At 54.3% G+C, this 139,266-nt stretch overlaps 4 protein-coding genes and 1 non-coding gene across 6 annotated transcripts in view; 2 read left to right on the top strand and 3 right to left on the bottom strand.

Moving 5' to 3' along the window:
• SERPINH1 (serpin family H member 1) overlaps positions 1-1,198 on the bottom strand; it is an 8,107-nt gene extending 6,909 nt beyond the window's left edge. Inside the window, exon 1 of the mRNA XM_040963959.1 lies at positions 998-1,198. The gene's annotated coding sequence lies outside the window, so the exon portion shown is untranslated. The remainder of the gene's footprint in view (positions 1-997) is intronic.
• A 24,301-nt stretch (positions 1,199-25,499) lies between these two features.
• GDPD5 (glycerophosphodiester phosphodiesterase domain containing 5) lies at positions 25,500-93,342 on the top strand. Its single transcript, XM_040964441.1, has 18 exons — positions 25,500-26,017; positions 48,221-48,297; positions 59,223-59,406; positions 71,824-71,927; positions 74,797-74,890; positions 75,383-75,442; positions 81,446-81,544; positions 81,651-81,744; positions 81,974-82,119; positions 84,207-84,289; positions 85,093-85,243; positions 85,636-85,854; positions 86,457-86,614; positions 86,838-86,985; positions 88,377-88,459; positions 88,874-88,888; positions 90,886-90,998; positions 92,515-93,342. The coding sequence occupies exons 3-18, from the start codon at positions 59,290-59,292 to the stop codon at positions 92,661-92,663; spliced, it is 1,833 nt and encodes a 610-aa protein (XP_040820375.1). The 5' UTR covers positions 25,500-26,017; positions 48,221-48,297; positions 59,223-59,289; the 3' UTR covers positions 92,664-93,342.
• A 1,619-nt stretch (positions 93,343-94,961) lies between these two features.
• Positions 94,962-102,325, top strand: KLHL35 (kelch like family member 35). The gene is made up of 7 exons (XM_040964442.1): positions 94,962-95,083; positions 96,773-97,648; positions 98,217-98,401; positions 99,798-99,916; positions 100,550-100,738; positions 101,200-101,388; positions 102,135-102,325. The coding sequence occupies exons 2-7, from the start codon at positions 96,774-96,776 to the stop codon at positions 102,321-102,323; spliced, it is 1,746 nt and encodes a 581-aa protein (XP_040820376.1). The 5' UTR covers positions 94,962-95,083; position 96,773; the 3' UTR covers positions 102,324-102,325.
• A 1,061-nt stretch (positions 102,326-103,386) lies between these two features.
• On the bottom strand, positions 103,387-111,885 carry RPS3 (ribosomal protein S3). Of its 2 annotated transcripts, none has more exons than XM_040964445.1 (7): positions 111,826-111,885; positions 111,064-111,194; positions 110,826-110,919; positions 110,189-110,283; positions 108,611-108,798; positions 107,996-108,192; positions 103,387-103,397 (listed from the first exon to the last, which is right to left on the bottom strand). In XM_040964445.1, the coding sequence occupies exons 1-6, from the start codon at positions 111,853-111,855 to the stop codon at positions 107,999-108,001; spliced, it is 732 nt and encodes a 243-aa protein (XP_040820379.1). In that variant the 5' UTR covers positions 111,856-111,885; the 3' UTR covers positions 103,387-103,397; positions 107,996-107,998. The 2 variants fall into 2 exon arrangements, with proteins under 2 accessions (XP_040820379.1, XP_040820377.1); XM_040964443.1 differs by lacking the exon at positions 103,387-103,397 and adding an exon at positions 107,492-107,568 and having other exon boundaries at positions 111,826-111,882.
• Positions 108,283-108,428, bottom strand: LOC121145541. Its single transcript, XR_005882034.1, has one exon. It is a non-coding gene; the product is annotated as a small nucleolar RNA SNORD15 (small nucleolar RNA).
• Positions 111,886-139,266: the final 27,381 nt, after the last annotated feature.

The raw sequence follows: 139,266 nt of genomic DNA, 5'->3' as shown, positions 1-139,266 counted from the left end.
AGAAAAGAGAAGAAGGAAGCAGATGGGATCCCGGCAGGCCCAGCCCCCTGCCAAGGGGACACAACGAGACCCCAAGCTCAGGGACCTGGCCACCTCTCTGAGCAGTGGGAAAAGCCAGGACCAGGGTAGGGCACCGTCCCAGGTCGCCATGGGCCTGAGGTGGAGGAGGGGAGCCGGGTGAGGATGAGCGAAAGTCAGTCGCGTAGCTCCAGGCACAGAGTGCAGCCTGTGTGGTGTCCAGTTACACAGGGCAGCAAGGACAGCTCTGCTGGGAATCCCCGCAGTCCAGAGACAAAGAGGGGGCAGGAAGGGGAGGATGGGGTCCCTGAGCACCGGAGGGTGTGTCCCCCTGTCCTGTGCGAGAGGCCCCCTGCCTTCCACCCCAGGCCTCCATCCGGGCCCTGCAGCTCAGAAGGACCCGCAGGAAACCGGGGAAGAGGAGCGGCTGGGCAGCCGGCCAGGCTGGAAGCGCCGTCGGCACCCCCTCCTCCTCCTCCTCTTCTACCTCCTCCTCTTCCTCCTCCCTAGCCGCCTTTGGAATGTCCAAAGCTGGGGGCAGGGAGTCCCGTTAATGCCTGAAGCCTGCAGGTCCTGGCGACAGTGGACAGAGCAGGGTGGACTCTCCAACATTTGTTGTCGGCCTCTGTACCCCCTTTGGTTACCAGGTCGAGAAGAGGCTGGCGGGGGCCGAGGCCCTGCTTTTAGCTACTACCCTCAGAGACTAGAGAGCCCCCACACCCACGATCCAAGGAAAAGCCAAGCCCACGCTGTCCTCTCAGGCTCACTCCAAGGCTGCAGGCGCCGCTGGCCGGTCCCTCATCCCCGCTACACCCCCAGGCCCAGTTCCCTGGCCGCCTGACCCTCCCGGCAGCCACACGACCTCCGCCCCGCACTTCTCTCCGCATCCTGTGCGCTCCGCCCTGGCCCGCAGGCTCGCGCCCTCGCCGGCTCCCCGGACCCCCGACCATACCTGCCACCCTCCTGCCCCGCCGCTCACCTGGCGGGTTGGAGCGCACGGACTGGAGCGCGATCGCTGCGCCGCGGTCGAGCCTGCTCTCCGCCCGCCCCTCGGCGCCCCGGCCTATTTATGGTGTTCCCCTCCCCCTCCCGCCCGTCCCGAGAAACTTCTGGAAAGTTGGAAATGCTTCCGGAGGGCGCCCCGCTCCGCCAAAAAGAAAAAAAAAATTCAAAGACCTCCTCCAAACTTCCCCGGCTCCCGCCCCTCCGACCCTGGGTCCTACTGCCCCCCTCATCCCTCACTGCAGGGCCGCAGGGGGACCAGGGCATCCACAAAGCCTGGGAACCCCCAAGGACCTGTTCTCTCATTCGTCTCCCCCCCTTCGGACAGGATCCCTTATCCATCCGGGCTTCACCCTAAAACTCAGAGAATTCCAACCTCCATGCTCACCCAGAGAGGGAGAAGGGTCTGTGCATGCCCAGTCCTTGACCTGCTCCCCTGGGAGCCCCACTTCTTGCAGTGGAGACAGTCCCCACCCCAGCCTGGAGGGTGGGCTTGGAAAGGGGAGCAGGAAGAGAGACCCCTAGCTCTCCAGTGGTGGACTACAGGGCCCTAAACAAATTGTTTGCCCTTCCTGGGCTTCAGTTACACCCTGGCTGTGAAATTCCATATGGGCACCTGGTGGGATCCTGATTGCGCCAGCTGCCACCAGGATCCAGCTCCTTGCTGCTGTGCCTAGGAAAAGATTCTTGGGCCATGGTTACACGTGGGAAGACCTGGATGAAGCTCCTGGCTCCTGTCTTTGGCCCAGTCCAGCTCTGGCTGTTGTGGCCATTTAGGGCATGAACCAGCAGATGGAGGCTCACTCTCTCTCTCTCTCTCTCTGGTTTTTTTGTTTGTTTGCTTGCTTGCTTTTTAAGATTTACTTATTTTTATTGCAAAGGCCATAAAAGAGAGAAGGAGGTACAGAGACAAACATCTTCCACCCACTGGTTAACTTCCCAAGTGGCTGCAACTGCCAGGGCTGAGCCAGTGTGAAGCCAGGAGCCAGGAGTTTCTTCCAGGTCTCCCACGCAGGTGCAGGGTCCTAAGACTTTGGGTTATCCTCCACTCTGATTTTTTAAAAATAATCTTAGGGTCTGGCACAATGGCTCAGTGGCTAAACCTATATGGGCACCAGTTCGTATCCTGGTTGCTCCACTTCCCATCCAGCTCCCTGCTTGTGGCCTGGGAAAGCAGCAGAAGACGGCCCAGGTCTTTGGCACCTTGCACCCTCTTGGGAGACCCGGAAGAAATTCATGCCTCTCAGCTTCAGACTGGCTCAGTTCCGGCCACTGAAACCACTTGGCAAGTGAGCCAGCAGATGGGAGATCTTTCTGTCTCTCCTTCTCCCTATAAATATGCCTTTCCAATATAAATAAATAAGGAAAACAATCTTAAAGGGAGAAAAAAGAAAAAGAAAGGTGATGCTAAGTCAGTCCTTGCTTTCTTGTCTCTCCCCCTCTCTTTGGCCATCTCTGACCCCCTCCCTATCTGGGTCCAGGTTTCACTATCAACTTCTGCGACTCCACCCTCCCGCCCCAGTAACCCCGTAAGCCGGGTATTCATTACTGTTCCTGGTGCTAACTGGACCAAAGGCCCGCCCTCAGGGATGCTGGCTCTGAGAGTATGTGTGTTAGTGAGGGACAGCAGGGGCAGCTGGGACACCTCACCCTCACCTTCCCTGTTCATCCAATCAGCCAAGAAATTGTTCACCATCTTCTGTATTTTTTTAATACATTTTTCTTTTGAAAGGCAGAGTTACAGAGAGACAGGGAGAGACCTTCCATCAACTAGTTCACTCCCCAAATGACCATAACAACCAGAGCTGAGCCAACTCAAATCCAGGAGCAGCTTCTGGGTCTCCTATGGGAGTGTCAGGGACCCCAAACACTTGGGTCATCTTTAACTGCTTTCCCAGGAGCATTAGCAGGAAGCAAGATCAAAAATGAAGCAGCTGGGCCCAACAAGTAGCCCAGTGGCTGAAGTCCTCACCTTGAACATGCTGGGATCCCATATGGGTGCTGGTTATAATCCCAGCAGCCCTGCTTCCTGTCCAACTCCCTGCTTGTGGCCTAAGAAAGCAACTGAGGATGGCCCAAAGCCTTGGGACCCTGCACTCACATGGGAGATCCGAAAGAGGCTCTGGGCTCCTGGCTTCAGATCAGCTAAGAAGATCTTCCTCTCTGTCTCTCCTCTCTGTATATCTGACTTTTTAATAAAAATAAATAAATTTTTAAAAAACAATACAAGCAGCAGCTAGGACTCAAACCAGTACCCATATGGCACTGCAGCCTGCTATGACAGAGGTTCTGTCCAACTCTTTGGGGTGCTATGTCTGTCTTGATTCTGTGTGTGTTCTCCTGCCTCAACGATGTGTTTCAAGGCTCAGTTGGTCCCGGCATGATGGTTCAATGGTTAAATCCTCACCTTGCAAGCGCCAGAATCCCATATGGGTGCCAGTTCATGTCCTAGCTGCCCACTTCCCAGCTCCCTGTTTGCAGCCTGGGAAAGCAGTAGAGGATGACCCATAATCTTATGGGCCATCTTGTATCTCCCTGCACCTCCTTGCACTCGCGTGGAATACCCAGATGAAGCTCCTGGCTCCAGGTCTCAGATTGGCTCAGCTCCAGCTATTATGGCCATTTGGAAAGTGAACCAGCTGGGCCCGGCGCGGTGGCGCAAGTGGTTAAAGTCCTCGCCTTGCACGCCCAGGATGCCATATGGGTGCCGGTTCTAATCCCGGCGGCTCCACTTCCCATCCAGCTCCCTGCTTGTGGCCCGGGAAAGCAGTTGAGGACGGCCCAAAGCTTTGGGCTTCGGATTGGTATAGCATCGGCCATTGCGCTCATTTGGGGAGTGAATCATCAGATGGAAGATCTTCCTCTCTGTCTCTCCTCTTTGTATATCCGCCTTTCCAATAAAAATTCAAAAATAAATCTTTAAAAAAAAAGAAAGGAAAGTGAACCAGTGAATGGAAGACCTTAAAAAAAAAACCTCAGTCCTCGGTGTCCAAGGTTCCAGAGCCTATTCCACACCTCTAGCTTGTCTAGGTCTGGAAACCCCCTGCCAGCCTCAGTAAACCCTTAAAGGGCTAAGATGGGGCCTGAAGCCTCCTCCCCTCATTGTCAGAGTTTAGCAAGGGCAGGGCCTTCCCCTTTCCCTTCTGCTGCTCTATGTCCCTGGATCCACCGGACTGGGCATGTCACAGAAGGGGCGGCCAGCCAGTCAGGCCTGGGGGAGTGGCTGACTCTGAACAGCAGCGCTGCAAATGTGACCTGCCCAAGGAGAAAAAGGCAACGGCTCCTTTAAATTCCCAGGATCAGCGAAAAAATGTCAAGAGCCTTTGCCACATTATTCTTAGCTCTGAGCCCAGTCCTGGAAGTGGCCCTTCCCCCACATTCTAGCTCTTGAGTTTCTGGAAAAAGCAGGTCTCTTAAAAGAGGGGGATGGGGGAACATGGTGATGGCAGTCTGGGTCTCCCACAACCTTGGCTGTCTGCAGACACAGTGGGTGCCCAACTGGAAGCCCCATAACTCCCAAGAGGAATGGGCGGCAGGAAGCCTGATGCCACAGATTCCAGTTGCAGTCGCACTCCAGAGAGAAAAATGAGGCCCAGAGAAGGGCAGCATGGACCTGAGGTCACACAGCAAACCTGAGTTGGAGCTGGGCTGGAGCCTGCCCTCTAGGTCCCACCAACACCGCCTCTGACTGAGGGAGACAGGCAGGCACATAGGGCAGAGAAAGTGAGATTTCAGGGCATCTGGACATCGCTGGGCATCCTCGTGGATCTCACTTCAGGAATCATTACTGGGAAGACAGTTGAGCCTTCTGGTCCTTCCCACGTGGGACACAACTGGGGCCTCCAAGGCATGGTGGGCGGGGCGGGACGCTCCAGGCGGCTCTTCTTGGAGATGCTGCCCAAAAGCTGAGTGCGGGCTCCCAGCCCAGGCGATGAGTCAGGGAAATGCGATTGCTACAATCTCAGCCTCTCCCGCCCAGCACAGGCCTTGCTGTCCAACAGGGCTGCCCTGTGTGTGAGCTGCCACGTTGCACGGTGGAAGGCTGGCCTGTGCAGGGTAGGCGGGCCCAGGGTTCCTCCTCCTGAGGCAGCCCCTTCCTGCCTGCCCCTCTCTGGAGCTCTCTGGGGCTGGGGAGTAACCAGCCACACAGACTGCAGTGCCTTCCCCCACGCACATGCCTGACATGATACCCAGGAAGCACAGATATGCTCCATGCCCATCCACGGATGCATCCACATATGCCTGCACTGCACACATGCACGTGTGGGGACAGCTCCTCCAGGCCATCCGTAGATACCCAGTACACCCTACAGGGAACGCACATGTGTGCCTAAGCTTCACCTGGACACAGGCGTGTGCTCCCCAGCCCTTCCCACACTTCCTCTAGACCCCAATAAAATGGCTCCGGCTGCCTGCCAAAGTGGGTCTTTCCCCTCCTTTGCGTCCTCCTGGCGCCTGTGTAAGGGTGATGCTCAGGTTGGCCACAGTGCCGTGCTCCCAGCCTTAGCCTTTTGGGGAGGAGGAGGAAGGAAGACGGGCTGGCTCCAGAGCTCTCCACCCCTCCCCAAGCCCTGATCTGCTTCAGCCATTGGATTCTGTGGCCTGCAGAAAGCCCTGCCTTTGGGCTCCAGAGGCCCTGGGAGTCCTCCACCCCCAGCTCTGGCACATCGTAACTACTTGAAGTAAAAAGCGTGCTCCACAGCAGGGAGACACCTGGATGAAGGAAGAAACGAAGGAAGGCCCCTTGGGACCAGTGTGATAGCCTGATTGGCTAATCCTCCACCCACAAGCACCAGTGTCCCATATAAGCATGATTTGTATCCTGGCTGCTCCACTTCCTGTCCAGCTACCTGTCTGTGGCCTGGGAAAGCAGCAGAGGATGGCCCAAGTTCCTGGGCCCCTGCACCCACATGAAAGACCTGGAAGCATCTCCTGGCTTCAGATCAGCTCAATTCCAGCCATTGTGGCCATCTGGAAGTGAACCAGCAGACGGAAGATCTTTCTCTATGTCTCTCCTTATCTCTGTAAATCTGCCTTTCCAATAAAAATAAACACATCTTAACAAAGAACAGAGAAGACTCCATTGTGAAATAGCTCCAGCCCCACTGGCCCCACTCGCCTGCTTCCCCTGACCAGGCCACCTCCGACCATTTTTGTCCTCTGAGTGTCGTCTTGCCAGCTGCACTCACACTTGGCTTTGCAACGTCTACCTAAGGGCAAACAAAGGGCTGTGTCTGGAGCCAGGGCCTTCCCGGGGGGAAGCACAGCAGAAGATAAGGATGCAGCCTGGGATCTGAGCTGGGACCTAGCCCTGCCAGCCCTCAGAGTGACCTCACTGTGCCTCAGTTTCCTCATCTGTAACATGGGAATATGAAGGAGCAAGGTCTGGGATTTAATTTTCTGCGGGAGTAAAGATTCATGTGTGCTATCGGCAGGAGGGGAAGGTAGCTGACACACTTATTTTGAGAGGGGGATTGCAGGTCCAGAACTGCAACTTGTTCCTAAGCGTGAGCATGGGAAACAGCCTACCCGTGGGGACCAAGAAATGAAGAGGTTCCTCACCCCCTGGAACTGCTTTGGTCTTGGAGGGGAGAGAAGAGAGAGGAGCTTGTGTCTCCACTGTCACAGCTTACCCTGTGTGTGCACAGACTGGCCCTGGATGCTGAGTGAGAAATGGTGATGTTGATCAAAGGACAGGGGGAGAACTGAAGGGGAAGCGTGAGACTGACTTGTGAGCCTTTGGATCATAGGAATGTGTCGCCTGTGCACACGTTTCTCTCTCGGAAAGACAAAGTGACACAGAGATCTTCCCTGCACTGCTTCACTCCCCAGATGTGTGCAACGGGGGACAGTGCTATGGCACAGCTGGTTAAGCTGCTGCTTAGAGCACTGATATTCTATATAGACACTCATTCAAGTTCTTGCAGCTTGACTTCCCATCCAGCTCTCAGCTGACACACCTGGGAAAGCAGGGGAGGACAGCCCAGATGCTTGGGTCCCTGTACCCACATAAGAGACCCAGAAGAAGTTCCTTGCTTCAGCCTAGCCTAGCCCTGGCTATGGCAGCCAATTTAGGAATGAACTAGTGGACAGAAGATCTTTCTGTCTCTGTAACTCCAACTTTCAAATACATAAATAAAAATTTGTAATGTCCACAACAGCTAGGACAGGGCCAGGTCAAGGTCAAGAACCCAGATCCCCATCCAGGTACCCCACACAGATGGTCAGGACCCAAGTCCTTGGACTATCTTCTACAGCCTTCCCAGGCACATTAGCAGGAAGCTGGATTGGAAGCAGAGCAATCAGGACTCTGAGATGGGAAGCTGCCATCTCTGGTGGTGGTTTTGTTATGGAAAATTGGCCACCAGGGAGCAGATACCCACTTATTTCTCCAAAGGGTATCAGCTGGGATCATCCCAAAAGGCCAAGTCCCTGACTGTTTTTATCCTAAGCTTTCATAGCACTGTCAGGAGCAAAGCAAGCTCATGTGTGTGTGTGTGTGTGTGTGTGTGTGTGTGTGTGGTAGATGGGGGCAGTGGGTGTACAGAAGCAAATATGCATTGGTTAGCCCTTGAACTATCACAGTTTTGTAACTTCAGGAGCTGTCGGTGTCTGGTATTTCCAATCTGTTCCGATGGCATTTCATCTCAGCCGACCGGCCATACCGGCCTTGTCCCTTGGTGACTCAGAGAGGCTCCCCTGTGGCCTTCATGCAAGTCATTCTTTTAGGCCTACATGTAAAGCTGTCATTAGCCCTATAGGCCGGGTTTTTAGCTCAGTTTAACCTGCTCTGCTGCATGCCTGCACCTAGCCACACCTTTCTAAAATTGGAAATGATCTGCATCTCTTTAAGATAAAAAAAAAATCAATTTGGGGGAATTTGGTTCAAGACCAAGATGCTTAAGGAATGATGCTGTCCATGTGCAAGAATGGGCACCAGTGTCTACACCAGCACAAGGTTACAGACAAAATCAAGGATGGCATGTCAAAAAGAAGAGACGCTAAGGGCTAGTGTTGCTGCACAGTAAGCTAAGCTGCCACTTGCAAACCAGCAGCTCATAGAGAAAGGTGATTCAAGTTCTGGCTGTTACACTTCCAGTCCAGCTGCCTGCTAATCCTCCTGGCAAAGCAACTGAGGATGGTCCAAGTACTTGGGCCTCTGCCATTCACCCAGATGGCATTCCAGACTCCCAGCTTCAGCTGGCCTGGGCCCTGCCGTTGAGGCCATTTCTCCCTCTCTCTACTCTTTGTCTCTTCATCTCTCTTTATAACTCTACCTTTTAAATAAAATGAACACATATTTCTTAAAATATATTTTAAAAAATTTTTTTAAAAATGGGTAAAATAGCAAGTCTATCAGATTTCTGTGGGCAAAGTTACAGACACCTGGCAGAATGCTCACCAATGTGCAAAAAGTCATTGGTGGTTTTGGGGTGATTCCCACCAAGTTTTATAAACAATTCTGCCTAAAGACTTGCTTTTGCTTTCTTATTATTTGGTTTAATGAACGTGTAGCCTTATAAAGAGTAGAATTATAGAAAGATTGTATAATATACCTAAAAAAAGGTTAGAAATATTCTTCCATGATCTCATTGTTTAACTTTGGAGTTGGAAATACTATCATCTCTATTTTCTCTGCTTTGAATTTTTCAACCACTTACATTATTTTCGTGTATTATAAGCTATTCACATGACATATTACTTTCATAATTTTTTAAGCCATTCAAATAGTAAACAGAAAAGAAGCAGGTGGCAGGAGGCTAAGCGCCGGGGGCATGGCTGAGGCATCGGGGCCTGGGGGCTGGCAGAAAGCTCCCTCCATCCCCAGTCAGGCCTGGCCTTCCCCAGCAGCCCTGGCCAAATGGAGTCAGACTCCGGCTGGGCACCATGTGAAGCAGCCAGAGCAGGGCAGGAAGAAGGGGCTGCAGAGGAGACGGCTTGAGGGGCAGGTGCTGGACGATCCCTTCTGAAGGTGGTTTAGCAGGGAAGGGACGGGTGATACAGAGTGTTCTTAAAAGAATCATCTTGCTGCTCACTGCAGGAGAGATGGAGCGAGAGCAAGCAGAGAGGGGATGTCACAGTCACCCAGACCAAGAGGCTGGAGGTGGCGGGCTTAGGGCAGAGGGCTGTGCGGCTGGAAAGGGCCTAGTGGCAGATGGGGACTGGAGGGTCCTCTGGCCTGGGTGGACCTGGCACATAGCCCCTGTCCTGAGATGTACACTGGACAGGGCAGGGAGCTTCTGGGCAGGATAGGGAGCTTCCTTGTCTGAGTTGGAAATGCCCAGGGCACTGTAGCATCCCTGGGCCTGGCCCCCGGGGCAAGGAGGGGGCAGATCGGGGGACTAGGAGCGACGTGGACATCACACGAACACACTGAGGGAAGGGCAGAGGCTGCTGAGTAGCGGCCCCAAGCTAGGCGGAGTGGAGGCCTCCTCTGCAGGCAGGAGGGGAAACCTAAGGGAAGACAGCCCGTGGGGGCGGGGCAGGCAGGGCGGCTAGGCGGGATGCCTGGCTGCAGGGCCCCTCCCAACGCCTCCCTGGCTGAGAGTGCGTGGGGTGGGCCGGCGCTGGGGTCTGTACACTCGGCCTGGCCCCATTGGCTGTTGGGGGCCGATCTGTGCAGAGACAGGCCGAGCTGATGCAACGTGGGCCTATCCCTGCAGTCCTCGCTGAGGGGATGCAGATGTGCTGGCCGCTGCCCAGCGGTTCCAGCAGGGTGGGGGCCGGTTTGCCAGGCATCCTGGAGTGGCTCTGGGACCGCAGCCCAACCAGGCCATAAGGAGGCCGTCTGTTCGGGTTCTGCTGTGACTCAGAAGGGAAGCAGACCTTTCATGGAAGCGCCCGGGGCCCTCAGCTGTGCGTCCTGGCCAGTGCCGTGGGTTCAGCTGGGCCTGGCAGGCTCACGACCAGCTGGGAGAGGAGAATCCGGGCATCCCCACACCAGGCTTCTGGCGGCGTGACCCCTGCCACACTCAGCCTCTGACCCTGCATGTGACAGGAACCCCTAGTTCCTTCAAGCCTCAGTTTCCCCCCCTCATTTTAGCTGGAATGGAAAGCCATAAACAAGAACCCCGGGAAGGGAGGCGGGCAGGAAGGGGTTCACCAGAGACCCAGCTGGCCAAAGCAGGCAGAGGAGCGAGGGGCAGGCATTTCCTGATGCCCGCGCTGTGTGACAGGAGCTCTGGCATTCTTCACTGATTCCCAAGCCTGCTACCAGGTGAACATTTTAGTCCCCCATTGGCAAAAAGCCTGGGAACTTGGACGCCAGGTCTGCTGGCTTGGGCTCCAAGGCTGTGCCCATTGCTGCCTGAGAACACCGGAGGCTCATGCTGGCACCATGCTTGCCAGGGCTTAGAGAGGCACCCACATTTGGGCCACTCCCCACAAACTGGTTACTTTGTTAACCCTATCCAGCATTCCAGGGTCATAAAGAAGAAGGAGCTGGCCTGTTCGCCATGTTGAAAATATTTGCAATTAAAAACAAAATAAGTACAAACCAACACTGTAACACAGTGGGCCAAGCCATTGCTTCTAATGCCTGCATCCCCTATCGGAGCACTAGCTCAAGTCCTGGCTGCTCTGATTCCCATTCAGCTTCCTGCTAGTTTACCAGGGAAGGCAACTCATGATAGTGCAAGGGTTTGGAGCCCTGTCACCCAAGGCAGAGACTCAGATGGAGTTCTTGGCTCCTGACCTTATCCTGGCTCAGCCCTTAGTTATTGCAGGCGTGTGGGGAATGACCCAATGAATGGAATATGTCTCGTGATTTATTTGAAAGGCAGGGCATGGGAGACAACAGTACCAAGTGCTGGTTCGTTCCCCAAATGCCTAGGACAGTAAGGACTGAGTGTGGTACCAAGTTCTAAGAACTCGACCCAGGTCTCCTGGGTGGGTGTTAAGGACCCAAATGCTTGAGCCACAGACTCCAGGAACCTGTCTTGGGTGAAAGCTGGAGGCAGGAGTGAACCCAGAGTTGAACCCAGACACTCCTGGGTGGGATGTTAAGTTTCCTAACTGGTCCCTTTCTGGCTAGATTCAACATTTACCCCATCATCACTTTTAAAGGCAAAAAAAAAAAAATGATATTCCATTAATTATGTAGCCAGTCCTGGAAAGTCAAACAATGCTGTGTCAAACCATATAGGAAGGTAAGGCTAAAGAAACAGTGAAGACTCGGGACCAGGGCAATGGCTCAGTGGCTAAATCCTCACCTTGAAAGTGCCAGGATCCTATATTGCCGCCAGTTCGTGTCTCGGCTGCTCTGCTTCCCATTCAGTTCCCTCTTTGTGACCTGGGAAAGTAGTGGAGGACGGCCCAAAGCCTTGGGATCCTACACTCATGTGGGAGACCTGGAAGAAACTCCTAGCTTCTGGCTTCTGACTTCAGATCAGCTCGACTCCAGTCATTGCAATCACTTGGCAAGTAAACCAGCAGATAGAAAATCTTCCTCCCTGTCTTTCTTTCTCTTTATAAGTCTGCCTTCCCAATAAATAAATAAATCTTTAAAAAGAGGGAAAGAAAGGAAAAGGAAAAAAGAGAAAGAAAGAGAAGAGAAGAAAAGAAAGAAAAGAGAGAGAGAAAGAAAGAAAGAAAGAAAGAAAGAAAGAAAGAAAGAAAGAAAGAAAGAAAGAAAGAAAGAGGGAGGTGATTCATGAGGTTTGCATGGGCACAGCAGTTATGTGTCCCACTTGGGTTGTTAGCATTCCCAATCAGAGTGCCTGACTCAACTCTCAACTCTCCTTCTAATCCAGCTTCCTGCTAATGCGCTCCCAGGGAAGGCATGTGTCTGAGTCCCTGTCATCTGTGTGGGAGATCTGGATTAAATTCTAGGCTCCTGGCTTCTTCCCGGCCCAACCTTGGCTATTGCAAGCATTTGAGGAGTGAATTAGCAAGTGAAGGATCTCCTTTTTTTTTTTTCTGCCTCTTTTCTCTCTCTCTATCTCTTTCTCCCTTCCCCCAAGCCTCTCCACTTTTGAAATAAAATGAGGATAAATAAACATTTAAAGGAAAGTCATGTTCTAGTTCACTTCACTTTAACCAACTTCATCACTGTGACAATCCAACTCCTGCAGACAAATGTGCTGTGTGCTTCTGGGGACCCTGCATGCCAACCCCTAGAGAGCATGCCCTTGGCATTGAGGCTCAGCACCTCACCCCTGCTTCTAGCTGCCAACCTCTTGGCATGCTCAAAGCAAGATGTTGAAGAAGGTGCCTGCCTGGGTGTCCCCTGGTCCCAGGCCGAGGCTGACTCCAAGGAGGCGAGGTGTTCTCTGAGTATAATCCTGTCCTTTCTTCCTGCCTGGAGCCAGGGGTATGTGGCCCAGGGGGAGCTAGGGGGGCAGGAGGGCCAGGCCCTGAGTCCTGGCAGGAGCCTTCAATGGCTATATTGTTCATTCTGGGCAGCGGTGGAGAGGGCGCCAGGGGCTGCTGAATGAGCCATCTGTGCCTGTCAGGTTGGGATGCCCAGGTTGGAGGCTCTCTCAGGGGATGCCTCCAGCCTCCTCATCCTACGCACAGCCCCGCTCTGGCCGGACGCTGCCAGGAGCATGGTGGACCTCTCTTGTCTCCTCCCCTCAGGGACCGCCACTGTGGCTGGCTGGTGGGCATTTGCTGGTGGTCTTTCCTGAATAAGTCAGGGCTTGTCTGTCTCAGTCACTGTTACATGCAGCACCCAGCATCCACCAGGCCTGGCTGGCTCAGGAAAGCTATTCATAGACATGTGTGACGAGAAACTGAGTGATTGGAGAAGCCACAGCTGGCCCTCTGGCTTCATTCAGGCACCTGGTCTTCCTTTACTTATTTGTTTGTTTATTAACTTTTTTTAGAAGCAGAGTAATATATATATATATATAGAGAGAGAGAGAGAGAGAAAGAGATGGAGAAAGATCTACCATCTGCCGGTTCACTTCCCAAGTGGGCAATAGCTGGAACTGAGCTGATCTGAATCCACGAGCCAGAAACTCCTTCCAGGGTGCAGTGTCCCAAGACCTTGGGCCGTCCTCTACTGTCTTCCCAGGCCACAAGCAGGGAGCTGGAATGGAAGTGGAGCAGCAGGGCCACGAACTGGCATCCATAGGGGATGCTGGCACTGCAGGCTGAGGTTTAGCCTACCACACCATAGCACCAGCTCCATGGGCACCTCATCCTTGACCATAGTCCCCGGCTGCTCAGCAGCTTCCTGTCCTCCGGCCATGCTGTAGCCAGGGGGACAGGAATAAGGGGCACTCTAACATACCATGGAGCCAAAAATCCTTCTTGGGTCCAGGCCCCTGCCAGGCACCCAGGTTAGTGGGTCAGCGTCCTGTCAGCTTTGCCAGACTGTGCAGACTCAAACTAATGCATGCTCCCCTCCAGCCCCACACTCCTCCCAGAGCACACCTGGCAGCTTCCAGCCCCGTGCGTGCTTGGACCAATGTGTTTCACTTTCACAATGCCCTTTGTCCTCCTCTTCTTCCCACATGGAGGACCCCTACTGAGGTGGCCTGTTCAACCAGAAGACTACCCAAATTAGCAACACCTCTTCTGGCTTCCACAACCCTGGGCCTCCCTCAGCCTGGCAGCGCATCTGTTTCCATTTCCATTTTTGGACCAGGGATCGAATCTGACTCATGTCTCTGTCATCCCTCTAGTCCTGGACCCAGAGCAGATCAAGACGGTGGGTGGATCCAGATGCCTGACTAGCATACGCTTCTGCCCTCTGCTGGTCATTTTTGGGCCATGATGCTTTTCCCTCTCATGGATTTAACAGGACAGTGACCCTCAGATGGCCGGGAACTTCAGCATCACCCCGAAACTTGCTATAAATTCTTGGGCTCAAGCATCCAGAAGTGTAGGTTTTAGCAGCCTTCCAGGAGATTCTGCTGCAGGCTGTGGTGTGGGCACCTTTCTCTCTCAGAGCCTGGGCTGTTCTTAGGAGCCCCAGGTGACAGAAGAGACAAGGGCCACATCCTAGGGTCATCAGAGAACAGACAGCATGTCAAGAAGGGTGAACTCCAGATAAACAACAGAAAAGCTCTATCGCCCAAGACGCTCTAAGCCCTCTGAAAGCTAACTTCCAGCAGGCGTCTAGTGCATGTCCTCCTAGACCTGGAAACCCTGGCCAAAGGGCCCCACTCTCGGCTTAACACTCTGCCGCTGCCACCTTGGTATCCTTAGGCAGTTTGCACAGGAAGCCCACATCTCAGCTTGTACTGGGCTGATGAGACAGAGCTGGCCCTGGCAAAGACCCTGGGAAAACCTCGCCAGAAACATGCAGGATGCCAACCGCAGAGGCAGTGATGGGGCCACAGCAGCTGGGCCATGCCTCGGTCAGCCCAGCTGCCCCTCCTCCATGATCCCTTCCCAAACAGGCCGAATCTTCATCCTTCACTGCAGGTGCAGTTCTGTCGGTCTCACTGCTCTGGCCTTGCTCCAGCCAGGACGCTTCCCACACAGTGATGTACCACAAAGGTACCCCCTGACCCATGTCCGTCCAGCAAGCTGAGTGCTGTCACTCTTCCCTGGTGGTCTGGGGGTCTGGGAGGTGTACTCACTGCTCGGAGGGCCTGTGCGCCCAGGCAGAAGTCAGGAATGCTGTCACTGGGAATTTAGCACAAGAGTATACCCTGTGTGCCTAGAACGGTGTCTGGTGAGTGTGAGCTCGCTCCTCAAGCACTTGCTGAAGCCAGGGGCCAGGGCTCCATCCTGGTCCCCATGTGGGCAGCAGGGGTCCAAGCACTCCAGCTCCTGTTATCCAGAATGCGCATGAATACGAAGCTCGAACAGGGAATGTGGTTGAGACTCTGAGATGGGATGTGAGTGCCTCAGGCAGTGTCTTCATCCTGGCACCAGGAGTGCTGTATGCATGTGATTCCCAAGCACAGGTCCCAAAGCACTGGGCTCCTGCATCTGTGTGAGATACCCAGAGGAGGCTCCTGGCTTCTGCTCAGCTCTGGCCGTTTCGGCCTTTTGGGGAGTGAACCAAAGGATGGAGGATCTTTCTTTTTGTCTCTCCTTCTTTCTGTAAATCTGCCTTTCCAATAAAAATTAATAAATCCCTTTTTTTAAAAAAAAAATGTGTCTGCAAAAGGGCCCGGTGTGGTAGCCTAGCGGTTAAAGTCCTTGCCTTGTATGTGCCAGGATCCCATCTGGGTGCCAATTTTAATCCTGGAGTCCCACCTCCCTTCCAGTTCCTGCCTGTGACCTGGGAAAGCAGTCAAGGATGGCCCACAGCCTTGGGACCCTGAACCCACGTGGGAGACCCAGAAGAAGCTCCTGGATCTTGGCTTCAGATTGGCGCAGCTCCAACCATCGTGGCCATTTGGGGAGTGAATCAATGGACAGATCTTCCTCTCTGTTCTCTGTCTCTCTGTATATCCGACTTTCCAATAAAAATAGATAAATCTTTTTTTTTTTTTTTTTTTAATGTTTGCAATAGCTGGAGCTGGTCAGAAAGCAGGAGGCAGTAGTCTTCTCTTGATCTCCCACATGGGTGCAGGGTCCCAAGGCTTTGAGCCATCCTCCACTGCTTTCCCAGGACACAAGCAGGGAGCTGGATGGGAAGTGGATCAGCAGGGACATGACCCGGTGCTCTCATGAGATGCCAGCACCGCAAGGTGGACTAGCCAAATGAGCCATTGCACCAACCCCTCATAACCACTTGGTAAGAATTGGGCAAGAATTGGTATTCTAGGGGCAAGTTAAGCCTCTGCCAGCAATGCTTGCAAATCATATGGGTGCCAGTTCAGGTCCTTGCTGCTCCATTTTTTATCCAGTTCCCTGCTGATGCTCCCAGGAGGGCAACAAAGGATGGCCCAAGTCTTTGAGTCCCTGCACCCTCATGGGAGACACGGAAGAAGCTTCTGACTTTAACCTGGCCTTTGTGGTCTTCTGGTAAGTGAATCAGCGGATGGAAGATCTCTCTGTGTGTATGTGTGCATTCTCCTCCCAACTGTGTAACTCTGTCTTTCAAGTAACTCTTTTTAAAAAGAACATGTTTCAAGACTAAAGAAAGGAAGAAAAGAATGGGGAAGGGGCTGCCCAGAAAATGCAGTAGAGTGGGGAGGGACAAGGGTGTGGCTGGAGCTGCCCGTGCTGAGGACCGAAGGGGCACTGAAGGAAGTGGACTCACACGATGACACGCAGGTGGGCAGAGGCGGTGTGTGGGTCCGCGGGAGGGCGGGGCAGAGGGTGACCTCCGCTGTCACTGTCACTCCCTCTCATCCCCTGTGCATCACTAAGAGAGAAGGCAGCTGACGGGATCTGAGCAGCCGGACTTTGCATGTGGCGTTCGTGCTGGGTGACTCTGGGCAAATCACTTCCTCTGGCCAGACCTCAATGCTCACTCTCCCGTGAACGCTCGGGTGACTGGCCTCCCGTCTCTTGCCAGCACCCGGACAGCTGGGTCCAGCCTGGGATGCTTGCTGCTGAGACTACCCATGCAGAGAGCATGCAGACTGGCACAGCCTCCAGCCGCAGTCCCTGTGGTCACCAGCCGGGCAGAAAAGGGCCCGGCATCTGTGTCAGTAGGCATCTCCTCTCTCCTCACTATGGGCTGCCCAGACCTTCCCAACGGTCCCTCCACTATCGGAGGATCTCCCTCACTCAATTACTCCTCCCTCCATCACACAGGGAGGCTTCCTGGAGGAGGAGGCACTAAAGTAGCCCCCACAGAGAAGACACCAGAGAGTTTTAGTTGATGGATGTATGTGCAGAGAGAACAGGTGTGGTCAGCGCTGAGGCGGGAGAGGGGCTGGAGAGGGCCGCTGAGGGGGTAAGAAAGATGGGGGGACTTTGCAGGGATGAGCTTCTGTTTGCAGTGTGAACTCATTCAGCACCATGCAATACAGCTAAACAAAAAGTTCATCGTGGGGCCCAGCTCAGTAGCCTAATGGCTAAAGTCCTCCCCTTGCACGCACCAGGATCCTATATGGACACTGGTTCTAACACTGGCAGCCCCACTTCCCATCCAGCTCCCTGCTTGTGGCCTGGGAAAGCAGTTGAGGATGGCCCAAAGCCTTGGGAGACCGGAAGAGGCTCCAGGCTCCTGATTGGCTCAGCTCCGGCCCTTATGGTCACTTAGGGAGTGAATCATCGGATGGAAGATCTTCTTGTCTCTCCTCCTCTTTATATTTCTAATTTTCCAATAATTTTTTTTTAATTCATCATGGCCATTTTAGCATACTGTGAAAGAGTCAAATGCTGGGCCCAATGCCCAGTAGACAATACACACCCTAGAGAACACGCCGGGGACACAGAGGTGCCTGCAATGCCACCATCCCATATGGGCGTGGGTGCTTATCTTAGCTGTTCCTTTTTTTTTTTTTTTTAAGTTTTGATGGTGTTTACATAGTTGATTAGGGTGGGAAGGGTCAAGGATTAGGGGAAAGCGATGAGACCATTGTTTCCAAATTTTTCTCTTTCTTCTTCCCTATCTGGGGGAAGGGAGGAGATAAGGGGAGAGGCCACATCCAGCCTCCCTGCTGTAGTACCCCAGGATGGGGAACAGTCACCTGATGTCATCCCAAGGTCCCCAATGTGGAGCGTGTTCGCAGGATTCTGCTCAAGTGGTTCCGTTAGTTCTGAAATGCTGTCGATCTTGCCAATCCAAGGTTGAGGAAATCCTTCCAAGGTCCACTGGCTGACAGTCGACCTTGGAGTCTCCATTCACCCAGATATTTGCTGTCAAGCTCTGGCTGGGGTAGTTGTTCAATTGTTCTGCCCTCCTTCCTCTGCTATGGTGCCCGACATCCTCTGCAGGCCCCAGTGGACTGCCATATCCTCCATGTGCATCTGGGCGTTCCATCTACTGTTCCATCCGAGCTACTGAGGAGGCCCAGTTCTGACACATGCACTCCATGGTCAGTCCACAATCCTGCCCCGTGGCTGGAGTTCTAAGTCTAGTGGACTATTTGGGGTGATCCCCAAAGAAACCTCATCTGAAGTGATCCCAGAGCTGAGCTGTGTGTGCTTGTCAGTATGGAGTCCAGCTCACTCTGTCACCCACATCAGTCTATGCACACACTGGTGGTTGAAATTGCTAGGTTGGTTCTGTCTCTAGCCCCATCTCTTACATAAACCAATGGATGCTGTGACCCAGCCCTATTCTACCCCCCACACACTCGACCCTCATGTACACCAGTGGAAGCCATGGCCTAGTCGGAGTGACCCTCAATAACCCCCACTAGGCCCACCCCCAGCCCTGGTTCCTGTGCTTGCCGATGTGTGCCGCAGACTGGCAAGGTCAGAGATGGGTTCTCAGACCCGGTCCTCTGGCATGTGTGTAGGCCTGGGACCTCACCGTTCCACTTTCCTGGAACACAAGTGTGTACACAAGACTCCAGGCATGGCCCATCAACATGCCTCGCTAGCATGGGGCCTCACTCTCCCCCATCCTTGTCTGCCCTTGCACTGAAACACCTGGGCAATCTCAGGCCTGCTGTGGAAGCCCCCAGCACGAGTCCCCAAACCTCAGAGCTCATAGAAGTGAGCAAAGCCACCGATGGCTCTGGCCCTGCAAAGGCAAGGCTGCCTCACTGTTGATCCGGCTCTCTGTTACTGCACCCGGGAAAGCACTGGAGGATGACCTAACGCCTTGGGTCCTGCACGCACATGGGAGATCTGGAGGAAGCTCCTGGCTCCTGGCTTGGGCTGAGCCCAGTTCTGGATTCTGGTTGGGGAATAAATCAGTGAATGCAAGATGTCTCTTTCTGTTTCTGTCTGTAATTCTGACTCTCCAATACACAAAATCAATCCTTTAAAAAATAAAAATATAGAAAAAGAAAACACACCAGACCTCATGGTCTCCTCAAGGTCAAGGCCCTTGTCACAGTGACCACAGGCATCACTCGCCCTTTTCAGGGGGGCTGGCATATTAGATGGTGTAAAAGCTGAGGGGTGGAGCCCCAGGTGCCTCAGCCCGAATCTCAGCAGCACTGCTGCCTGTCCCAGAAGCCACCACGTCATTCCCTGGTGGAGACATTTAGCCAGCTGCCCCACAAAAGCCTTCCATAAAGTAATCCAAGCTTCTGGGTGGATACTGCCCCTTGCCTCAGCATGGAAGCACAGAATACCATGGGGACCTTTAGTGACAGCTGGCTCCCATGACAACACCTGTGCAATGGCTCAAATTGTGAGCTGAACCACACCATCCCTCCGTGAAGAATCATATTGTCGTGAGAAACACTGCCAGATTAAATCCCACTGAAGCAGGCTTGCACATCTGAGTCCAGCCTCCTGCTAACTGGGGGGAGCAGCAGGCAATGGCTCAAGTTCTTGGGAATCCCAGTTCCAATATCTGCTCCACATTATTGTTCTGCATTAACCATTGTTAGGCAGCAGGGGGCAGCAGAGGCAGCCAAATGACGATTTCCCCTTAGTGCCTCCCCAGTTTCAAGATATTGACGGCTTACGGGTGTGGCACCCCCATCCCGTGCTGGGGACGCAGGAGTTTTACCTGACAAGGAATTCAACTCTGGCAGTTGACAGCGGTGGGGACAAAGCAGTTAAAGGGACAAACTAGGAGCCCTGTGCACTGTGTCCCACGCTGGCAGGTGGCATTCCCTGGTAAAGGGAAAGGACACCCAGGATCCTAAGTCAGAGAGGGAAGTGAAGCCCTGACCTTTAAAGATTGAAGCCAGGAGAATGAAGAGGGCACAGCTAATACTTTAAATTAACTTGACACAAGTGCCAGTGCTGTGGCATAACCAGTTAGGTCACCTCCTCCAACATTGGCATCCCATATGGGTGCCCATTCTCCAAGTCTCAGTTGCTCCACTTCTGATCCAACCCTCTGCTTATGTGCCTGGGAAAGCAGCAGAGGATGGACCAAGAATTCCTGGTCCCTGGCCTCAGCCTGGCCCAGTCCTGGCTGACGCAGCCTTTTGGGGAAGTGAACTCTTTTAAATTAATATTAATAATATTAATTATTATATTTTAAAAAAAATTTTAAATTTGACTCAGGGACCCAGTACATTAGTCTAGTGGCTAATGTCCTCACCTTGCACACGCTGAGATCCCATATGGACACTGGCTCATGTCCCAGTGGCTTCACTCTCCATCCAGCTGCCTGCTTGTGGCCTGGGAAAGCAGTGGACAATGGCCCAACGTCTTAGGACCCTGCACCCATGTGGGAGAACCAGAAGAAGCTTCTGGTTCCTGGCTTTGGATCGGCTCAGCACTAGCCTTTGTGGCCACTTGGGGAGTGAATCAACAGGCAGAAGATCTTCCTCTCTGTCTCTCCTTTTCTCTGTAAATCTGCCTTTCCAATTAAAAAAAAAAAACTTTAAAAAAATTTACCTTGATGCAGAAATTTGTCCAAATGCACCAAAAGGCCACGACAGGTCATCTTCTCCCTGTCCTATCCAGCCCCCTCCTCTGCTCAGATACCTCTGGGTCCACTCAGCTTCCAGCTCTCAGTCCAACAACTCCTCCTCTGCAGCTGCCCAAGCACCAGCCATCGCTGCCCTGGCTGGGGCTGTTCCACGTGGTCCGGGGCTCCCCTGCTCCCACGGCCATCAGCTCCCATCATCCTCTCCTCTCAGCGCCAGGCCCCATCCCCCATTCTGCCTTCCACTCTGACGGGGACTCCTCAAGTTCTTTCAGGGGCCCCCACCCCTGTTGTCCCCCCTTCCCACTGCTTCTATCATGGCTACTCACTGTCTCCTCCTCCAGCCCTGGCTTCTATCCTGAGCTCCCTGTCCGCACATCCCAATTAACCCCAACTCACTGTGCCCCAGCCACAGTGTCACCTCTTCCCACACCCAGAGGACAGCCTGAGTCTGCTGTCCAGGCTGAGCTTTGCTGTCACGGTCATGGTCACCATCGGTACATTCATCTCTGGACTTACCTTTCTTCCTAAATACCCCTGTATCCCCTCACTCTCCTGGGTCACATCCAGGGCCCAAAACAAGACCCTCACCCTCATCTCTCCCTGTTGGCTACACCCTTACTCACATCCCAAACTGTGTCACGACTTCAGCTTCCTCTCCAGACCTGACCTTGCTGCCCTGACGTAGCCCCTTGCCTGTGGCTCCCCTGGTCTGACTCACTGTGTGACACACTCCTCCCTAACGCCCCAGCCCCAGGCTCCCTCAGCTTTCCTGGGTTGAGGGGATGGAACCCCACCCATGGCCAGGGCCTCAGATCTCCCTGATGGGCCCCAGGCCTCCGGGGTGCTGCCTGCTGGGAGGGGCCAGCACTGTGACCCACCAGCAAGGGGAGGCACTGAGAGGCCACAGCCTTGCGTCCCAGGATGCCCCCCTAACTTCCTGCTCTCCAGCCAGGCAAGAGACTTGGCCACCCCCAGCCTCTCTCGGCTTCTCTTTCCACAAGCACTCTCTCTCTCTCTCTCTCTCTCTCTCTCTCTCTCTCTCTCTCGTCAGCTGGGACCTCGTGAAGAGCTGTACCTGCTTGGGTGTACAGACACCTGGGGTGTGGGGAAGTGCCTACTTGGCCTCTTTGGGTAAGAAGTTGGGTCTGAAGTCTGCCCTGAGTGTGTTGGGATGGAAGTGACATCACTCCTTCAGCCCCACTGCACATGGATTGAGGCTGTGTGCAGGACCTCTGGGGGTACCAGTAGGCTGGGGGAGGTGGCGCAGGCAGCAGGGGAGCTCTGGATGTGCATGGGTGGGGAGGAGCCGGGCTGCATCCAAGCCAAGCCACCATCCCCCATACTCTCCCCATCCAAGTACACCTGAGTCCAGAAGATCAAATTCGGATGCAACCCACCTACCATGCCCCTGTCCACCCTCCAGTTCTCTTGTGCAGCCTCAGTTTCTCCCTGTGCCCCCCTGTCCCCCCCCCCACACCTCCTTGCTAGATGAGTGAGGCCATTGCACTGGGGAGGTCCTAAGAAGCCCAGGTCCACCCAGGGCAGTTGGGCTTGGCATTCAATGCTCCCTGCCTCTCCTAACAACCTAACCCCTGGAAATCCAGCCCAAGGTCACGTTGCCTACATTAGGGGGCCCTCTGACAGCACTCAGCTGCATGCAAAGGCCCTGGGGTTGGGATCTCAGGGAGAGAAAGAGGCATAGGGTGGATCCTGAGCTGTTTGTTCCATTGTCGGGTGTCTATTGAAGGCCCCAGGACAGCTTAAAGTACTGAAGGTCTGTGAGGCACAACGCAGGGACTCAGTGCTCAGCCTGCAGCCCTGCCCTTAGGGGTCACCAGGAGGCAGGGGTGGGGGGCAGTTAGGTGCTGATGCGCTCACCCGCCTGTGGGTAGGAGCAGAGGAGAGGGCACTGGGCAGAAGAGGCATGCACTTCCTGTCAGCTCCAGGCCTGGGGGCAGGGGCCTCTGACCTTCCATCGTTCTCCTGGCTACGCCACCCTGACCACGCCCCTGTCAGGCTTGGGGGCCCACCCTAGCCACCAAAAGGCCACAAGTCCAGAAAGGCGGCCTGAGGGCAGATGCGAACATTTGCAATGACCTGCTTGATGTCACTTCCTGGTGACCTTGGGCATTCCTTAGGGGTCTCAGAGGGTCTGCTCTGAAAGCTGCCTTTCATCCTGACCTTCTGTTCACCCTCTGGCCGAGGAGGATCTCACAGCAAAGAATGGAGTGGACCGCCTCATTCATCCACCTCCCATGGCTGGGCTCTCACTGCTGGGCTCTGGGCTGGCTGCTGGGGCTGCAAGGTGCTCCCAGCCCTGTGGGGGAGGGAACTAGACCTGGACCTAAAGAATTATAGCACCTCAAAGCCAAGGGAGACAGACCCAAGGCAGGCTGCCTGGGAGAGCATTCAGGAGGACTTCTCAGAGGAGGCAACTTTTGATGCAGAAGATGGGATATTCAACATCAATTTTCTGAGCAGCTGCTGTATGCCGGGCTCTGAGGATGCAATGATACCCACACAGAAATCACCAGGCCCTAAGATTCTTCTCTTGGGCCTGGCAAGGATGCTAGAATGAGCCCAGGAGGGAAGAGGGCCAGCAGCAGGTGTCCCACAGAGGCCGAACGTATCTGCTCCTTGAAGGAGCTGAGAGAAGCCTGAAGCATGAGGGGAAAGGAAAGGTGTAGGGAGAGGAGGCCCAGGGCACTAGGAGCAGTGTCGTAGGGGATGGATCACCAGTCTGGGTACTCAGGCCTGGATGGAGCTGGCAGCTGGAGCGCGAGAAGGTCCTGAATAGCAGGGGAAGGCACAGGCTCCCTAGGGCCATGACCAAGTTTAAGGTGCAAGGCAGGTGTATTGGAGCAGTGACCTTCAAGCCACAGCAACCCTGAGGAGGGCAGCTTCCTGGGACCAACCAGGGCCTGGGGTGGAAGGAAGGCGCCCTTCCCATCCGCTTTCAACCCTGCAGTCTGGACTTCAGCCACCTGACTCCCAGCCCTAGGAAGACCCCTCACCAGAGAGGTCAGGGCCAGGGTGTCCGGCTCAGGGAAGCCGCCTTGGGGCTCTTCGTGGCAGCCTCAGTTCCTTCTGCTGCTCCACAGCAGGATCCCTGTCCCCTCAGGTTCCACTTAACCTCGCCTTCCTGGTTCATCAGCAAAAGTAAGCTCTCTACCCTCCCCCACTGTCTGACTCAAGCCGGGCAAGCACTGTCTGTCCACTCCTGAAGCAACTTTTTTTTTTTTTCAGATTTATTTATTTATTTGAAAGGCAGAGTGACAGAGAGAGAGAGCAAAGAGATCTTCCATCTGCTGGTTCAATCCCCAAATGGACTGTAGCAGCCAGCTCTAGGCCAGGCTGAAGCCAGGAACTTCATTTGAGTCTCCTGTAGAAGTGGCAGAGGTCCAAACACTTGGCCATCTTCTGCTGTTTTTCCCAGGCCATGAGCAAGGAGTTGATTTGTAGGTGGAGCAGTTAGAACTCGAATAGATGCCCCGTTGGGATGTCCGTGTGGCAGGCGGAGGTTTTACCCGCTGCATCACAGCGCTGGTGAAGGGCTCCTCACCCTCAGTTCTTCTCTTGGAGCTTCTTGCAGACTCCATGTCCTTGCACAATGCTGTTCTCCACACCATCAATGCCCCTCCCAGCGTCCTCTAAAGCCTGGGGCCTGTCTAGTCCCTCCCTCTTCCCCTGACAGTAGCAGCATATCTCTGTCTGTCTCTCTCTCAATTATCTGAAAAGCAGAGGCCGAGGGAAACAGACACAGAGATCTGTGGCTGACTCAATCTCCCTCCCTCCCCCTCTCCCCCAAATGTACCCAACAGCAGGTAGTGGCTGTGCCAGGCAGAAGCCAAGAGCTAGCAGCTCAACCCAGAACTTCCAGCTGAGTCCCAGGAACCCAAGGACTGGAGCTGTTACTTGCTGCCTCCCACCGTGCATATAAGCAGGAAGCTGGAATCTGAACAAAAACTAGAGCCTTAACCCAGACCTCGAATAGGGTATGTGGGGCAGGTGTGTGTGTGTGTGTGCATGAGAGAGAGAGAGAGAGAGAGAGAGAGGCCTTCAAGGATTTCTTTAACTGCCCTGCCATCCTGCTGTGTGCACGGATCCCATCAGAAGGGTGGCAGCCAAGCCGCCCCACCGTGACGCCCCCGGCCACCGCTCTCCAGGCCAATTGGTGTCTCACACGTCGCCTCCGCGGCAACCTTCAAGGCGCATCCACACACCCCGCGCGGGCGCAGCGCCAGGCTGCGAGGGCGAGAGCCCACGGCAGGTGCATCACGACTCGGTTCCAGGCGCGTGAGCGCGTGAGGTCCTCGCACACCTCCGCCCTGACTGCACATCCTCAAAGGGGGAAAAAAAAATCCTGACTGACGATCCTCCCCCAGGAGGGGGAAGTGTGCAAGACAGATCTGAGATTTCATTTATAACAACTTATCTTTCACTGCTTTCGTGAAATCGGAACATTTCACAGCAGTCAACTTTCACGCCGGCGCGCTGGGCACTCGCAGCTGCCAAGCCGCAAGGTCAGGACCCGCCACCCGGGACTCCCCACCCGCAGCCCCCTCTTCTGCCTTGCTCGGCTGCTTTTTTCTGGGAACCCTGTTCCTCCTTCGCCCCTCCACGTGGCAGTCCCAGCTCCTGGTCCCAGACAGACCAGTCCTGCTCGCCCCTATTCCACCCTGGAATCCACCCTCTACCTTCAGGTGGGCTCCCTCCCCAGCTGGGTCCCCCAGCCCCGCCATTATCCAGCCAGCGACCGCACCCCTCCATTGTCCACCCCGCAGGCCAAGGTGGAGTCCACGTTCCTCAGAGTCCCGCCCTTCGCCCCCTTTCTGATTGGTGCCGGCTGCAGGAGCGCACGGGGGCCCGGGGCAGGGGGAGCGGGCGCGCGTCCGGCCCAGCCGGTGGCCCCTGCCGGGGGCTGGCCCTCGCGGGAGCTCCTCCCCGTCCAGGCGGGGCTGCGCCGGCGACTGCTCGGGCGCGGGGCGGGGTTGCCTCGGCTCGCCTCGGCTCGGCTCGGGCTGCGGCGCGGGCGGGGGTGCGCGGCGGGGATGACAGCGGCTGCAGCGCGGGGCTGAGCGAGCGGGGTGGAAGAGGAAGTGCAGCCGCGGCCCGAGCTCTCGAGCTGGCCGGCCGGCGCGCCCGGGTCCGCCCCGCGTGGCCGAGCGGACCTGGGAAGACTTCCCCGGCGGCGCCTGCCTTGCCCTGCCCATCCCAGCCTCGGGTTCCGCGCCCCTCCGGACGCTCCGAGTCCGTGCGTGTGGCCACGACGCCCGGGGCGGGCAGGACGCTCTTGGCTCCAGCATACGGCTCCGCGGCTGCTGGCTGCTCGGCAGCCTTCCTCGCTCTGTGGGTCGGAGCCCTCCAGCCCTGCGTCCCGGGTTTAGCGCAAGGTGGCACCGGACCTGGGCTCCAGGGAGCCCGGACGCCCCCCTCCCGGCCTCAGGACGCCTGAGACCCGACCTTTCAGCTGCCTCCAATCAAGCGCTTCGGACTTGGAGCGCCCGGCAAGCCCCGGGCCACGCTCCCAGCGCCCTAGGAGGGGCCCCCGCGAGCAGCACGGTCGGACTGAACCCCCGTACTGGTGCTGAGAGCCGCCGCCTTCCTCCTGTCCTGGACTCGGGATTCAGCGCTTGCCTGGAGGAGAACCCCCGGCTTCTTGTGTCCCGGCGAGAACCTAGGCTGCAGGTGAGAGAACCCCGGATGCCGGGCACGGGGGCAGAAGCAGCTCCTGACCCCGTGGCCGCAGCGCCGGGGCCGGCTGAGGGCGTGCAGGAGGCACGGAGCGGGGGCTGCTGGAACCGACTCCGAGGGAGCGGGAGAAAACAGGCACTTATTGAGCGCCTTTTGTGTGCAGGTCCGCGCCCCGCCCTGCGCATCTCCCGGTGTATCGTGTGGGCATTGACAGATGGGGAAACCGAGGCTGGCGGACGGAGTAATCCTGTTGTCTTCCCTGGGGGAGGAGGGGAGCCGGAATTTGGGGAGGAGAGGGAGGAAAGGAAGCCAAGATTGAGGGGCTGGGCGGCCAGCAGGAGCACCCCCCGCCCATTCCGACTGGAGCTTTTCCTGCCCCCACTCCTACTTCCCAGGAAAGGCCACCCAGCGTGGAGGGCAGAGGTGCGCTCAGGAAGGAGAGCAGTCATCCCTGGCTGCCGGATGCTGTGCTCCAGGTCTGTAAGACCATTGGAGGGACCCGGGGCACTGCCTGCCTGCCTGTCTGTGGGGATTTTCCCTGCAGAGGTCCCCACATTGGAGCCAGGCGAAGTTGCAGGAGATGTGGCCCCTGGCGTTTGCCTACTTCACTTTGCTGGTGAGGCTGCTGAGGCGATACCTGGAGGAGCGCCACCTGCCACAGGTCCTAGAGCCAGGAGTGGTGGGGCCAGAAGTAGGTTGAAGAAATGGACATCCCTCAGGGTGCTCACACTCCCCCCCCCCCCGCCTCCAGGTAGCTTCTTAAGGAGTGGCTGGCTGGTGTCCGTCCCACCCCTGATGTGACATGGGGACGACCCTGCACAAGGCTGCTCTGAGAATCTGCATGCTGGGTGCTCAGGCCTGTGACCCAGATGGGAGGGCTGACCCCAGTCCCTCCTTGGCCAGAACCCAGCTGTCTTTACTCTGGCCTCAAGGCTGGTTGAGGGCTCTTCAGGCTGGGGGGTGGAGGCACAGTACCAGGAGTCTTGCTTCCCAAAAGGAGTCCTGCTTCTGCCTCCAGGAGCTCATGCTGGGAGAAGTGGTGTTGTGGACGAGCCCTATGGTGTGCTGTAGCTGTTCTGGACAGGGAGGGATAGGGCTGTGGCCTTGGTCCTGTTTCTGTGGCCTTGGCTAGGATGCATTAGCTCCTTTTGTACCAGGCTTCCTGGGGTCAAGGGAAAGCCACCCTGGAAAGCCCCTGGGGAAGGGGGAGCAGAGTGGTCAGCTGAAGGTTGCCTGTCCCTGGCATGGTGGGGGAGGGGGTGGGAAAGCCAACAAGAGAAGACCCGGGGGCTTGGCCATCCCGATCCCCGTCCTTGATCTGAGGCTAAATGCTCGTAATAATCCCACGGCAGAACAAAGCTCCTCTTTGATGAGCTAGCTTCCCACCTGTGATCTCACTTCCAGGTGGGAAAAGCCTGGAACCTGGAGTGAGCGAGTGTGACAGAACAGGGCTGGGGCTGTCTCACTGCCATCCCTGTGCGACTCTAAGCCTTACCTGTCGAAATGGGGTCAGGGCAGGCTCAGCTAGTGGGGTGACTGCACAGGGCAGGCCGGCCAGTGCTGAGAGCTGGCTGTGCTTGCCAAGGCTGGGCTAGGTATTCATGGCTATCTTATGTGGAAAACTGATGCCCAGCAAGGTGCAACCCACCTGCCCCAGGATTTGGATTTGCTTTGGGAGTGGTTTGAGTGCTGGCTTACATACCAGGTGGTCTAGAAGTTGCCTCACTGGGCTAAGCAGCAGCCTGGAGCCCCCACAACTGGTGAGGGCAAGGTTAAGTTGGATCAGGTGGGAGGCGTCTCTGCTCCTCCCCCACCAGCCCCAAGGAGCTCCCTCCTTGAGCCCTGCCTGGTTGCTTCTCTATAATTAGAATGAGTACCTGCTTTCCCGGGTCTGCAGGGGATTAAATGAGATGCGTATACACAGAGCCTGGCCAAATATCAATGGCCTTCCCTCCGAGGGAGAGGATGCTTGAGTTCTGACCAGGAAGCTGGGGTAAACAGACTTAGCTTGGATTTGGATGCAAGTGGCTGTTGCTGAGTCCTCTGGGGGGTCAGCGCCCCTTGACTACCACTCCTCCTGCCCAATCTCCTAGTTTTATAGCCTTCTAGAAGCCACCTGAAACCATTGTTCTGACAGCTGCCACTTACCCTTCACCCAATGGCTTCCTGCTGGGGGATGCTGGTGTCTAGTGCCCCTCGCCCATGGTTAGTCCCTGGAGGCACAAAGGAATGGTGAATCATTTATGACTCCCCTTCTTGGGATAGCTTTGTGGCCAGCTGAGCTCCTGAACCCATCGGTGTCCGTGGTTCCTGACTTGCTGTTAGTAGCCTTGGCCATGGGGTGTTCTTATTTGGGGAGGGCAGACTGACAGGAGAGTGACCTGCTACCAACCCCCGCCAGTTGCGTTGCAAGAGCTCCGGGCTACGCTCTGCTCAGCACTGTCCCCTCTGCACAGAGGAGCTAACTGCTGCTCCGTGGCTGACAGATTCCCACCCATCAGAGCAGTTGTCCCTGTGCTATCTGGGCAAGGCCCAGCTTGGTTCATTAGTTCTCCCAGCGACATTCCTGGGTCACCCACTCCTCTGCTCATGCCCCTTCTGGATCTTTAACCTTGAATGATAACAAGTCAGGCTTGCTATCCAGAACAGGTGACCCTCCTTGTGTGATGTTACTCTCTATTAGCAATAGTTGAGACTGGGAGCGACACTCCAGCAGATGCTGCTCTCACAACTCCCCAAATGGGGACTCAGAGAGGTGCATTATTTTGCTGAAAATCGCAGAGACAGTGGGGACCTCAATGGGAAGTCAGGCTGGCACGCGTTTGGGAAAAACCGGAAGCAGATGGGAAAGCTGGGCTTCTTTCTGTGACTGTTTAAACAGCTAGGCAGCCTTTTAGCAGACATCCTATATCCTCAACTTGACCCAAGCACCTTTAAAGATGACTTTGCGTAGAGAAAGCCCAGCTCCTGAGCCATTTGCAGAAGGGTGGTGTTGGCTGGCTGGCTGTGTGGCCTGGTGCCATGGGCTCCCATCTGTGGTCCTGGCTGCCCCTCGTGTAGGCTGAGCTGAGCGGGCTGCTGTGCAAGAGTCCTGAGGCTCCAGCTTGCTGCAGTGTCCTTGGTGACCCTGGCAGGAGGTGGCCAGAGACCACAGCAGCAGGGTCAGCGGATGTGGTGTGACAAGCGACTGTGATTTTTGGCCGGGGCTGCCGTCTGGGCCAGCAGGCCCTGTGGTCACTAGAAGAAGGGTGGTGACCTGGGCTGCAGGCAGCATGGTCATTAGCGAGGCAGGGGCAACCCTGTGATTGGGTGCTGGCTGAGCCAGACCCGGTTGGCAGGACTGGAGGGGCAGGCCAGCCCAGCCCCAGGGGGGGTCATTGGCAGGGCAGCCGGCTTTTTCTCCCTTTGCCCCCCTCCAGGCAATAACAAGGGCACCTGGGCACCAGAGCTTGGTGGCCTAAGTGTGCCCTTTCTCTTGCTGGGAATTACTAGGTCCAAAGATGCCTCCTCCTCCTAGCAGTGCCCAGGACTTCCCCCAAGCAGGTGGAATCGAGGTTTCCCCTCGATGACCCCTGCTCACGGATGGTAGTCCGGCTTGCTTGTCAGAACTGCATGCTGTGGCGCCTGATCTTCCTGTGCCTCGAGTGCCTGGCACAAGGTAGCAGCCCCTGAGCCAACTGCCCGTGGAACTAGGGCTCGACTCTTGCACTTCTGCTTTCCTTGCTGCTGCTCAGGTTTAATGAGCCTAGGGGATGGGTATTAGGAACAGCGTGCGTCCCATCCCCTTGATGACCTCGTGAAGGGGTGACTCAGCCGAGCTGGTGAAGGAGTCCAGTGAGGAATGGTGGTGAGCAGGGTTTCCCTTGCCTGTGTCAGACGGGACTGTGGTTGCCACCATCCTCCAGGGAGCAGCGGTGTGTGTGCTGGCAGCTGAGGGCCTGGGAGGGAGCCCAAGCTAGGCTGGCTACAAGGGATGTCCAAGACCTGCATTTTGCTTCTCAGGCCCCATGACCAAGGGCAGCAGTCTAGGGATTCAGCGTGCAGATTATTGGGCAATGTTGTGTGAGTCCTCCCTTCTATAGAGGCATGCTCATCCACTTCCATCCACTGCTCTGATGCGCACACATGCACATGTATACACACATGTGTATGTGATTGGTGGTTCTCATCTGTGGAGAAGACCAACCTCAAACGAGTGAACACACAGATGCAGGACATGCCAACTGTGCGACCTGGCCACTCACCATGATAGCCATGGCTGGCAGCCTAGGGTAAAGTACAAGTGGCTGGGTTTGCCCCCTCAGGGTCTGTTACCCCATCTGTCAAAGGGGGATCATTCTAGCACCTGCTGCCTAGGGCAGTGGTGAGGATTAAGTAGATTAGGCATGTAAAGTACTGGGAAAGATGTCGGCTTGGGAGGCATGTGAGCTGCTGTCATCCACTATCTCCAGCACCTTAGTGGAGAGGCTGAGAGAGAACAGGTGCTTGGAACAAATCCCGGGCCAAGGGCGGCTGCCATGCAGAGCAAGGGAATGGACAGCCTGGTGTAGGGATGGGAGGGCCTAGAGGCCTAGAGGCTGCGACAACACAGGGTGTGACAAGGCAAGCCAGGGTGAGCAGAGTCAGAGAAGGCTTCCCGGAGGTGGATGCTCCAACAGGATGTGTCCACTGAGTCGGGACCACTGGGATCAGTCAGTGAGTCCCGAAATTAGCCAGCCACAGGGGAGCTAGGCTCACCCCTCCAGCACTGCTGCTGCTTCAAGCTTCTCTGTCTTCACCACGTGTGACATTCAGCTTGGAGGGCATGAGTAGGTGCAAGGGTTTGGGGGAAGAGCGTGAGCCATGACTGCAGGAGACCTAGCTCTCACCAGGCCTGGTTGTAATTCTGCCCAGTCGGCAGGCCTGTTCTGCCTTCTTGTGTCTTCATGTGCCCTAGGCATGCCTGTAGCCGTGGGGTCTTCAGCGCTCATCCTACAACTGGTTAGCCTTGGAAGGCCTTATCTCACTGTCTGGCCTGGAAGGCTCAGAGAACAAGTTCTCCCCATCCTGTGACCCTCTCCTCTCCCTGCCTGTCTGGAGGTAGCCAGGACCCCACAAAGGGCTCCTCTTGGTAGCTGGCAGCTTGAGGGTTTTGCTGGCATCCTGATCCTGTTAGAAGGTGGGGTGCTGCCCAGGAAGCAAATGCAGGTCTGTCTGGAAGAGGTGTGGGTTGGGGAATGCCTGGGGCAGGAAGGGCAGCAGGGGGCACCCAGGCCCATGGCTTTCACCCTTGGCTGACTGCACAGAGCAATCATCTGGGCGGCTGAGAAACCCTGCCCGGCCCCACCCCATCACTGTTGGGGCCAGCTCCAGGCGTCGACAGTCTGTCCAGCCTCCCAGGGCATTTCTGGTTCAAGCTTGCCACCCACTGCAGTACTCTTGCACACCATCAGGGCCAGAAGCTCATTCCTCTACCGTGGCCCCTCTGCCTGGAGGAATGGAACAACCTTGCAAACAGATGGCCCCTTGGTGCCAACACTCCTTTGCTCCCTGCTTGGCTGTCAACTCTGAGCCTTGCTTTCCTCATCTGAAAAATGGGATGCACAGCCACCTCCACCTAAAGCACCACCGTGCATGGAGAATGCAGGGCCTGACATTGTGGTGGGTGTGCAGTGGCAGGGCTGGGCTGGACTCAAGAGCTCAGGCCTCCCCGCCCCAGCTACCCGAAGCCAGACCTCTGGGATGCTGGCTGGTTGGCTTGCTGAGGGAGGGGACAGCCAGCTTGCAGTCTGAGATCCTTCTTTCTTCCTGAAGGCTAAGACCAGGCAGCAAGTGAGCAAGCTGGAGAGTGAGCGAGAGGGTTCTGTTTGGAGGTAGTGGCCAGCCGCAGCCTCCTGCACAATGAGGCTTTGTTTGAAGCAGCTTGTTTTTCCAACCCGGACACTCAATCGCATCACCCTACACCTGGAGAAGTTGAAGGGTTTGCTCTCTGTTAAGCTAAGGTAGGGCCAGGGTACAGGGTAGGGGTTGGTACCGAGGCCTTTGGGTGGGTCTTCACCCCTAACTGACCCAGCTCAAGTTGGTCACCTCTGCTGGGAGTCAGGCTGATATGGTTATTTCACAGGAGAATTTGGGTCTGGATCTTGGCATTGTTGCTGGGGAGCGAAGGGACCTTGGGCTGGTCATTCTACCATTCCAAATACCTGCTGCTTCCTCTCCCATGCATGGGTTGCCTGGACTTGGTCGGCCTGGGCTGCACGAACCTGACATGGTATACCCAGTGCCCATGAGTGTGCTCCCTGGAGAGCTGAGCTCTGCCCCACCCACCCACTGCCCTGCATGTCCCAGTCGCTGCTCTGCTCCCTGACTCTGGCCAGGCCCCAGCAGAGGCCTGCCCACTCAGGCCTGTGTATCCCTTCAGAGGGTTATTCTGGAAGCTTCTGTTGGTGTGTTATACAGAGGCTGTGTGGGTTACTGGGATAGGGCAGTGTGGGGTCTTCTGCGCCCTGGCACAGCCTGAGAGAGGGTACAGGTCAGCTTGAGGTGGGGTGGTGGCTGGATAGCACGGCTCCCAAGGCTGGCAGTGGAGGAAGTGGGCAGCTGCAGGGACACCTAGCAGAGGGTGCGTCTCTATCATCTTTTGTTTTGTTTGTTTGTTTGTTTGTTTTGTTTTGTTTTGTTTTACCTCCTTATTATCTTTCCTCCCACCACTGGCCCTCCCTGTTCCTGGGTCCCTGATGGGAGAGCCTGCTGAGTGTCTTCCCCTGAGGCCAGCCCTGGGGCGTAGGCAAGGGAGCAGAGGGCAGCATGGAGTCCCTACTTACAGGCTCCCTGGCACGCAGTTTAAGGACCCCCTTACTAACCCTGCTGTCTCCAGAGAGAAACCAAAGTGCTCCCATTACCCAGTCCCTCAGGATACCCATCTTTGCCTCCTCCCCCCACCCGGCTGCCTTTGGCTTCCAGCGTGACCTTGCCAGAGTGAAGCCTTAACTCTGGGTGAGGCGAAGGTCATGGTCAGCTGGTGTCAGGGGAGCTTGGGCGCAGTAACGCTGGGATGGCTGCTCGGTACATCCTCCACAGAGCTGGGTCAGCGTCGCTGTTTCTGGAGCAACCTTGGGCCCAAGACAGCCTCTACTCTCTGGAACAGACTGGCGAAGGGGAGTCGGGGACTGGTCAGGCCAGGGCCCCAGGGTGGGGAGGGCAAGGGAACCCTGGTAAGTAGGGAGTAGAGTGCCTCTTGCTGCAAGAGCTGGGACTGAACCACAGAGAGTGGTCCCTGAAGGCCACGCAGGGAGATGCCTGTGTGGTGAGGTGGAGCCTTCAAACCCCAGAGGCTTCCTGAAGAGGGAGGTGTGCAGGCCTCAGTGTGGGAGCCCAGGCCCCAGAGCCCCAGCTCTGCCTCTGAGCAGAACTGCAAAGGCATCAGGCAAAGCACCCAGCCTCTCTGAGCCTTGATCGCTCCCCCATGGTGTGAGAATGGAGATGCTTACCTTCCTGGCTGTTTGCAAGGTAATAGAATGATGCAATGCACCATCCTGAATTTTAGGGATGCCCAGATTCTGCTCTGTGTGCTGTCCATTCTGAGTGTTCTTCCTGGAAGTTCTTCCTTGTGGCTAACTGGAGTCTGTTGAGTTATATTTGGAATAAAGTGGGAATGGGAGCAGTTGTGGTGATTTTCACTGTGGGACTTGGTGGCCCAAGGCAGGTGGTGGTGGAGGTGCCATCTTCCTACTTACTGACACTCCTCTCCTGTGTTCCAGGAGGGTGATTCTAGGACAGTGGAGGGGGTTCCTGTGCCATGTCTGGAAGGTTTGGGTCCTGGCACCTCCCCACCCAGTCCTGTGCTGTGTGGCCTGGAGCCGGGGAACCACCCTGGGCTGCAGTGAGCCTCTGAGGGGGTGTCTGAGGACCCTGCTTTTCCTCTCCCTCCCCTGCTGGGACTCTAGCCAGCCTGGGAAGCCACAGCTCAGGGTCCTGCCGGTGGCAGCTGGAGGCAGGAACTGAGTACATTCATTAGACCTGGGCTTCCAAGGCCAAGAGCTGAGTTCAAGGTCAGATTAAGGTTACTACAGGCCAGGTAGCATCCGCTTGTGCTGACCAAGACTTTGGAGAGCCTGGAGCGCTTGTATCCACAACCCTCAAGCTTGGCTTATCCAATGAGGTCTGTTCGCATGGTTGGGCCATTTCTAGGAGGAGACCCTTTCACCCATCACATCTACTGTGAGCTGGTTTGGAGAGGATGGGAAACCTGAGGCTCCAAGAAGTTCAGGGCCTGGCCCAAGGCCCTACCAGCCACTGGATGTGAAACACTGAGGACCCTGGAGGGGTTCCCATGGACCCCTGGGCAAGGCTGCCCTCTAGGTCAGCAGTGGGGCATGAGCCAGATGCCCTTCTGGTCTGGGAGAGGACCCCACAGGCCTCTGTAGACTGAGGGGTCCGCTGGAGCTCCTGGGACTAGGGAGCTGCGGTCAGTTGCCTAGGCCCTTGTGAACTTAGAGGAACCAAGACTTGGTTCTCATTGCCGTGGCCACAGGAGAGCTTAGTGTTGCAGAGCACCGGGAACCGAGTCCCAGGGCAAGCTGCAAGGAGGGGGCCTCAGTGTCACTGGGAAGGCAGAGCAGGAGAGTTCTGGAAGCAAGACAAACCTGCATTTGCGTTGCTCCTCCCACCAAGCCTCTGCCTTCAGGCAGGTTAGTAACCAGCAGAGCCCCAGTTTGCTCATCTGTGAAAAGGACAATCTTACCAACAGCAAATCAATAGTGACACTTCTCTGGCTGGCTGTGACATCAGGCAAGGGGATGTCGGTCATGCCAGGTGGTGCCTGATGATGCATCATATTTATGATTTGTCAGGCCCACCTTATGGATGGGACCCTGGAGGCTCAGGGATGGAAGGCAACTTGCCTGAGGTCATACAGTGATTTAACTTGTTCCCCTAGACTTCCTGTTTATCCCTCTCTATCCTTAAGTGACCTGATACCTCTTTGATCCAGAACCTTCCCTTGCAATCTGCTGTCTGTGGCCAGCCTGTGTCCCCTGGCAGGGCACACACAGAGGCTCTTTAATTGGTTTGTCCTGTGCAAGAGCATGTTGATGAGGTGGTGTAAAATAGAAGTAGCATTTTCCCCAGGCAGCTCTGGCTTGTGTCACACCCTGAAGGCTTCCTTCTGCTCTTGGCACCTGTATACCCAGCTTTGAGAGCTCTGGGTGGGAGCCCTTGAGAAGAGGGTGGGAGAGCCCAGCGCAGCCCCACATAGTCCGCTTGTGGGGATGGGCTGCTGCGCTGGTAAGTGGACACCCCTCAGTCCGGGCACCCATTGACCCTGGGTGGCTGCACGTGTTCCACTCCGGTTTCTGGCTCTTCCCATCCAGTGCTCGTGGTCTGTTGCCCCATAGACCTGCCTTTGGCAACCTGGCCCCACTCTGTCCCCTCCTGTGTGTGCATGTGCATACTCTATATGCAGCTTCTACAAGTTGGGGACTGAGCAGGAAGATGGTTGACCTTACTAGAATCCATACATTTATTTATTCATACCTCTTCACCTGGCCTCTGGTGAGCATTGTCTTGCTGGGAATCCCATCCACCCACCTGTGCACCTGTCCGTCCTGACTGAGGACTGCTGCAGTAGCCCGTGATCAATCATGGCATGGCCACGCCCTCCCAGCAGTGCACTGGGGAAATTAGGACACGTGTGGTGAGAGCTGGAAAAGGATGGTGCTGTTTATAACCTGCCGCGGCTCGCATTACTGCTGCACCGAAGCTACCCAACAGCTTGAGAACAGCGGTGTCCCCATTTTGTGGACAATGAAGCAAAGCAGGGTGAGTTCCCAACCCTTTGGCCAGTAGAGCGTGCAGAATTGGGTTAGAAGCTCACTCGGGTCTCCCCCTGGGCCAGGACCTTTTCCCTCCTCTGCTTCCATGCAAGCCACACAATGATGCCACCTTCATTTTCTGCTGCCGTCAAAAAGGACTGTCACAGAGGGTGCTGAGTCAGACCTTCTGCCTCTGTATCATAGGTAGGAGGTGGCCTCAGCTTGGTGCCAGTCCCCAACCCCCTTTGATACACCCTCCCTGTCCCCACAGTGGGTCAGGGCCATGTCCAGTGTCCACTACTCAAACTATGCTTCCAGGAGCCCTGGTTCCAGAGGATAGAGGTAGGCTCTTGAGTGCATGAGTACACAGATTCAGGAAGCACTGAGCAGGGCTTCTTGGGACCTTCTGTGTTGGTTGGAATGAGGGATCTCTGAAGAGATCATGTGATCAGCGTGTGGCCAGCTCCCCAAACTGCACTGCTCTGATGCAGTCAGGTCTGGGACAGGGCTGAGAACAAGTCCTCTCTCAGCTGTCTTGCCCATAGAGGCTCTGGCTCGGAACCAATGTCTTAGACCCAGGACCAGTCGATTGTTTTTGAGAAAGCATCTGGAGTACTGTGTGACCCCCAGGAAACATTTTATGACTGTGGCATTGCTTCAGGCACCTGGGCCAGGGGAGAGCGTAGGTATTTCTGTTCTTTCATCTACCAAATGCAGATGTCTCAGGCATCTGCTGTGTGCTGGGAAATGCCAAATGAAAGCCCCAGAGACTGGGCTCTCCCCAGGCCCTCTGAAGTTTTTTGTTTGGTTATTTTGTTTAAAGATGTATTGGGGCTGGTGCAATAGGCTTAATTCACTAACCCTCCCCTTGTAAGTACCAAGATCCCATATGGGCACCAGTTTGATCCTGGCTGCTCCAGTTCCCATCCACCTCCCTGCTTGTGACCTGGGAAGGCAATAGAGGATGGCCCAAAGCCTAAGGACCCTGCAATAACGTGGGAGACTTGGAAGAAGCTTCTGGCTTCTAGCTTCAGATTGGCTCAGCTTCAGCCATTGCAGTCACCTGGGAAGTAAACCAGTGGATGGAAGCTCTTTGCTTCTCCTTTTCTGTAAATCTGCCTTTCTGATAAAAATAAATGAATTTTTAAAAAGATGTATTTATTTTTATTTGAAAGACATGTTTGTGGAGAGAGATGGAGAGAGTAACAGATCTTCTATTCACTGATTCACTTCCCTAATGGTCACAAAAGCTGGAGCTGGCCCAGGATGAAGCCAAGAGCCAGGAGTTTCTTCTGGGTCTTCTTTGGTGGTGGTTGAGGGTGGGGAGGCAGTGAGAATCCAAAAGCTTGCTGAGCAAATGCCACCTAAGAGTCCTTGCCACTGCCTCTTCCTAGGCCTTGGCCCTGATTCAGGTTTTGTTGGGGGAGACAGGAGGAAAGTGGGAGAGGGGAGTCCTGGCTGGGGTTTGGGGCTCCAAGCATGCAACAACCTGCACAGCGTAGGAAAGTGTGCCATGCGTCCCAGGCAGATTGCTCGGCCTCTGGGTCTGGCTCCCTCTCCTGTGATGGACACACATGGGGCATTGATAAAGATGCAATGAGACGGGTGTGGGAGTGCCTCGTACCCTGACTGGCCTGAACATGGGGGCATGCAGTTCTTGTCATAGATGATATTTATTTGTTCAGTTGCTCTGCCTCCCCAGTTCTCTATCCACTGGCCCTGTTCCCAGTGCTACTCTGTGTGGTCGGCTGCAGGCTTCTCCTCCTGGGTGTGATTTCTCTGGGCTGCAGCAGGCGGCTGGTGCATCGTACATATAGCACATGCAGCCCAGGACCTCATAAGAGGGAGGAGGTGCCGACCTTCCTGCCTCCTGAGCCCAGGGGCTGGAGACGACCCCTCCCCTTTTCTAGGGAGGATGAGGAGCCTGGGGCAGGGGCTCTGTAGCCCATTTTCCAAACTAGTCTATCCATCTCACAGTCGTGGGTCCAACAGGGCCAGTTCATGGACAGGGCACTCTGTCCTGGATCCCTGGGTGGCTGGCAAGGCAGTGGGTACTTGGAACTGCTGGACACAGGGCCTGCAGGGCAGAGGAAGATGCTAATCCCAGCACCTTCCCCTCTCCTGTCCCTTGATGGCCCACGACCTACCTGCCACCCAGAGTAGGTGCTGAGGTAAAGCCACCCTACCTAAGAACAGTGTCTTCCTGGTATTCTGAGGGTGCCCTACCCACCATGCTCCAATTCCTGGGCAGCTCCCAGATGATGTCCTGGCCCCGCCAGGCTGGGGACAGGGACAGCAGCTGGCGAGGCTGGCACCCCAAGGCCTTGCAGAGGCTCCCTGTGCATGGGTTGGCTGCTGGTGGGAGGGATGACAGGCAGGGATGGCGTAGCAGGACAGTGACATTTAGCAAGCTTGTCCTTGAAGAGCAATCCAGTGAACAGGTCCTTGACTCCTGTCTCCAAAAGGCCCAGCAGGCACATCCCTGGGTTCCTGTCCCAGGCACACCTCTGTGACTTGACCTTCTCCAGGCCCCATCTGTAAGATTCTGCCCTCAAGGTCCACCTGCTATGGCTGACGTAGAGCTACGTCATGCAGCCCAGCAGGTGACACGCCCAGGAGGGTGCTGGTTACACAGCAAGGCACTGGGGCATAGGAAGATCCACTTCCCTGGGTCAGAGCAGAGAAGTGGGCTCCAAGCAGTCAAGAGGACATTTCTGTGAAGCTCCTAGAAGTAATCAGCTGGCCTTGGCTGTGGAATTTGGGGCAGGTCCTGAGCAACCTGGTAGTTGCTCCTGGAAGTGATCAGCTGACCTTGGCTGTGGAATTTGGGGCAGGTCCTGAGGTACCTGGGCAAATCCCTGGGCCTCCTGGGCTTTGTTGGAGGTGCTGGTGAGGAAGTGCAGCAGCCATAAGTGATGGGTGCAGGCACAGGGCTCAGGGGCTGAGGCCGGGTTCTGTGTCAGTGACGGACAGGCTCTGTGATGTGGGGTCGAGTAGGGCTGCCTTTGCTCTCCTTAGTGGGACAGCTGCTCAGTTAACCTCTGAGTGTCCCCTAGGGCAGCCCTCGCCAGGCCATGTGCATGCCCAGCTGGCCAGCCTTGGCAGCGAGGCTGTGACTCTGTCCCCTCCCCCCCACCTTTGGCTTGGCCCTCAGATGACTGGTGGCTCGGTCACTGTGTCAGGGCTGCAGGAGCTGGGGACAGCTGAGCCCTGCTCACGGACAGGTGGAAAGAAGCCAGGGCAGCTCAGCCACTAATTCCCCTCGTGACCTTGAATCCGTGGCCTTCTCTGGCTAGGTCTTGATTTTCCCGTCTGAAAGAGGATGTTGGGAGAGGAAGTTCTGGGAAGCTATGGCCCACAGTGAGGCGGCCTGGACTGGGCTTCTTCCTCCAGTTCCTTCCAGCACAGGCCTCCGACAGCCACCCTACCTCTCAGGGCGCATTTGTGCCAAGTGCTATCTCTGACGGTACAGCAGACCTCGATGGCACAGCCGACCCTGACTGCGGACACCTTGCCCAGCTGTGTCTGGCAGGGAGACTTGCTGGCAGCTTTGACTCCTCCCACTTCCTTTCGCCTGCAGTGCCCAGAAATTACACATCAGGCTGGGGGTGGTGTGGGTGGAAGACCTCGGTACTGAGTCCCCCTAGTCTATGTCACTCCCCTGCTGGGGACACCCCAGGGCCAGGACACAGCTGGCCCAGCTTCAGAGGCCATTTGGGACCTGCTCTGTGATTGGTGAGGTCTTGAACAGCCTCCAGTGCCCCCTAGTCTTTTGGCACCCTGTCTGATCTCCAATCTTGGAAACAGTGGCTTATGAGATCTTTGGGATGCGGGGGCTCTTGTGTGACCCTCCTGGGGCCCTTGGGTACTATACCCCCCATACACATACCCTGTAAGTGGCATACCCATGCCTGGGGCTGGTGAGTGAGCGGCAGCTGGAAAGAAGGTAGCCTCTGCTCAGCCAAGTATAGCAGGCTTTGTGCTGGCTTAGTATCAGCCTGATCAGAGCAAGCCTCGCGGCCAGGCCCCGAAGAGCTTATTAAGCAGGCTCCAGGGCTGCCCTGAGTCTCTACCAGGGCAGAGGGGGTGAGGGGTGCCAGAGCAGCCACCAGGCTTCCCCAGTCACTCCCTCCTTTCCAGGCAATGGTGACTTTTCCCTTGCGCATCAGACAGGGCCCTCCTCTTCCCTCCCCGGGGCAGTGGGGCCACCCCACCTGCCTGCCTTCCTGGGGGAGCATGCCTTCTGGGAAGCATGCAGAGAAACACACCAGCTGGCCTTCCAGAGGAACAAACCGATCGATGAAAACAGCCGGGTCAGAAAGGAGAGAACCCGCAGTGTTTGACCATGCTTTGAGCACCTACAGTGTGCCAGGGTCTGGGCTTGAATTTGTATCCCCTGGCCTCTAACAACCCCTCTCCAGGGCTGTGAGGGAGGGATCCTCGTCCTGTGGGAGCCCCCGGCTCATGCTTGGCAGCTGGCGCTGGAACAAGAGCTGACCCATCCCTTTTCCTCTGGTAACAAGCAGAGGGAGCTTGGCACAGGGGTGCCATGTTCCTGGCTTCAGGGGCTTATGCTTGCCATGTGTGGGCAACACAGAACAGGAGGCATGGCAGTGGGGAGGGATTGTGGCCCAATCACAACATAGCAGGTGCATAAACTGTGTCTGCTGAGTTTGACTTAAGTCAGATCTGCTTGGGTCTCAGCTTCTCCTTCTGCAAAATGGGTGGAGACTGCCTGGCACAAGAATCCGAAGCGGTGATTCTTGGTGGTTTGATGAGGAAGGGCTCTGATCCCTGCTGCCAGGATTCTTCCACATGTGGGCATTGGCAGGACGCCTAGGAACTCTAGCTCACCCTGGTACGCTTGCAGATGGGAAGACTATGGCCCCAGAAGGACAGAGGCACACAGCTGGCAGCCTTGGGAGCACTCAGCAGGCAGCCTTGGGAGCACTCAGCAGGCAGCCTTGGGAGCACACAGCAGGTGGTCTTGGGAGCACATGGCGGGTGGCCTTGGGAGCACACAGCTGGCAGCCTTGGGAGCACTCATCAGGCAGCCTTGGGAGCACTCAGCAGGCGGTCTTGGGAGCACTCAGCAGGCGGTCTTGGGAGCACACAGCGGGCAGGCGGTCTTGGGAACACACGGCGGGCGGCCTTGGGAACACACGGCGGGCGGCCTTGGGAGCACACGGCAGGCGGCCTTGGGAGCACACGGCAGGTGGTCTTGGGAGCACACAGCGGGCAGCCTTGGGAGCACACGGCGGGCGGCCTTGGGAGCACACGGCAGGCGGCCTTGGGAGCACACGGCAGGTGGTCTTGGGAGCACACAGCGGGCAGCCTTGGGAGCACACGGCGGGCGGCCTTGGGAGCACTCAGCAGGTGTCCAGGTGCTCTCTAGTCCTTCCACGCCATTGGCAGGAGCCTGTGTTCCATGTTTCCCTTGTGTACCACCCTATGCCAGTAGTGCTGGCTCTAAATCCTGCCCAGTGGGAGTGCCCCCTCTTCTGTGCTACCTTCCTGGACCATGGCCCCTCCCCCTCTGCCTGTCTTCTTTCTCTCTACCCAAAGAGTGCGAGCAATTCTAAATGTTTATTTTTTGTGTGAAAAAGCTCCTAACGAACCTGGCCGCTTGAAGTGTGTTGGTCATCAGTGGTAGCTGCATCCACGCTGTGGTAGAAGGACTAAGGAGCTCCCTCTGTTGGCTTGTGGTACTAGGGGTTAACCCCATGCCTGTTCACAGCTTTTCCCTGTTTCCCCTGGCAACCACTCTTGTTGTTAAAATTTTATTTATTTAAGAGGGAGGGAGGGAGAGAGAGAGAGAGATTGGGAGAGAGAGGGAGATTGAGAGAGAGAGGAGAGATTGAGAGCGAGCTCACACCTGCTGGCTCACTTTCCAGATGTCTGCAACGCAGGGGCCCCAGCTAGGAGCTGGAAGCTTAATGCGGGTCTCCCACGTGGCTGTCAGGAACTCAATTCTTTGAACCATCACCACTGCCTCCCGGGGTCAGGGGCAAGCTCAAGCACTCTGCTGTGGGATGCGGGCGTCTTAGCAGCAGTGCCAAGTGTCTGTCCACATTCTGTTTCTGTCCCTGTGGAATTGATGACAATTCGGGGTGTCTCTTGTTAGCAGAGTCATACTAGGACATTGAACTCTGTGTCCTCTACAGTGTCAGGGCCGGGGCAGGTGGGGAGCAGGGAGAAGAGGAGGCCCTCTGAAGAACTCTGTGGGTGTCTAAGGTGCGCGGCACCTGCTGGGCTCCTTCCACCACCTGACTTCTCCCAAGGCTGTGGACCGTGGAGCTGCTTGTGATGAAAGGCCCTGTCGGACACATTTGCAAGGTGCAGCCTCAGCCAAGGTCCCTGGCTGTGCACCAGGGGGCTGATGCTTTTGCTCACTATTGTTCTCTCATTCTCTGGTCTATTTCTTCCTTCGTTTGTTTAACAGCGACTCCCTGAAACTGTTGTGGGCTGGGAGACCAGGCTGGCTTTGGTGGCTGTGAGCAGTGTGATTTCAGGGACACTGTGGCTTGGGCTCAGGCCCTGGCTCCACCAGCTCCTAGCTCAGTGGCTGAGGTTCTTCCAGGAGTAGGGAGAATGAGTCAGAAGCCCAAATTTCATCAAGTTCTCCCACGTGGGTGTCAGGGACCCAAGTACTTGAGCCATCACCTGTTGCATCAGCAGGAAGCCACATCAGAACTGAAGCTGAATCACAAATCAGTTCTACATGCTCCTATGTTGGATGCAGGTGTCCAAAGCCATACCTGTGCCGAACAGTGTCTCTGAGATAGGAGTTGCAGATGAGGTAGATCAGGTAGCTCGGGGTTAGGATGTCCTGGGGTGATGGCTGGAATAGTGAGCAGGCATCCAGGGCCTTCTCTCCCTGTGTCTCCGGCTTCCTGTCTGTATGACTTACTGGGCTCTCCCACGATATGACAGCCTATTTGGACAGCATTCTTTGGCAACTCAGGCCCCCAGCAGGAGTAGCCTCTAGTGACCTCCCCATGGTAGTCTCCTGTTGACAGTGAGGCTGTGGGGAGTCACACTGTGAGATGTGCACACGGAGGTGGGCTGGCAGCCCCCCAGCTGCCACGGATGTCTCTGGAGCGTTAAAGGAGTTAGACTCAGGAAAAGTCCAGAACAGTGTCTGGGCATTGGAAATAGAGCCGAGGGTGTCTTGGACCATTGGCCATGCACTTGAGGACCTGGCTGTCTTGCATTTGGGTTCTGAGGGATCTGTAAGAGCTCAGCCAGGCAGAGGCAAATGGGAAGGCCCTCCCATGCAGGTGGGTTTTGCTGTGCGCAGGTGTAGAGCTGGAGACAGGCTCACTGGGGTGATAAGTGAGAAAGGCCCCTAGCTGGTGGACAGGAGGCAGAGCAGGGGCCATGAGGGGTGGTTGTTAGCCCTGCTGAGGCCCTCCCCTGGAACCTAGCCAGGCTGCAAGGGAGGGTCCCAGGAAATAGAAACCCCACAGACCCTGCAACCATGCCACCTGGTAGACCAGCTCCAGGGAGGCTCCGCCCAGCCCCAGCCCAGGCCCTGTACCCATTGGCTGGGCGTTCTTCCTCTGGTCTCCCCCCCTGTGGTCTGTTCCCACCCGGTGAACTTGGTTGGCCCTGCCTGGTGGAGCCAGGCCCATCGCCGGCAGCAGCCGGCGTCTGTCCGTGTTTTCACAACTTGTTTTGCTTGAAGTCCGCCTGCATTCCCCGCATGTCAGACCCGCCCTGATTCACGAGATTGACCACAACAGGGGCCGCGCCAAGGGGAGCCAGACCAGGGCTTAGTCATCTCGTTGGATCTGTGGACTCTGCCTTTCTTCCAGGCAGAGGAGGAGAAGGGAAGTCAGTGTGGAAGACCAGGAGGGCAACGCAGTAGCGGGGGACATCAACAGGCCTAGAAGATGCAGGTGGTGGACCGGGGTGGTGGGCAGCAGTTGGTGTTGTGGCTTTGCATCTGGCACTCACACTCTGTATAAGCCTCTGAGGTCACGGAGCTCCAGATGCCCCACCTCCACAGAGCTCACCACAGCTTCCTTACAGCTGTCAGGCTTGGGTGACACACATGTAGACCCTGACTGCAGGATTCCTGTGAAAGTGATTTATTAAAACTGCTAAAGGGTGGAGACATAGAAAGAGGAGGAGAGAGGCAAGAGGTTACTGCAGGCAGTGCCCAGGCAGGCAGCTTCGGTTCAGGCCCACTGAGGAGATCCAGGAGCAGTGTGGGTGACAGCCCAGGGTGACCCTCCCTGGGAGCGGGGAGGGGAGGTTGAGCTCTGCCTGCACAGTCATGGGTGGGGGGCTGTGTTGGGGAGGGATATGCCATTAGGGAAATTGAGGGAAGCTGCTTGTGTGAGGGTCCCAGGGGATATGGATGTAGCAAGTTGGTGTCTGCCCTGGAGAGGCCAGTGTGGGTCGTGTAAGATAAAGCATGGAGGGTGCCGGACAGGTGTTTGGCATGGCAGATAAGGCACCGGGGTGTCACATGGGAGTGTAGGGGCTCCACTCCTGTTGCTGGCTCCTGATCCCACCTCCCTCCTATCGCAGTCCCTGGGAAGCAGGGGTTAATGGTTCATGGAATTGGGTTCCTGCCACCACTAGGATGACTTGGTTTGGGCTCACAGCTCCTGGCTTTGGTCCAGCTCAGATCTGGTCATTGAGGGCAATTAGGGAGTGAGCCAGGGGTTGGCAGCTCTTTCTCTCTCTAATAAGTACATTTAAATGTTTTTAAAGAAGATGTTTTTTGTTGACTTTGAAAGACAATGAAGGAGAGACAGAGATCTCCCATCTGCTGTTTCATTTACCCTATAGCTACAGTGTCTGTTACTGGGCCAGGCTGAAGTCAGAAGTTAGGAGCTTCTGTTATGTCTCCCATGTGGCTGGCATGGACCCAAATAGTTGAGCCATCTTCCGTCTTCTGCTGCTTTCCCAGGCCATTGACTGGACCTGGATGGGAAATGGAGCAGCTGGGGCATGAAGTGGCTTCCATATGGGATGCTGGTGTCACAGGCAGTGGATTTCACCAGCCCCAGTAAATACTTCTTTCTTAAGGATTTATTTTCATTTTTTTTTTATTGGAAAGTCAGATATACAGAGAGGAAGATCTTTCAACTGTTAATTTATTCCCCAAGCGACCTCAATGGCTGGAGCTGAGCCCATACGAAGCCAGGAGCCAGGAGCTTCTTCCGGGTTTCCCACGTGGGTGCAAGATCCTAAATCTTTGGGCTGTCCTCAACTGCTTTCCCAGGCCACAAACAGGGAGCTGGATGGGAAGCTGGAAGCTGGATGGGAAGCAGGGCTACCAGGATTAGAACCAGCACCCATATGGGATCCCAGTGTATGCAAGGCAAGAACTTTAGCCACTAGGCTACTGCGCTGGACCCAATAAATACTTTCTTTTAAGATTTATTTATTTTGGGCCCGGCGCAGTGGCCTAGCAGCTAACGTCTTCACCTTGAATGCACCGAGATCCTATATGGTCGCTGGTTCTAGGTGCCTGGACTGGCTAGGGAGCCCAGGCTAGATCTGAGAGGCCATGATCCCCTTAAGCCTGTGGCTGACTCCACCCAGGAGGCTACGTGTGGGAGGGTCGGCTTGGGGAGCCAGGGAGTCCTGCAACCCAGACAGCTCATTTGGTAAATCCATCAAAGAAAACCCATTTTGTTTTCCTGTGTGACAAATCACACCTTTATACTGAAAACTGAAACACGCATGCTAAGTTATGGCTGCTTATAGCTAAACGTCACAGAAGATCAAGGATGTTTGACCCACCATTGCCTCTGCCTGGGTGTGGGTTGATGGGGAGAGACGCTCAGCAGTCTGGAAGTGGCTGCTGGGGTCAGCGTGGTGCCGCTGCAGGTGCTGTGCAGGCAGAAGGCGTCCTCCTCCTCATACAAGATTCCCCCCCGCCTCGCCCTCTGCAGCCACTTACTAACCTGGAGCTTCACCAGTTCTGGAGAGAAGTTTTGAGTCCTTCTGATCAGAGATGTGGAGAGGAGTTCAGCTGGGGCCTGGGTCTCCGGGGAGGCGGGGCTTGGGACTGGGGACTCATGGGTGTTGTATATCCAGGCCGCCGTCTGTTCTCAGCTCTGCTGGTGCGTGTGGCATATGCAGCTCGCAGCGCTGGCCTCTTTGCCCATGGTACTGGGGTACATGGGTACATGGTACTGGGGGTGGATCATTTTGCCAGTGAGACAGTCTCTATCATAGATGATGACAGATCTTGTTTGTTTGTTTTAAGATTTATATATTTTTATTGGAAAGTCAGATATACAGAGAGGAGAAAAGATATAGAGGATGATCTTTCGTCTGCTGATTCACTCCCTAAGTGGCCATAATGGCCAGAGCTGAGCTGATCTGAAGCCAGGAGCCAGGAACAACTTCTGGGCATCTCACATAGGTGCCAGGTCCCAAGGCCCTGGGCTGTCCTTCCTCTACTGTTTCCCCAGGCCACAACAGGGAGCTGGATGGGAAGAGGGGCCACTAGGATTAGAACCTGCATTCACATGGGATCCTGGTGCATGCAAGGTAAGGACTTTAGCCAGTAGGCTACTGTGCTGGGCCCCATATGACAGATTTTACAGTACAGCTCCAGTGATATCCAGGCATCCTACCTCACTGATGCCATTCATAAATCTGTTTGTCTATTCATGTAAAACCCTCTGATCACATGCTGCCATCCCTGACTGTCCCACAGATGAGGGGACTGGGGCTCAGAGAAGGACACTGATTAACCTGATCTTGCACAGCCAGTCCATGGCAGAAAAGCCCCTTGGCCTAGGGTCGTAGATGCCACGTTGGCATGTCATGTAAATTCCTACCGGTTTCTTCCTTTGCTGCATCAGCTTCTACTACTGCACCAGGACCCTGGGTGACCCCGAGCTTGATGGCTCCCCAAGGCTTTGGGCTTGTGCTGGGAAGCCGCGGGGGTGGGGCCAGGATAGGGATGGGGGCAGTCTCCACCTCCACCACCATGACACGTCTCGTTTCAAGGGGCTGGGACCCTGTGGAGGATCTTGGCGTGTTGTCTGTCTGTCTTAAAGGTTTATTTTATTTATTTTTTATTGGAAAGTCAGATATGTAGAGGAGGAGAGACAGAGAGGAATATCTTCCATCCATTGATTCACTCCCCAAGTGGTTGCAAAGGCCAGAGCTGAGCCAATCCGAAGCCAGGAGTCAGGAGATTCCTCTGGGTCTCCCACATAGGTGTAGGCTCCCAAGGCCTTGGCCCATCCTCAAGTGCTTTCACGGGCCACAGGCAGGGAGCTGGATGGGAAGCGGGGCTGCCAGGATTAGAACCTGCACCTATATGGGATCCCAGCGTGTCAAGGCAAGGACTTTAGCCACTAGGCTACCATGCTAGGCCCAGCACTTTGTCTTACCACGCAGTGCCACACTCATGGAGGCGTGGACTTGGGTTTCTGGCACCAGCTGTCTGGTGACTGTCTCTAGTCCTAGCCCTTCTCTGGGCCCCATGGGGGACTCAGGAGAGCTCGGTGGCTGTGCAGTTTGGTGCTGGCAGGAGTTATGTGACGAGATTTGGCTTTGCTTTCTGACTGTGTTGCCTTGTTGGGAGCATATGCCTCTGAGAAGCCTGAAATGACAAATCTTGCAGTACTCACCTCCACATCCATGCTGTGAAGTAGCTTTTTATTATGGAAACACAGAGAGGTCAGCGAACTTTCCCAGGGACACACAGGATGAAGGGGAATTCTCTCCTAGTTCGCCCCTCCCTCTGCATCTTCTACCTCTTCTGTTCTGGCTATTCACGCGGAGGCTCCTGGCCCTGCAGCCCTCGCGTTCCCTTGGGTCAGCTCGGGCCTAGCTGAGACCTACTGCGTCAGGTGCATCATAGCTGGGTCCCCAGGTGTGTGCGCATGTGCATGGCGGGCTACACCCCAGCCTATTTGTATCCCCGCTGCCCCTTTGGCATCCTCATGGAGATGAAGGCAATCAGTGTATGTTCCTAGCCTGTGACATGTCAAGCATTAGGGACATGGAAACCCAGGAACTGGCAGTGCAGGGACATAGGCCTGCGTGGCTCTGGAGTCTGTGTCTCAGTAGCTGAGGTCAATGTCTCAGCTGTCTCCAAGCCCAGCCCTGTCCACCCATGGCCTGAGACGGAGTGAGTCTCCTGCTGGCATGGGGCTCTGGGTCCCACAGGCTGGGGCAGAGTTCTCGTCCAAGCCTTGGCTCCGCTCTGCCTCTCTGAATGGCATAGGCGGAGCCCTGGCCCTGCCAGGTTCATGGTCCCCCTGTCCAGGTCAGGTCTGAGACTAGCCGCCATCCATCATGGGGTCTCACGTCTGGCACGGGGAGGGCACAGGGCAGGGCTCGCTAAGTGCCAGCTGAGACAGCCTCAGGCAGGGTGGAGAGATACAGGGTCTCACAGCGTTGGTCTTCCTTGTCCCCTCAGCTCTGCCAGTGACAGGACATCCCTGCTGTGTGGAAGCTCCCAGGAGCCAGCTTACTGCCACTGCTACCTTCTTCCAGGTAAGAAAATAAGAAAAAAGAAAAGAGAGAAAGGGGTGAGGGGAGGGAGAGGGAGCTGGAGACAGGTTCTGGAGAGCAGTCGCTGGAGCTAAATCAGGGTGGGCCTGTCCCATGGCGGAAGCCTGCGGTTCATGGCAAAGAGGTGAGAGGAGCAGGAGTTGTTATCCCATTGCACAGACAAAGAAAACCTGAAGCTGTAGGAGGAGGTGTTTCTTCCAGCCCTGCATGCGTGAGGGGCCTTCAGACAGCCCATGCAAACTGCAGGTATGTAAAAGCCATGCATGCGTTTCAAAATGTTTTGTGCTAGAGTAAACTTGCTTTTTGATTTTATTTTGCCATGAACTCTACTTCTTTACATTTTTTTAGAAAATGATTTATTTTATTTATTTGAAAGAGAGAAGTACAGAGGCAGAGGGAGAGACAGAGATCTTCTGTCTGCTGGCTCACACCCCACATAGCCATAGTGGTGTGCCAGTCGGATGCCAGGGGTTTCTTCCAGGTCTCCCACATGAATGGTAAGAGCCTAAGAACTTGGCCCCATCTCTGCTGCTTTGCTAAGTGCATTAGCAGGGAGCAAGACTGGGACTTGAACCAGCACTCACGTAGAATGCTGGCTTCGTAGGCAGTGGCTTAACCCACCAGACCACAGTGCTAGTCCATGCCACCAACTTTTTACAGTGTCCCCCTCTTGGCTCGTTGGCTGCCTGGGGCTGGTGCCATACTGACCCTACTTCATAGATGACAAGTCCTGTGGGAAATGCGTGTGTCCGTGTCCCAAGCCTGGCCAGCTGGCCTCCGTGTCACCTCTCTGGCTGACTGTTCCTCCCAAGCCAAGTATTAACTCTCTTCTTGACCTCCACTTTGGGGATTTGATGGGTTTACAACTTCAGGAAATTATTGTATTTTAATTTTAGTCTTCATTTATTTGAGAGGGAGATAGATCTCCCATCTGCCAGTTAACTCCCCAAACACTTGCAATAGCCAGGTCTGGGGCAGGCAGAGCCAGGAGCTCCACACAGCTCACATGTGGGTGAACCATGATCAACTGTCTTCCCCTAGAGGAAGCTAGAGGCGGGGATTTTACCCAGGCACCGGGATAAGGCACCCAAGCATTTCAACCGACAGTCCTAACTGTGAGGCCAAAACTTATTCCCCCCCCCCCCGCCAGGATTTGTATTTGAACACAACATCCTGGAGAAACTGATGCTTCAGCCAAAGGAATGAGTGGCTCATGGCAGAATCAGGGTCCTCCACCCAAGGGACTAGCTTGGACCCTTACGTTGGACCAGTGGCTCCTGGCCCTTCCTCATCCACCTCTGCTGAGGGTGGGTTTTCCTGGTCACCCAAGGGAGACCTGTGCATTTGAAAGAGAAGAGTATGCAACCCCAGGTTCTCAGAGGTGCCTGGAAGCAGAGACTAGAAAGGACCAATGTGCACATCTGGGATGACCCTGGCTTCCTGGGCTCAAATCGAGGCTGTCTGATGCCAGATGTTGTACGGAAGTATGCAGGCAGGCATCCGAGGTGTGTGTGTCAGGGCCAATAGCTCACTGGGACTTCCTGAAGATGGGGAGGATGCTGATGATTATAAAGAGGCCAAGCATGGGTGTGTGAGGTACTCTGCCTGGGCTCCTCTGCCTGGCTCCTCACCCTCCTGGAGCACTCAGCTGGCTTTCCTGCTCCATCTGAGGACTCTCTGGTAGCAGGCCCAAGTGCAGGAACCTGCCCCACCCCACGACCCTGCCATATAGGGACCCCTGCAGCAGGGATGAGGTGGGGGTCCAGGCTCCCCTCACCCCAGGCAGTGCCACAGGCACAGTAGACCCAAGCCTCAGCCTGGTAGGTGAGGCAGCCCTGGAGGCAGATGATGACCAGGCCCTGGGCCCCAGGACCACTCTCAGGGAATCTGCTGGGCCAGTTGAGTCCACAGGGGTGAGGCAGTGTGCTTCCCACTGTGTGTGGTGGTGGTCAGGGGGATGGGACAGCTCAGACCCAGGTCTGCACAGGGTCCTCAGAGGGCCCAGCCTGGCCAGAGCTGGGAGGTAGTGAAGCTACCCTGGTGCACTGTGCTGAGGGGGGCTAGCCATGTTAGGGTCGGGCCGGCAGGTGTTGCTGAAGAAGCACCTGGAAGGCCCATTCCATCTGTAGCCACACCTGCCTATCTTCCCAGCCCTTCCTAACCCCCACATCCTGTGGTATAGCATCTATGCTACTGGCTGTAAATGGATGCAACCAACCATCATTCAAGGGGTCAGAAACTTGGCACTGATGCATGGCCCTGGGAAAAAATCTGTCAGATTCCACTTCTGCCCCACCTCCATCCCACAAAGATGGTGCCTGTTTCCCTGGGACCCAGAAGAGGCATCTGAACAAAGCCAGCTTGGCCACTGTGCCTAAGTTAAGGGCCCCTTGGCGGGGGGATTGGGATCACCACCCTGGGATGAGAAGGTGACTGGAGGTCTCTACTCCCCATGCTCCCAGGCTGGCCTGCAGGGGGACGTTGGCTGGCTCTGCCAGTGCCAAGGGAAGAGGGGCAGGGCAGGTACTCCTCCTCTCCCATGTCCTGGTTGTCTGGAAGGAGCAGCATGCTGTGCAGGAGAGGAGGGGCCTGTGGCTGGGAGTGTGCAAGCTGTTGGCTATGCTGGGGCTCCAATACTGGGAGCCACCCAGGCAGGGGGGCCGGGGGCAAAGGCACTGGGGTTTTCAGGGCTGCTTCTGAAGTGCTGCTCATGTTGCTGTGTTTCTGTGAATCCATTTTAAAAAAAATTTATTTGTTTTTATTGCAATATTAGATATACAGAGAGGAGGAGAGACAGAGAGGAAGATGTTCCGTGCTCAGATTCACTCCCTAAGTGACTGCAACGGCCAGAGCTGTGCCAATCCAAAGCCAGGAGCCCAGATCCTCTTCCGGGTCTCCAATGTGGGTAGAGTCCCAAGGCTTTGGGCCGTCCTCGACTGCTTTCCCAGGCCACAAGCAGGGAGCTGGATGGGAAGCTAGGCAGCCGGGATTAGAACCAGCATATGGGATCCTGGCACATTCAAGGCAAGGAATTAGCCACTAGGCCATTGTGCTGGGCTCTTTTTTCTTTTCTTTTCTTCTTCTTCTTCTTCTTTTTTAGTTATTTATTTGAAAAGCAGAGGGTGAGAAAGGAAGTGATCTTCCATTGACTGGATCACTCCCCAAATACCCACAATGGCCAGTGCGGGCCAGGTAGAACACTGGGGCCTGAAACACCATCCAGGTCTCCCACATGGGTGGCAGGGGCTGAGTACTGGGGCCATCTTCTGCTTCCAAGATACATTAACTGAAAGACAGATAGGAAGCAGAGAAGCCAGGATTCAAATTGATGCGGATGCCAGAGTCGCAGGTAGTGGCCGTATTGTAGGCCCTAGTGCATGCTGAAGGGGCAGGGGCCATGGTGCTGCAAACGAAGGTGCTGCCTGCGATGCTGGAGTCCCATAGCAGCACTGATTTGAGTTACAACTGCTCCTCTTCCAATCCATCTCCCTGCTAATGAGCCTGGGAAAGCAGCGGAGGCTGGTCCTAGTGTTTGGACCCCGATCAACCGTGTAGAAGATCCTGAGGCAGATTTAGCCTGGCCCAGTCCTGGCCATTATGGCATTGGGATAGGAAATCAGTTGATGGAATGTACATCTATCTTTGTCTCTAACTTTGCCTTTCAAATGACTCACTAAATAATAATAATAAATAATAATAAAGGACTGAGGAACAGGGCTTTGGAACACTTTGGAACAGGGCTTTAGTCACTGGTTAGGAGCCCCCCCCCACCCCCCGCCAAATCATATCAGAGTTCCTAGATCCCGTCCCACTGCTCCATTTCCAGTCTAGCTTCTTGCTGATGCACATCCTGGGAGACAAGAGATAGTGGAACATAACCACCCACATAAAAGCCCCACATGGAATCCTGGGCTCTTGACCTCAGCCTAGGCCAGCCCTGGCTGTTGTGAACACTTGGGGGAGTGAGACAATAGAAGGAAGATTTCTCCATCTTTATGTCTCTCAAATAAATCATGATGTTCTTTCCCGTCCTGCCCCCCGCCCCCAAGATTTATTTATTTTTATTTGCAAAACAGATTTGAGACAGAGAAAGAGAGAGAACATCTTCCATCCCAGTGGTCCATTCCTCAAATAGCCACAACAACCGGAGCTGAGCCTGTCCAAACCAAGAGCAGGGAGCTTCTTTCATGTTTCCCATATTAGTACAGGAGCCCAAGGACTTGAACCATCTTCCACTGCTTTCCCAGGTCGTCAGCAAAGGGCTGGATGGGAAGTGGAGCAGCATGGACAAGAACTGGTGCCCACATGGGATGCTGGTGCCACAGATGAAGGATTAGCTGGCTACATCCCCATGCCAGCCCCTCATTAAGTTTTTTTTTTTTTTTTTTTTTTAAAGTTAGAGAGCAGCAAACATGTGCTTCATGAGCCTGAGATAGGGGGCAGATGGGAGACCGAGGCTGTGTATCCCAGGTAGGAAAGCAGCCCTTCCCACCAGGAGAAAGGGAGGAAGACCACTTCCTGTAGGGGAATCCACAGAGCCATCCGCCATCCCAGGACTCCCTTGGCCTCCTCCCAGGAGGAAGAGTCATCCAGGTTCTCTTGGGACAGAAGTATTGGGCAAACATAAGGCTCTGGCATTGTGCTGGAGAGAGCTTACTCCTGCCCCTGATGTGGCCTGATGTATTGCTGGAACACCCAGGCTGAGTGCACTTAGGCTCCAGCCACCGAGCAGCTTCTCCCTGTGGACAAGCAGGCAGGATGGGGGCCTGGGCCATGCTGCCCTGTTGCCGTTATCCTATCACAGCTGCCAGGCTGGTTTGAAACCAGGAGCGAGGTACTGCTGGGTCTCCTGTGCAGGTGTAGAGGCTTAAGTACTTAGCCATCCTCCACTGCGTTCCTATGTATATTAGCAGGGAGCGGGATTGGAAATGGAGCAGCCAGGATTCGAACCAGCACCTGTATGAGACACCAGCACTGCAGGTAGTGGCTTTATGTGCTATACCACAGCACTGGCCCACGTTACAAATTTTGAAAAAGAGGGAAGTTTTAAACTAACAGAAAAATCCAGTTGTGGAATCCAGAGCAGTCTCTTACATCCATCCTCCCCAGTCTCCCCTGTTCTTTTCATTTTGCTTTTGTGTGATACATTTGTTACAAATGATGGACCAAAAAAAAAAAAAATTAACCAAGACTGCTACATTGTAATTAGCTAAATCTCTTAGTTTAAGTTTGGGGTTATTCTTTGCCTTAGGCATTCCCTGCAGTGTGACAGATGTGTGCTGATGGATGTATGCCATTGTTATCCTGATGCTGATTTTATCCTAAAAACTCCCTGTCCCCACTGGTTTGCCTCCTCTCTGTCTGCCTTGAGCCCCTGGCACCCCCTCATCTCACTGCCACTGTGGTTTTGGCTTTTCTAGAAGTATGTGCAATTAGAGCCACACAATGTGTCATCTCTGGTTGACTCTGCCTCTTCCCCACCTCACCAGCATGCTGCTGAGGCTTCTCCATGGCTGGGTTACCTGTTCTGGTGTCAAGTAATATTCCAGTGCAAGCATGTCCCACCGCTCGTTTTCCCATTCACCACAGCCACACCGTATTTTTAATCTGCAAAGACTGTTGGCCTGTACTCTGGAAGATTGCCAACAGGAGGTCCTACCTGTCCCATACTCAGCATGGTACCCAGCCCAGCTCCATGTCACCCCCAGGTGGCCCTGCAGCTGACCGCAGGACAGACAATTCCCGTTATGGCTTGAAGCAGCAGCGTGATGATCCTGTTAGTTCTACCATTTCTTGGACACATTTGTCAAGAGCCTCAAACTAGCTGAGAACCGGGGACACAGGACTATCTTCTCACCTGTCAAGGCTGTGGGGTGCAAAGAGACAAAGCTGGGGTTAGTTGGTGTAGGGGACTCCCTGGGAAGAGAGCAGCGGTGAATGGCAGCACCTGTGGGCCCTGGAGACCCGCTCCAGGAGGAATGGAGAGGGCCCAGGAACAGCCCAGCTCCTCCGGCCTTTGTGCTCTCTGGGGCAGCTGCTGCTGGGCTTACACCACCTCCAGCCAAGTGGTTCATCTTCAATTGATTCCCAGACTCCACGCACTTAAAAACCAGCTCTGTTGAGATAAAACTCACATACCAAACAGTCCTTCCATTCAAGGCCGGCAGTGCCGCGGACTTTATCCACGGAATTGTGCAATCATCGCCACTGACTCCTGGGCATCCCCACTTCTGAGAAGAAAGGCTGCCCCTGGACACAGCCACTCCCCCATGCCCCGGGCCACCACCCCCTGACATTCACGAATCTGCTCACTGTCTCTAAATCTGCCTGTGTGGGCATTGCTGATGGGTGAGCCTATCCGCTCCCACCCTCTGACAACCCCTTTCCTTTGGCACACTATATCCCACATCTGTTTGTGGGTCAGCATGCGCTGGCCTCTTACTCCTTTTTGGTAGTAGGTATGGGCGCCAACTTAGGCTGTCCCAGCCAGCCCTCTCTTCTCCAGGGAGTAAAGTAAGACTGAGAGCTTGTGACTTGTGCTAGGTCACAAGCAAGTCACACTCGGGACCCTGGCCTTGACACCAGGTCAAACATAGGAAGACAAGCCAGCAGGGGCCAGTGAGAGCCAAGCAGCCTGGTGGTCCCCAGATGGAGGGGAGAGGTCCCTAGAGGGGTGTCCTCATCCCCTAGCCTCCACCCTCGCTCCCCAAGGGGGTGGGGGACAGTGTATACTGTCACAGGTGTGGACTCTTTGAAGGCCTTTCCTTGTGCAAACAGGAGGCTGTTTATGCTTAGAGCAGGGGCTGGGAATGCAGACAGGAAGCAGGTTCAAGCTGGGGAGAGGCTTTCTCTTGTCCCAGGGCCAGCAGGCCTCTTGGGAGGGGATTTCCTGGGAATGGGCTTGGAGAGTTTGATCAATGCTGAGAGATGCCATTAACCCCTGCAGAAAGCCACGGGCCAGTTCCTGCAGACACCCGGATGCCCTGGCAGCGCCAGGTAACCAAAGCCATGGGGAGGGATGTTACAGCCCAGGCAAGAGAATGTGAAGCAGGGAGAAAGGGGTTTGCTTCCAGTCAAGAGCAGGCTGGAAACTTGCCCAGAAATAGGAGGGTCTGGGAGTGTGTAGGCAGCTAGCCCCAGGCAGAGGCAGGGGGCACAGTTCCACTTCTCTCCCTTCCAGTTGGGGAGCAGAATCTCCGTTCCCAGGTGAGTTGGGACCCTTGGTTGTAGGGTCACAGCAGGGGTAAGGCTGTGGACAGGGAGGGGTCCATGGGGATGTGTCCCACGTCAGGGAATCCTGGGACAAGACTGTGCAGGCACAGGAGCCTTGGCTGGGCTGCCTCGCTCAGCACATCCACCTGCTGCCAGTCCCAGGCCTCACTTCCTTCTCTCCCCAAATACCTGAGAAGCAGCACAGCAAGGCTGCTGTGAGCCCTTCCACAGTCTCAGACGTGGCAGTGTGAGTGGAGACCAGAGAGGCCCCAACCCCAGTCAGGATCAGCTGCCTCCTGCCTTCCCTGAGGTGGGGTGCGGGGCATAGTCCAGGCCCTGATCTGCCAGGTGCACAAAGTGAGACAATCTGGCCCCTGGCTATGGGCTGAGGCCCTCCATCCCTGCTGGAAGGCCGCAAGTGTGGGAGTGCATGTGTGGGTGCACAAAGCTACCCCAGTCTGGGTTGCAATTAAACTGAGAGTGTCCTCCACAAATACTCAGCCCTGATTGCCTCTCCAGCCCCACAAGAGCTAAGCTGCAGGCAGTAACATCCCCATTCTATGCCCCATGGCCATTCCCTGGGCTCTGGCCCCTGGGTTTGACCCCCCACTACCCTCACCATGGGCCAGGTGTCATGTGCTCTGGTTGCTGCTGATGCACAGGCTGGGGCAGACACTTCCCAGCAGTTGGGGAGGCTCGCGGTTGTCACTCAGCCTTCCCAGGCAGCTCTAATAGGTCTTAGAGCTCCCCGCTGCCACAGCCTGGAGGCTGCAACCCCAGAGCTGAGGTTAGCATTCGGGTTGGGCAGGCAGAGGCCCCCAGTGGTCCCTAGTGGTGGAAGTGGTGAGTGGGCCTGAAGCCCAGCATGCGCCTCTGGGGCAGCCAGTGCACACTTAGTGGCATCCTCGGCCTCAGGTTACTGACCTCAGCTGTCTCCGGGAAGCAGGCTTCCGCTCTGCTCAGTGCCCACAGCTTCCTGCCCTCGGCAGACCTGGCTCAGCCTGGTCGGGGGCCTCAGAGCTCCTGTTTTCAGGGATCTACACATGCTTCCCACCAGTACCACCACCACCAGGAACAATTTCAGGCTGGATGGAAAGTAAAAGGAGGGCAGAGACCTGATGCAGGCTGCAGTGTGGAACAGTTGGCGGGCAGTGGGCTGAGTGGAGGGCCACCCACACCTTGTGCAGGTCCTGGTCTATGCAAGCTGCAGAATGGGCGAGTCCAGCAAGACAGCAAGCAGCCTTGAGGCTGCCGGGGCCCAGGCAGGAAGCCAGGGAGAGGGGCCTCTCAGTCTTTCCTCATATTCTCATCTTGCTCCTTCCCTCCCTGTAACTCTGCTTTTCAAATAAATAAAATAAATCTTTCAAAAATTAAAAATGGAGCACCCTATTTTTTTTTAAAGGGGTAAATTCTCCAAGAAAGTCCTTAAATGATTTGTTTATTTTGAAAAGTAGAGTAAGAGAAAAGGAAAACACAGAGATTTTCTATGCACTGGTTTATTCCACAAATGGCTGTAATTGCCAGGACTGGGCTAGGCCAAAGTCAGGAGCCAGGAACTCTGTCCAGGTCTCCCACGTGGGTGGCAGGAGCTCAAGCACTTGGGTTATCACCTGCTTTCCCAGACCATTAGCAAGAAATTAGATGGGAAACATAGCAATTGGCGCAGACACCACAAACAGTAGCTTTATATGCTATGCTGCAACATCAGCCTTTCAGAAGCTGTTTTAAGATTTATTTGTTTTATTTGAAAGGCAGCATTACAAAGAGAGGGAGAAACACAAAGAAATCTTTATTTGCTGATTCACTCCCCAGATGGTCACCAAGGCCAGAGCTGAGCCAGTCTGAAGCCAGGAGCAGGAGCTTATTCCTGGTCTCCTACATGGTTGCAGGGATGCAAGGACTTGGGCCATCCTCCACTGCTTTCCCAGGCCCATTAGCATAGAGCTGAGTTGGAAGTAGAGCAGGGCCCGACATGATGCTCAATGGTGAGCTTCTCACCTTGCACACACCAGTATCCCATATGGAGGCCAATTCCTGTCCTGGCTGCTCCATTTCCCATCCAGCTCCCTGCTTGTGGCCTGGGAAAACAGTTGAAGGCGGCCCAAAGCCTTGGGACCCTGCACCTGTGTGGGAGGTCCAGAAGAGGCTCCTGGCTCCAGATTGGCACAGCTCTGGCCATTGAGGCTGCTTGGGAAGTGAGTCAACAGATGGAAGATCTTCCTCTCTGTCTCTCCTTCTCTCTGTATATCTGACTTTCCAATATAAATAAATAAATAAATAAATAAATAAATAAATAAATAAATGGAGAAGTAGAACAGGCAGGACTTGAACCCGCTATGCCACAGCACCAAGCCATAAGAGAAAGTTCTATTCACTCCCTAAAAGTACTTAATGACTGGGGCTGGGCCAGGCCAAAACAAGTAGTTTCATCTGGGCCTCTGTAAGGGTACAGGGGCTCAGTCATTTGGGCTATCCTCTTTTGCTTTTGCAGGCATGTTAATAGGGAACTGCATCAGATGTGGAGCAACTAGAGCTCGAATCAGCCCCCATATGGGTTGCCAGCCCCACAGCTAGCAGCTCTACCTGATAAGTCACAGAGATGGGTCCTCCAAAAACCTTTCATGTGAATTCTATCACAAGGAAGTAATGTTATATCCTTCCAGGGGCTTCTGGAAGTATCAGTATATAAAAAAGCCTGGCTGTTCCTATCACTGTCCGGGAGAGGTTACCGTGTCTGTCTCATCCCTGTGGTCACTCAGGACTTCACATTCTGAAGGCCCCAAGCCAGGGGCTGAGTCCTTGGGGCTCCCCACGGCTATGTACCATCCGACAGGTCCCTGGGCCTCATCTGCCAGATGAACCCTCGGCATTCAGGTATCAGAGTGCAAGGGCACCTGGCTCAGGGCAGCAGCTGTGCCACGCCCACTGCCACCTGTGCACACGTGATCCTCCCTGGTCCTCAGCTGAGCCCCTCCCGTAGCCCCAGAGTACCAAGAAGGGTTAGGCCGCTGCCTCCCTGTGATAACACCCGCCCCCACCTGGCCAGCAGCTCCCTTGCCTGTAGCCTTGGCCCTGGGCAGCCAATGGAGCCCATCTCCAGAATGGCCAAGGGCGAAGTCTCTGTCTCTTTCTCACTCTCACTCAAAGCCTTGGTTTGTTCAGCTGTCAGATGGGTTTGGGACACAGCCTTTGATGCCTTACCTAAGTTTTGGCCATGAACTTGCTAAGGGAGTGTTTACACGGTGCCGGCTGTGTTGTAAGTGCTCCGCAGTTCAGAAGGCATTTCTGATCACTTACTTCGGAGTGCTGATTATGAAAGTCTCGTGTGCGACGCCCTGTTCTCTTTCTCGGGGAGATGGCAGAGAACAAGACAGACCTCAGTCCTTGCTGAGAAATTTACAGTACTGTGGGGATAGGCAGACAAGAAGCAAAGTAGAGAACCAAAACGCAGGATTGGAAAAAGGTAGCTGAGGATGGGGAGGGCGCCGAGGGGAGGGGTGGCTTCATAGAGGAGGGGAGCAGGGGAAAGAGGGAGCTTCCTAAGGGGAGAGCTGGCGACAGCAGCTGCCGTGTGCTAGGCTGGGGTGGCTGCAGGGAAGGGCTGGGCGGCTGGGACCCAAGCAGGCCTCTGGATATGAGAGCAGCCTCACCCTTCATGCCTCCCCTGCCTCACAGCCCCACGTTTCCTCCCACAGGACCAGCTGGAGGGCCTTGGCCTCAATGGGCGCCTGAGGGCCAGGCACCAGGGCCACAGGCGCGAGCATGGTCAGACACCAGCCTCTACAGTACTACGAGCCCCAACTGTGCCTCTCCTGCCTCACGGGCATCTACGGCTGCCGCTGGAAGCGCTACCAGCGCTCCCATGATGACACCACTCCGGTGAGCTGCCCTGTGCCAGCTTCAGAGGGAGCCTGCAGGCAGGGTGGGAGAGTTGGGCGGAGAGGGGAGTGTGCCAGCCCGAGGGTGGCAGTTGGGGTGTGTGTGTGGAGTGTGCATGTCAGGAGGTATACCAGTCCAAGGGTGGCAATCGGTATGTGGAGGGTCAGAGGGTGTGCCGGTCTGAGAGTGGCAGTCAGTGGAGGAGGGGTTGGGGTGGCAGCCCCAGGGTGGTAGTCTATTGGGGACATGTCTCAGCTCTGAGTGCTGTGTGGCTCTTGGCAGATGCATGACCCTCTACGACTGTGTAGCCCTCTGAGAAATGGGCCTGTGGTCATTCATTCCTTGATCTAGCTGGCCAGGTAGGCAAGGCAACGACAGAGCTGTTGCTAAGTCTGGCAGCATTGGAGGCTGGGCTGCTCCAAGGCAGGAAGTGGGCAGCTGGGTGGGGCTGGAGGAGAGGTTGGGAGAGGTGAGTCCCAACGCCCCTGGAGCCTAGAGCCTAGCACAGCATGACTGGCCATGGCCTGGCGCCCAGGCCTGGTCACCTGAGCCCCCGGCCCTGTGAAGCTGGCAGCAGGTGCTGAAACGGATAAAGAGGCCTCCCCCAGAGGCGGCTCCCCTGTCCCCCGGGTGCTGTCAGCCAGCGGATCTGGTTTCCTCTCTGAAGGAACCCAATTCCTACTGGGTGTTTATCTAAGAGCTTTGCTGCCTGGAGAAAGGCTTTGGCTCCTCCCTCCTGCAGCTCTGAACAAAGAGGCCAGTGGCGCCCAAAGGCCCAGCGGCTCTCAGGCTGGGCGCCCAGGATGGGGAGGTCCAGGAAGCTTGTCTGCCCACCTGCCTGCCTGGCAGTGCTGGCATTGAGCAAGCCCAAGTTATGCCCTGGGAACTTGGAGAGAGGCAGGCCATGCCCACCTAAGGCTACAGAGCAGGCAGGCCCTGGCAGTGTGGGGACTGGAGCCCCTGGCCCCCTTGGCAGCACTCCCAGTAGCATCCTGGGGATTGTACCTTCTCCAACATGGGTGCAGGACTTCCCCATGGTGGGGCAATCTGACATCTAGTGAGCTGATGGGCTCAGTGGCCTGGCGGCTCCCTCACCTGTCAGGGCAAGAATGGGAGGTGGGAGGAGCCAGCAGGACCGGGTGTGCCTTGGCAGATGTCACTCCCTGGCCCGCTCTCCTCTTCTGAAATGGGAGGGGCTTGTGGGCTAGTGACTTCAGGGTTTCAGGCCCCTCTGTTTCACTCCCCAGAGGGGCAAGGTGCAAGCAGCAGGCCCGCACCTCGTCTGAAAAGGTAGGAGCTGGGCTGGGACTGACCCTTCAGCATGGTCAGTGTGTACGGATAGTCATCTGTCCGTGCTCCTCCCCACAGCCCGGAAATTCCTCATGTGCACACAGGAGCCAACAAGGATTGTGTGTGACCTTGGTTATCCCAGTCTGCAGGACCAGACTCAGCTGAGGCTCCAGGAGGGATATAGAGGTGTAGAGAAGGTGAGGGACTAAGCCTTTTGCCATGGGGCAGCCACTGGAGGGAAGCCTGCCGTGCACCAGAGGCTGGAAGGGATATGACAGCTCACGGCCCAGGCTGGAGGACAGGGGCTGGCCCGGAACTGGAGCTGTGGCAGCCCTGCAAGCGCCCAGACCTGCCACGCCAGGTTTAGGGCCCAGGCTGATGGGGCAGCAAGAGCAGGAGTAGCCAGGCTGGTGAGCAGGGGATGGGCTCTTGCTGCAGCGCCTGCCCACAGAGGAGGTGAGCTCACCTCGGGTGCTGGGACTTGCAGCTGAGGACATGCCCCTCCTCCCACTTCCTGGGCTCCCTGCCCTCATCCTCTTCTGCTTCCTCTGCCCAGCCCCACTCCCCTGCCACCGCAGCTGGGCCTGACAGAGGGAAGCAGTGATCTGCTGGTGCCCAGGAAGGGTGCCATGAGGACAGCCCTGAGGGAGGGAGCTGCTTCAGGCTCAGCGCTGGAGGAGGTACTTCTCTGCAAGGGGGTATATGGGTTCCACTAAGGGCCGTGCCCCAACCCTGCTCTCTCCCACCTGCACTTGTATCTCTCTAGGCCTCATCTGTGCAACAGGACAGCTGACTGAATGACAGATGGCCGAGTCACAGAAATGGCTTTTTCTTGTCCTTAGGCTGTGGCATGAGGAGGACAGGAACAGCCATGGAGCACCCACCATGTGCAGGAGCAGACACTGGCCATGTATTACCCTTGTCCGCTCTTAAGCACTGGTTACTGTGGGCCAGGGTGAATTGTGTGCCCATTATGTGGAAGGAGAAATCAAGACCAGGAACCATTAGACAGGGAGCCAGAGACTTCAGCACAAGCCTCAGGAGGACGGTGAGGGTGTGGAGGTCACGGCCCAAGAAAGGTGTACTGTGTGTTGAAAAGAGGGTGCCCCAGGTCCAGCGTGGTAGCCTAGAGGCTAAAGTCCTCGCCTTGCATGTGCTGGGATAACATGTAGCTGCTAGTTCTAATCCCGGCTACTCCGCTTCCCATACAGCTCCCTGTTTGTAGCCTGGGAAAGCAGTCGCCGATGGCCCAAAGCCTTGGGACCCTGCACCCATGTGGGAGACTCAGAAGAGGCTCCGGGTTCCTGGCTTCGGATTGGCAGAGCTTCAATTCATTTGGGGAGTGAATCAGCTGACAAAAGATCATTCTTTCTGTCCTCCTCTATATATCCGACTTTCCAATAAAAATAAATATTAAAAAAGAAAGAAAAGAGGGTACCCTGGACCAGGGTGGTGGTGGGGGTGCTGGACAGCTCCCCTTGGAGGAGGATGAGTACTGGACCAGGGGCATCAGGGAGGGGTCCTCAAATGCCAGGCTAGGAACTCAGTGTTTCTCCACTTAGGAGCTTCCTATAGAACCGAGAGGATCCTAGGGTGGGCTTGGAGCGGCCTGGGGCGCTCAGGAAGGAGCATCCCCCTTCCTGTCCACCAGCCAGATACTACCCCTGTTCTCCCAGGGCTTGGTTCACATTCCCACACCCCCAGAATAGGTCACAGGAAGCCAGACTGTGAGAGGGAAGGGGCCCATTCTGCAGCCCCTGGGCCTGGGTGGTGGAGGCAACTGCAGCAGCAGGCAGGGGAAGTGGAGCTTTTTATAACCTGAGCTAATTAATTGCTCATTGTCTGTGACTCACTACTCCAGTGCTACCCACGAAGGCCCTGGTAGTACAGAAGCTGTCCCCATGGACCCCTCTGAAGACCGTGTCTCCAAGAGGCAACACTGGGTTGAAACCAACCCTCCCATCCCCACCTCAACAGCAAGAGGGATCTAGGTCAGACAGCTTGTGGAACTTCCCAGCCAGACCTGGGTGGAGGAAGACAGACAGTTGCTTTGCACTTCTGCAGCCGTCAGCCCCGGAAGGGCTGTCATCATCTTAATGTTTGCCCTTGGCCTTACAGAGCCAGATGTCGGGGCTTGCTTCTAGCCTGCCCCACCTCCTGCTCCACCTCCAGGCCTGGGCCCTCTGCCCTGTGCTGCAGCAAGCAGGCTTGTCCTGGAGGCATGAGGTTCTGTGTACAAATGACAGCTCCATACTTGCTCTGGGGTCACAGGTATAGCACACCTGTTCTCCCCTCAACCTGCCTTGAAGGGCTTCCGGGGTGGTGGGGAAAGCAGACAGACCACCAGGGGCTAGGCCAGCTGTGCCTGAGCTAAGCCCGCCTTGCCACAGAAGGGAAATGTTCCGGACAGGGGGATCTTTGTAACACCATCTGCCTGGGCTTTGGGTTTGGGAACTGAAAGTCACACAGCCCTCTGGGGCCCAGGTGTGTGGGTGTGGAGGGTGTGGCCCTGAGGGGGCGCCCTGCTGAGGAGCCCCGCACTTCATCCTGGCTGACCCTGTGAGGTTAGATGCAACTGAAGGATGCAGGTACCTCTGGGTCCACAGCTCCCTGAATCCCCCCTGGGTGGCTGGAGGAGGCCAGGCTATGCCCCCTGGTGTGAGTGACAAGAGAAGCTCCTCCATGCCTAGGACGGACCAGGGTGAGCAGTGGTAAGAAGTCACCCGCTGTAGGGAGACCCAGCCCACCTTACCTGCCTTGCACATCCCGGCATCTCTCTACTTCCTCCCACCTGCCACCAGCCTCGTGGTTCTTCCTGGAGCGCACACACTCTCCTCCCAGCCTCTAATAAGACTCATTGTGAATGTGCCCAGCAGCAGCTCTTCTTTTAGCCCCTCTCCAGGGCTCCCACCTGCCTGGCTCCGTGCTGGCCTCATGGGTCAGTGTTCTCCTACTGGACTCAGCAGGGTATGCAGGGCAGGGCATGGGTTGCGGGTCCCCAGAGGCCATCAGGCCCTGCTGGCCAAGTGTGCAGCGGGGAGGATGATGGAGGGATCCGGGTGAAGTCAGTGAGGGAGCTGCTTTGGGACTTCACCTGCTGTGGTGGGAGGGAGAGGACCCCCACCGAGCTCCAGGGCATTGGGTGGTCTGCATGTAGCAGCATAGCAGCACAAGACATGTTTGTAGGCTTATGCACACTGCATTCTTTTTTTTTTTTTTAAGATATTTCATTTTTTATTGCAAAGTCAGATATACAGAGGAGGAGAGACACAGGAAGATCTTCCATCCGATGATTCACTCCCTAAGTGGCCACAATGGCCGGTGCTGAGCCAATTTGAAGCCAGAGCCAGGAGCCTCTTCTGGGCCTCTCAAACGGGTGCAGAGTCCGAAGGCTTTGGGCCGTCCTCAACTGCTTTCCCAGGCCACAAGCTGAGAGCTGGATGGGAAGTGGAGCCACCGGGATTAGAATCAGCTCCCATATGGGATCTCAGTGGATACGAGAGCTTTAGCTACTAGGCTACCAAACTGTGCCCGCACACTGCATTTTTGGTGCTGCTGCCTGGGCCCCTGGCTGTGGCTGCCAGGGGAGGATGCTAACAGTCCATGACAGCTTCCTAGCCACCCTTAGGTGGGCAAGAGGCAGGTATTCCACCTCCTGTCCTGTCAATCATCCAGGGTTGGGCAGGGCTTGGAGAGCAGGAATCCTGCTGCGGAGTCATTGTGGGCCTCCTAGAGGAAGCGGCCTTCGAGATGGGTTCAGGGTATGATGGACGCCCGACCAGTCACAGCCGGGCATCCCTGCAAGTTCAGAGCTTAGCTGGCTCTGTGCCTGAGGAAGTGACCCCAAGCAAAGCCCAGGTCCCCTCTTTGAGCCCCTGCTTGCTTGTGGGTTAAAGGATGAGGGCTCCCCTCACTTCCTGGATATGGATGTGATGTGGTGCCTGTGTGCTGCATAGGTGACCCCTGCTGTGACCGGTGGATGAGGCTGCATTCCCGGCCAACTTTCTGGGTCAGGTCATTCCCTTTTGCGTGAATGCATGCTTGCAGGAAGGAGACCCTGCTGGGGGGAGAGAGGAACCCTCTGATCATTGTTTTTCCCATCTCCGGCAGCGGCAGAGATGAAAACACCTCTTTCAGGGTTGCCATGAGGACAGGAAAATAGGGAATGATGTCACCCAACCCTCAGGAGAGTGGGGGCCTGCAGAGCCTCAGCTCTTCTCACAATAGCTAGACCCCCTGCCTCCTGCCCAGCACTTCTTGGGACAATGTGGAGGGCACCTGGCCTGGCCATGCCACCCCACATGGGAAACGGCTCAGCTCTGGGGATGACACTCCGTGCCTGGGACATCTGTTTAGGGAGTGGGGTGGTGCAGGAGTTGGCAGAGTGTTCCCTGAGGACTAGGGATGTCTCCACCCACCCCCTCCCCTGAGCTTGGTACCCAGCCTTGGCTAGCTGGAGGACCCTCAGCCCTTCTGCTTTGTGTCCCCAGGGGTTAATGCAACCTCAGGGCTGGGCAGAGAGAAGCAAGGAGCTCCAGGCTGGGCCTGACTTCCTTCTTGATCCTAATGAGGTGCCGGGCGTGCACTTCGGCAGAGGCAGAAGCCAGGGTGGCAGAAGCTGGCTGTGGGTGGGGCTTCTAATCCCTCTCCCTGCCCGGTCCTAATGCTGTAGACGTATCCCATCACAAAGCTCCCAGGCTGTGCCCTCGCCACCCCACCCAGAGCTCCTGGGCCAGGGCCAGGATAATCCTACCACTAGGTCCTGCCCATCTCCCCTCACCCTTTCCAGTTGCCATGTCCTAAACCTTCCCCATTAGGAACTTGACCAGGGAGCCAAAGACAGACGGTGGGAGGACCACTGGCGGTGGGCCTGAGATGTGGCCTGCAGGTGGGCAGACTCAAGCTGACAGGCACCTCTGCATCTTTCCTCCTAGGCTCGGGGTCCGGAGGAGAAGCACTAGGGGCAGAGCTTGGCCACACAGGCAGGGGCCGTGCCAGGCTGAGCCAGCACGCAGCCGGCCGTGGCCCACCTTGGGATGACAGGAAAGCCTAGAAACACGTGCGTGTACATCTGGGAACCGCACCGTGTGGTGAGCTGGCTCCGAGTTAGCACAAGAGTCACATGTGGCCTCGGGCCAGCTGACGCTTCCATGTGGTGCGTGTAAAATTAGAACCCTGACTCTCACACCATAATAAATGCCAGGCGAAGCTGAGGTCTTTTCTTTTTTCTTCCCTATTTTTACATTTTCCTTCCCATTTAGAAAGCGCACATTGATTAAGAGAATGCAAGCAGCTTGGGAGGGTGTAGAGAGCAAAGGCGGCCTGGGGCAGGTTTCCACAACCAGGTTTTTGGGGCTCCAGTGGAATGGGGGATCCCAGGCTGCAGGGTATCACATGAAACCAAAATGCCCCTATATCAAATCACGCTATTTTTCTGCTCTCAGGCCTCCTTCCTCTCACGTAAGACCAAAGGCAGACATAAAAATAGCACAATATGTATGGCGGTTACACAGAGGAAGCTTTCATAAGCCCGCAAGAAGATAAATCAATCTCCCCGCTTTCCTCCCAACAAAGCTTGCCCTGCTCTATGGCCAAACACCTTCCGTCTCTTGCCGTCTGAGTGTAAGTTCCCCGTGAGCCCACAATGTCTCTATTTTGCATCCCTTCCTCCAGGAAGCCCACCAGCCTACCCCCTCTTCCTACAGCACGCAGTACAGGAAGGTGGGGGGCAGGGATTCCAGCGTCTGAGTACCTCAGCAGCTCTTTTTTTTTTTTTTAATATTTGTAATTTGTTTAGGTTGGAAACATTCAAAATCCTTTCTAGCTACTTTTAAAATGTATTTTTTTTTATTATTTATTTTTGACAACCTTTACGTGGTTAATTAGGGCGCAAAGATTCAAGAGCTACAGGAAAGTGGGTAAGACTATTATTTCCACATTCCTTTTTTTTTTCTGTATCTGGGATGAAGAGGGAGATAAAAGGAGAAGCCCCACCCAGTCTCCCACCCACCCCAGGTCCCAGATGTGGGGCATGCTCCGAGGGTCTTGCTCAAGTGGTTTTGATAGTTCAACAGTTATGAATCGCTGCCAATCTCGCCACTCAAGCACGATGAGGTCGCTGTAGAATCCACTGATTGACATAGTCCATCTTAGAGTCTCCGTTTGCCCAGTTTTTCACTGCCAACATATGACTGGGGTAGTTGATTGATTTGTCTGTCCTCTGTTGTGGTACCAGGTATCCTCTGCAGGTTCCGATAGACTGCCATATCCTCCATGTGCACCTGGTTATGCTCTCCACTGCTCTGTCTGAGCCTCTGAGGATACTCGGCTCTGGCACTTGCACTCCATGGAAGACCGTAGAACCTGCACTTCTCTTCATGAGCATTAGCCCCATGCTCATTCCCAGGCCTTGGGTTGCTTGAGGCTACTCAGTCAGGAGGACCTAGTACTGGAAAAGGACTCTGCACTGGCCCTGCCTGTGACCTTGAACAAGGTCCTGCCCCTCTGAGCCTGTTTTCTCCACGGGCAGGCTGGGATAGTTACACGTCCCTCTGCTTGTCGCTGTGAGACAGCTGGGGATGCTGGAGGCCTCAGACTTGAGTGTGAGTTCTGGCTCCTCCCTTAGGTTTGTGACCCTCCTGCTGGTTCTCCACACTGTCTCCATTGCCTCAGTTTCCCCATGGTACCACCTGCTTTGCAACATGAGATGGAACAGGGAAATGGAGGAGCCTACCCATTGCCCCTTCCTTTGCCTTGGAGGGCCCTGCTGCCTGGAAGCTGTGAGGGGGTCAGGTGGTTGGGTTGTGTGTGTCTTCCATCCATCATCTTCTATCTACCACCACTGTCCCCCACCCCACCCTCCCATGTCATGCTGGCCTCTGAGACCACAGCCTGCAGAGCCAGGCTTGACTTGGTGTGAGGGGAGCTGACCATGGTGCCCACCTCAGGCAGGAGGCGCCACGCAATCAGGCAGGAGCTGAGTTTGGTGTGGAGCAGGGGTGGGAGGCAGAGAAGACTTGCTCCTCGCTGCCATCATGTAATTAAAGGGCTGTCAGACGCCAAATGATAATTACAGGAGCCATGGTGGGCTTGGCGACGTAGCATACATCTGTGAGTATGCTGGGGCCTGGCAGGCCTCCACGAGCTGAGGTGATGTCATCACTGCCAACAGCGGGGGAAGCTGAGGTTTATGGGGAGCTCGGCCCCCTGCCACGTGGCCTGTGGGCAGCAGGGCCCTGGGTTAAACCCCCAGCTGAGTGCCTTCCCCTGACCTTGGTCACTTAACCCTGTGGCCACTTGCCTAACTGACTCTGTGTGGTCCCTGCAAAGTAAGCTGGCCGCTGAGTAGCAGTGGGTGGAGGCCAGCTTCAGCACCAACCTCAAGGAGGAGTAGCCAAAGGGAAGTGACTCATCCTGCCTGGCTGGCTGTGGCTGGGCATCCTGCACGTGAGGCCCGAATCGCAGCCCTGTCTGCTGAGCAGGAAGCTGGGGCTCTAAGAGATTCAGTGTCCTCCCCACCCCACCAAGGTCATCGTTTAGCAGTGGGATTCAAACATAGTGTCATGAAACTCCTGAGCCCAGCCTGCCCCCAGGATGGCCCCAGCAAGGCTGGGGGCGAAGGAGGAGTGGGCAGGGAAACAGCAGGTGGATGTCTCAGCTCTGGCCCTGAGACCCATGGCTCTGAAGTTGTCAGGGTGGGCTGGCCGCACCTACCTGGAGCCATGGGGTCCAGGCTCCAGTGCTATCTATAGGTGCTGCTCTAAACTCCACAGGGGTTCCTAGTGGTGGGGGATGGTAGGGGAACAAGCTGTGCACTCTCTGACCTGGGGCTGCAGTGTTGGTGCCTGTACTTCCTGTGTGGTCTGAGCCCCCACTGTCTTTCAGCCCTTTGCACACACAGGTGGAGGGCACGAGGGGAGCTAGGGAGCGGGTGGGGCTGAACACCTATAGCCCCCAGAGTGGTGGTCTCTGAAGGCTGCACCACTGCTGCACCCCCTGCAGCTTCTTTGCCCCGGGAACAGGCCTGGGGTTTCCCTTCCCATCAAGGGCTGGTGCCCATCTCTGTCCCTGGCCACTCTCCTGTTTGCTTGCTTGTTTATGCAGACTCCCGAGGCATACTACTGCCAGGGCCTAGGCCTGCTGGGGCTTGCTGACCCAGCCTTCATCCTGGTCCCTTACAGCTACCAGGGCTCTGACTAGGGTGGGGAGGGCCTGAGCATCAGGGAAACTCCTTCCACTAGGCTCCAGGAGGCCCCTGGCCTGAGAACCAGGGGATTGGACAGTGTTCCCGCTGCCTCCCACTACCTCCCGCTGGTCCTTTTGTTCCTTGCTCCCATGCTGGCCAGGGGAATCAGAGACACCCCAGCCATTCCCGCCTTGATGGAGTTCCTGACCCTGTGAAACATACCTTTAGCTACCCCATTGTATGCTATCTGCAGTTTATTCATTCATTGAACAGCATCTCCTCCCAGGCAGGAGTTGCCATATGCATGTCACAGTGTGTCACAGGTATGCAAATCCAGGCTCAGAGGACCATGTAAACTTACCCAGGGGGCAGAACCAGGACCAGAAGTCTGTCCAAGTGCCAGGAGGAGCCTTTCAGGGCTTGCAGGGGCGGGAGAGCTTCCTGAGGGAGCCAGGGTCTAGCCCAGGAGAGGATGACAGGAATCGCAGGGCTAGACCTGTTAGCAGAGAGCAAGAGTGGCCTCTCGCATAGCTCCAGGCCAGACCCTGGGGCGCCATGGTGTCCCTACTCCTGTGTGGTGGCCTCTCTGGCCCACCTCCACTTGCCCATGTGGAGCCTCTTGTGCCCATCAGCACTCTCCCCAGCACTCCGATTGCCACCTGCAGACAGCAGAGCATCTCTCCTGGAACTGGCTAAGTGGCCATGTGCGGGGCTGCCTGCTGTGGCCCCAGGCACAGCCCTTGGTGGCCCTTCTGTGTGACAGGCGCAAAGATCCTAAGTAGCCACTGCTGATGTGGCACAGGAAGGGCCAGGTGGGTGGGCCTAAGGTCTCAGCCCTTTTCCTCTCAATGTGGCTGTGGCTGGGACAGTGGACCCTGCTATGCACCCATCTCAGGGACGGGGCCATACAGGTTGCCAGGGTGGAGGGCTCAGGCCTGGCTCTCATGTGGTACGCTGGGTCCTGAGTGCCATCTGCAGCCTCCTTATCAGCTCAGCTGCTCTGTAGGCTGCTTCCTCTGCCAGTTCCCCTTCCCCCCATTTTCCAGCCCCTGCCGTCCAGTCTTTTCCTCTGATTGTTTCAGGAGTGACCCTTGCAGCTGAGGCCTCATCACCCCCATCACCTTCCAGCGCATGGGACTTTAGTCCCTAGGACTCCCAGCCCATGCTGGGGGCTAATCATGGGACTCCCAGATTCCTGGGGTTTCAAGCCCTGCCACCACCTGGCTGATCAGACCTTGCCCCTCCCCACCCCCTGACAGGATGGTTCCCAGGCTTGGCCTGTAGCTCCTCATTCTCACCCAATATTCACCCCACTCCTCCCAACACTACAGCGGGTCCTGCATTGTACCTGCACAGGTCATCTTTCCAGCACCTGCAGCAGCATTGCCTGCCTTCTCAAACCCAGGTCAATTTTTGCCCCAAGACCCTGTCTCAGGCCCTATGGAGCTGGACAAATGGCCACCAGCCCCATTGGCCCAGGCATGGAAGACCCAAGGGCTCCTGGGCGGCCTGGGAGTGCTAAACTCTGAGTGGAATCTCAGGATCTTTGCTCATCTGATATTTCCTTATCAAATCCTTCCCAGCAGAGGGGAGAGTGACAGCTGCAGAACCATGACATCTGCACTGCAGCTATGGCAGGTGCAGAGGGTTGAGGAGAGAGGTTCACCCCAGGGGACAGGCAGGCTGTAGGAGGAGCAGGAGTGGACTCTGCCTGATGGGCAGGAGCTGGCATGCTATGCTGATGCTGGGGCAGGGGAGTGGGAGACAGGGTAAGGAGGCTTGTCTAAAGCCCTGGCAGGAAAGAGCCTACTTGGGAAAGGAGGGGAAGTGAGTTGGGTGCCTGGCACAGAGTGTGTGGACATGGTGGCCTTTGGAGGGCAGAGGTCAGCCTAGGCGGGATTGGGGCTGCATGTTTATGTGTGTGTTCTGGGGCCTGGACAGCAGGAGCCGGGGCACAGTGTGACCAGAGAGAGGTCAGACTGGGGACATGGGCACCCAGTGGGAGACCTGGGTGTTCAAGCCGGCCTTTGATCCGCCAACTGCACCCTAGGCAGGCGTGCTGCTGGGAGCAAAGCCGAATTCAGGGGTGCTGGCCAGGAGAAGGTGCTGATGTGGCTCAACTGCAGGGAGCTGCACCCCCAGATGGGCCTGACTGTTCTTGGGTTACCAGCCCCTTGGGTGGGTAGAGCTGGGGGAGGCAGGGGGATAATTCTGGCTAAACAGAGTGGAGCTGTGAAGAGATTAACCTGTGACTGTTTAGCGCCTGACTAACGGCGCTGTGCAGGGGCAGGGAAAGGGAGGGTGGGCAGGCAGAGGGGAGATGGGCCCTACTGCAGAGCTGGAGGACAGGGTGGGCCTGACTCCCCCCAAGGCTGTTGATTTGTTCTGGCCACCTCAGCACTTTCTCAGGATGCAGGATGTAGCTGCTAGCATGCTGTGCCTCCAAGATAAGGGGACTCGCGAAAGCAGGGAGGATACTGGGAGGGCTCTGCGGAAGCGCCTGCAGACTTTGGCCTCATCCCTCCCACCCTAGCTGGACACACAGGGCTGACCTGGTCTGGCCCCGAGGGGGCAAAGTCGTCTGGTCCCTACAGTCCTCTGGGCGGAGGTTGGGAAGGCCAGCACCCACTTCTTGGGCAGATGTGAGGGTGCAGCCAGTGAGGGCTGCCATTTCCACCTTGGGACCAGGGCAGAGCTTTGGGTGGAAGTAAACTCTGTCTCTGGGGACCTTCACCAGCACTGGGAGGCCTGAGTCTGCTGCAGAAATGAACTCAGACCCGTGGTGGGCTCCGACCCTGCTCTCTGGTGAACGGGAGATCTTGGGGCTCTTACCAGGGCAAAGAGGGGGCAGGGATGGGTTGCATGTGGCAGGCAGGGACCTGCATGGTCCTGAGTAGTCTCAGGCTGTCTTGACCCTCTTCTTATCCTGCTTGCTTCTCCAGTGGGAGCGTCTGTGGTTCCTGCTGCTCACCTTCACCTTTGGCCTCACGCTCACCTGGCTCTACTTTTGGTGGGAGGTCCACAACGACTATGACGAGTTCAACTGGTGAGTGCGGGGTGGGGATGGGGGCCGGGACAGGGGCCCTGCCAGCAATTCAGCATGTGGCTGCAGACTGGCTGGAGGGATGGGTGTGGGTGGGAAGGACAAATGAAGGCTGGTAGGCAAATGAAGAGAGTGGTGCCTTGACTGGGTCCCCACTGGGGGGTTAGGGAAGGCTTCCTGGAGGAGGAGCCCACGTGACAGATTCAGACACGGAGGCCGAGGGTCACACGGCTGGTTGAAGGCAGAATTGAGGCTCAGAAGCCCCCTCCTGACTCCCCATTCAGTGCTAGTTCTTCCTTTGGGTCAGAAGCATAGAGGGGTGAGGCTGGGAGCAAGTCCTGGGGCTCTCTGTCTCCTGTGAGATGTGGTGGTGGCTCTTACCTCATCAGGTCCCTGAGGACAAAGTGAGAGGTGGGCACTAGGAGGTGGGGCCCAGCGCCACTCCCCTAAGTGGGAGGGCTGTGGCCTATGTCGGAATCAGGGCTCCCAAGCTGCTAGGCTTGGCAGGTCGCAGTTCTAAGATTCGCTGATAACACAACCACTCTGTTCTTGGGAGTAGGTAGGGATGGGGTGTCCAACTGAGCCCCAGCACCGATGAATATAGCAATAAACATGTCCCCTTCCTGCCCTGGAAAGATGAGCTGGAGCCCCAGGGATTGGCCTCTGGCCTTCCTTAAATGCCACATGTCAATTACTCATCTTTGCAGGTATCCGAGGCTCAAACACCAGTGAGAGGAAGTGGGGTGCACTCTGGGCTAACCCCCAATGGCAGATGCCAGACAGTTCTGTTAAACTGGAGGCTCGTGGGGTTGGTCCTGATCATGAACAGATAGGGCAACTGAGGCCCAGGCCATAGGACCAGTTAGCGCCAGAAACAGGGAGTGACCAGACACAGCAGACCATGGGACACAGGGGTTAAGTGATGTGGGCCTTCTGAAGGCACCCAGGAAGAGGCAGGCACACCTGGAGTGGGGATCTGAGCCCAGCCCACTGCATCATGCCTAGGGACTCATGTGCCTGCTCAGAGTGAGCTGCCCCTGCTGGCAGACTCAGGAGAGGAGGGGGATCCCAGCCATCCAGAGGAACTCTGGCATGCCTGAGGCCTGCAGCCTGTCTCTTTGGGGCTTTGTACTGCGGTTCAGGAGAATCTCCCGAGGGGCTCCTCTGGTGGAAGGCCACATGGCCAGCAGGAGGCTGAGGAGGGCCAACAGCTCTGTGGCCATCCTAGGCAGATCCCTGCCTAAGGTGGCCACACCTGTCTGTGGGACCTGAGCATCTTTCGGGAAAGGGTGCAAGGAGCAAGCCCTGCCCCTCCTTGGGCCTCAGTTTCCCCAGCTGCACAGTAAGAGGAGGGGATACAGTGAGCTTCTCCAGCCTCTGACAGTGAGGTTAAGGGAAGAGCAGGTGCCCCCAGTTAAGACCCAAGATGGCAGTGGCTCACACTGCCCAGCACAGACTAGCTTCCTTCACCACCTAGAGTGAGTTGCTGTGAGCCTGCCTCCCCAGCTGCAGGGGGTATATGTGGTTCATTCTTCTGGAGAGCAACAAAGCTGAGTTTATCAGGAGCTTTAAGGAGTGCCCTCTCTAGGCCTGGCACTATGGAGCAGTGAGTAAAACCACTGCCTGTGACTCTGGAATCCCATACAGGATTCATTGATTCATGTCCTGGCTGCTCCATTTCTGATCCAGCTCCCTCCTAATGGCCTTGGAAAAGCACTGGAGGATGGCCCAAGTGCTTGTGCCTCTGCCACCCACATGGAGACCTGGATGAAGCTCCTGGCTTCAGATCAGATCAGCTCTGGCTGTTGAGATCATTGAGGGAGTGAACCAGTGGATGGACGCACTCTCCCTCCCTCTCCCCTTCTAACCTCCTTCATCTCCTTCATCTCCCTGGTAGTCCCTTTCCTCTGAGCCCACCATTGTCCTACAGAAGCCATGGGAAATGCAGGCCTCTGTACATGCAGCTGCCATTCCTGGACTAGTGTACATGTGGGTGTGAGTGCATGGAAGCCAGAAGCTCTGTCCACAGGGGGCTGGCTGCGTGTGGCACACAGATGCCATGAAAGCCCCCAGAGCTGTTGCTGACTCACGCTGCTGGGTGTTTGTGCCCAGTCAGTCAATGCTGCATTAGGAGGGTCCACAGTCACCAAGTACTCCGCGAATGGGTGCCTCGTCTTCCCTTGCACCGCCCACAGGGTGAAGGTGGTCTCTTAATGCCCTCATCCAGGGAACATGTAGAGCCTCAGAGAGGTCAGGTGCCACTTTCTGTGCCACAGGTCCTCCCCACCACCCCTGCCCCCCTTTTTTTTTTAAAGAAGAGTGACAGAAATCTTCCATCCACTGAATCATTCCCCACATGGCTACAATGGCTGGGGTTGGGCCAGCTCAAAGCCAGGAGCCTGAGACTCCATCTGGTACTCCTGTGTGGGCACAGGGTCCCCAAGCACTTGTACCATCCTCTACTGGCTTCCCAGATGCATAAGCAGGGAGGTGGTTGGGAAGTGGAACAGCCAGGGTTCGAACCAGCGCTCCAGTGTGGAATGCCGGCATCGTAAACAGTGACTTAACTTGCACAGCACTGGCCCCAAGATCCTGTATTTTCAAGCTTTCACCTTGACATTAAAGTGAACATTCCAGTCGAGGACATCTCGGGCTCCATGAGGCTGGCAACCTTCACAAGGTCCTATGAGAGGCAGTGTGGGCATATGAACCAGTGCATGCCCCTCCACCAAGCCCATACCCCTCCCACTGCCCCTGGTGTGCACCAGTGAGGGGTGGGGATCCCACCTTTGCTGTGGACAAGTACACAGGCCTGGGGAAAGCGCGAGGGCTAAGGCTGTGTTAGTCCTGACCTTGTCCCTTCTCCTGGCAGGTACCTCTACAATCGGATGGGCTACTGGAGCGATTGGTCTGTGCCCATCCTTGTGACCACAGCCACTGCCTTCACGTACATCGCAGGTCTCCTGGTATGAGGGGTTGGGCTGACTAGGGAAGCGGCGGTGAGTGGCTGGCTGGCTGGCTCCAGATGCCCGCCCTGGGCTCTGCACGCTGAGGCCTGGGTCTTCGCAGGTGGGTGGGAGGTCCTTGTGCTTATGTCAGTCACCTTCCTCTTCCTGCGATCCAGCAGGGGCTGTTCCTGCAGCCAAGGCCACCACCGACTTCCTCTTCCTCTCCCCAGGGTTCCGCTCCTCCCTGTGGATCTGGGGTTCCCAAGGGAAGGCCAGGACTCAGGGCTCTTTCACACTCCTGGGATTTGGAGATCCCTAAGCATTTGAGGAGTTAAGCTGGGTAGCCCAAGTACTGCAGGAGCAGCTGGAAGAGGCTGGATAGGGTGTTCCATCACCTGTGGGGAGGGCTGCTAACTCTACCCTGCCTGGGCCTGGGGCAGCAACAGTGGGGAGAAGGGCATGCAGAGCCCTGGAGGAGGCCTGACTGTCCCCGCTTGGGGCCCTCCTCAGGTCCTCGCACTATGTCACATCGCCGTGGGGCAGCAGATGAACCTACACTGGTTGCACAAGGTAAGGGCACCTGCTTGGAGCTGGGACGGGGAAAGGAGTGGCGTGGACATGGACGCGTCAACCCTCTCCTGGTCTCCTGCTGTGACTGTGATGTGTTTAATAGTTGTGGGCCAGGCCTGCGCCTCCTCTCTCAGCCCTCCCAGCAACCTGACAGATGTAGGGGACTGTGATCATCCCATTTTGCAGTCAGAAAGACTGACATACAGAGAAGTTAAGGATCTTGCCAGGGGTTTCCCAGTTCAGGTATGGAAAGTTCAAGATTCAAGCTCTGGGAGATGGCAGTAACAGGCAATCTAAGCTAGCCTGAAACCAGGAGCCAGGAACTCCATCGTGGCCTTCCAGAGGGGCGTCAGGGGCCAAGTGCTTAAGTCATCCTCCGCTGCCTTCCCAAACAGGTTAGCAGGGAGCTGGACCAGAAGTGATATAATTGAGATTTGAACCTGCACTTCAATACCTAGGGTGCTAGCCCGCAAAGTAATGGCTTAACCCACTCCGCTGTGCTGGCTCCAGTGAGCCCTTTCTAAGACCCTGAGGTTGGCGCAGGCCTTGTGGCCCACCCAGCAGGCTAACCGTCCTCTAGGGATGTCCACATTCATAGCAGAGCACGGACTCAAGCGCGGGCTTCTCCGCTTCCAATCTTGCTCCCTGCTAGTGCACTCCCTGTGATGGCCCCGGTAGCCAAGTTCCTCCCATCCTCATGGGAGATCCTGATGGAGTTCCGACCCCTCTGGCTCCTGCCTTTCACCTGGCCCAGTCCTGGCTTGTGTGGCCATTGGGGGAACAAAATAGTAGATAGCTTTCTCCTCTCTGTGTGTCATTGTGCTTTTCTAGCAAATGAGCCTTTAAATACAGTGTTAATGTGACTAAGTCATTCTCACTTAAAACCTCTTATGCCACAGCCATTGCTACCAGGAGCGAGTCTGAAGCAGTGGGGAATGTGCTTCCTGCCAGAGGGGAGACACGGAACAGGAAGCAGAAGAGGGGCCAGGGGACCTGGGATTGGGCTGCATGACACAGGAGGGGTCATCAGAGGCAGGGTAATCAAGTAGGCTTGGAGCCTGAAAGGAGTGAGGTGCAGGCAGCAGCCCAGGGTCACTTCCTGCCTCCCTCCTGCTGGTCTCTGCCTTGGAGTCTCCTCGGGGAGGCCCTGCCTTCCCCCAGCTGCCAAGCTGACATTTGAAAGCTCTGTGCCACCTGGCACCTCGGCACTGGGGCTGGCACTCGCTGTGGCCACCTTCTGGGGCCCTGGCCAGCTCCCAGCAGGTCAGGTCCCATGGTTTGATCCTGGTGGCGCGGCACAGGCAGTCAGCCAGAGGGGGGATCCATATGGGGAGTCAGATCCTGGCAGCTCCGCAGCTGCCTGCTGCCCAGGGGCCAGGCCCGCTTCCTACTGCCCACATGGAGATCCTGGCAGGAGGGAGCTCGGGGCAGAACTGACCACAGGGCACATTTCAGGACACCCTCACTCTCTGTCCTCATTCCAGCCTTGTCATTTGACTCTGAGAGTCTCAGGGATGCTTATTCTTTCTTATTGGCTTCTGTTCCTGCTAGACTACCTGATACCTTGTTCACAAGCCCGAGGACACCACGCCATTGTCCTCAGCCTCTTGGCAAAGTGGTTAAGAATCGATGCGTTGCTCATTTTGCTTGCAATGCAACCAGTAACTTACATCCTCTGTTTTACCCTAAATGAAATTCTCGGAGTTGCTTCTTCTCCTTGGGGGGAGTTAGGAGAACCCCTGTGCATGCTCCCAATCCTCACCTGTGCAGCCATCCTTGCCTGGGAGCTGTTGGCCAGTGTCCTGACTTGTGTCCATCTCCTGGGGAACAGGCCACCCCTTGGCTTTGTATCTGTTTCAAGAGATATTCATTTATTTTAAAAGAGTTACAGAGAATGAGGAGAGAGAGAGGGGTCTTCCATCTGCTGGTTTACTCCCTTAGATGGCTGCAATGGCCAGTCCACAAGGGGACAGGGGCCCAAGCACCTGGGCCATTCTCTGCAGCCTTCCCAGGCACATTAGCAGGGGGCTGGATCAGAAGTGGAGAAGCTAGGGCCCGGCAGCGTGGCCTAGTGGCTAAAGTCCTCACCTTGAACGCCCCGGGATCCCATATGGACACCAGTTCTAATCCCGGCAGCTCCACTTCCCATACAGCTCCCTGATTGTGGCCTGGGAAAGCAGTCGAGGATGGCTCAAAGCCTTGGGACCCTGCACCCGTGTGGGAGACCAGAAGAAGTTCCTGGATCCTGGCTTCGGATCAGCATAGCATCGGCCGTTGCGCTCACTTGGGGAGTGAATCATTGGATGGAAGATCTTCCTCTATGTCTCTCCTCCTCCTCTCTGTATATCTGACTTTCCAATAAAATAAAATAAATCTTTTAAAAAAAAAAAAAAAACAAGAAGTGGAGAAGCTGGGGCTTGAACCAAAGCCCATATGAGTTGCAGGGACCGCAGGTGGGAAACTTCTTCACCTTTCTTGGTTTTAAGTGATGGGCTGTGTTCAGCATCTCCTGGGTGAGTCAACTGTTCTCTCTCATCTCTGTCTCTCCAGACCTCTTTCTCTTGCCATGGAATCTGCCTTGTGCTCATGACTTCTTAGGTCTTCATATGTTTGGGATGTTGGTCCCTGGCTCATTTTTAAGATTTATTGATTTTTATTTTTATTGCAAAGTCAGACATGTGGGTGCAGGGTCCCAAGGGTTTGGGCCCTCCTCGACTGCTTTCCCAGGCCACAAGCAGGGAGCTGAATAGGAAGCTGGGCTGCTGGGTTAAAACTGGTGCCCATATGGGATCCCAGCGCATTCAAAGCAATGACTTTAGCTTCAAGGTTACTGCACTGGGCCCTGTCCCTGATTCATGAGTACAGACAATTCCTCCCAGTTTATTAGTCATCATTTGTAATCTGCCTATACTTTGCCACAGGGATTTAAAAAAAAATCCCAAAGTATTTGAATCCATCATCCATCAGAAAGGTCTTTCCTACCCCAAGACTGAAAATCTGTAGGCTATCATTTATAGTAATTAAGTTTTCACTTTTATAAGCACTTAAGTCTTTTTTGTTTTTCAAATTACTTTGTGGTCTTCCTTTGTTCCCACACATTTTCTTGGTGAAGAACATCTTCAGACACTCCAGAGGCCAGGCACATCCCCCATCCCTCGTCCTTCCCCAAGGAGGGATCCAAACACGATCCAGGGAAGGCCTGCACCTGCACATCCGGCGCCCCTCCCCCAGCCACAGCCCCAGCTGGACAGAAAGCCCAGGCCGAGAGGGAGGCTGTCTCCACCAGGCTCCTGGGGTGGGACTTGGCCTTCCAGGTCACATTTAAGGAAATGGGCTGTGCTGTCACCAGTGCTTGAGGACACCAGGTTTGAGGAGGGCAGGGGAAATCCCCAGGCAAAAAGCAATTAAGCTTGCTGCCCACCAAGCCCGGCACTAATGACATTTTCAGTTGTGTTGGGCTATGAGGAATCAGCTTTATTGCCAGCATTTCCAGCGGCGTTTATTCTGAGGAGTACATGAAACGACCCTTCAGAGACCTTCATGGTCTCCCAGCAGCAGCAGTAGCACTGTGCGGGTGCCGGTTTGGAGGCGGCAGCTAAAGAGTGTGTTCTTAGGACCCCAGCTGCCTGACAGGGACAGGAGGCACCCCCTGGGCCCGGCTCAGTCACTGGAGGTCCTCTAGGCCCACTATCCCCAGCAAAGGCCTTGCAGCTGGAAAAAGGAATGTGGGGACCCTGGTGGTGGGGAGAACGGCTTGGGGGAGGCAGGGAGGCCAGGTCCTCCTGGGGAATTTCAAGGGGCCTGAGTGTGGCAGCACAGAAGTATGTCCTGGGCACTGGAGGGGCAGGGCTGGTGGTGTGCAGGTGGGGGGAGGGGCCAGAGCTGGGGAACCAGAAACCTGAGATTATTATTTTTTAATTTTAGATTTACTTCTTTATTACTGGAAAGGCACAGTTACAGGGCGAGTTCAATGGCATAGCAGGCTAATCCTCTGCTAATAAACACCAGCATCCCATATGGGTTCTGGTTGGTGTCCAGGCTGTTGCACTTCTGATCCAGCAGAGGAAGTTCCAAAGCCTCGCAGTTGGGAAGCAGGTCCTGGCTCCCAGGTTCGGATCAACTCAGCTCTGGCAATTACAGCCATTTGGGGAATGAATCAGTGGATAGGAGGCCTCTCTCTCTCTTCCCTGTAAAAACCTGCCTTTCAAATAAAAATAAATACACCTTTTTTACTTTTATTTTTGATGCTTACACAGTTGATCACGGTGGGAAAGGTCGAGGATTAGGGGAAAGCAGGTGAGGCCACTGTTTCCAGATTTCCCCTTCTTCCTGTATCTCGGGGAAGGGGAGAAATAAGGGGAGACGCCACACGCAGTCTCCCAATGGATCCACACCCAGGGATGGGAAACAGCCACTGGATGTCACCCCAGGGGCTCTATGAGGAGCGTGCTCTGAGGGTTCCACTCGACTGGTTTCTTTTCTTTTCTTTTTTTTTTTTTTTTTAAAGATTTATTTTATTTTATTGGAAAGTCAGATATACAGAGAGGAGGAGAGACAGAGAGGAAGATCTTTCGTCCGATGTTTAACTCCACAGGTAGCACAACGGCCGATGCTATGCTGATCCGAAGCCAGTATCCAGGAACTTCTTCCGGGTATCCCACACGGGTGCAGGGTCCCAAGGCTTTGAGCCGTCCTCGACTGCTTTCCCAGGCCACAAGCAGGGAGCTGGATGGGAAGTGGAGCTGCCGGGATTAGAACCGGTGTCCATATGGGATCCCAGTGCATTCAAGGTGAGGACTTTAGCCGCTAGGCCACACCGCCGGGCCCGACTGGTTTCAATAGTTCTGAAACGCTGTTGACCTCACTGATCCAAGGATGAGAAAATTTTTCCAAGATCCATTGGCTGACATAGTCCATCCCAGAGTCTCCATTCACCGAGATATTTGCTGCAAAATAAGTAAATATCAAAAGGGTGGGGAAAAAGGGAAGGTAGTTAGAGAAGTCTCAGAGATCTTCCATCTGCTGATTCACTCCCCACGTGGCCACAATGGCCAGAGCTGAGCCAATCCGAAGTCAGGAGCCAGGAGCTTCTTCCAGGTTTCCCACATGGGTACAAGGTCCCAAGGCTTCGGGCCATCCTCTGCTGCTTTCCTTGGTTACAAGCAGGGAGCTGGATATTACATGGGACCACTGGGACATGAACCACCACCCACATGGGATCCTGGCACATGCAAGGTGAGGATTTAGCTACTCGGTCATTGCACTGGGCCTCTGAGCATATTTTTAAAAAATCATTTGAAAGCCAGAGCCAGAGAGAGTGAGGAAGGGAGGGAGGGAGAAAGATCATAAGAAAATACTTTTCCATTAACTGGTTTACTTCCTAAATGGTCATAACAGCCAGGATTGGGCCGGGTCAAAACCTGGAGCTGTGTGGACACAGGGATCCAAGAATTTATGCCTTCCAGGCATGTTAGCAGGGAGCTGGATCAGAAGCAGAGCAGCTGGGACTCTAACCAGCCTTCCAGCGTCAGGGGCAGCAGCTCAGTCTCTGTTTCATCCTCAGAGAGCTTTGCCCTCCGGAGATGACCACCCCCCTCCAACGCCCTGTGCTCCAGCACAGCTGTGACCTGGCTTCTGCAGCACAGGCTGCAGGTCGGTGGCCACCGAGGCTGGGTTGGGCTAGGCAAGCCTTGAGACCTCAACCAAAGCCCTGGCTCCAGGTGCCTGCCAAGGCCGTTTGCCTCTCTCCTACCAGAGGACAGGATTTTGCCTACAAGGTGGCTGGGAGGCCCTGACAGGGCCATGGAGTGGCCTGCACCTACCTACCTCTTTCACTGTCTGTTCCCTCCTTAGCTGTGCTTTCTTCTCCCATCCCCCCACCATGCCAACTGTCTTTGGTCCCTCCCTCTGCCAACACATTCCATTCCCTCTTACCTCTCCCATCACACTGGACACCCTCCCTCCTGTTCTAACCCGCTGTCTGGTGCCTCTCCCCCCTCCCAGATAGGGCTGGTGATCATCCTGACTTGCACAGTGGTGGCCGTGGCCACTGTGGCGCAGCTGTGGGAGGACGAGTGGGAGGTGCTGCTCATCTCCCTGCAAGTGAGTGCGGCCATGTGGCTCTGTGCCGGTCAAGGCCAGGGAGGGGGCAGGGACCCCCAGGGGCCTGCACATGGAAACTACAGGGTGTCCCCCTCTCCGTGTGCAGGGCACCGCACCCTTCCTGCACGTGGGGGCCCTGGCCGCCACCACTGCCATCTCCTGGATTGTGGCAGGACTGTTTGCCAGGGCAGAACGTGCCTGTGAGTATAACTGGACAGACAGGGGCCTGCCCTTCCAGCCCGTGGGAGCACCAGTGCTGCCTGAGCCGGCTCACAGAGGACCCCTTCCCTGCCCCCTCCCCACTGCCCTCCCTGGTCACTGAATGTGCTGGTCGGGTGGAGGCGGAGTCAAGTCTGTCCCTGCCAGTCCTCCCGGGTAGGGCAGGCAGGAACCCACCAGGTCACCAGGTGGCCTGCCCTGTGTCTGCAGCCTCGCAGGTGACCATTCTCTGCACTTTCTTCACCGTGGTCTTCCTGCTCTACCTGGCCCCTCTCGCCATCTCCTCTCCCTGCATCATGGAAAAAAAGGACCTGGGTCCCAAGCCCGCCCTCATCGGCCACCGCGGGGCCCCCATGGTGAGTGGCATGGTGGACAGGGCAGGTGGGAGCAGCTGCCGCTCTGAGGATTAGAGGTGAGTGAGGTGGCACAGCACTAGCCACAGTCCCCAGGTATCTGGTGGAAAGGATCTGGAAAGCTTGGATGGGCCTGGATCTTGAAGAGCTTGGGTGCAGCGTGGGACCGGCTGTGAAAGTGAGCAGCTGGAGAGAGAAGAAGGAGTAGAGTCAGCGCCCTGCAGCACCCAGGGACCCCACGGAAGAGGGCAGGCTCGGCCCCTGGCATCGTCTCTGTGCCTGGTTCCCTCACTGTGCAGCCTGGGAACAGTGCCGGGATGTGCTGGGGGGTGCAAGCGGGACCTAGCATGCAACGTGCCAGGATACATCACCTCCTGCCTCACACCCCACATGTCAAAGTAAGGGTTGCACATTAACATTTCCTCTCTGGACCCAGGCACTCCACCCATGGGGTGGCACGTACCAGCTATACCACCAGGGGAAGTCCCACAGCATCACTGGGCTTCCTGTGGTAGTGGCTGCATCCCCCATAATCACTGCCCTGATGGGCTGCCGAGCACCCTGGAAGCCCCTCCTCCAATGCACAGGGTGGGTGTTACTGTCCTGGTGAGACACAAGGCAACCACCCCTTAGCCAGACCCTGCAGCCTTCCCACCAAGCCTGCGCTGGCCCAGCTCTCCATCCTCCCAGTCAGCCAGCAGGATCTGGGTTTTGGGTCTGTTTTGCCTTGTGCTGCCTGCACTGCCAGCTGTGATGTGGAAGGAGTTAGAAGGAAGTGCCTGGAGGTGGGGGTGGTGCCATCCTTTTGAGGAGGGGCCTTGAGATGACCCCACCCCTGGAACTCAGCCTGCCCTTCACACCTGCCCCCCATAGGGAGCCAGGCGAGTGGAGAACCCCACACATGGGTGTACAAGGCTGGCTGGGGGCACAGCTCTCGGTAGAGCCCCAAGTTTAGCTGGAGAGAAGGAGGGTCAGCTTCCGTGCCCTCTCCAAAAAACTGGCTCCTAACCCAAGGAAGTGCCTAGCCTGTATATAGAAGCTTCCAGAAACTGCACAGCCCCTCCTCAGTGTCTGTGAACCCATGTTGGGGACCGTCAGGATGGTGGTGTTCACAGGGAGATGGACAGGAGCTCCACAGCCCTGCTCCCTGAAGGTGGGTGGGTGGGGGTGCTTCACTGTGCTAGGACACAAGAAGCATGTCCTGCTCCCTCAGCTCGAGTCTGCTCTGCCCTGGAGAGGGGACGAAAGGAACTTACATTATGGGAACCCCACTCTGTGCCAGGCTCTGGGCCAGGGTCTTAACGCCCAGCACATCCCCTGTACGACTGATGACGTCAGCCCATTTTCTAATAAAGCACTAGAGACCTCCAGGTGCCATCAGGAAGTGGAGCCAGGGACTCACTTCCCAGAGAGGAGAGGAACTCAGGAAAACAGAGCCTGGGTGAGAGTGCTTTGACCACAGGCCTTTCAGGAGAGTCTGCCCTCCCTCCCCCCATTCTTCATCCTCATGCCTGGTCTTAGCCCTGGCCTTGGTCTGGTGCTGCCCCTCAGTGGCAGTAAAGGGTATGACAGGTCCTCTGAACTCTGAAAAGGGGACCCTAGCACCCTGGGTCAGAAGCTAGGGAAAATGTGGCCCACAAAAGGGAGAGCTGCACACAGGGGCACACAGCTAGTGAACAGTAGGGGCGGGGCTGCAGCCAGGATCTTCCGAACCGTCTATTAGATTGCCATCTATTAAGCACTTTCTGTGTGACCTGAGAGGGAGGGAGGGAGGTGGTGGTGTCAGGTTTGCGCGATAGAAGGGGTGCAAGCTTCTCTCTGAACCTCATTCTCCACATTCACCCCCTCCTGTGCTCCAGGATCTCCCATGAGCCTGAAACTCTGCATGCAGGCAGACTGTAAGAAGGTTCCCCCCACACCCCAACACACACAGTCTAGTTCAACACCTAGACTGCATTAGGTTCTGCTAAAACAACAGAATCAGCATGGGAACACTGCCCTCTGCATCCCCTGCCCCCAGGACTGCCCACTGGCTGGGCAGGGTGGCCTCCATTGAACCCTGGGTCTTCCCTGCCATCCTCTGTCCCCAGCTGGCTCCAGAACACACGCTGATGTCCTTCCGGAAGGCCCTGGAACAGAAGCTGCATGGGCTGCAGGCTGATGTCACCATCAGGTAGGTGTTAGGGAGGGGAGGGGAAGCAGGGAAGACGGCAGCTCTCCTCCACCTCACAGCACCCACGCCTGGGCCCTTGCTGCTGGCACCCCAGACCCCAGGGCCTCAGAGATGGGTCGGGAGGAGCTGTGGCTCAGCCATGGCAGGACAGGTGCCCTGTTCCTGGAAGGATAAGAAGGGAGAAAAAGAACAGATGCTCTTGGTTCAAGAAGGGGTGGGCTGGAGCTCGGGTACCCCGCCACAGACATGCTCAGAGCAGCATGGCGCTGCATGGCGGTGTTCACACAGGCTCCAGGGGCAGACGAGCAGAGGCAAGGATGCTGCTGAGACCTCACTAAAGCATAGCTGCCTGTCCACTAGCAGAAAAGGTCCCCTGTAAGAATGGAACAGGGGTGGGGAACAGGTTGTGCACTGCTGAAGGTGAGCAGTGGACATGAGGACACTGTCAGAACTGCATGTCTCACCACATTCTAGTGTCAGGAATGCACCCTGGGGCACTTTACACACTGGGGTCTCCAGCAGTCCTGGTGAGGGACAGGTGGGGCAGCATGAGTCCAAGGGGGCCGCGTCGACACTGCCCTTATCATGGTATCACCCGGTTGTGGTTCCAAGCCAGATGCACCCCTCTCTCTGGCTGCACCTACCTTCCAGGGTTGTCAACTCTATTTCCACATGGCCCACCAGCTACTGCTATTGCCTTCCCCATGCCAATGGGGAGCCCATAGCCCTGAGAGGGTGTGTGTGGGTGGGTGCAGAGGTGAGCCCTGGTCAGGGTGACACAGCTGCTGGCCACCTCCCTACAGCCTGGACGGTGTGCCCTTCCTCATGCATGACACCTCGCTGCGGCGCACGACGAATGTGGAGCAGGAGTTCCCGGAACTGGCCCGCCGGCCAGCCGCCATGCTCAACTGGACCATCCTGCAGCGGCTCAACGCTGGCCAGTGGTTCCTGAAGGTCTGGCTGTGCCCAGCCCCCGTGTGAAGCACATGCCCCAGCCAGGCTAGTTAGCGACCGCCCCTGGGCCCCTGGCACAGCAACCCAGGCCCAGATCCCATGCTTGTCTCTGCTGTCCCAGGCGTGTCTTCCTCATTAGGAAGGGCTGGTGTTGGTGGCGGTAGAGCCGTGAGCGCTCTAACACCTGAGGGTAGGAAAGAGAAGGAGGTACCTGCTGGTGTCTTCCTGCCACTGCCTACCCCCTGGGGAAGCAGGCTGTGGGGCACCAGCAGCCATGATGGCCCAGAATTCCCCACGTTTGAGAGCCAGGAAGGCACAGGGCAGGATCAGGGTGGAGGAATAGGGGGCCAAAGGGCTGTTGACATGGCCATGTATGGTCCCGCCTCTGCCAGACTGACCCCTTCTGGACAGCCAGCTCCCTGTCACCCACTGATCAAAGGGAGGCCCAGAACCAGTCCATCTGCAGCCTGGCAGAGCTCCTAGAGCTGGTCAAGGGCAACGCCACATTGCTGCTGAGCCTGCGGGAGCCACCTCGGGAGCACCCATTCCGCAGCAGCTTCCTCAACATCACACTGGACGCCCTATTGCGCTCTGGCATCCCCCAGCACCAGGTGAGGCCACACTTGCCATGTTACAGCCATGCACCCTGGCCTCCCCGGCTGGGGACAACAAAATCCTGTGACACACACGGGGGTAGGAGTGGGGCCCGGCTCTGGTCCCTTCCTCCCTTGGGACCAAAGGAATCAGACCCTTTTTTAATTTTTTGAAGATTGATTTATTTGAAAATCAGAGCTATGGGGCAGAATGGGAAGGGTGGAAGAGCTCTTCCACTACTGGTTCACTCCCTTAAGTGTCCAGGCCAAAGCAAGGAGCTGCTTCTGCATTTCCCACATAGATGGCAGGAACCCAAACAGATCATCCCCCACTGCTCTCCCAGGTGCATTATCAGGAAGCTGGACCAGAAGTGGACCAGCCAGTACTTGAACCAGCACCCATACGGGTAAAGCAGACAGCAGCTTTATCCACTGAGCCACAGTGCTGGCCCCTGGACACTAACTCACGCCAGCACCCTGGATACTGTAGTGTCATGAGCACACTTGGAGGGAAGCGTCCCCTGATCATGTGTCAGCTGAGCTTTCGCTGTGGATGGATCCCATCTCAGCAACCTGAGCCCTGTATGTATGTATACTAGAATGTTCTCTCCTGCCTGCAGGTCATGTGGCTGCCCAACAGGCAGCGGCCCCTGGTGCGCAAGGTGGCACCCGGCTTCCAGCAGACATCGGGCTCCAAGGAGGCCATTGCCAGCCTGCGCAAGGGTCACATCCAGTGGCTGAACCTGCGCTACACTCAGGTGTCCGGCCAGGAGCTCAGGTGCCCCCCTACCCCTGCCCCAGGCTCACCCAACTGAGCACGCAGGGCCTGGAGACGCGAGGGCGAGAGCGCCCCTGAGCAGGCCTGGGTATTGTGCCTGAGCGTGGTCTCCCTCCGGGCTCAGCTGGGAGGGCAGTGTGAGGTGGGCTGAGGAGGGACCATGCCTCGCAGGCAGGCTCCCCGCCGGGGCTCAGCCTGTCCACTGCCCCACCCCGGTCCCCAGGGATTATGCAGCCTGGAACCTCAGTGTGAACCTCTACACTGTCAACGCGCCCTGGCTCTTCTCTCTGCTGTGGTGTGCAGGGGTCCCCTCCGTCACCTCCGACAACTCCCACGCCCTGTCCCAAGTCCCTTCCCCACTCTGGATCATGGTAAGCTGGAAAACATTTTTAAATTGAGGATTTTCTTTTTTTGCCCCCATTTTACTTGAAAGGTAGTTAGCAAGTGTGTGCACACTTCTGTGTGCTGGTTCATACCCCGAATGGCTGCACCAGCTGGCAGCTGAACCAGGAGCCTGGCATTCCATCTGGGTCATCCCCACGGGTGGCAGGCAGCCCGAGTGCTGGAGCTGTCTTGTGCTGCTCACCCAGGGGGAGAAGCCAAGACTTAGTCACCACACTGTGACGTGGGATGTGGACACCTCAGGTGCGTTTGGTGTTCCTGCTGCACCCTGAGGTGGGAGATTGCTGGGGGGCTGGTGTGGAGTGGTTTGTGCCCTGGCCTTGTCACTTAGCCAGCCTTACTCTTGGGCCCTTATTGGTAAGGTCTAGGGTTGGGAGAGTCCTGGCTGGTGTGTGGGGTGCGCTCGAGGCATGAGGACTTTCCTGGCCTCTGGAGTCTATGCCAAGGTGGCTGAGCATGAAACCCAGAGAAGCATCGCTGGCAGGGCCTTGGTGGGCAGAGAGCTCCATGGGGTTTCCGACAGGGTTGGGAGGTGTTGATTATGATTTGTCTGAAAGACTCGAAGGCTGCTGGGGAGGGCAGGTAAGACTGGGACACAAAGGGAATGTTATCGCCTGCTCCAGGACACCAGCAGAGCCACGGTGCGGCTGGCTGCTGTGCACTGGTACGCCCTGCTTAGACCTTGGGGCCTGGGAGCCCGTGGCCTCTACTCACCCCACCCTTAAGGACACAGAAGGCAGGTGGAGGGCATCCTTAGGGCTGACTGTACCAGTGTTGATGAGTCAGATCTGAGCTGGGGTTGGCAGGCGAGGGAATGAAGGGGATAACACCTAGGGAAGGAAGGAGGCTAGGGGGATGCCAGAAGGGAGGAGGAAGAGAAAGCGGCCTTCAGATGCTGGAATTCCTGAAAACTCCCTGCAATGAATGGCCTGCCAGCTCAGGGACTGCAACAGTGATGGGGTCATGGGGTTCTGGAGCCACAGGGAGATGGCCCCAGGCCCTTCCCAGTGCTTCCTCTGTGCCCTGGGTGTTTGGGGGTGGTAGTGGTGAGCCCCACAGCTGCAGTCCTCCAGCAGGGGCTTGTGGACGCCTACCCCAAGCAGCTGCCGTACTGTGGCTGCTCCCTGCCATGTCCACAGTGTCTTTGCTTAGCTGGACTTGCTGGAGCAGGCTCTCCAGGCTGCACACACACTGGACAGGTGTGCACATGTGCATGCATACACACACACACATACAAGCATACCCATGCAGTGCCTACCCCTGCCAGCCACCATCGCCAGCTGCTAAGCCACTCCCCAATGGTCATGTGGGTCCTTGGGCCCTGGGCTTGATTGGCGCTGGTCGGGCCCTCTATCTGCAGCCTCCAGAAGAGTACTGTCTCCTGTGGGTGGCCGCTGACCTGATCTCCTTCACCCTCATCGTGGGCATCTTTGTGCTTCAGAAGTGAGTAGGCTCTGACCTGCCCCAGGCCCTGAGTTCGGGGCCCCCGAGAGGCCAGACCCAGGGAAAAGGGTGGTGGACTCCCAGAGGCCCATGGCCAAGCCCTGCCCTGCCCCCGCTATGTGGACTCCCTGGGTTATGGCCTCATGTGGGCTCTGCCCATGTTGCTGATGGCCTTGACTGAGTCCCTGCCCCCCAGCACTCAGCTTCCCCGTGCCCTGTGGACTTCCTGACACACACACACAAGAACAGCAGCTGGGGCTCACGGCTGCAGGGGGAGGTCTGGTTGGGGGGGTTTATTCTTGACTGACGTTCTCTCTGTCCCATCCTGCTCTGATGGCGCATGTCCCTCCTCTTTCTCTCTCCCCCTCTCTCTTCCCCCACTTCCTCTCTCTGCTGCACTCTGGCATGTCACAGCTATCACTTGATCAGGTAATTCTGGTGTGGTCTTCTTCCTCCTCTTGGTCCCTTCTGGCCACTCTCTTTTGCAGTTCCCTCTGAAGCCCTGCCTGGGTCTCCCCTGCCTGCAGCCTCCCTGGCCCTGCGCGTTCCACCTCTGTGTCCCTCCGCGTTCCTTTCTGCTGCCCTTTCTGTGGGTGGGGACAAGTGTCCTATGGCAGGTTCCTGCCCTGGCCCCTCTTGGGCCCTGCCTCAGCACCCATCTCCCAGGAGTCCAGTACCCACCCCCTGCAGGCCCTGCCCTGTCTGTCTCTTCCCTGGGCTCACCTGCATCGCTCACTTTCTTATCTCCACATTGTCCGTGTCTCTCCCCACCCTACTACTTTCTCTCCTGTGTCCTCCACTTTCTGCCTCTGGCTCACACCCCTACTCCTCCTCTCCCACACCAGCCCTTCCCCCCTTCCCCTTGGGATAGGCCCTACAGAGGTGAGCTTCTTGTCCTGGGGCTGGCTGGCTGCACACTGTGGCCTCAACCCTAATTCCCAGCTGAGACCACCATCTTTAGGGATTAGAGCCCCGCCCTTGGTCAGGTGGCTCAGGCCCTCCTGGGTCAGGTGGATTAGCTGGTCACTTATACAAGGATAAAGCTCTCTGGGGGACAAGGCCCAACAAAGGCTACCACTGCCTGCCTCCTCGTACCTGCTCAGTGCAGCCTGGAGTCTCCCACGGCTTGCAGTGTGCAGGGAGGCCAGCCTGTGAAACGATTTGCCATGTGGCACAGCCATGCCTGTGTCACTCTCCTTGGGTGGGGAGGGCGGTGATCAGCAGTGGCCTGATGGGGGAGAAGGCCCTGGCAGCCTCATTCCTCCACTCATTGGCTCACTAAGCAGCCATGCAGGGACTTCCAAAAGTTCATGGAAATAGAATTAAAAGATAAGTCATTTTGCTACCATTTTTAAAATTTCATGTATATAAAGGATCTTCATTAAACTGCATGAAAAAATATTATAAAAGAAACTATGCATGAATTTAAAATCTGTTGCCCCGAAATGTGCTTCTTTTAATTCTACAGACTTTTTGAAGTTTCCTGGTACTTGTCAGGCCACCCTTAAAGCAGGTGTTGGGGTTGATGCTGGGGACACCTCAGTGTGAGACCCAGACACACCTCAAGGACCCGTGGGGCAGTCAGCCCAGCCAGGACGCAGGCATCTTCCCCCAACCCCCTGTTGGCTGCCACCTTGTCTGTCTGCCCTGTCCACCCAGCCACCTGTCTGTCCATTTCTGCAGTCTTGGCTCCTTCCACTCACTCAAGCAGGGTCCAGCTTCCTAGGGAGGAAGCCAGCAGCCTGGATAGGGTGGGTTGTCTAGATCCCAGAAAGAGTCCAAGCTCAGAGACAAGGGTTTTGAGGCTGATCTGGAGGAGCAGAGGCCGCAAAAACCATGCCCTGGGGTGGATACAAGACCTGAGTCCTCCCTGGCCTGTGTTTGGTACACCTCCATGGCTCTGGGCCTTCACCTGTAGCCTGCCCTTGACTCATCCCCCTCCTCTCCATCCTGTCCCACCCATCTTGGCCATCAGAGGGACTCTGCTCCAGCCTGTCCCTCTGCAGTCAGACACCTGGACAGAATAGCAGACAACCCCGTCTGAGTCCCTCTGAGGCCCCTTGCCTTATGAACTTGTAACAGAGCAAAGCCCCACACCTGCCCTCACCTGCTCTCCTTCCCCTCCTCTCTGGGGTTTCCCTCTGGCTCTGCTGCATTAGCTGTCCCTGTGAAACTGCTGTGTGTACCCCAGGGCAGTCATCCCTGCTGAACTTCCCAAATCTGTCCTAGCCCGAGAGCCAAATGTGTAACCAACCCCAAGCCATCTCCCTGGCCCAGGGTATACTACTCAAGGGTTCTGGGGAGGAGGGAGTGAAGGCAGGAGGGCTCTGGCCAGGACTTGGTCAACTGAACTTGGGCCTCAGTTTCCCCACCTGTGCAGCGAGGGGTGGGGAAAGGACCTGATGCCCACGGGGCCCTCCCTGCAGGTGGCGCCTGGGTGGTATCCGGAGCTACAACCCGGAGCAGATCATGCTGAGTGCTGCGGTACACAGGAGCAGCCGGGATGTCAGCATCATGAAGGAGAAGCTCATCTTCTCAGGTGCGTGGTCCACAGCGGGGCTGAGGCGGCAGCATCCGCTGATGTGCATGCATATTCACACTTAGGTAAGGGCACAGGTGAACGCAAACCTATCTGGCTCAACCCGCACCCCTCCACACGTGCACACACACACAGACATACCTCCCATGCACAGCCATCAGCTGCCTATCCCCGTGTGGCATCAGTGGTAGGCAGGGTGTCAGGGCAGGGCCAGGTCAGAGGAACCTGTTTTGAAGCCCACCCCGCTTATCCAGCTCATACACAAACCCCACAGGTGTTCATTTCCACTCCTCTTCACTGCCAGTCCCTGATGGCATGACCGGTCTAGTGGAGAAGACAGCTGTGTAAACCAAGACATGCAAAACTGGGGTGTCACAGAGCTCTCCAGAAAGGGGAGACTAGGGACAGAGGGGGCCACTGGAGCTTCCTGGGATGGTGAGGGAGGGTGTGGGTGACTGACAGGGCAGTGGGCATGAGGAGAGGTGCTGCAAGCAGGAGCTGAGACGGCCTTCCACACCATTCCTCAGGCTGAGCTCCCACGCAACAGACCCTCCCAGAGCTCCTGTCCTGTGCCCAGCACCCTATCCTGGAGGTGCTGGGTACAATCAGGGCAGAGGAAAGCAGGTGCTGCCGCCCTGATGGCTATGGCTGCCCGAGAGGCTAAAGAGACACAGATGAGACTTAAGCCAGATTTTACTGACAGTGCAGATCACCCAACCACTGGCTCACTCCACAAATACCCACAACACCCGAGGCTGGGCTAGGCCAGAGACAGAAGCCTGAACCTCAGCCTCGGTCTCCTATATGGGTGGGAGCGCTTTAAGCAGTTAAGTCATCATCCACCTGCTACCTACCAGGGTGCACATTAGCAGGCAGTCAGAATTGCGGGTGGAGCTGTGCACTCTAATAGGTAGTACAGGCATCACAAGTGGTGTCTAAGATTTCTGTTTATGTGAAAGGTAGAGTGACAGACAGGGAAAGGTGCAGAGATCTATTTGCTGGGCTGCTACTTGAATGACCACAATGTCCAGGGCTGGGACATTCCAAAGGCAGGAGCCAGGAACTACATTTGAGTTTTCCATGTGAGTGGCAGGGGTCTGAGTACTTGGAACCATCTGCTGCTGCTTGCCCAGGTACATTAGGAGGAAACCAGCTCGGAGGCAGAACAGCCATGACTTGGTATGGGTGTCCCATACAGGCACTTTGACATAGGATGCTGTTGTCACAAGCTTGACTTGCCAAGCCACAACACCAACTCCTGAGAGTAGTGTCTCAACCACTGCACCAAAAGCCTCCCAGGGACAGATTTTAAGACAGGGAGGTCACTCCCAACGGGGTGGCCAAGCTTAGGGGACAGTGCAGATGGCTTTCTGGGACTGACAGGTGGGGTTCCAGGGACACAGCAAACTGAGGTGAGGTCAGTGGTTCCATCAGAGACAGAGCAGAGCCCTGGGTTTCAGCAGCTTGCTCAGCCTCCTGCTTCCCCCTCACTTGCTGTCTCTCTGCCTCCTCTCAGAGATCAGTGATGGCGTGGAAGTCTCCGATGAGCTCTCTGTGTGTTCGGACAACAGTTACGACACCTATGCCAACAGCTCTGCTACCCCTCTGGGGCCCCGAGGGGGTGGCGGCCGCACCAGGACCCTCACAGACTTGAGTGGGCGTTAACTGAAGACCTGTCTGTCCCAGCTTGGCAACATGCTGGGGGAACCTGGGAGAGCAGACGGGAGAGGATCTGGACTCCCGGTGCTTTGGCAGCTAGCTCCATGGCCTCTCCTGGCATCGGATCCTCCCTAGGTCAGGTCCCCTGCCTCTTGGCTGCCCCGGCGGGCCTGGGGCTTTTTCTAAGAAGTGCAGGGTTTGGGGCCCAGGATCCCTCCCTGCATCTACGCCTGGTTCTCTGGGCTACGGAGGAAAGGATGCTCACTCCGCTGTCCCTCCCCACTCCCGTTCATCTGTCCTGTCCACGCCTACAAGGTGACTGACTTCTCCCATGTGTCCTGCCTCAAGGGCCTGGGCTGGGCCTCTGCCCTCGGTGGCTCTCCCCTCTGGTCAGTCTCAAAGCACAAGGAGGTTTCACCCAGAAGGAAGGCCAGCTGCAGTGGCGTGGCCTCCTCCCAGACTGGCCTTCCGCCCCCATCAGGGCCCTGCCAAGGAGAGGGCCCGAGCCGTGTGCCCCAGGAGCAGCTGATGTGGACAGAGATGCCGAGATCCACAGACTGGGAGACTGCAGCTCCCTGCTGCAGAGTCCACCTGGGACGAGTGTCCTTGGGGCTTGGTCAAGAGTGGGCCTGCAGTGCAGAGAGCCTGTGGGCCTTGGCCAGGACAATTAAAGCTGCCATCTGGACACGTGTTGTGTGTGCGCCGCCAGTGGGAGGGTGGGCCTGGGCATCACTTGAGAATTAACCAGGTTCAAGGATGAACAGGAACATGGCAGGACAGCTAGGCCCCTACTGGAGCAGTGCTGGGCTCAGGAACCCATGTCTTCATACTGTGATGGACCACAATGGGAGAGGGGAGGGGACTGCCCAAGGCCACATGGCTGGGAACAGGCAAAACCAGAATCCCAGCTAGGAATGGCGCCGGAAATAGGGAGGGCTCCTGGGTCTGATGTAGGGAGTGGGGTTAGCAGGCCCCCTTGTGGCCACAGAGGGGCAGTCTAAGCCCCCTGGTGGGGTCGGGGTAGTGGGGGAGCAGGGACAAGCTCTCCATCCAGAGACACCTCTTCCCCTAAACAGGGTTTGTATTTGGACCTGACCTTATGTCCAATACAGTGCGGGCATCTGGGCTGAAAGCCAATAAAGCCCTGGGACCACAGCTGCTCAGCCCCCAGCCCAGTTCCTAATGCTTCTGCCCTCTGTGGGAAAGGGCTGGAGCGGGGGAGGGGGCGCAGGTCAGGGTAGGTCCGTAAGTGGAATCTTGGCCCTCTGAGTCCATTTGGGCTCAGGTGTGTACTGGAGAAAGGTGGGTAGGCTGGCCCCCTAGTCCCAGCCTCTGTTTAACAAATGCTGTGCTTCCAGACCTCTGGCTAATCGTCTCTGGGTCTCAGAGAAGGTGAAGAGCCAGCCTCCTACCAGTGTGGAACCTACCCTGGGCCCCCACATTCCACTCAGGCACAGGGATGCCCCCTCCTCACCTGCTGCTGACCAGCTGAGCCAGTAAAGCCCAGAGACGCAGGGCTGCTTTGCCCTCCCGCAGTGACCCTGGTCTCCTGAGTGTCCTAGCAGGCTGCTAGGACAGGCAAGTGCCAGGGGTCCCTCTCTTTCCTGTTTGGAGGACCAGGGCCCAAGCCATACTCCTACTGGCTTTGAGGAAATCCAGTTCCCTCATAGGCCCCTTGGTCCTTTGTGGAGGGAGGGAGTGTGACCCAGCACCACCCCAGAGCTGCCATGAGCTCACCTGCCCAGCCAGCCCAGTACTGAAGCCAACCCCTCTCTTGACCACTGTGCACACAGTCCATGGGGGACCCCTGCCTCTGGCACCACACGAACCATGAATTAACACACTGTGACACCCACAGCCCAGAGATACAAACCTCTGCCACACACAGAAACAGACTATCACAGAGACTGGGCCACGCAAAGCTGCGCGACATCACGCCTACTGTTCAGCCAGTGCTGGAGCAAGTGAAGGTTCAGAGATGAACAGGAACGTGGCAGGATGTGGCAGAAGCAGGTGAACGACAACCACTAACTGTGGCAGAACGTATCCATAGCCACACCCCACACAATTACACCCCATCTGCCCGGGCCAACATTGGGTTACCCCAATCCTAAGCCCATCAGACCCCGGAGTTGCATGCACACAATCTATCCAACACGTACTCCTACCTCCTCCCTCCCTCCCTCCTGGGGCTGGCCCAAGAGTGGAACAAAAGCCTGGCATCCCCCTCTGCCCCCCTTCCCATTCTGCTCTCCCCTCCCCCTGGAGTCCAGCCCCTTTGTCCTCTCAGCTGAGCTGCAGCATGAGTCTGGGCAGAGCACAGGGACATTAGAGCCTGGCCGGTCAGGGGTGTGTGTGGCAGGCACAGCCGGGGGAATCCCTGCAAGAGCAGCAGCTGCAGAGCACCTGGGAAAGGGCCTGGCCAGGTAAGCACCAGGTACTTCTGGGGCAGGGCTACCCTGGCTGTGTTATGTGTACTTGTGTGGTACGTGTGTCTAAAACAGGGGGATGGGATGGTTCAGTCAACTTCTACAGGCTGAGCCTGCATTGTGACCCTCAGCTGCAAGTGCCTAGACTTAGCCACCCTGGGAGGCTGTTCACCAAGCCCTACAGGGATTCCTGACCTTCCATGGGTCCTCTGGCCCCCAAACTGGGAACCCCCGCGGTGGAAACTGGTCTGATGCCCCTGTGTCCACAGCGTCTGGGGTAAATGGCAGTAGAACGAGCAAGAAAGCACTGCCACACTTCCTGGGAGGGAATGCCCGCCCTCCCTGCAGGAAGCCCCTGGTGCTGCAGGACACCCATGGGGAGGGTCAACTGCTAGGCTGATGACCCCTGCCCTTCCTGGGTCTCCAAGGAGCTGTCCCTAGGGCCAGCACAGAACAGAGGAGGAGGGGAGTGCTCTGATGACCCCGCTGACCCTCTCAGTTGACCTCAGGCTGCTGTCCCCAGACAGAGGCAGCCAGGCCTGCAGATCCTGGAGTCTGGCCAGCCCCTGCACTTGAACTCCCGAATCCATCAGGGTCTCATTGTTTGTGACACTGCCTACAGTGGTCCAGGCTGACCGCCCTTTCCAGGGCAACGATCTGGCCTGCCTGCAGGGGGAGCAGCAAAGCAGCCTGGATCAGAGCAGCTGCCTCCAGTCTGGGAGGTGTGCTAGCAGAGGCGATGGGTTCACCACAGCCAGTGGTAAGGTAAGCAGCAAGGGACAGCCGGCTGTGACTGCATCTACCAAGGCCGTACCTCTGGTCCTCGTAGCAAACCCCTGGCGGAAAGGCACACTGAGCCTTTCCCCGTGACAAAATAGAAAAAACCAGATGGACTCAGTCCAAAGACACATCTCACACAGAGGGAACGGCAGGATTAGGACCCCAATCTGGTCCCTAGAGAGTTTACTGTAGTTTCTGCCAGGTCCCGCCTTCAGGAAAACAAGAGAATGCCCCAGAAAAAGGGCAGCTGCCCATCCCGCTTGGTGCTCCACCCCTACCCTCTACCTCCCACCTTCAAAGAGGATGCACTTTACTCCATCCACTCCTAGCCCCTCGCCTAATCCCACCCACCCCTCCTTTTCAGCTTGAAGCTCCCCTCCCTCAGGGATGCCTCCCCTGTCTCTCCTCCAAATGGGTTTACCGTCCACCCCTCCACAGCTCCCCTAATATTCTACACTTCCCTTGAGACGCCTGCCAAGTCAGGAGTTCTGGAAGGTGAGAACCATGGCTGCCTTGTTTGCTGCCCGACACAGAAATGGCACTTGAGAACATACCTGTGAACAATCATCACTCGACTCTGCACAGGTGTTTCCTACCTGTATCTGCAGGTACCATCTGTGCCCTGCAGATGAAGATAGGAAACACCTTGGCGGGCAGGTCTGAAAAGCAGAATGCAATGTGCTGTTACCTTTGAGCAGGCGAGGGAGAACGAAGATACCACTGGGCCTAGACCCTGGGGTGGGCGGGTAGGCAGGCAAGCAGGTAGATAGGTAGGTACCAGACAGGCTGGGCCAGGATCGCAGGCCAAGGCAGGAAGGGCAAGTGATGGAAGCACGCATGGATGAGGCCTCCGCCGGTCCCCAGACAGTGTACTTCTGGTCCCTGTTTGTACTCTTTCCCCAGAAGGATGCGGGAGCTCCCAGGACGCGAGGAGACGGTGTCGGGCTGCACAGCTCCGTGCGCCGGGTCCTGCCACGCGCAGCGCCTACTGCAGTCCCTCAACGCCTTCCGGCGGAGCGGCACCCTCACCGATGTGGTGCTGCACGCTGGCGGCCGTGACTTCCCATGTCACCGCGCCGCGCTCAGCGCGGGCAGCACCTACTTCCGCAGCCTGTTCGCTGCCTCCGCCACGTCCAGGTATCCAGAGCGCAGCCCAGCCCTCGTGCCCGTGGAAGTACCTGGTGGCGGGCCTGCCGCGGCGGCGGTGCTGGGTGCCGTGCTCGACTACGTGTACGGCGCGGGCGTGCGGCTGCGCGCCGAGGACGAGGCGGCCGCCGTGCTGGCGCTGGCGGAGCGGCTGGGCGTGGCGGGCCTGCGCGACGTCTGCGCGCGCTTCCTCGAGGGCCGCCTGCGTGCGCACAACAGCCTGGCGCTGCGCCGCGTGGCCGCCGCCTTCTCCCTCGCGTCGCTGGCCGAGCGCTGCAGCCGTGTGCTGCGCCAGGCCTTCGCCGAGGTGGCGCGTCACGCAGACTTCCTGGAGCTGGGGCCGGACGAGGTGGCCGCGCTGCTGGCGGACCCCGCGCTGGGCGTGGCGCGCGAGGAGGCGGTGTTCGAAGCGGCCATGCGCTGGGTGCGCCACGACGCCCCGGCCCGCCGCGGCCAGCTGCCGCGCCTGCTGGAGCACGTGCGCTTGCCACTGCTGGCACCTGCGTATTTCGTGGAGAAGGTGGAGGCGGACGATCTGCTGCAGTCCTGCGGCGAGTGCCGACCGCTGCTGCTCGAAGCTCGCACCTGCTTCATCCTGGGCCGAGAGGCAGGATCACTGCGGGCGCGGCCACGCAGGTACAACCACAGCCCTCTTGCCCTTTGCTGTTTGTGTGGTTTCCAGCCACTCATTCCATTATTCTTCTGACCACATAGTTGCTTTTCTTGGTCCCGAGTCAGCAGTCCAGGGCGGGAGACGCAAGGAGGGCACACCTGGCACATGTTCTCTTGCCTACCCATCTGTCCAGGTCCCGATGCCTGCCCATGCAGGTCCTGTACTAGTGCATTCGGGAGTGTTGGAGAAGACCCTTATCCTCCAGCAACTCACAGATCAGTGAGGGACTTAAGTAGGTGGGTGCATGGGAAAAAGGAACAAATCTGTCCCTTGGCACACACACCTAGAGATGGGGTATGGAGCAGTCCAAGATGGTGTGCCACCCACAGGGAGACACTCAAGTCTTAGTACTTAAATCGGGCCGAATGCAGGACCTGCACCCAGCAGGGCTCCGGGAAGGCTCTGCCTCTGTAACTTGGATCTCAGAAGGATGCAGTGAGCCCTCCCTGGCTTCAGGGAAGTTACCAGGGTCCATCTGGGAACTGCAAGATGGGCACAGGCCAGCAGGCATCAGGCTTATTCTCACCCCAGGTTCATGGACCTGGCTGAAGTGATTGTGGTCATTGGTGGCTGTGACCGCAAGGGTCTCCTGCAGCTGCCTTTCGCTGACAGCTACCACCCAGAGAGCCGGCGCTGGACACCACTGCCCAGCCTGCCGGGCTACCCGCGCTCCGAGTTCGCTGCCTGTGCCCTCCGCAACGACATCTACATCTCAGGTGAGGGCACGATTCTGGTGGGCTGCTGGGAGCAGGGCTTTCCCCCCAAGGGCCCAGAGCTGGATATAGGCGTGATGCTACTCCTTAGCTGCCAAGACAGCCTGGTCAGCTTACTGGTGTTACCATGGAGTCCCCACTATAACTATGACTCCATTTAACATATGGGAGAACCCAGGCTCAGGGAGGCTAAAGTTCTCCTTATCTCAAAAAATGGCAGTGCAAGAAGACACACCATCTATTGATCCAAACACGCATGCCCTCCCCAATACCCAGAGGATGGAAACACAGTGCTTCCCTGGAGTGCTTTACCATGAGGCAGAGCTGGTTGGGGTACTCAAATGATGATCAGGGGGTCTGGCCTGGCTTCATGGGAAGAGCCAGATCTTGAATAAGGAAACAGCATAAGGCAGGCAGATGTGTGCATGAAGGAGTACCTGCCCCTAGGATGCACATGGAAGAGGTGTTACTGTAGTTGAGGCAGGAAGCATGGGGATGGGTCATTCCAAGTTTGGGGAGATTGCACTTGACAGTGAGGTGAGCTATAGGTGGAGCAGAATAAGCGAAGGAGGCTTCCGAGACCAACTGCACCACTGCTACCAGGCGATAACTGACCCAAGGCCACCTGCAGTCTCAGGGCAACATGCCAGGCCTCTGCTGGGTATCCCTGGGAATAGAGTGGGGTGCAGAGTAGATGTGGCTCAGCAGGAATATGTCCCCAAGCTGCTGACCCATGCTCTGAACAAGTGATGGGAAGCTCTGGGTGAAACCCCTTGAGGGCAGAGACCTAATGGACGAGGATGAGGAGCTGCTTTGGCTGGGTCCAGGGCTCAGGCAGAGTGGCACAGGCAGTTCTGCCCCAGTATGGGTAGGGAGCTCTAAGCCTGCATCCCAGTGCCTTAACCCACAGGGCGGGCTGTGTCCTTCAGCAGGCCCAGCAGGTCTGGTCTCTGCTCTGACCGGAAGCCCTGTGGCTTTCAGCAGTCAGTCCTGATATCTAAGCCTCACCTTGCTTTCCTGTAAGGAGACTGGAAGGAACTCTTTGGGTCACCTTGTACCTCTCCCAGGGACCAGGGCAGGCGTTCCTGCATCTCTGTGTCCAGTGCAGTTCTGCAGCCTGCCTCAGGGCCCCTCTGTACTTGTACCTTCTGAACGTTGTTCCCTCCTTGTTGCCCTGGGCACAGGGCCTGGCGGCCGGCGCTGGAACCCAGTGCAGAGCAGCAACTTCCTGCTCAGACCGTCAGTCCCCTCTCCACTCATCCTCACCTCCTGCTCAAAGCACACTGAGTCACAAACTCAGTCTTAGCACCAGCCAAGGGGGCAGTCCTTCCTCCTGTCTGCTCTCAGTTGTTCCTTTGGGTCTGGAGGCCCTTTCCATAGCTTCTTTTCTCATCCCTAGGAGGCCACATCAACAGCCGTGATGTGTGGATGTTTAGCTCCCATCTGCACACCTGGATCAGGGTGGCCTCACTGCACACGGGCAGGTGGAGGCACAAAATGGCGGTTGTGCAGGGACAGGTAGGGACTTGGAGCTGCTGCCCAGGAATGCAGGGCACCCATCTGTGCATGTCCTGGGGTGGGGGAGGTCCTTATCTAAGGCCACCTCTTTGTAAGAAGGGATGGGGGACAGGGTAAAAGGAAAAGGGACTTTTCCCAAGGTCATACAGTAACACTAATGCTAATAATAATAGCAGTTATGCGACAGTACGGCCTCCCAGTCAAAGGTGTGAGCCCTGGGCCAAATAATACGGTACAGGTTTGACCCTTGACTTGACCTTCAAAAAAAAAAAAACCTGCCTTTTATCTTTGCAAACTATAATTCAGAAATACAAACAAAAGTGCTTTTTGGATGCTATTAATAGAGGCAAATCCTTAATGAACTACCTGCTATTACTGTTAAGCAGTGTGGCGCCACCAGATGGCATTTCATGGATCTAATGTGAATTCAGTACATGTCCCAGAGATGGCTCTCATTATCTATGGCTAACCAGAGCACACTGGGCCTGGGAAGTGGTGGCAACACGGTTTGGGATGCCCTCACAGGTTGGTTCAGTCCTGAAGTTGGGAGTGGGATAGTTTCTCATCACAGACTGAGGCAGTGGGACTAAGTCAACCCCAATCCCATTCCCCTGTGGGTGTCCCTACTCACAGCTGTTTGCCGTGGGTGGCTTTGACGGCCTGCAGCGCCTGCACAGTGTGGAGCGTTATGACCCCTTTTCCAACACCTGGGCAGCTGCTGCACCCCTCCCAGAGGCCGTGAGTTCTGCGGCAGTGGCGACCTGCGCAGGCCAGCTCTATGTGATTGGAGGCGCAAGGCAGGATGGCGTGAACACAGACAAGGTAAGTGATGACCTGGGCGGGGAGACCTCAGCGGGTGAGAGGGCTTGGAGACAGGGCAAGGAGCCAGCACTTGCCTCTCACTTAATCCCATCACTAGTCACCTTCAGGTTCTGGGCAAGGAAATAAAATCAGGAAAATCACCTACAGGTTGCACAGGTCAGCAGCTCATCTAGACTTTAATGTTTTGGCTTTGAGGATGGGGTGCCGAGATGGACCTTGAAAGACAAGGCAGCTTCCCACAAGGGGAGAATAGGGCTGGAGACAGGACAGAGTAAGGTGCAGAGCCCCTGGGGACAAGGACAGTGGGGTCTCTTCTGCCTTCCTGGCCAAGCTCAGGTCTGGTGAACAATGACAGTTGTGGTGAATGTGTGTCCTGGTAACAGAGGTGGCAGGGAGCAGGGAGCAGGCAGCAGGGCGATGGGGACTGAGGCCTCAGTGCTGCCATGGTTCCTGCTCCTCAGGTGCAGTGCTTTAACCTCAAGGAGGACCAGTGGAGCCTGCGGTCACCAGCGCCCTTCTCTCAGAGGTGCCTGGAGGCTGTGTCCCTGGAGGATACCATCTACGTGGTGGGCGGCCTCATGAGCAAAATCTTCACCTATAACCCTGGCACAGATGTCTGGGGGGAGGCAGCTGTTCTTCCCAGCCCCGTGGTAAGTGGAGGCCATGGGGTAGGGCACAGGGCCTGGCACTGGTTCCATTCAAGAGTGAAACTCACTCCCCAGGGAAGCTCTGACACTCCTGCACAGAGTTCTGTCCTCAGAGGATCATCACCCTGCATTTCATAGATGACAAGACGGCCTTGGAGAGGTTGGTCCATAGCCATCTTCGGCCACACTGGAGCAGTTTAGATCCCAGCTCCATGCTATCACTTGGATTGGGGAGTCTGGTCCCATGACCCTGTATTTCCTACTGCCTAAAGGCCACAGCTGGTGGCTGAGGCAGAAAGTGGGAACAGTGGCTATCAGAGGGGAGGCCCCATCCTGGAAACTACCCCCCTTGAAACATGAGAGAAACCAGTGGCTGTCCAGTCCTGAGATCTGTGGTGTCTCAGGTGTGTGTATGTGCACACACATTGCCTGCTGTCAGTATGCTCACAGCACCCCAAGCACTGGTGATTCTGTGTCACCCTGTCAGGTGGGGAGGACATTCTGCTAAGAAGGTACTGCAGTTACTCTTCTCACCTCACAGGTGACACCAAGGTCCAGAGAGGCCAAAGGGAAGGCCCCATTACTTAGCAAGGGTCCAGCTAGACCTTGAACTCAGGTCTGTCCCATTTCCTGCCTCTGTGCCAGCCAGACTGCCTGTTCAATCTGCACAGTTCTCTTAGCCAGTCTGGCCAGGGTAGGACAAGGGAAGCCCATGTTGAAGCTAAACTGTCTTTGCCTTTGTTCCCCAGGAGAGCTGCGGCCTTACTGTGTGTGACGGGAAGGTGCATATCCTAGGCGGGCGGGATGACCGCGGGGAAAGCAGCGACAGAGTCTTCACCTTTGACCCCAGCAGTGGGCAGGTAGAGGCCCAGCCAGCCCTGCAGCGCTGCACCAGTTCCCACGGCTGTGTCACAGTCCTCCAGAGCCTAAGCAGGTGACTGCACCACATTCAGCTCCTCTTCTGGCACAGCCATGTAAGCCAGTTCTGAAAACACTGCCCTTCTTGTGGAAATAAAACCTCATGCAAAGGTTGAGTCTGTGTTCCACTCCAGGGCGGCTCCCGGTTTTTGCTCCTTACAAAGCACCTGTATCCTGCCAGTCTGTGTGGACTGCTGCAAGAATAGAACTTAGGACTTTACTTCACTCCCTGCTTGTGGCTAGAGAAGGCAGTTGAGGATGGCCCAAGGTCTTGGGACCCTGCATCAGAAGCTCCTAGCTTTATCACTTCAGATCTACCCATTGATGTCACTTGAGGAGTGAACCAACAGAAAGATCTCTCTCTCTCTCCCCTCTATGTAAACCTGATTTCCCAATAAAAATAAATCTTTTAAAAAAAAGAAAAGAAAAAATGAGCCATTTCAGGCAGAGAAAAAAATTAAGCCAACAGGGACGGGATCTTTGCTCCTATCCCTGAGGTTAATAAACAAACAGTGACAAATGCTTCTGCAGGCTCTCTCTTCCCACTTGCCTCACAGGGATAAGCACTACACTTGACATGCTGGAAGAACCATGCCTGGAACTCACTATTCCTCCGTGTTCTACAGATGAGGACCTGCCTCACTCATGTCAGAAAAATGACAAGAACTGCCCATGCGCCCTGCTGGCCTGGGTGGTCTTTCTAAAGTGCACTCTCCAAATCAAACACCTAGCAACAACTTTAAAACCAGGAAACCAGAGACAGAAGTACAGGCTTCTAAACAAGCAAACACATCAAGAGCTATAGAACAGACATGCAAATTCAAGTTCCTTTTGGGATTGCAAATTAGGGCTCCTTTTGTAAGCCAGGTCCAGGTGGAACCCCTTCTCCATGGAAGCTAAAGCAACACAACAACAAAAAAACTGATGTGGACCCAGCACTGTAGCCTAGCAACTAAAGTCCTCACCTCATACACACCGGGATCCCACATGGGCGCTGGTTCTAATCCCTGTGGCCCCACTCCCACCCAGCTCCCTGCTTGTGGCCTGGGAAAGCAGTCAAGGATGGTCCAAGGCTATGGGAAACCTGGAAGAGGCTCCAGGATCCTGATCAGCTCAGCTCCAGGCGTTGCAATCACTTAGGGAGTAAATCAGCAGACAGAAGATTTTCCTCTCTGTATATCTGACTTTCCAATAAAAATAAATCTTAAAAAACAACAAACAAAACAACTGTGGTGTGACCCAGAGCAGACATGGGGTAGAGGCTGCCAGACCTGGGGACCCAATCACCCAACTTTCATACTCCATAGCAGGTTCTGTTGTGGGTACAGCTGACCTTTCCTGTCTCAAGGAACGTGCTTTGAGTATGTCAGGGGAGCCTACACATGTTACATGCGAAGGCCTGGTCATGCTGAGTGACAGAGGGATGGTAAAGAGAAGGCACTAAAGGGAAAACAGCAACTCCAGGCTGGGCTTCAGGTGAGCTCAGGCTGACAGAGCAGGGCAGGATGCCAACACCTGGACAGGAGTACTGAGGGCACAGTACCGGGGAAAACGGGGCATTCTGCAGGCAATCTACCCTCCTGTAGCCTGGGCAAGTCATCTCTCTTTGGGCTGGGGATCCATGCTGCTCCCTTCCCCCTGCTGCCATTATCAGCCATGTCCAGATGGCCACAGCATCCCTAATCTGGGATAATCAGGGAGTCGGGGCTTTGTGCCAGGCTGTGAAGGGCCAGCCCCAGCTGGAGGGGCCATGCAGACCAGGCCCTGGGGCGTTAGACGGGGAGGGTGTCAGGAGGAAGACAGGAGTAGATGACAGCTCTTCAAAAGGCAATCAGTGCAAATGAAGAGAAGCTGCAGATGGGGTCTGGCCAGCTCTGCTAGCTTCCCCTCAAGAGACCTTTGTCCCCCACCTCTCCTTTGAGCCTATACCCCATCCAGGAGATTTATGTTGCTGTGGACACAACAGGGACTTAGAATGAGAGGGAGGTGTGGAGTTGCATGCATATGTCTAAAGTTCCTGGGCTGGCAAGGACAGGACTCCAGCCAGGCCCAGCTGACTTGGCTGTGTTTTCTGACAGAGCAGGACGTGTGTTGTAACACAAGGCTGTCACATGGATGCTCCAGTCTCCACCCTGGGAAATCTCGGCCTTCTGGGATAGCTATCATCCCTGCCCTTGGAGGCCTGCAACTAGGAAACATGGTCGCAGGAAAATAAGCAATGATACTGCACATTTTCATCTCCCAGAATGAGGTCCCTCAGGAGAGGGTCCACTGCACATCAGACCCCTGGCCACCTCCTGCATGGGAGGGGTAGCTACCCAGACCACAGGGTTTATAATTTAACAGAAGACGCCACAGACCGAGTTTAGCCATCTGTGAGGACTATTTTAGTCTCTTTTCAGTGGTCTTCAAAAAAAAAAAAACAAACCTTTACTACAGATTAAACATACGACTGTCTTGCTATTGCCACATGGGGTCATAGTGCTTTGCACTGTCTCCTGGCACCCAAAAGGTCCAGCTTTTCTGTTTCCAAGTACCAAGGGCTGCAGGATACTGTGTTCTGGGTGGACAGGAAGAACCCATCACAGTAGCTGTCCCTGGTTCAGCCCAGGTGAGATGTGGGCTTCCAACATGAGTGGAAAGGTACAGCCTGCTCTTCCCCTTGGACCTATCCCTCCACTCGAAGGAGCTTAAGTACAACCTCTTGTACTTAACAAGAAGCCACTGGCTTCTTCATGGCTTGCTGACAACTACCCTGAGGGTCTCTCCTTACCATAAGGACACCTGCCCTTTCTGATCAGGACCCCATTTTCACAACCCGATTAAAAATTTCCTCCTGAAAGGATCTTCCTGTAAACAGCTACTTTAAAGGGTGAGGCTTCAACCTATAAACTTTGAGGGACACAATTTAGTTCTTCCTAGGCAGACAGATCAAGGCAGGTGTCAAAAGCAAACTCCAGGTCTGTCACTAGGGCACAGGCAGAGTACACAGCAGGCCAACAGCACACAGGGAAGTGGTGAGGGAGAGGAGCTGTCCTTGTTTGGCACTTTGAAGGGTACAGCAGGTGGGCTTTACCTCTACTTATCTGCACAGGCAAAACATTATCGAGGACCACTGGATGGCTGTAGGTCACTGGCACGGTGGGAGCGCTTTATCTTGAGCCGCCCCCCCCCAGCCAGCAGCCCTCCACCACCATCTTCCCTAAGTTTCATGTGGGAAACGGACCACTCAGCTTCTGCTCTGGCTCCAAAAATAATGCCATTTCATCAGGAAACAGGTTCTTTAAGATGCAATTAAGAACCATCAAGATAACTTCTGAAGGGGTTGTGGCTGGGGTGACACAGAGGGGCTATAAGGTGAACTGCATTTAGCAGGCAGCTCTCACCCAAGCTCTACATTTGTCTTGTATAGATTTCTGAAAGGATTTGTTAGACCAACTCCCAAACTTCTTTAGACTGAGACTTGCTTTTCATGGTCACAGGAATGTTTCATAACTCATCAAGCTACAACCTACTAATCATTTCCATACTTTCCTGTCACAAGTCCGTTACTACTGAAGTAATTTCCTTTGTTACAGCACCATCTGGTGGAACATTAGTAACATCCCACTTTCCAATTTCAAGTGTAAAACTGAATATAGAAAACCCATTAGACAAGCAATTTAAATCACCTTAACTAATACACCACACTAAGATCTTATGTGGGGCCAAGACTGTTGTAAGCTGTTTCTAGCACCCAGGACTGTGAATATTCAAATCAACTGAACTAACCCACAAGTTCAGAAGTATAGGAAGCAGCCTTACAAAGACTAATATCTTAGACTTTTAGTTCCTATGGCAAACAACAGCTTGACAGCTGCTTCTATTAGATCTGGGAGATGAGCTGGGGCGCGGGCCAGCAGAACCAGCCATTCACCTGACAGTCACTGTGAGGGCTCAGCATTCCCAGAGACCTTTTATTAGTCTGATAGAAGGCCTGTTCCTGGAATGGGTGAAGTCAAACTGTGGGCAATAAAGACGCAGTTTTATTGAAGGTCGGTTTTAAACAGAACTCAATCTTTGTTCTGAAGAGTTTCATAACAAATGAAACACATTTACATGCATTTAAACAGAGGCTCCATAAAATGAAGCAGTTGGCACTTCAGCAGGGGAGATTCTGCCACCCATGGGAGCACTAGACCCCACTCCCTAGTAACGCCACAATAGTCAACAGCATAAAGACAAAATGGTGGGCCCAGCACAGGTGGCCTAGTGGCTAAGGTCCTCACTTTGCACGTGCTAGGATCCCATATGGGTGCTGCTTCTAATACCAGCAGCCCTGCTTCCCATCCAGCTCACTGCTTGTGGCCTGGGAAAGCAGTCAAGGACAGTCCAAAGCCTTGGGACCCTGCACCTATGAGGGAGATCCAGAAAAGGCTCTGGGCTTCTGGCTTTGGATTAAAGCAGTTCCAACCATTGCAGCCACCTGAGTGAATCAACAGACGAAAGATCTTCCTCTCCTCCATATCTGACTTATCAATAAAAAATTTAAAAATGACTTAGTGGTCCTGCATCCTGGCCCAATCCTTGCCAGCTACCATCACGTAGGACTATCCCCTTGCACATCAGTCCTACAGGATTCCCAAGCCAACTTGTCCCCTTTTAAGTTCTCAATAAACTATTCAACCTCTTGAAAAGTACAAACATTGGCCAAAAATGAAAAACCCAAAACCTTGACAGATGAACTATTCTTTACAGAACAATGGCAATTAACACAGGACCTAGGAATGTAGATCCTAAAGACAGTATAAAGCTTTATACTGTGTAGGCATATGTACTTCTGAGCTGAAGTTTGTCACCAAAGCCAAATCCCCTTTGAGCTCAGATGCAGGATTACTCGAGTTTGCATAGGACACAAACATTACCATCATACGTACTTTCCATGTGCAAGACAAAACCTTACACATCAGGAAAACAGCACAAGGGAAGGTCCTCTTCTAAACCCACTATCCTGAACCGGAAGACAACCCCAGTGCTGCTAACCAAGAGCCTTCATTTCACTGAATGACCACATGTAGAATTATTCCCCATTAGCTCTGCCTGGGTCCTCCCACTGCGCTCTTGCAAATACAAGAATGGGTCCAACAGGGTAAATAACGTCCACAGACCAACACCCTCCTCAGGCTTGAAGAGTGGCCTTCTAGTCAGGTTTTGTCTTTGTGCAAGACTTTATTAAAGATCTGTTACAAAGTATCATCCAAACGCCATACAGCTGCCAAGGAGACCCTGAAACCAAAATAAAGCACAACAGAGTAAGAGAAGCCATCTGAGTATTAGGTTTCTTCATCTACCAAAAAGATACACTTAGTCCCACTTATAGCTTGCCTGAAAATTAACAGTAAGTTACAGAGAGCACCCGGAAACAAAAACTCCCAATGTGCTGGGCATAGGTGGCTTGGAACTGCCACTTTCAGTACACAAAGGGACAAAAAATTATTACCTAAGTAGCAGGACCTAATTACTACAGAGTGCTTTAAAAGAATTTCAGTAAAGGAGCCGTTTCAAGCTCTGTAACCTAAACAGGAACTCCTAACAGAGGCAGATGCTATCTAACAGAACGATGGACTAAATGAACTCCAACCTGGATTTTCCCGTAAGAAACAAACATAATCCAATTGTTATTCTCAAGTGCCAAGTGTCCCTGGAGACATACCTGTTAAGCTGTGGGGACTGGCTGGGGCATAGCAGGCGGCTCTGGCTTCCCACCCTTCTGCTCTGAGATGGGGGTGGTGGGCAGGATCTCATCTTTGGGTTCCACAATGCTCACGTGGTCAGGCAGGGGCTTCTTAGGACCAATCTTGCCACTTGGGTCCCAGGGCAGCATGATCTTCACTTTGATGCCCAGCACACCTAGGAAGCAGCACAATCTGGACCTTACTGGAGTTTTACCAACCCTCACTGAACAGAAGGCAATTTACCAAAAAACCCTGGATTCTGGTCCCTTCTCAGACAAATGCCTCTAAATCAATCACTGAACAGGGCACTTGTGCAAAAGGTACCCATGCACAGCACCACAGAACATGGCACTGACAAGGACCAAGAGCAGGATGTGACCTTTCTGACTCGTCATCGTGTCATCACCGAAGGGCACACAGATGGCTAAAACAAGAACTAAGCAACTTGTTGATCTCGCTCATCAGCAATGTCAATTCCTGCAGTTCAAGGCAAGTTGGCAATAAACCCTGGCTACTTTCAAGGTGAGTTTCCCTGAAACTCTTCCAACACCCAGTCACGAACACCCCTGCCCCAAGCATTCTCAGTGGCTCACCCTGTCTGAGTAGCACGTGGCGAACAGCTGTGTCGACATAGTAGTTCACGGGGTCCCCACTGTGGATCATCAGGCCATCCACAAACTTCATGGACTTGGCCCTTTGTCCTCGGAGCTTCCCAGAGACCACAACCTCACAGCCCTTGGCTCCGCTCTCCATGATGAATCGCAGCACACCATAGCAGGCCCTTAGGAAGAACAGGGAGAGAAACGGGGTTACTAGCCAAGACAGAAAATATTCCACAAATTAGAAATGTTTTCACTATCCCTTTAATGGAGATTAACTTTGATAAGAGCCTGACTATAAAAACCAGCTGTGCTTTCCTCTTCCTATACCTGAGGCTAATCTTCCCAGGAAATGCCAGTGCTTGTTAACCTCAGCAAGTCAACCCAGACTTCAAAATTAAAAAAAAAAAGGTTCCCTATCCCCTGGAGTAGCCAAAGTTGAGAAATACTTAGAAGCTTTACACACTCTGTCACTTAGCAGTTTCCTTAACTACTCTTGGGGCCCTGCAGCCCATATTAGTACCAGGGATCCCAACTTGCTTCCCATACAGACACCTCTTGTACTGGCACAAGTTTTGCGTCTTGGCTGCTTCACTTCCTTTTCAATTCCCTGCTAATATAACCGGGGAAGGAGCAGAAGATTGACCAAGTACTTGGGCCTGTCGTCTATATCAGAAACCCAGCTGAAGTTCCTGGCTCCTGGTTTCAGCCTGGGATAGAAGCAGCCGTTGCAGCCACTGGGGAAGTAAGCAGGGCCAACGCCTTGCCCTGCTGTGCCTCTCAAAATTCAGCAACTTGTTTAAGTCTCAGAAATTCTAACTCAAAATATCCATGTGCACAAAATTTACACAGCAGAACTTAAGTGACCGCTGAGCCATCCTCCCAATTCAACAGATGTGAGGTGAAAATGTTTATTTCTTAGCAAATTCCCAGATGGCAATATTAACCCAGAAACCAAATTTTGAGAACTCCTGTTACAGGTAGAACCAGCCTTCAACCCATGTAAGCCTGTAACACACCTGGCAAGTCTGCTAAATAATCCCAGTGCTCTACATGCTGATGAAATTCCAAAACACCCAGGCAAGGCATTCCAACTACTTCAGAGAACAGCCAATCAAAACCTTGCTGGCAAGCCTAACTGTGTAGGCACCGAATTCCATCACTATCTACACACAGCCCACAGAATTATTCATCCCAATTTTAAGTTCTCTCATCAGGAATGCTTTCCCTTCTTACAGTTGTCAACTGGAGTAAGTCACTGATGGGTCACTCTGCCTTCTCCCCCACTAAAGTTCCCACCCAGGATACTTCAACCTTATCCAAGGACCAAGGTGACCTGGCCCCTCCTTGGACATTTTTCTTTCTGCTCTACACCAAAAAAACTTCTCCAACTCCCAGGATTTTGCTTCCTCGCCGGTCTTCCCAATCTTAATTCAGCAAAAGCACAAAGAAAGTAACAGTACTCTTTAACTCCTGACTAGCAGATTCTGCCACAACAGAGTTCAGGTGCTAAATTAACAGACGGCACACAACACATTCTGCTGCACGGTCAGGAGGCCCCAACACACTTACCTCCGCACAGCAAGCCCTCCCAGGAGTTTGTAGCGCAGGGATTCTGCCTGGGCAATGGCACACAGGCCTCTCGTGGCCACCTTTTCAGCATACAGCTTTAAAGGAACCAAAGCACACGGTCACCTTCACCCCATTTTCAATGATGAGCGTTCCTACATTCCATATACAAAACAATGGTGCAGGGTTTGCAGAAATTGGGATTCAAAGCTAAGCTCGTTTCAGTGCAAATATTTTTGAAATGCATGCATGAACAGTCATAAAAAAATAAATTATTTTTTAATTCCAGTTTCCTAAAACCCTCCTGAATTCTATCATAATAGCCTCCTTCAAGCAGAACACTTCTGCTGCCCACATGTGGAACAGACACAAGCCCACCAAAGCCCTGTGGCTCCTCCTACAGCCAAAGCAGGGAGACCAATGGCCCAGCAGGACCCGCTGTGTCATGTGTGTTATAACCCTAGTTATGCACAAAACCCTTAACCACCAGAATTGAGCTCAAGAGGGCTGGAAAACCAAGCCCGCTGCTTACTGAGAACTTCAGCCAATACTAGCCCCAACTGTAATACCCACTTGTGACTCAGAGAGGGGAAGCACCATTCCATATCCATAACCCCTGGCCTGAGGGAGGACCACTCACCTCCACACTGCCCTCGGGGAAGCCAAACCGCTTCTGCACAACCGCGGTCAACTCCCGGATTCGCCGGCCCTTCTCGCCAAGCACGTTCTGCGTCCTGCGGGCACAGAGACCACCGATGCCGACCCTCACAACATCCTAGGCCAAAACTTGCCTAGGGTATGTGGGCAGAGCAACCCATGCACTTGCGATAATGCATGCAGCCGAACCCCCTCACTCAACGAGATTCTTTTCTTCTTACCTGGTGGCTAAAATAATGATTTCTGTCCTGGTTGGCGTCACTCGGACCTCCACTCCGGAGTAGCCATCTTCAGCCAGCTCGCGGGTCAGGAACTCGTTCAGCTCGGCTTTGAAGATGCCATCGGCTACGAACTGACAAAAAAAACAAAGGTGAGAGTCACGTTTCCCTGGTCCCCCGCAAGCTCCTCCATGCCGTCAGCCCTGCAAGGCCCGCTCCTACAGGGACGCCGCAGCCATTCTCAGACAAATGCCTCGAGGTCATCTTCGGGAAGGTCCTCTCCCGGGGTCGCAGAACGCCAACCCCGGAGAAGAGAGCACGCCCCGGTCAGCCTCGTCATCGCCTCCTCACAGAAGAGCTGAGCGTTCACAGGGGAGACCCCGCCGGGGCCCCCGGTCCCGGCTCCCCGCCCGCACGCGGGACTCGAACCCGCGATGTGTGTCACACGCAGCGTCTTCCAGACCCTACACACGGCCCGACAAAGCCTCACAAGCGCCATCTCGGGGACAGTGGAGTCGCCCCATGCTCATCCCGGCACTCTGTCCAGTTCCTAGTCTTTCTCCGCTCCCGGCCACACTAGCCCGCGCTCGCCCGGCGCCGGGCCCAGCACGTAATCCGCCGCCATCCGCGGCCCCACGGCAACATCAGGCGGCCCAGGCCACGTCCCAAGAAAGAACAAGGGGTCGCATCTCTCGCGCCTGCAGCTCCGCAATCCCCGAACCCCACGGCATGGCAGTTCCCCGGACTCGGGATCCAGAACCTCACCTTTCTCTTCTTAGAGATCTGCACCGCCATCTTGACGCCGCTCGCAGCCGAAAGGAAAGGAAGTAACTCGCTGGCGGAAATGGGTATAAACGGCTCGGCGCGATGACGAAAAAGCGCGCGCGTCGACGACTGCGAGCGCTCATGGGAAATGTAGTTTTAACTCAATAGAGCACCTGTAGTTCAGAACTACAAGGCAGTCCTAGCCTCCAGGTCTCTACTTATAAAAATGAGGAAGAAGAGGCACAAAGATACAGCAAGAGTTTGACCAGCGTGGAACCCTAGTGGGAACTAAGCACAAGGGCCAGGGAAGGGAAAAAGAAGTGAATGTGGGTGAGCATTTAAGCCCTACTTTATTATTATTATTATTATTATTATTATTAAAAGATCTTCCATCCATTGGTTCACTCCCCAAATGGCCACAACAACACAGGTGAGCCGAATCAAAGCCAGGAGCCAGGAGCTTCTTTCTGGTCTCCCACACGGGTACAGGGGTCCAAGATTTTGGGCTGTCCTTGATTGCTATCCCAGGCCTTAAGTCTTACTTTAAGATGCAGGTTAAGTTATGTACCTCCCACGTAGCAGTGCTGGGTGTGGTATCTAACTCCAGCTTCCTGGTAAGAGAAGCCCTGTGAGGCAGCAGGAATGGCTCCAGTGGTGGCTCCTGCCGTTCACGTGGGAGTCTAGACGAGTTCCCAGTTTCTAGCTTTGGTGGATCTGGGCCCAACTGCTGCAGGCCTTTGGAGAATAAACCAGTGGATGGAAAGTCTTCCTATTTTGTTCTGTGTGTGTCTTTCTTAAAGAAGTGGATGAACCAAAAATCAAAGGTAAGATAAGTCCCAAATGAACGGGTTCAGCCTGCCTGGGAAAGCAGCAGAGAGGATGGCTCAAGTCCTTGGTTGTCTGCAAGCACAGGGAGACCCGAAAGAGGCGCCTGGCTGCCTGGTTTCACACTGGCTCAGCTGTGGCCAATGCAGCCAGTTGAGGAGTGAGCAAACAAATCTGTCTCTCCCTTTCTCTCTCTGTATACTCTTCCTTTCAAATACATAAATAAGAAATTAAAATAAGACCCAGCGCGATAGTATAGCAGTTGAAGTCATCACCTTGAATGGGCCAGGATCCCATATGGTCACCGGTTCTAATCCCAGCTGCTCCACTTCCCATCCAGCTCCCTGCCTGTGGCCTGGGAGAGCAATTGAGGATGGCCCAAAGCCTTGGTACCCTACACCCAAGTGGGAGACCTGGAAGAAGCTCCTGGCTCCTGGCTTCGGATTGGCTTAGCTCCAGCTGTTGCGGCCGCTTGGGGAGTGAATCATCAGATGCAAGATTTTCCTCTCTGTCTTTCCTCCTCTCTGTATATCTGATTTTGTAATAAAAATAAATAAATCTTTAAAAAATTAAAATAAAACTTTGTTCTGTTTGTGTGTGCTTTTTTCACATCACTTTTGGAAAAATCTCATGTTTGTGGCTCTTTTTTAAGAAAGACATTTATTTTTATTTGAAAGGCAGAGTTACAGAGAGGAGAGACCTTCCATCCACTGGTTCAGAGCTTAAATGGCTACAGGCTGGGACTGTGCTGGTTGGAAGCCAGGAGAGCAAGGAGCTAGATCAGAAGTAGAGCAGCCAAGACTTGAACCAGAGTGTATATAAGACATTGCAGGCAGTAACTTTCTATGCCACAATGCCAGCCTTTCAGAAGTGAGATTCTGCTTAGCCGGGTTCCTGGGGCCCAGTATGGCACGGAGACTCAGTCTGAGGAAGGGCAGGAGCCTGGGTAAGGGGAGCGCAGGTTTGTTTCTGCTGATCTGAAGTCAGGGAGATGAGACCGCCTTGGCCTGCTTGTTCACACACACACACACACGCACACACGCCTCATCCACCCACTGAGACCAAGGTTCAGGGAATGACAAGAAGCGAGCTGGTGAGTGCAAACACAGTCTCAAGCAGCTTTTCCTGAGCAAGCTGCCTGTATGGTTGCTAATCTGCAAATGTGGTCTTTACAGCGGTCCAACACACCTTCTGGATGCTACCGTAAAGCATCAGCTGTAGAGCAGCAGCAGCACTGGGCCTGCTGCCTCCCTGCCCGAGGGCCAGCCCACAGCCGCCAGGCGTGGACCGGAGGCAGAAACAGGGAGTGGGTCCTCCATCCAGGTGCTCCATGTGTGTAGCAGGGACTCGGCCACTTGAGCTGCCCCCGCTGTTGCCCAGGGTGTGCATTAACAGGAAGCTGAAGTCAGGAGCTGGAACTGTGTAACCAACCCAGGTACCCCCGCCCCCTCCCGCTCCAAGCATCTTGATTCTTGGACCAATCATCTGCACCCTGCTCCCACCTAGGATTATTCATTCAACACAGACCCCAGGGAACCCAAAGCCCTCAGTTTCTCCAGCGGGCTAGCAAGAGGACCTTCCCTGGACCCAGGAAGGCCAGCGGCGAGAGGACAGTCCAGGGGCCACGCTGTCGGACACCTTTTGAAGGGAGCGCAGCGGGGACAGGTGTGTGCCGCCTTTCCTAGGCGGGCTCTTCCTGGCGCGCGTTTCTGCGCCCTCCGGTGGCCGTGGCCGACAGACGCCTCGTCGCGGGCTTTCCCAGAAACTGCGGGGCGCTTCCCGCCCTCAGGTGAGCCCCTTTAGGGGATCTGAGAGCAAGAAGGGATAGGCCGGGCTGCAAGAGGGGAGCCTCCGAGCATGCCACCGCGTCCTCCGCTGGGGTGATGAGCCAGGGCTGCCAACTGCCCCACTGCCTGCCCAAGTCAAAGCCGCCTGTCGATGCCCTGGTTAGCACGGGGCCTAGGCAGCAGAGGGCGCTCTGTTTTTAGATTTACTTTTCGTTTCTCTAAGCGAGAGAGCCAAGAGCAAGAGTTTCTACAAACGACTGAAAACAGAAACCTGGATCTCCATCTGGGTCTCCCACGTGGATGGTACCGGCCCAAACATTTGGCCATTCTCTGCTGGCTTCCCAGGCACATTAGCAAGAGTTGGAGCAGGAGCAGAGCGGGCAGGACTTGAACCCAAGATTCTGATGTAAGATGCTAGCATCACAAGCTGAGGTTTAACTTGCCAGCTGGGGATCCGGGTTTCTTTTGTGCCCTTTGAGTGTTGTGGAACTTTAAGCTGGGAAGATTTTATACCTAAGTTTAAATAAACTTGGAAAGGCTGTAATTTCTGGCATTATCATTCTATCAAACCTTTAAGGCAGTTAGTCACTCTTCAAGTACTGGATCTGTAAGAGTGTAACTGTCACAGTGGCTTGCTACCCATAATTAACTACTGAAGACATTTTGTGTTGCCTTCTTCCCCCCTAGCCCCATCCCTTGAATTTGTATTTCCATCCCACATGACCCTGGGAATGTCTTCGTGCAGCCTGGAAAATGTGAAGTTCCCAGTGGAGCTGACCCATCACCTAGCCTACATCCATTCCCCTTGTCCTGGTTGGCTCAGTGACCTGGGCTGGCTTTGCCGAGGACTTTTCCAGGAAGATCCTGACCAGCTGGCCATTTTCCCAGCCATGTGACCCATGAAAATTAGTTTCATGAAAAGTTCCATTTCCTTTGTTGAGGCATCAGGAAGGATCTGAATGGAGGTTTTGGGATGCAGGGGGCAAATGGCACCTCGGCACATGGCGGCTTGCACAAACAACACTTCATTTCAAAGCCCACTGGTTAGTTTACAATGTGGCAGGCACTGGGCTGCGGTATTTATGAAATGCTTGCCCCATAATGCTGTCATGTCCAGGTTGGGCAACACTTGTTGCTCAGTGTAGAAACAGAGAAAAATGTGAGAGAAGGCAAAAATGAAGGGGGGTTGGCTTGTGACAAACAACAGGAGCTCCTGGAGGGAACCCAGAGCTGGACATTGATCATCCCAGTGGGGGTGGCCTTGTGAAATTTCCTTCTTCCTTTTGGTTGGATCTCTCCTTGATCCACTCTTTGCCCTGGAAATGCCTAGCTCTTCAGAGCTAGTTTGAACAAATCAGTCCTCCTTTGAAGAAGAAACATTTGGGGCCAGCAAGGTGGCATAGTAGGCTAAGCCTCTGCCTGTGACACTGGCACCCAATATTGGTGCTACTTCAAGTCTTGGCTCCTCCACTTTCAATCCAGCTCCCTGCTAACGCACCTGGGAAAGTAGCAGATGGTGGCCCAAGTCATTGGGTTCTTGCCATCAATGAAGGAGACCTGGAAGAAAATTCTGGCTTTGGATTGGCTCTGGCAAATGCTGAGGTGATGCAGGCCATGCCAGATTGGGCCGCAGCACCCAACCAACACTTATGAGACATGGGGGAGAGTGGACAAACCCAGTAGGGGGGCTGCAAGGAGTTCCCTGCTGGGGCACTATTCCTGTTGAACATGAGATCTGGAATGGGGGCAGACCAGGCTGGGCAGGGCTACAACACCTATTGGCCTGCATGTAAGCTGGATCAGAGACAAGCCAGGCTGGGCTGACTGTACCTGGTACATGCATAAGCCAGAGTGGGTGAGGGTTGATTGGGCTTTGTCACAGCATCTGCTGGCAGATACTGGCACAGGAGAAAAATTATGTTGAGCTAAACTGCAGAACCACCTGGAGAGTGGAAGATCCAGGAATGGGAGTGGACCCAGTAGGGAAACAGTGGGCACCTCCCTCTTGGGATGGCATTCTGACTAGTGAGAACTAGAACCAGGACTGGGACAGGCATGGCTAGACAGAGTGGTACCCACCAGCGTGTGTGTGGGCTGGATAGTGAGTCTGGTTGGGTTGAACTAGGCTTCAATGCCCATTGACACATATGAGAGCTAAATTGGATGTGGGACAGACAGGATCAGCCTGTTGTACATATTGGCAAGCACGGGAACAAGGGCAGGAGGTGGACCTGGTGGGGGTTATTGCGGGTCACTCCAACTAGGTTATAGCTCCCACTGGTTTTCATGGGGGCCAAGTGTGCTGTGGGTAGGATTGGGCTGGGCTGCAATACTCATTAGTTTGCGTAGAAAACAGGGCCAGAGACAACTGACCCAGCAGAGTCAGACCCAACTAACAGAGTGTGTGTAGACTGATTTGGGTGATGAACTGTGCCAGACCCTGTATTGGCATGCATACTCAAGAATCAGGTCTGGGATCACCTCAGAGGAAGTTTCTTTGGGAATCCCCTCAACCAAACCATTGGATTCAGAACTCCAACAATGGGGCCAAGTGCAGGTTCCATGGGCTGGGCCTACTCAATGGCTTTGATGGAGCAGTGGATAGCATATCCAGATGCACATGGAGAATATGGCAGCACACAGGAGCCTGCAGAGGAAATCTGCTACCATAACAGAGGACAGAACAAGCAGATAAGGATTGCCAGCCAGAGGATGGCTTGGAGGAGAGGTCAACAGGGGGCGACAGAGCTCCGCAGCAGATGCCAACCCAACTTGCAAAGCCAAGGCCAGCCCAGTCCTCACTGGCACAGGAGCTGAGGGATGTTTGGGAACTGCGCTGTCCAAAAGAAATATAACGTGAGCCAAGGTGGCGTTTCAAACTTCCTAGTAGTCACTTCATGTCTGAAGACATGAAAGAGCAGAAATGAATGTGCTAACTGCCTCATCCTATCCATTTGTGCTGTGCAATTTGAAACTGCCCAATGAGTGTACCTAAAAGTGAAGCAGCAATGGAAGACACCTCTCCCCTCGCCCTCTGTCCCTCTGTCCCTCTCTCTCCCCTTTCTCTGTCACTCTGACTTTAAAATAAATGCATTTTTTAAAAGGAAAAAACAGCAAGCAATATGGATTTTACTTTTTAAAAGATTTATTTATTTTTTATCAGAAAAGCAGATATAAAGAGAGGAGGAGAGACAGAGAGAAAGATCTTCTGTCCATTGTCTACTCCCCAAGTGGCCACAACGGCTAGAGCTGAGCCAATCCAAGCCAGGAACCAGGAGCTTCTTCTGGGTCTCCCGCATGGGTGCAGGGTCCCAAGGCTTTGGGCCGTCCTCTATTGCTTTCCCAGGCCACGAGCAAGGAGCTGGATGGGAAGCAGGGCAGCTGGGACCTGAACCAGCACCTATATGGGATCCTGGAAATATGCAAGATAAAGACTTTAGCCATTGCCACTGCGCTAGGCCGGGATTTTACTTTTCTTAATTGAACCCCATAAATCCAAAAATGCTATCTCATCATCATCTAGTATAAATATCCTTTATCCATTATGTATTCAACTTTAGATACTAACTCTTTGAACTCTGATACGTCCTTTGCTTCTCAGTTTTAATCATTCCTAGATTTTTAAAAAATTTATTTGAAAAGTAGAATTACAGAGAGAGGAGAGACAGTCTTCCATCTGCTGGTTCACCCCCCGGATGTCTCAACATCCAAGGCTGAGCCAGACCAAAGCCAGAAACCAGGAGCTTCATTCAGGACTACCATGTGGGCACAAACCCAAGGCCTTGGGCCGTCCTCCACGACTTTCCCAGACACATTAGCAGGGAGTTGGATAAGACAAAGAACTGGCACCTAGATGGAATGCCAGTGTTATAGGTGATCACTTTATCTGCTCTACTATAGCACTGACCCCCTCTATGGTCGACTTAGTCCACTGAGCAAGTATCTACTACAGGACAAGGAGGTCTTACTACAGTGGGGACTCCTCCTGGCTCTATCCTTCAGCCTTGACTAACAGCCATCCAATGCCTGCCCCAAACATGTTCCTAGTTGTTGCCTTCTCTCGCCTCTCCTTTGCAGGTTCCTTATTGCACCAGGGCTGCTGGTGGGGACTGGGTCTAGGCAGCTTCCCCAGCCCCTTCCTGTCCTCTGGTCTGAGGTCCAAAGTTATCAGGACTCAAGTAGCTCTTGACCTGGTTGCTTCAAGGAAAATCCAACAGCATGGATTCCTAATCAAGTTTCCTACCCAGAGAAGCAGATCCGAAGAGAGGGTGGGGAGCAGATTCTGGACTCACGAAGCCTGGTGTGGATGCACCCCAGTGGCATGATCTTAGAGGAAATGCCTTAACACCTCAGTATCTTCATCTGTAAAGTGGGGATAACAACCATCCTTCTTTACCTATGTTGTTGTGAGAATTAAATGACATACAAGAAGTTGGGGGGAAATGGAATGCAAAGATATGTGTGTTTTGGGCCTAGTGCGATGCCTAGTGACTAAAGTCCTTGCCTTGAATGACCCAGGATCCTATGTGGGCACCAGTTCTAATCCTGGCACCCACTTCCCATCCAGCTCCCTGCTAGTGGCCTGGGAAAGCAGTCGAGGACGGCCCAAAGCCTTGGGACCCTGCACCCACATGGGAGACCTGGAGGAAGTTTCTGACTCCTGGCTTTGGATCAGCACAGCACCAGTCATTGCGCTCACTTGGGCAGTGAATCATCAGAAGGAAGATCTTGCTCTCTATCTCTCCTCCTCTCTGTCTATCTACTTTGCAATAATAATAATAAAAAAAAGATATGTGTGTTTTGCTGCAGAAAATATTTTGTATTCCGTACCTGCTGGTAATCCTCAAACAGCTCAGGAATAAAGTAGTCTTTGGGAAGCCCTCTTGTACTTAAAATAGTGCTGGACACATCGTGAGACCACAAATAGTACATGTGGCTAAAAATCTGCACTTTCAAAAGTACAATGAGGCACTTTAAAGCAATGCTTGTTTGACAGTACATGTGAATATAGCCACTGGGAGCTTCCCCAAGGCCTCTATTGGGCAAACCCTGGTCTGTGCTGCTTGCACTGGGATGTGATGAGGTCCTTCTCTGTCACCTTTAGCTGTCCTCTGCCAACCCTAATTTTCTAGCAGCATAAAGATGATCTGTTTGGTAACCCCCGTGTAAAACAGCTGAGTTTTCTGCTAATATATGGTTGCTATTTGTTGAATGCTTGTCCGTGTCAGGATTCTTTCCCGGAGAGTTAGAAGCATATAAACTATCCACATCAGCAGTGAGGATCAAGAATCAGAATCTGGGCCCGGCACGATGGTGTAGTGGTTAAGGTCCTCGCCTTGCATGCCCAGGATCCCATATGGGTGCTGGTTCTAATCCCGGCAGCCCCGCTTCCCATTCAGCTCCCTGCCTGTGGCCCGGGAAAGCAGCCGAGGACAGCCCAAGCTTTGGGACCCTGCACCCGTGTGGGAGACCTGGAAGAGGCTCCTGGCTTCGGATTGGCTCAGCTCCAGTTGTTGCGGCCACTTGGGGAGTGAATCATCGGACGGAAGACCTTCCTCTCTGTCTCTTCTCTCTGTATATTCGCCTTTCCAATAAAAATAAAATAAATATTTTTTTAAAAAAGAATCAGAATTTGTGCTGTACATCTGTACAGAAGGGGAATGGCAGAAGGGGTGTGTATGTGGTGTGGAAGGGTGGAACCCCTGGGGTCTGGTTCTGGAGCTTGAGTTGTCCCTGGACCACTTCCCAGCACTAATCTTCCAGGTAAGTCACCACCCATCTGAGCCCCATGCTCCTGTGGACGTCCTTCAGCCCCCTCTGAATGTTTGGCCATCCCAGCCTTGACCCTGCCGCCCCACTTCTCAGTCATCACCTCCTGTTCTTTTCCAGCTGCCGCAGAGGTCCGTGTGTCCCTGCTGATGTCATCCCTGTCCTCAGAGTGCTCTCTCCTCCTTCCCACCTCTAGACTCTGTTTCTCCAGCACTCAGGCCTCCCCTGAAAGGCTCCTGTCCCAGGCCCGGGAGGTCTGGGACTGGATTCTGGTTCTGCCACCTGCTCTGTGATCACCTTAAACAAAAGGCTTAATTCTACCTGCATTCTCCAAGGTGGTGAGAGTGTCCCTGGTCATGTGTGTCGTGCTCCGGACATACGCTCCAAGCTCATAAGTAATGCCGTCTCATTTTCTAAAACAATGATCACCTTATGTTTTTCCTCTAGGATTAAATAAAAGTATACAATTTCTTCGTGATCATAAAATGATCAATAAACTGATAAGGAAATAAATTGGGCAATATCTTTGTGGCACATGAGAGCCAGAGCTGCAGACAGGATGCGTAGCCAGAGAACCTGCATGTCAGGACTCCCTGAGGCAGTTCACTGCACCTGCTGTGGGGAGGGGCCCATCAATGGCCTTGGTATCAGCAAACATCCTGTATTCTCATCACTCAAAGACCTCAGACATTTCAGAATCTTGCATCTCAGGAACCAGAATTCATGAATGTGTGGTCTGGTCTTGGAACATAGCTTGCATAATTAGACCCCTATGTCACCGACTCCTGTGCAAAGAAACCAACAACGTCTCAGAGTGAAGATGAAGATGTAGAGGACATAGACACTGGCACTGAGTGAAAATTCTCCAGTTCATGAGAGAGACACATCAGATGAGGTGGGGGAGCTCTGTGTGTTCTGGGTATCAATGGCAAGGTTCCTTGAGTTTGGCATTCTGAACGTTGTGGTCTGGGCACTTCCTGACTGTTGGGGCTGCCCTGTGCACTGTAGCAGGTGTGGCCTCCACAGAATGGTGCAGCTACCAACCCCACTCCCCCTGTGACAGCCCAAAGTGTCCTGGCCTTTGCCGAACTTCCTGGAGCAGGGATGTCAGATTGAGCTTAAAAACGTATAAGCCACCCAGGTAAGTGTGCATTTGGATTTCTGGTCAATGACAAGTGAGTTGTTGCTGTTGTTGTTTTAAAAGATTTGCCTATTCCTTTGAAAGGCAGAGTGACATAGAGAGAGGGAGAGACAAATCCATCTACCACCTGTTGGTTTATTCCTCAGATGGCTACATCAGTCAGGGCCAGGCCGGGCCAAAGTCAGGAGCCGGGAGCTTTCTCTGGGTCTCTCACTAGGGTAGCACAGGCAGTAGATGATGGTCCAGATGCTTGGAGCTGTATAAACTCAAACTGGTGCTCAGATGGAATACCATTGATACAGGTCGAGACTTAGTACGCTGTGCCATAGCACCGGCCCCTCAACAAAGAAGATTTTACTGTAAGTACATCCCAAATGATATCCTGCTCAAGGAACACGGTTAGTAAAAATTACTTGTTTATCTGAAATGCACATTTAACTGGCTGGCCTGTATTTTTCTGGCACCACCGAGGGGGCAGGGGAAACGTTCTATGCTGAGAGCTCCTGCCATGCATTTCTGACCCAACTCCCTGCTGATGCCCTGGAAAGCAAACGAAAATGGCCCAAGTGCTTGGACACCTGCACCCACTTGGGAGACTTTGATAGGATTCCTGGCTCCTGGTTTCAGTTTGATTCAGCCTCCACTGCCATGACATTTAGGGAGTAAACTAGTAGATGGAAGATCTCTCTCTTATCTCTCCATCATTCCATTGTTCAAGTAAAAAAAAATCAATCTTAGGAGCTGGCACTGTGTCATAACAAGCTCATCTTCTGCCTGCAGCACCAGTATCCCGTGTGGGTATCAGTTGTAGTCCTGGCTGCTCCACTTCCGATTCAGCTCACTGCTATGGCCTGGGAAACTGACAGAGTCCTTGGGACTCTGAACCCACATGGGAGACACAGAAGAAGCTCCTAGTTCCCAGCTTTGGACTGGCCTTTGGAGGCATTTGGGAGTGAACCAAGGGATGGAAGATGTCTCTGTCTTTCTCTTCTCCTCTTTCTCTGTAGCTTTGATTTTCAATTAAAATAAAGACATTTTAAAAACAAAAGTATTTGTAAAACTCAGCTGTGGACCTGGTGCTGTGGCTTAGTGGCTAAAGTACTCACCTTGAATGCTCCAGGATCCCACATGGGTGCCGGTTCTAATCCTAGCAGTTCCACTTCCCATCCAGCTCCCTGCTTGTGGCCAGGGAAAAGCAGTCGAGGACAGCCCAAAGCCTTGGGACGCTGCACCCATGTGGGAGACCCAGAAGAACTCCTGGTTCCTGGCTTCAGATCAGCACAGCACCAGCTGTTGTGGTCACTTGGAGAGTGAATCATTGGACAGAAGATCTTCCTCTCTGTTTCTCCTCCTCTCTGTGTATCTGCTTTTCCAATAAAAATAAATAAATCTCAAAAAAAAAAAGAAAGAAAAATGAAAGAGGAAGAGGAAAGAGGAAGGAGAAAGCCTCTGAGCTGGAGAGAGCCAGGAGGGTAGTGAGGGATGAAAGAGTCGGAGACGAAGTACGGCTGAATGTGCAGCAAACAGAAAAAGAGCACCTGGGAGAGAGCGGCATGCAGCTAGTGATGTGGTGGGGAACCCATGTGAGCCATCATCCTCCTGGGGCTGCAGCCTCTGTGATGCGCAATGCATGGGGTGCTGCTGCTGCTGCTGCGCTCTCCCCACACTCAGTCTATGCCTGCTCACTCCAGCCTCCTTGCTGTTATCAGCATGCCATTGTGATCTTGCCTCAGGGCCTCTGCACACATTGTTAAGATGCCCCCATCTCCAGGCTTTTACTTCAAGGTTCTCTTGCCCATCTGTCCTTCCCTAACACAATTTATTTAATAACAACATTTCCTAATCATCTTGCCTTGTAACACATTTATCATCATCTAATGAAACGTATGCAAACACCTGCTAAACTGCTGCTTTGATTTGAAGGACAATAGGATCACGTGGTTCACTTCCTCTTTCATTTTTCATTTGACTTTTGCTGTTACAAGCAGCACTGTCCACATTGGCTTTTTGTGAACTGGCAGCTTTGGGTGAAGGTCCCAGCCCTAGGACTGCTAAACCCAAGGTTAAGCTCATTTGGCCCTTTATTTGCTCATTAAATCTTTCCTGCTTCTCAATAGATTGTGAGCTTCCTGGGAGAGTGTGGGTTTTAGAGCTTTTGTTCCTTGTTGAATCCCCAAGTGCTGCCAACACATCTCAGCACCCGGTGGGTGCTCAAGAAACATACAGCATCTAAAATATTTAAATGCAATTAGGCCTGGCACAGTGGTGCAGCAGGCTAGTCCTCTGTCTGTGGCACTGGCATCCCCTATAGGCACCAGTTTGAGGCCTGACTGCTTCATTTCCTATCCAACTCCCTACTTCATTTCCTTTGACCTTGAAAAGCAGTGGAGGATGGTTATTGTGCCAAAGGCCTGACCTGGTAAATACCTGTGTTGTGAATGAATGACCCCATTGCTGGAAGCTTCAGGGTTCTTTCCTGGCAGCTGTCCCAGCTCCAGCTCCTTCCTAACCCCACGGTCTTGATGATCTTGGCAGGAGCTGGTCTCTACCTGCTGCTGTCAACTCTTCTGGAAGTTGGGAGTCTTCTTTCTTCTCAGACTTGGTGCTTGTCTAAGACGTCCTTGTTCTCTTCTGCATCCCCCACACTGTTTACCCAGAAAGGCATTCAAAACTGCACCTGTTAACCCTAGGCAACCTGTCACCTCTGTGCTCCTTTCTTTGACCACGATTTCCTCTTTTCTAGTAACTTACAAAGCCATCTAGCACTTGGAGGTATAACAGGTGGCAGAGCAAGAAGGAGAATTCTTTTCGTTTTCCCCCCAAATACTTGAAAGGCACTTACAGAAAGAGAGATCTTCCATCCATATGTTCACTCCTCAGATGGTCACAATGGCTGAAGCTAAGCTGATCTGAAACCAGGAGCCAGGAACTTCTTGTAGACGCCCATGTGGGTGCAATGGCCCAAGCATTGGGGCTACTTTCTACTGCTTTCCCAGGTGCATTAGCAAACATCTGGATCAGAAATGGAGTAGCTGGGATTTGAATAGGCCCTCATATAGAATGTGGGTACTATGAGTGATAACTTTACCTGCTATGGTTCAAAACTAGCTCCAAGAGGAGTAATTTTCAAGACATAAATTCAGGGAGCAAGTGTTTGATTCCATCCCATGTGCTCACGATAGGAACAGGGCAGGGACAGGGTGACAGTGGTTCTACCATGGAGGGAGCATCACTCACAGGAAGACAGCACCCAGAATCAGGGTCGTGGAGGACAGGGCCTATACCCTCTCATCTCAGAGTCCCCAGCTTTCAGCACAGCCTGTGGGACAGGCAACACGGCCACCTGCCCCACTCCCTCCATGCTGCAGAGAGAGTTTGCAGTGTGAGGCTCCAGTCCCTTGGAGAGCAACCATGAGTAAGCAGCCCAGAGCACTCCTCACCTGCCGAGAGGACCCTTCTTGCTGCCTGCTTGGCTTTGGGTTCCACTTTGTGTTTCTGGGTGTGTCTGTTGATATTTGTCTAAGTCAACAGTTTAACTGCAGGACACCTGTCCACTCTGTTTCCCGGCATTCCCGTCTGTGACCCACAGGGAATACCCAGCCCAGTTCTTGGAGTTTTGCTTGGCTTCCAGGTTTTCCCCAAGAGTGCAGAAGAAGGGAAAGTGGCTATGGTCTGCAGCCAGAGCCATCTGGGTTTAAATCCTGGCCTATGATGTACTGGTGGTGAGGGCTTTAGGACTCAGCCCTGCCCTGCCCTGCCCTGCCCGACCCCGCTGCCCCTGTTAACCATATCGATAAGGAAGGAGTAAAGTCCAAAGCCATGACTCAGGGTTGTGCCTGGGACAGAGCTGCCACGACGACATCTGTGTGCCCAGGGCCTGGCTCTGCTTTCATTCTTGTGGTCACATGGACTCTTGAGATGAACCCTTTGACCGCAGAGAACTTCTGAGGATCTTTGGTGGCGGCACCACCACATCTTTTGGCTCCTTAACTAAACTTCTAGACATTCTGAAAGAATAAGATGAGATGAAATGAAAATACTGTTTGGTTGTCTTTGATCCTGTCTGGCACTGTCTCCACAGCAGGTGAGAGCTCTTAACAACAGGTATTTCCGGGGAGAGCTCTTAAAGTTCAATCAATAGAAAAGCACAGAAAATTCTAGAAGTCAGACATCTATATCAGTGAGCCTACTGGAAAGGGGAAAGTCTCGCTTTTTAAAAAGTATTTTATTTTATTTTTAAATATTGCTTACATGGTTGAGAGGGATGCATGCCCATGTGGACCTCTGATTAGCTATTGAGGAAGGTGGGTGGGATAAATGTTTCAGATTTTTTTTTCCTCCTGTATTTGTGGGTCTGGGTAGGAGGAGAGAGAGGATCGCTCTTTGCCATCATAGTACACCAGCACCTTGGGATGAGGGAAGGTCGTTTGACGATGCCTTAGAGACCTTTATGTGGGGAAGCATGTCCCATGGGTGTTACTTGAATGGATTTGATCATTCTGTCAGTTTTACTGCCCCAGGGTTGAGAAAGATCTTTCCAAGTTCTATTGGTTGACAGAGTCCACCTTAGTGCATCCACAGACCAACACTTGCTGCAAAGTTTGGCCAGGAGAGCTACCCGACTTGTTCCACTTTCCATTTTTGCATGAGCACGATACCTTCTGCTGGCCTAAATGAGCTAGGCTTCATGTTTCCTGTGTGCATCTGTGTATGCTTTTCCACTATATGGGCATCAGGTATTGAGGAGGCCCAGTTCCAATGTGTATACTCCAAGGTCTGACCACATGTCTTGTGGTTTTCCCCGTGGCTGAGGTTTGAGTTCAGCAGTCCAGCTGGGAGTCCTGCAAGATGCCTCTCATGGGGTAACCTCAGACTTGACTACTGTGTATGCTGACTAGTGCAGGATCAGGTTTAGTCCCTCACTCATACCAGCCAACACAAAAATCAGTGGATGCAGCTGCTTGGTCAATTCTATCTACTGCCCCATGTCTCACATGAATTGACAGGCACTGTGGCCTACCTCAGCCCAGCCTGACACAGGGCCAGTCCTCATGCACACACTAGTTGAGGTGACCTCAGATAGCCTCCACTAGGCCGCCCCTAGTCCAGGTTTTGACATGTGCCAATATATGCTGCAGTCTAGCTCAGCCCATGCCACATCCCACCCAACTTTCCTCCACACCCATGGATACTATGGCTTAGCATAGCATCCTACCCCCAGATCTGGCCCACATGTATGCGGATGGGTGTAGTTCTCTATCCAGCCTGATCCACTTCCAGCTCTGGCTCTTGTGCTCACTAGTGGGAACTGCTGCTTAGCAGGGCAGTGCCCAGCGTTCCTTTACCAGATTTGCTTCCAACCCTGGATCCTGCGCTTACCAAGGAGCACTGTGGTTCAGCCTGACATGACTTGTACCCAGCCCTGACTCTTGTCCAGCTGATCAGTACCTATTCTTGCTCTTGGGTGTGCCAGTAGATGTGGTAGTCTAATCCAGCCTGGCCCTCCCCCAGACCCAGACCACACGTAGGCCAATGGATGTTGCAGTCCTGCTTGGCTGTGTCCACCCCAAGTCCAAGCTCTCACATTTACCAGCGAAGCAGTGGTTTAGCAGGAGAGTTGCCAAAGCTCCCCTACCAGACCTGCTCTTAGCCCTAGATCTTGTGTATGCTGGTGGGTGTTGTGGTCCTGTCTGACATGGCCTGCCTCATCTTGGCATTTGCTGGAAGATACTGCAGCCTGGCTGTGCCTGGCTTGCCTCTAGCCCCAGCTCACACTGGTGGGTACTGTAGCCTGGCCCAGCCTGGTTAGCCTCTAGCTCCCATCCTACCATGCGAACCAGCAGGTGTTGTGGCCCAACTTGGCCTGGACTGCACCCCATCCTGGCTCTTGCACATGCCAGTGAGATCTGTCAACTAGCCCAGTCTGGCCCACCCTCAGACAAGCCCATACTTATGCCAAGGGGTACTATAGCCCAGCTTGTCTTGGGCTGCTCCCATCCCCAGCTTTCATGCTTACTAGCAGGAGGCCTAACTGGAGTTCCCCACATTTATTTTTAAACCTTTCTTTGAGAGGCAGAGCTCGAATTCAGGGTTCAGTCTCCAAATGCCTGCAATAGCTGGGATAGGCCAGGCTGAAGCTGGGTAGCCAGGAACTCAATCCAGGTTTCCCAGGTGAGTAGCCGGCATTCAAGTACTTGAGCCATCACCTGCTGTTTTCCAGAATGCACATAAGCATGAAGCTGGCATCAGGAGCCAAGCTGGGACTCTAATCCAGATACTCCAATATGGGATGTGGATGTCCCAATGGCCATCAAGACACTAGGCCATTACTCCACACCCCCAGGCCAATATCTATAGTGATTGACCCATCAAGAAAAGGCTCTTTGAGACTTGAAGAAACTGAAGGCTCTTGATTGCACAAGAAATAGAAGATTCAAGAGAGACTGAAACAGTCTGAACTTGAAGATTAGCCAGTAGTCATTTCAGGAGAGAATAGCTATTAAGATAAAGGATTTAGCCTTCAAGGAAGAACAAGGCAGAATATACAGATTTTGTGGCTGAGAAGGATGCGAGGTTCTCACTCATAGCACTATGCTAGTGTTGTCGAAAAGGAGGGCCCTGCTGTGGCTAGGAAAGGCTTAAGGGACTTGTCAGGTACACGCAGCATGCAGGTTTAAGAGACATGTCTACTGCATGCAATACACGGAACTTATTTGGGTTAGAGTCAAGCAAGTTAACTGTAAAAAAATGGGAGAAAAATTACATGACCTTTTGGGAAATTTGAAATTTGATAGGTATTTGAGATTGACCAGATCTTGAAGACTGTTAAAGCTGGTGATGGGTACATGGCGTGGCTTTGCTATGATTCCTACACCTACATAAGTTTTAAATTCTCCATAATATAGTGAAATAAAACAAGGCCCCAAGAAAGAAAAAAAAAAAAAAAAGGAGAAGTGCTTCAAATGTTCAGAGCCATTTTTGTGGCACCTCTACTCCCTGTGAGGCCGGCATCCCATCTGAGCACTGGTTTGTTTGCGTGTCAGTTTCTCTGCTTCTGATCCAGCTCCCTGCTGTTACTCCCTGCCAAGCAATTGAAGGTGGCTCAAGTGCTTGGGTCCTTGTTGTGAAGGGTTGACAGCTAACCCAAGTCAGACCCCCCACCCCCCATCTGAATGAGAAAGAGGTGGAATCTCTTTGACTGTGAACATGGAACTTACTTTTTCTCAGAGGCTGACTTAGCAACACTTGTTCTATCCCGAGGGCCGACTAGTTAGGATTTCGGATTCTAGCTCTCTGATTGGTGTTATCCCAGCCTCCTGTTTTTCTGCTTCTATTCCTCTCCTGATTGGCTAAGTCCCAGCACAAAAACTAATAAACAAACAAGCAACAACTTGTTTTGTCTCCATATTCTTGAATTTACACAATATTTGTATGTAGAATATATATTTTTAACAAATCTTTCTTTTGAACTCCTCAAGCTGGAGAGGAGCTGGTCTGAAGCCAACAGCTTCTTCTGCGTCTCCATGCAGGTGCAGGGTCCCAAGACCTTGGGTTGTCCTTGACTGCTTTCCCAGGCCACAAGCAGGGAGCTGTATGGGAAGTGGAGCTGCTGGGATTAGAACCAGAGCCAATATGGGATCCTGGTGATTGTAAGGTGAGAACTTTAGCCACTAGGCACTGTGCTGGACCCAGATCTAGAATTTTTCTTAAAAAAACTGATTTATTTAAATGAGAGAGAGTGTGTGCGCATGTTTGTCAGAGAAATCTTTCATTGCTGGTTCATTTCCCAAATGGTGGCAATGTCTGGGGCTGGGCAAAGCCGAAACCAAGAACCATGAGCTTCATTCAGGTCTGCCACACGGATGCAGGGCACACATGCTTGAGCCATCTTCTGCTGCTTTCCCAAGTGCATTAATCGACAACTCAAAAGGAAGTGGAGCAGCAGGGACTCAATCTAGTTCCCAGATGGGATGCCACTTCTGCAGGTGGCAGCCTTACTGTATACACCACAACGCTGGCCCCTTCTAAAATTCAAAAAGCAACAACAACAATGAAATGTCTTCCATCTGCTCTTCACTTCCCCAGAAGTCTACCATGGCCAGGGCTAGGCCAGGCTAGAACCAGGAGCCCGGAACTCTTTCTGGGACTCTCATATGGGCATCAGGGGCTCAAGTACTTGAACCATCTTCCCAAGTGCATTAGCACTGGGCTGGACTCAACCCAGTGCTATGATACAAGATGCCAGTATCAAAAGGGGCACAATGCCAGCACAACCCTACTTATAGAATTTTTAAAAGAAAGAGTTTGATTTGGGGACATTTTAGATTTGTAGAAAACTTACAAAGATAACGTACCAAGTTCTCATCTAGAACTTCTCCAGTTTCCTCTAAAGTTATCACCTCACATAATCACTGACCATCAGAACTAGCAAGTTCGCATTTGTGCATCACCTTGGACTAAACTCCAGATTTTATTTGCTTCCCTAGGTTTCCCACTGCTGTCCTTCGTCTGTCCCACACCGTGTTTTTCACCACAGTCTCTTCTGTGGTAGCTTCTCAGTGTTGCTTTGTTTCTGAACATCCCTTAGGCTGTAGACTGCTACACAGGTTTTTTTCTACTATTAGGCCAGGGTTCACTGTTTCGGGGAGAAAACCAAACAAAGGGTGATGCATTGGACTCATCCATGACATCAGCAGGTGATGGTAACCTTGGTAACCTGCGTTACATAGGGAAGCAGTCACTGTCAGGTTAAAGGGACCCTGCTGGCCCTTTCTTCCTGTGCTTTGAAAGTGAAGCCTTAGGTCCTGCACATTTGGGAGGTAGGAGGGCCAGTTAAGCTCCAGCTGGAACGAAGGCGTCCACGTGTATCATCTTGTGTTTTCTGTAGGGAACGTTTCTCTTTTCTCTCCATGTGTTTATTTGTCCAACCATTTATTTAGAGCAGTATGGACTCGTGTTTATTTATTTTATACTTGTGTGATAAATCAATACGACCTTATTTGTTTTCTTGTTGAGATGGCTTCAGCTTTGACTGCTGGGAACTCTTGCTCATCGGCTCCTGCCTCCCTCTGCTGCACCTCAGTCTTGTTCAAGCACTCCCGTACTTTCTGGCACTGGCTTCCAGCCTTTTCCATTGTATTTTTATTTGAGTAATCATTTTCCATTTCCCTGAAATCGACCATGTTTTCTGTTCCCTTGGATGAGCAGTTCTTTGTTGTTTGATGGATCTGGTGTGATTGCAAATTAAATTTTTTTTTTCCTGAAGATTTGTTTATTTGAAAGGCAGAGTTACAGAGAGAGAAAGAGAAAAAGAGAAAGAAAGAGATTCGCCAATTCCTTTCCCAGATGGCCACAATGGCCAGGGTTGGGCCAGGCTGAAGCCAGGAACCAGGAGCCTCATCCAGGTCTCCCTCAGTGGTACAGGGGCTCAAGCACTTGGACCATATTTGTCTGCCTTTCCCAGGCTGTTAGCAGGGAGCTGGCTCATAAGTGGAGCAGCCGGGACTCTAACTGGGGCCTACATGGGATGCTGGTACTGCAGGCGAGGGCTTAATGTGCTGAACCACAGCACAGGGCCCCAAAACTTTTCTTCTAATCATTGTATTGAAAATGCTACTGAGTGGATTTAAATAATCTGAATTACTGTCTAAAGAAGACTTAATTAGGGTTATAAGACACATGCAAATGTTATAATTCTTGGCAAGGTGAAAGTAATAGTGCGACTGTCACAGTTGAAAGAGGGAGATGCGAGAAGATTGAACCACATCAGGAGCTGATGCCTTCATTCCCCATAGAAATCTAGAGATGTTATCTAAAGCAAGAACAGCAGTCAGAACTGTGGCATAGCAGATTAAGTCACCGCCTGTGACACCTACATCCCATGTGGGTGCTGGCTGAAGTCTTGGTTGCTCCACTTTCAATGCAGCTCCCTGCCTGGGGAAAACAGCAGAATATGGCCAAGTATATGGTCACCCTTATGGCCAACCAAGATGAAGCTCTTGGTTCCTGGCCTCAGGTTATTGTTGCTGTCTGGGGAGTATACCGGCAGATGGAAGATCTCTCTCTCTCTGTAACTCTGACTTTCAAATAAATACATAAATATTTAGAAAGAAAACAAAATGCGTGGAATTAGAAATAAAAAGCCGGGTTTTTTTGTTTGAGAAGGTTAATTTGTTTTTATTGGAAAAGAGATTTAGAGAGAAAAGGAGAGACAGAGAAAGATTATTCATCACTGCTTTACTTTCCAGATGGCTACAATGGCCAGAGCTGAGCTTATCTGAACCCAGTAGCCAGGAGTTCCTTCTGTGTCTCCCCACAGGCGCGGGGTCCCAAGGCTTTGGGCCATCCTCCACTGCTTTTCCGGGCCATTAGCAGAGGATTGGATTAGAAATGGAGCAGCCAGGACATGAACCCATGAACCGGCACCCATACAGTATGCCAGTGCTTGCAGGTGGAGGATTAGCCAGTTGAGCTGTCGCACCAGCCCCAGAAATAAAGATTTTAAGTGTCCCAAGGTGCAAGGGATTGAAAGAAAGTTACCACGGTTAAAAACAGAAAGGGTTGCTTTCCTTTAGAGAGGGGTGGTAAAGAACAATCATGTTTTACTTTTTAATTATATGGTAGCTAATACATATGTAAATATTGACTGCAGAAAAGGCTGGTGTTAGAATGTGCAGTGTGGGCAGGAGCCTGGCGATGTTGATGGGACAGAAAGGGCACCTGCCTGCTGTGGTGCAGGGTGTGTGGGAAGCAGGGTTTGTAGTTGCAGAGTGCAGGCAGTTCCCACAGGGTGAGACTCTTGCTTCTGCTCCTTTGTAGGTACGTCTATCCAACAATTTGTTGCCGCTCGCTGAACTTCAGATCCTGTGGCTGGGCTGAGCTTCTGGAGCCACCTTTGCTCTTAGCATTTAGATCAAACGTTTCAGAGACTGCTGACGCTGGTGCTTGCAGCCCGGCCTCCCCACGGGAAGGGTGGAGTCCAGCTGTCCTCTCTGCTTCCCAGGAGGAAGATTGGAAGATGTCCAGGAATGTGGTGTCCAAACACCTTTGTTTGCTTATGTCTGTCCTGTTGAAAAGCTTAAAGTCCCATGACATAGTCAACCCCAGAGTCTCCATCCATTGGGCCATTTTCTGCTGCTTTCCAAGGTGCATTTACAGTGAGTTAGATCAGAAGTGCAGCAACTGGGACTTGAATTAGCATCACAGGCAGTAGCTTAACCTGTTATGTCATAGCACTGGTATTAGGCACTGATTTTTAAGTTACATTACACTGATTCATTTTATTTATTTTTTATTATTTTTGTATTGGAAAGGCGGATATACAGAGAGGAGAGACAGAGAGGAAGATCTTCCATCCGATGATTCACTCCCCAAGTGAGCGCAACGGCCGATGCTATGCTGATCAGAAGCCAGGAACTTCTTCCGGGTCTCCCACGCGGGTGCAGGGTCCCAAGGCTTTGGGCCGTCCTCGACTGCTTTCTCAGACCACAAACAGGGAGCTGTATGGGAAGCAGGGCTGCCGGGATTAGAACAGGTGCTCATATGGGATCCTGAGCATGCAAGGCAAGAACTTTAGCCACTAGGCTATCATGCTGGGCCCAAAAAATTCATTTTATTTCTTTTCATTGATTTTGAAAGGTAGAGACAGAAACAGGGAGAGGTTATCCATATACTGGTTTACTCCCAAACTGCTTGTAGCAGGACCAAACCTTCACTACAGCCAGGAAACTCTCTGTCTTTTGTGCAGAGGGCGCAGACCCTAGTGCTTGAATTATCACGCCCTGCCTGAGAGGGTGCCCACTGGCAGGAAACTGGGTAGAAAGTGGAGAGACTGAGCTGAAAAGGGGCACTCTGATTTGGGTTGTGGGTGTCCTGGGCAGGGCAGCTACTTACCTACTTTACCATTTGTGCCTGCTTGCCCTGAAACCTCTTTCAAAAGCAAAGGTGCTAACTACATTCGCCGGGTCTCTTGCCCCATGATCCAATCACTTGCTATGGGTCCTACTTCTTGATACTTACCCCGGTGAGGATTGAATTTTAGTGTGAAATTTGGAGATACAAGCATTCAGACGATAGCAGAAAGTAGTCGATATTTTTCCAATTTTTTTTCTTTTGCATTTATTTTCATTCATTTTATTTGTATGGTAGTATAAAATTTGTCTTTTTAAATTTTTGATGTTTACATAGTTGATCAGGCTAGGAAGGGTCAAGGATTAGGGGAAAGTGGATGAGACACTGTTTCCAAATTTTCTTTTTCTTCTTCCTGTGTCCAGGGAAGGGGGAATATAAGGGGAGAAACTGCACCCACCCTACCAACCACCCTGGTACCCATAGATGGGGAATGGCAACCCGATATCATCCCAGAGTCTCAGATGTGGAGTGTGCTCTGAGGGTTCTGCCCAGGTGGTTTTGATAGTTCTGAAATGCTGTCAATACCACCAATCCAAAGATAAGGAAATCCTGCCAAGGTCCATTGGCTGACATAGTCCGCCTAAGGTCTTCATTAGCCCAGATATTCACTGCCAACACTTGGCTGGGGTAGTTGTTCAATTTGTTCTGCCCTCATTCCTCTGCTATAGTACCAGATGTTCTCTGCAGGCCCTAATGGACGGCCATATCCTCCATGTGCATCTGGGTATGCTGTCCATTGTTCCACCAGTGGCTTCACTGAGGAGACCCAGTTCTGACACATGCACTTCATGGTCAGACCACAGATCCTGTGATTTTAATCATGGTTGGAGTTCTGAGTCTGGTGGTTAAGTTAGGGGGGATCCCCCCCAAAGAGACCTCATCTGCAGCGAACCTAGACCTGACTCTAACATGTGCTTGCCAGTATGGTGTCTGGCTCAGTCCTATTACTGGGTAAGTTCTGTCTCTAGTCCCATCTCTTATGTAAACCAATGGATGCTGCAGCCCACCCCAACCCTGACTACCACACACTCAGCCCTCACATATCCTAACTAGGTTATAGTCCAGTTGGAGTTGATACCCAATAACTGCCACCACGCCTACCCCTAGCCCTGGTCCCTGTGCTTGCCAGTTTGTGCAACAGACTGGTCCAGTCTGTCCTGCATCCCATTCAGCTCTCATACATACCAGTGGGTGTTGAGGCCTAGCTCAATTCAACCAATCCCACTATCCAGCCCACACTCATGGCAGCGGGTGCTACTGCCTGTCTAGTCAGGCCTGCCTCCAGTCCTGGTTCTTCTGCTCACCAGTGGGAGCTACAACCCAGCAGAGAGGTGCCCAAGTTTCCTTACTGAGCCCACGCCCAGTCCAGAATCTTGTACTCTCCAGGTGGTTCTGCAGTCTAGCTTGACAGGACTAGCCCTAGTCCCAGCACTTGCCAGTTAATGCTGCGGCAAAGCCCAACCAGCTCGCTCGCTCTTTGGCCTATGCATGCACCAATAGGTACTGTCCGTTAGCCCAGCCTGGTTCTCCTCCTTACCCAGTTCATATGCAGGCCAATAGGTGTTGTAGCCCTGCCTGGCCTGGTCTGCCCCTGATCACACTCAACTGTGGGAGCAGTGGCCCAGCAGGGGAGGCCCCTGCAGTCCTCCTATCGGGCTCATAATATGCCCTCCGCCCCCATTCCCCAACTCTCATGTGTGCTGGTGGATGCTACGGCCCAGTCTGGCACGTCCTGCCTCACCTTGTCATTTGTCAGTGAGTGCTGGCCTGGTCTATCCCCAGTTCCAGATCATGCTGGCGGGTGCTGCAAGCTAGCCCAGCCCAACCAGACTCCAGGCCTGGACTTAATGTAAATTGGCTGGTGTTGGGGCCTGACCCAGCCTGTCCTGCGCCCTTTTCAGGTTCTCAGATCTGCCAGTGGGTGTTATAAACTGACCCAGCCAGGCCTGTCCCAGACCTGACCCACATGTATGCTGGCAATTATCCTAACTGGTCTGGTCTGGACTGCTACCAGCCTTGGTTCTTTATTATTATTATTATTATTATACTTTTTATAATCTTTACATAGTTAATTAGAGAAAAAAAGGTTCAAGGGCTATAGGGAAGGGGTAAGACTATTATTTCCATATTGTTTCCTTCATGTATCTGAGGTAAAGGGGGATATTGAGGGAGAAGCCCCACCCAGTTTCCCACTCACCCCAAGTCCAGGATGTGGGGCATGCTCTGAGATACTTGCTCAAGTGGTTTTGAATCGCTGCCAGTCTTGCCACTCCAAGCACGATGAGGTCGTTGAAGAATCTACTGATTGACATAGTCCATCATAGAGTCTCCATTTGTCCAGTATTTCGCTGCCAACAAATATCTGAGGTGGTTGGTTAGTTGACTTGTTCTGTCTTCCGTCTTTTTTTTGGTTAGGTTCTGAGCCCGGCATTTCAATTGGGGAGATCCCCAAAGAAACTTTGAGGTATTCCCAGACCAGATTCTTATGTGTTCTAGCAAGCACAGGGCCCAGCACAGTCCATCGCCCCAATTGCAATTGGGGGGTTGGTTCTGTTTTCAGCCCTGACTTCCACTGGAACCAATGGGTGTTGCAGTCCAGCCTGGTTCTGCCCAGCACATACTCGGCCCTCACATAAACCAGTGGGAGCTGCAGCCCAGCCGGAGCAACCCACAATAACCCCCACCAGGCCCGCCACCACCCAGGTTTGCCAGTATGTGTAGCAGACTAGTTCAGTCTGTCCCACTTTGCATTTGGCTCTTGTACATGTCGATGGGAATTGAAGCTTAATTCTATCTAAACAGGCTCAACTATCCAGCCCTCATGGATGTTGTTGAGTGGGAGTGGCAACCCAAGAGGGAGGAGCCCACTATTTCCCTTCCAGGTTTCTCTCACTCCCAGATAATGCATGCATTCTCCAGGTGGTTGTGTGGTTTGACTTGACAGAATTAGCCCCCAATGCCAGCTTCTGTCAGCTGATGCTGTGACTAAGCCCAAACATCCCTCACCCAGTCTAATTTTTGCTTGCACCAGTAGGAACAATCAGCCTAGCCTGGCTTTTCCCTGATCTAGGCTACATAATGCCCACAGGTGTTGTAGCCCTGCTTAATCTGGTCTGCCCCCATCCCAGCCCACACTCTCCAGTGGGAGTAGCTGTCTGGCAAGGGGACCCCCCTCCTTATTCCCGCTGCCGGGTCTACTCCCTCCCTTCCTGGTTCTCACGCGTGTACTGGTTGGGTGCTGCTGTCACATCTGGTACTGGCAACCTCCCCTTGGCATTCCGTATTGTGCGCTGGTTTTGTTTCAACCGAACCTGGCTCGTACCACACTCTGTTCTGGTGTTTGGATTTGCCAGTGGATGTCGTGAACTGATTCAGCCTGGTCTGCCCCCGACCCATGCCAAATGTATGCCAGTGGGAAACTTTCCATGGCCTATTCTGGGCTGTTTCCTATCATGTTTCTTGTGCTTACCTGCAGGGACTGTGTCCTGCCAGAGTCAGCCTCAATTCTTGCCCTCACCTGCAGGGACTACATCCTGCCAGAGGAGTTCCCCAAGCTCCTCTATCAGGTTTCCTCCCAATGGCAGATATCATGCATATCGGTGGGTCCTTGGTCCAGACTGATTTAGTCTACCTCCTGTCCTGGCAGGAATTGTGGCCTTGCTCAACCAGCCCCACCCATTCTGTTTCTTACTGTTGGGAGCTACAGCCCAGCCACACATGGTTCACACCTAGACACAGCTTTGGCCTGGTTCAGCGGATACTGAGACCTAGTCCAGCCCATCTTACACCCTCCCTTGGCTTTCACAAACACCTGCAGCTGCTGGAGTCTAGCCCAGTTTTGCATGCCCCAGATCCAGTCCACACCCATGTCGAGGAACACCATAGTGATGTCCAGCTCAGACCACTACCCCCATTCCAGCTCTCATGCTCACCAGTGGGATCTACCACCCAGCTCCCCAATCTGGCCTGTTCCCAGCCACAGATCTTGTGCGTGCCAGTGGTTGCTCTGACCCAGCTTGGCATAGTCCATCCCCTGTCTTGGCCTTTGCCATTAGATACTGCAGGCCTGACCTCTCCAGTCCCACCTACAGTCCTAACTCTCACTAGCAAGTTCTGCAACCTGGCCCTGTTCAGTCTGTTCTTATCTCTGGCTCATGCAAACCAGTAGGTATGATAGCTTAGCCCAGTATGCCCTGCACTTCAGCCTGGCTACCGCACATATCAGTGAGCTAAGGTTGGCCTGGCCCTACCCGGTTCACCCCCCTCCAGAACCAATCCACACACTTACAAACAGGATAAGCTACCTTGCCCAGCATGAGCAACACTCAAGCATGAATTACATGCTTGCCAGTGGGAGCTATGGCCTTGTAGGGGAGTTTCCCAGGTTCCCCCATTTGGCCCACTGCCAGACCCAGATCTCACATGTGCAAGCAGGTGGTAGGCTCTTATTCAACATGGTTTGCCCCCTACGTCCTGGCCATTGTATGAGCTGGTGGATGTTGTGGCCCAGCTCACCCCATATCCTATTCTTGGGCGTGCCTGCAGGTGCTGCAGCCTGGACCAGCCTAGCCTGTTTTCAACCCCAGCACCCATGAGTGTCACAGGGTTCATGGTCACACTTAGCTCAGCCTGTCACCACCCTCAGCTCTTAAGCAAACCAGCAGATATTGCAGTTCCATGGGGGTGGGCCCAAATATTCCCAACAGAATCTACCTCCAGAGCTTGTTCTCTTGCATGTTGGTTAGTGTCATGGCCCAGCCTAATGTGACCTGTCCCCTGTTCCAACACTCACTGGTGGATATTGTGATCTATCCCTGCCAGGTAGGCCTCCAGCCCTAGATTTTGTGTGCACTGGTGGGTGGTGGTAGGTAGTGGTCAATGGTAACTAGCACAACTCAGGTCTCTCACTTGGACGCATGTATCAGTCTGACCCAGAAAGGTCCTCTGGCTTCCCCCTGCCAAACCACTCAGTTTCAGCCCCCTCATTTACCTGCAAGTACAGTGGCCTTGTTAGAGGAAATCCCCCAGAAGTCATTCCTCTTCTGTAACAAACTCACTCAGTGGTTCCTCCACCATTGCATTCCCACATTCCCTTCCATGAGCAATCCATAGTCCCTCTGTCTAGGAGGGCATGGGTTCCCCAGGCCAGTCTTCCCAAGCCCAGTCTTCTGGTGGGGTGGTACTCTGGCCTGGAGCTCTGCCTGCCCACCAGAGACTCAAGATCATAGACAGGTTCCTAGACCTGGTCCTGTGGCACACATGTAAGCTTGGGTCCTTACCTCTCCATTTGCCTGGGACACAATTGTGTGCTGGAGACCTCAGGCTTGGCCCACAGCCCACTGGTACACCATGCTAGCCTGGGGCTTTTCCTTCCAGTCTCTCTATCTACCCTTTTGCCAAAACATAATCTCAGGCCTGTTCCAACAGTCCCCAGACCCCGAGCTTGTGGAAGAGAGCAAAGCTGCAGGTGTCTCTGGCTCCAACTTTTTTCAATTTTAAGTATCATGTTAAAATATGATTTTTCCTTTAGTGGGTTGAAGAAGTTCTCTTTTTTTATTGTTGATTTTCTGGATGAGTTATTGTTGTTGCTGCTATTTTTATTATTTTAACCATTAATTGGAATTGCATTTTGCTAAATATCTTTTGTGCAGTTGTTGAGATGGAGTATTTGGCTTTTGTCCATCATTTGTCAATGCTGTCAATTATATCAATGTAAGTGGTAAGCCAATCTTATACCCTGATATAGAATCCACACAGTTGTGATGTATTCTTTCACATCCATAGACAGATTCAGTTCGTTCATGTTTTGTTTAGAATATTTCGCATCTAGATTCATGAGGAGTATTTATCTTTCATTGTTTTTCCTTGCAATATATTTTTTAGATGTGGCATCATGCTATCTTGGCCACATAAAATAAACTGAAGAGTGTTTCCTCCTTTATTTTCTGAGCAAGTTGTAAAATAACAAGATTAGCATTAATTAGCATTAATTCTTCCTGAAGTGCTTTT

The sequence above is a fragment of the Ochotona curzoniae genome, unplaced genomic scaffold, assembly GCF_017591425.1.
Source record: "Ochotona curzoniae isolate NIBS_2020 unplaced genomic scaffold, NIBS_Ocur_1.0 scaffold_3223, whole genome shotgun sequence".
NCBI lineage: Eukaryota > Metazoa > Chordata > Mammalia > Lagomorpha > Ochotonidae > Ochotona > Ochotona curzoniae.
Note: the sequence above shows the minus strand (reverse complement) of the source record. Positions and strands in the feature narration are given on the sequence as shown.

Coding starts and splice junctions, on each gene's coding strand:
- GDPD5 (XM_040964441.1), top strand. CDS start 59,290: ATGGTCAGACACCAGCCTCTACAGTACTACGAGCCCCAACTGTGCCTC. Junction 75,443..81,445: donor ACCTACACTGGTTGCACAAG/GTAAGGGCACCT, acceptor CCCCCCTCCCAG/ATAGGGCTGGTGATCATCCT. Junction 85,855..86,456: donor CTGGCATCCCCCAGCACCAG/GTGAGGCCACAC, acceptor TCCTGCCTGCAG/GTCATGTGGCTGCCCAACAG.
- KLHL35 (XM_040964442.1), top strand. CDS start 96,774: ATGCGGGAGCTCCCAGGACGCGAGGAGACGGTGTCGGGCTGCACAGCT. Junction 99,917..100,549: donor TGGCGGTTGTGCAGGGACAG/GTAGGGACTTGG, acceptor CCCTACTCACAG/CTGTTTGCCGTGGGTGGCTT. Junction 101,389..102,134: donor CTGTTCTTCCCAGCCCCGTG/GTAAGTGGAGGC, acceptor TTTGTTCCCCAG/GAGAGCTGCGGCCTTACTGT.
- RPS3 (XM_040964445.1), bottom strand. CDS start 111,855: ATGGCGGTGCAGATCTCTAAGAAGAGAAAG. Junction 110,284..110,825: donor TCCCCGAGGGCAGTGTGGAG/GTGAGTGGTCCT, acceptor GTTCCTTTAAAG/CTGTATGCTGAAAAGGTGGC. Junction 108,799..110,188: donor GGAGGGCTTGCTGTGCGGAG/GTAAGTGTGTTG, acceptor GTTCTTCCTAAG/GGCCTGCTATGGTGTGCTGC.